The following is a 144,179-nucleotide window of genomic DNA, read 5'->3' as shown; positions in this document are numbered from 1 at the left end:
GATTATCCCTTGACAGGCTAATGAGGTCTGACCTAAGAAACAAAATAGTCCATGACTTTCTTGGCATGACACCAAAGGACTGATGTTAAAAAAGAGGATACATATTCACAAAAGAAAATGTGATAACTTGGATTTATGAAAAAGAGCCAAGCAGAAGTACAAATGGTAAAATATTCCTGAGGTTCTTTGATATTAAAATTATACATTTTTTCATTCATTTGAAAATAACTTATGAAACTATTATATGTCAGATACTGTATTAATATAAATGACTAATACTTATTAAGCACTTACAGTATGTCAGGCACTATACATATTTTACACATTATTTCAAAACATATGATGAATTAGATATTATTATCCCCACATTACAGAAAAAAAATAGAAAATTAAAGAGGCTAAATAACCTCCTTTAAGCTCCTTTAAGCAACCATAGGTGACTCGGGTTCATAAATGCCAGTTCTGGGATTTGAGTTTACACACAGCCCTCTTTTCTTCATCTTATACCACAAGAACCACTTAAAATATTCAAAGACTGGGGCTGGGGATGTGGCTCAAGTGGTAGCGCGCTCGCCTGGCATGCGTGCGGCCCGGGTTCGATCCTCAGCACCACATACAAACAAAGATGTTGTGTCCGCTGATAACTAAAAAATAAAATATTAAAATTCTCTCTCTCTCTCTCTCTCTCTCTCTCTCTCTCTCTCTCTTTCTCTCTCTCTCCTCTCTATCTTTAAAAAAATTCAAAGATTGAAAAGACACAAATATTTAGAGTGTATAACAATGTGTAAATCAATACTCTGTTAAAATAAATGAATCATTTTTAAGTTAGTCACCTAAATTTCACTTAGGGTCAAAAGCATAAAAATTAAAGTACTTTTTCTGTTGATAGTAACATTTCCCAGTCTCATTGACAGCCCTTGCCAATAGCTAACATCATGATAAATTTTACAGGAGCTAACAGAAAAACTATCATTGCTCTAGTCAATGTGAAAATTTTCCTGTGAGATCCTCTGTGGCAGACTTTGGCAGTGGAGTTACCCACTGGTCTGAAAAGCCTGGAATCTGTGGAATATTGGAGACTGGGTCCTTGTCTGCATGTTTGCCAAATGACAGCAGGAGTTGTAGTTACTTAGGTCTATTTCAATTTCCATGGACTTGACCACAATCATTTCATGAAAATATTTGGTTATTTGTTTACTTATATAATAAAGTCATATTTTATTTCTTAATGCAATCAACATGACAGGGAATTTTACTGATTTCTTTTAAAATAGTCCCATATATCCAAAGAAAATAAAACCCGTAGTAGTTTGCACGTCCACATGACTACAGCATGTTAAGGACCAAGTATATGACTGTGTTTGCATATATGCTTTACACGCGTATGTCTGGCATATAGTTTGTGTTAAAATCATAATAATAACTTTGTTAAATAAATGGGCTATATATCCATCAAATCTCTAGGATGCATCCTGAGAAAGAAATAACAGGAGCTTGTGGATCAGAGGCCCTGATTCTAATGCTGACAATAGGCCAAACCCACCATCTGACATTTTAAACAAGCAATATTAACTGACTGCTTCCATAAGAGTCGGTGGAGCTGAGTGGATGGCTAGGGTGCTAAGGGATAGTGCCAGATGTTCCTTAGCATAGCACTAGTGGCTTCTATCTCATTTCTAAAAATAATCAAAAACAGAATAAACCCTGTAGACCAGTCCTTCCACCAGAGAACTCATGATGAATGAGCAGCCTTTTAGAGGTGGTGCTAGGACGTGCTGGTGAATGGCCCAACCACTGCAGCCTTAGAAACTGTGGAGAAGTGAAGCGCTTTGGGCCCCGCTATCAGAATGGTACAGTCTGGCAGGACTGTAGTGGGCATGGCCCACTTCATGGGCACACTGGTAGAGAAAACTGTCTTTGCCCAGAGAAAGGAAGATAATAATCACAAGGTACCTACTATCCTGGGAAGCCTGATAGATCAGAGTGAATATAGTGGGCAAGATGGATGCTTCCAGAAGAAGTAACCAACTAGAGTTCGCTCTTTCATGAGCAGGTGAAGCATGCTCGGAAGAAGTCTGAAAGCAGCGCACTTTACAGAAGTCTGCAGGCAAGTAAAGTCTTAGGTTGGGTTTCAGAGAAGAACGCCAGACTCAAGAGGCAGTAACTGAAATAGTAACACAAGGTCAGGGCAGGACACAGCAAGGTTAGACTAATGTTGAGTCTGATAGTCACAAAATTTCCCAGGAAGAGCTCTTAAAATTACCCCGCTGCTCTCTCTTCTTACCAGTCCTCAGACTCTGTGAAACTGATGACTGTCTTTGGCTCAGAGAAAATCCATTTATTTGATTCTATTTTTAACTCTTTCCCTCAACTCCTAAGCTATCTATAGCCAATATTTTTTGAATGGTTTTAACAGATGACTCCTTTGAATAAGACTCAGTGAACATGACTAAAATTGGTGACAAGATGACTTAAACTATACCTAGTGGTCCGCTGATTACATAGATCCCCAGATCATCCAGCCCCCTCCCCTCATTTTACATGCAAAGCACTAAGGTGCTAGGTGGTTGAATTCTTTGATAGCACAACTAGTTAGAGATGCAGTCACAATAGATCCTATATCACAAACTTATGCCTAATGCACAATTTCCTGCACGTTTCTGGTCCTATTATAATGTAAATGTATTTTACTTTCCTTTCTTACTATTTATTGTGCTGCTTTCAATATATTCTTATCAGATTGTATTTTCCAAATACTATGCTTACTAAATCTCTCTTGCTGAAGTGAATGAATGTTTTACCTATAGAACTTCTGAGTCTTGCTTATCATTGCTAAAAACAAAACAAAATAAAAATACAATGCCCTGTAGATTTATACATCTATGAAGTTACATGGCTCAAAAATTGCTAAGTATAATTTATGTATGGTAGTTATTGCTAAAGAGCAATGACAACATTGAAAAATAATTTTAAGTTCCCTATCAGGCTATGAAATTTGAAAGGAATGGAAAACTCAAGAAATTTACATAAGAGACAGAGATACTAAAATGCAATAAAAATGACCCAAGTTGGCATCCCAGCTTAGACACTAATTATTTTTATAACCTGAGTCAATTCACTTAACCTTTCTGTGGCCTACATACGACACCTGCTTTAACAAAAATTAAGAAAGGAAAAGAAGACGTTGAAATGGTTGAAACAGTTTTCTGGATTTAAATGAAGCTTCCAGAGCTCTACACAAATATACTCCAATTATCAGTTGTAATAGGATCTAAGAATATGGCTATGGGCAGAAAAGTGTATGTAATAACAATATCAGCTATCTTAATTAAAAACCATGGGTCACACTTTCCTAAGAGCTATGTGCAATATATCTATAGTCAATATTTTTTGAATGGTTTTAACAGATGATTCCTTTGAATAAGACTCAGTGAACATGACTAAAATTGGTGACAAGATGACTTAAACCATACCTAGTGGTCCGCTGATTACATAGATCCCCAGATCATCCAGCCCCCTCCCCTCATTTTACATGCAAAGCACTAAGGTGCTGGATGGTTGAATTCTTTGATAGCACAACTAGTTAGAGTTTAAACTCGTGGAATAATTGTCATACAAATTCAATGAGGTAGGCACCATTATTTTCATCCTTATTTTTCAGATGAAGAAATTGAAACACAGAGAGGTTAAGTAAACTTACTAATGTCATACATCTAGAAAGTGTCACAACCAGGACTTGAACCAAGTCAGGCTCCAGAGGTATGTACTTCAAACACTATGCTATTCTCCCCTCTGGGGTAACCTAGCAGGTTCAGGTGGCTGATGATAACAGAGATTGAGAGACCTTGGGTCTTTTAAGGTAAAGTGTATAATAACTTCTACTAATTATAGCATCCTGCATGACATTTGTTTCTTAGACAGTTTATAGTAGTGAAGCACCATTTATCCAATTGCTCAGGCTAAAAATCAAGGAATCTTTCTTCATTTTTGCCTTTCTCTTACCCATAGTGCATCAGCAGATCCCACTAAGTCAACCATCAAAATAAATTCAGAATCCAGCCATTTCTCACCACCCTTCCATGGCCACTTGCTGCATCTTCATCTTTACCTGAAATATTGCAATTGCCTCTTTATTGGCCCTGCTTTTACAATACCTAACTTCTACAAGTCTAATTTCCATACAGCATACTGAGTAATAATTTGTAAAAAGACGATAGACCATATCACCCTCACATGCGCACACACACACATACTCAAAACCCTCCAATGATTTTTCATCATATTTAGAATAAACTCCAGACTCCTTACTAAGACTGACCCTACCAGATCTGGTCACAGCTACTTCTCCAGTCTCATCTTTTCCCATCCTCCCTAACTTACTTTAATACCTTTGTGGTAGCTCCTCATATATGTGAACTCACCCCCACCTCTATCCCTGAGTGCTGGCATTTGTTCTTACCTGGAATGCACTTCCAAGTGGCATTTATATGCTTGATGCCTTTATGTCATTCAGGTTTGACTAAATGTCTTCTTCACAGAGTGATTTTTGACTACCCAATCGAAAACAATTCTACCCTTCATTCATTACCCTCATACTCATTATCATCATTTCTCTTCATAGCAGTTGCCATTAGCCAAAACCAGATTCACAATTTATTTGATAATAACCTTCTCAAGTTCAGAGATTATGGTACTTTGTTAACTGCTTTATCTTCAATGGGTGGGCAGTATCACCTCTAATGGTAAACTCTTATTAAATATTAACCAAATGAATTAATTCCTCCAAGCTCTATCATCTTTCAATGTTATAATACTCAAGGATCATGAGAGTAGCTTTACATGTCAATCCTGTCAAATTCTGAATTTGCCACCCCTTTATCTTTGAGCACACTACCCAGAATTGGCTACCCATAATAACACTTTGCTTTCTAAATGGAACAGATGTTTCACCTTTGGTTCTGTTCCCCTCTTGATTCCTCTTTCTCAGAACACAGTTCACTGTGTTCTCTTTCTCTTAAGATTCCAAATACTTCCTCATGCCTCATTATCCACTCCTTTTATTATGGAATATATTTTGTTTATCTGAATAGAACTTCCTGGAGTCTTAGAACTTCTGTTGTGCAATGTTCTCTATTTTTTCCTTCCAAAATATAACTGCTATGTATTTTGGATAAGAGTTAACTCATTAGCATTAAACACTAAGATAATTACTGCATTAAAATCCCATGCCATGTGGAGATGCAGAAATGAAAGCTACCCCCTGCTTCCTTTGCTCATCACAATTTTGGAAACTTTCTAGACAGTCCTAAGTATTCCATTTTTTCTTTTTTTTAAGTGGCAAAGCCTACCTGCACAGCAGTCTTTTATTCTCTAGGTATTATCTATTCATCATTACAGTGATAAATCACTGGCTAAGACTCAAGTTTGTTAGTTAAAATAAGTACTGATAGCATTTTAAAAACTGTGGTGGCATATTAGATGGCATGCTGTTATAGTTTAGATATGAGGTGTTCCGCAAAAGCTTTTGTGTGAGACAATGCAGGCAAATTCAGAGGCAAAATGTATGCTATGGAGAATTGTAATCTAATCATGACTTAATCTACTGATATGGATTAACTGGGTGGTAACTGTAGACAAGTAGAGTGAGGCTAGAGGACAGGAGTCACGGGAGGTATACATTTAGGGGATATATTTTGTCCCTGGTAAATGGAGCACTCTCTGCTTCCTAACTGCCTTGTCCTGAGCTTCTTTCCTCTTCCACATCCTTCTGCCATGATGTTCTGCCTCACCTGAACACAGAACAATGGAGTTGGCCATGTATGGACTGAGACCTCTGAAATTGTAATCTCCAAAATAAACTTTTCCTCCTCTAAATTGTTCTTGTCAGGTCTTTTGGTATTAACAGTGAAAAGGCTGACTAAAACATATAGGTGCATAATGTATAGGAAAAAGAAAAGGCTGCTGCTTCTGGGAAATGACTTCTTAACAATAAAAAATTAAATAGATCAGTGTAGCTAACACAAAGAAGTTGAAAAGCAGCATTTCCAGCTGGATTTCAGGAAAGATCCTAAAGAGTCTATTCACATGTTCTGAAAGTATCAATTCTTCACTTAAACATCTGTGTAAATAATGGCTATCTAGTGATTCAAAAGACAATACAGTGGCAGCTGGGCATTGTAATGCAGGCCTATAATCCCAGTGACTCAGGAGGCTGTGGCAGGAAGATCACCAGTTTGAGACCAGCCTGGGCAACTTAGTGAGACTCTTTCTCAAAATTTAAAAATTTTCAAAAAGGGGATGGGATGGGGATATAATTCAGTGATATAGTGCCCCTGGTTTCAATTTACAGCACTGATGATGATGATGATATGATGATTAATAAAACACAATACAGTGGATATAATCCATTTTCTTTACATTAGATGTCTCATTGCAGTACCTATGAGTTGACATCCACATGTACAGTCAATAATAAAACTAAAAATTTCTAAACTGGCTGGTTTCTGAGTTCTTCCATAGGCATTAGCTAACAATTTTCAAAACAGTTATTAAGAGCAATAGACTTATTTGTTTGCTAACCGGGACTGTGCATTTAATTCTCTAGAAAATAGATTTGAAGTTGTACCCTCTGCTGCCTCTCTGAGATTATAGCTATCACTTTAAATTCTATCTGGAGAATGGATTAGAGTTCTGTGATTCTGTCATTAAAATAAACAACCCAAAAGTAAAATATAATTGCAGTGAACCAAGGAATTAAGGTGAGATAATAAGTTAGTAATTCATTCAAAGGACAAGCCAGTTTCTCCCTGTTAGCTTCAAGTTCATAGATAAAAACCTGAAACATAAACAAATTAAAATAAAGAGAAAAAAAACAATTCTTGGAACTGAGTTAGATCATTTTATCACTTCTACATATCTCTCCCATAGCTCACCCAAGAGGTGAAACAGAGATTGAACTGTTGGTATCAGACCAAAGAATGACATTCAAAATATTTTACAACTAACAAGGCACCAGCACCTAGTAGAACACAGAAGAGCAGAATACAATAGGGGAATAGACTCTAGGCTATCTGAGGGAGGAAGTCAGTCTCTGAGGAACCCTTTCGAAGTAGGCTTTTAATTGCTTCCTGGTGGATTGTGGGGGAGGGTCTAGAGTAGCAAGGGCAAGGGGGATAGTGGGAGAAAAGTCACTCCAAGAATAATCACTATTCTATGTTCAACTTGGCCTCTTTAAGCTTCTACCTCTCAGAGCAATACTCCTTGTCTTTGTGTGTGTGTGAGCCTGAGCTCTCAATCTCTACCTATTCTGCTTTCATGTTTAATCCATTTTACATACACCTCCTTCATAAACTGGTAGATATTTTCCACTCCTGTGCAGAATTGGACTAAGTATGTATAAGAATCAAAGTAATTCATTATAAAAGATAACAAGGGCTGGGGTTGTAGCTCAGTGGTAGAGTGCTTACCTAGCAAGTGTGAGACACTAGTTTCAAGGCCCAATACCACTTCAAAAAAAAAAAAAAAAAAAAAAGGAAAAGAGATAACAAGAAAAACTGCTACAGATATTTTCTGGTTATCTGTTCAATGAGCAGATGGTGTACTTCTGAGAAATATCAAGATACATGAAAGAAAACATTTAGGCAACTGATGTTTATGTGGGTGCTGATTTCTGGCTATAGCAGATGCCTGTTGCTTCCTGACATCTGCCATACTCTACTCTAAGTACCGAAAAAACACAGCTGACAAAGTTACAGAGATGGTGGTCTTACATACTCACAAATTATATTAGCTGGTCCTATAAAGTATCATCTAACAAGAAACACAAAAGCTTGATCTCTCAGCTTTCATGGCATAGTGGAAAGAAGAGAGACTTTTCAAACAAATCTGAGTGCACAATCCTGTACCTGACATTTACATGCTTGGTAACCTTGAGGAATATTTTTAACCTTATAGAGCTTGTTTTCTTTTCTTTAATCAGCAAAATAACACAGTAATGATTCACCTGCTTATTTTGCTATAAGATTCAAAAAAATTGCTTGACAAACAGTAAGCACTTACCAGTTAACTATCCAAACCATGCCCAAGTTAAACATCATTAAAGTATGCCTTGATGGACTATCAGATTAAACAGAAAAAAAATTAATTTAGATTTTGGAATTTAAAGGGAAGAAATGGCCCTAAGGGTTGAACAGTTTTAATACAGAAAGAGGAATAAGGAATTGGCTTCTATTCTTGGACTGAGATATCAACAGGCCTAATGGCAATCTCAGTTTACAGCAACTAGAAAAAAAACTCAGTGAAGGTGACTAGTAGACTAATAAATGGGGCTACCCAGAGGAAAAATGAACAGGAAATTCCAGAGACAGGCCATGAGGTCAGTCTTCTGATTGCTTCTTTTGTGGTGTAAGACTTCTAGTCTCATTTTAGTGTTATATTTAAGGTTCAGAGGAAATTGGATGCATTGAGGCAATGGCCCATTGAATGGTAAAACCAAAGGGATAATCAAGACAGGGCTCTCTAGTCAGAAAGGACTGGTGGTCTCCTTAAAGATCAATGCTCAGAGAAAGTCTGGGAGCTCAAAAAGATTCCCTGCCCCTGTCCAAGGCTCATGTAGTCAAATATCTAAGGTCTCAGAGCATCTGAGAAAGCAACAGGCCCCTAAATCAGCTACATAAACAAAATATGAGATTAGGCCTCCTGACATCTTGAATTAAGTTCATTTTCATATTGCCTCTTGATTGCTGAGGAAAAAAAAAAACTCTAAGGAAATTCAGGTTCCTAAAATAATGCCTCTGTCAAAAATCTCTGCTTATTCAGGACTTTGATGTTTTTGTTTTGGTTTGGTTTGGTTTGGTTTGGTTTTGATTTTTGCTGCAAGTGATTTATTATATATCCACACAGTCAACATATTTCTTTATGAGTTAGCACACCACATTTTCTAAAAATCATTCTTAAGTACTTTGGCCCAACACCAGTTCAGTGTTATTGGCTTCACTTCATATATCAGTCCCAGTCATTGGGAAGTTATAAACAAGTGTTTTGGTCATTACTCTGGAAATCTTTTTCTAAGATCTGTTAAGAAAATGTGATGATTGATTTTATAGTCAGCTTGGCTAGGTCATAGTACCCAGATATTTGATCAAATACCACTCATGATGTTGCTACGAAGATGTAATTTAGATGAGATTAACACTTAAATAAGTAAAACATTACTCTCCACAATGTGGGTGGACCTCAAGAGAGAGAGAGAGAGAGAGAGAGATATTACCTCTTTTGTCCCCCAAGGAAGAAGAAATTTTAAAAGAGTTAATTTTGCCTGTATAGTGCCTTTGAACTTGAGCTTACAACATTAACTCTTCCTAGGGTCTTCATCAGCATTAAAAGAGAATAAAATCATGGCATTTGCAGGTAAATGGATGGAGTTGGAGAGTATCATGTTAAGTGAAGTAAGCCAATCCCCAAAACCAAAGGCTGAGTGTTTTCTCTGATAAGTGAATGCTGATCCATAATTGGGGGTGGGGTGGGTCCTGGGGTGGGGAGAGCATGGGAGGAATGGAGCAACTTTGGATAGGGCAAAGAGGAGGGAGGGGAAGGGAGGCGGAGGGGTCATGGGGGTAGGAAAGATGGTGGAATGTGACGTCCATCATTACTCTAGGTATATATATGATGACACGAATGGTATGACTGTACATTGTGTACAAGCAGAGAAATGAAAAGTTGTACACCATTTGTGTACTATGAATTGAAATGCATTCTGCTGTCATATATAACTATCAAAAAAATAAATATATTTTTTTAAATTGGCTATAAGAAACTAAAACTAATTCAATAGCAGAATTTTACCATCTCTGAGTTGTTTAGCTTTTACAAAGATTATGTGATTACATCCCCCAAATTACCTCTTGGACATTATACATCCCATCATAACCAACATTGTGCTTTGATTACATAGTACTTTCCATAGTCATTATCAACTCATTGATTTAAAATCTATTGCTCCCAGACAATGCCTATTTTTTTCACCACTGTCATAGCTTGTCTTGTACATGGTAGGTGTTCACTGTCTGTGTGTGTATGTGTATGTGTATGTATAAACTTGTGTGCTGAATGAATGAATGAATTGCTTCTGGTGTTAATTACCGTAATTTCATGTTTTAATTATACAGAAGTTTGATTCAGGCTTAACTTTATCAATCCAGTTTTTTGAAGATTGTTTGATTTCTCTATTGTTTATAAGTATAAATGCTTACTCAAGTAGTGTTTGGAGTCTACATTTCTTCACTGGTCTTTAAGATGAATTGTTGTTCTAATTGAGTTACTCATACTTTCATTGTTAAAATTGTCTCGTGGAATGTGATGAGTGAGCAATAATTAATAGTAATGCTTTAAAAACAGCTGCATAAAATTCTCTCCTGGAATGTAGTAGGTAAGCAGATGTTAACAGGAATGCTTACTGTTACCCTTAAGTTCTTATGCCACTGGACAATGATCAAAAGGTTTGAGAGCCATTATTTTTTTTTTTATTTTTTAAGACGTGTTTATTCATTCAGTCAAACAAACAGTAAAGTTTCATTTTCTAAATAGGTAATTGGAAATACACTGCATTTGGATGTAGCCTAGCATTTAGAATATAGTCTCTAAATATTGGCAACAAAACTTTTTTAAATCTGGCACTTTTTTCCACAACTTTACATCTGTGAATAATAATCACGTTTATTTTTTTTTTGTTTTAATTATCTATACACAACAGTAGAATGCACTTATATACTTCAATGTATCATACATAGATGGGATAATGCAAAAAAAATTAAAAATAAAAAAAATGTTACCTTAGATTAGGTAGAGGGAAGTGAAAGGAGGGGAAGGCAGAGGATGTGGGAATAAGAAAAATAGTAGAATGAAACAGACATTTTTACTGTATGTTTGTATGTGACTGTATAACCAATGTGATTCTACAATATGTATACTCAGAAAAATTGAGAGCCATTATTTTTGCAAAAGATGTCCTTTGTCAAGGAAAGGGACCTATCTTATTTAAGTTGACACCTTGGTTCTAAGGTCATGGATATTCTGTTTTCAGAAATTCCTACATCCTCTCTTCCACAAGACTACTAGCTGAATAGCTAAGCTTGTGTGGGCTCCACCTGAGGTGATGCCACTTTTTTACTTGTTTAATTGTTAGCCAAGATGTGAGAAGAAAGGAATCTTCCCATTCCAGGAAAATGATCCCAAGTAATTAGGTTTCTGTGTATTTTGTTTTTTATAAATATGCAGGTAACAAAATCGAGCACCAGAGATGATTGTGCAAATTTCCATGTCTTAGAATCCAGGCCTACTGGGAGAAAGGAAAACATCAGCCCTGCTGATCTGTACTCAACAGCTTCAAATACAAAGTTGGTCCAATTAACCTCAGCATTGCTAACACTTAAAGAAAGATTCAACTCCAGCAAGTTATTTTAAACTGTTTCACTAAGGGCAGCATTAAGGTAATTTAGGTAAAAACAAAATTTAAACAAAACAAGGAAAGGGACTGTTAATTACTTTGGGGAAATGTGTAAACTTCCTCTTCATTGAATGTTCAATGCTTTTTTGTTCTAATTGCTCTTTAGTGACTATTTATTGTGCACATTATGCAATTGTGCTTCAGAATTGCTGATTCAGAGATCACAGAAAACTGCAAAACTACCAATAAGTTTACCAGATGTTCAGAATCCTAAAAGCCCTCTTGTGCTTAACTCCTTTGGCATCTTCTGTACAAAGTTATCAATGAATCTAATGACCCAGTTCTGCCAAATACCAACCTGTTACTCTGATATGTGCTCCGAATTTAAGCTGCAAGTTTTACACAAGTTGACCCAATATGCAAAGTTGAGAGATGTGGCTAAATGGTTCCTGACACTGCAACATGTACTTGAAAAGATAATCTTTTCAAGCTATGGTGTATAGTTATCTCAAAAAAGAAAAAGCTTAGAGTTTTTTTGTATGTGAGTTGGAAATGTGGACGTTTTTATAAAGGAAAGAGCAGCTTGAATAAAAAGTGTTTTTTGTTTGTTTGTTTTTTTTAAAGAGAGAGGGAGAGAGGGAGAGAGAGAGAGAGAGAGAGAGAGAGAGAGAGAGAGAGAGAGAATTTTTTAATATTTTTTTTTAGTTATTGGCGGACACAACATCTTTGTTTTGTATGTGGTGCTAAGGATCGAACCCAAGCCGCACACATGCCAGGCGAGCGCGCTACTGCTTGAGCCACATTCCCAGCCCCAAAAGTGTTTTTATTTTTACCTTTTTTTAAAAGAAATATCATTATAATATTCCAAGTCCTCCTTCCCCCTGCCACACACACATACACAAACACCAAAAAAAAAAAATATGCCAAATATTGCCCTTCTGTGTTGGGTCTATTGTCTAAAAGTTAACATCTCTCAAAGGTCAACATCCAAAATTGTTCTTCCAGGTCCACCTCCAGCTTCTGAGTTGACTTTCAAATGCATCAGCTCATGTCAATTCCTCTCTTCTCCCATTGTCTGGGCCACTGGTTATATCTCTTCTTTCTTGGCTATTTGTCTTTATTAAACTGTTCTACTTCTCCACAATCAGAGTATAAATTCCAGGAGGGTTAGGAGACTGTTTCATTTCCTTTCAAACTAGGGCGAGGAGAATTTTCAGTGGCTAGTCAGAAGGCACCTTGAGTACACTAACACAGTTGGAGAGTCAGAAAAACCTCCCCACATGGGATACCCCAAAGACATATTCTCACACATCCATCTAGACCTCTCTCTAACCTATTATTCTAGCACAGACTCTGGGCTCTCTTTACCTATACCTTTTGAAAACACATCCATCTGATACTCAATCATTTGAGTTCTGCATCATTGATAAAACCACTTTCCTTTCTTCCTTCCAAAAAAAACACACAAACAAACAAACAAACAAAAACTGAGCTAGAAACAGGTTTGTTACAGGCTTAATGGATCTCTGACATATTTTTATTTTTCTCTAAAACCTCAGTATTATATATATCATGGTACTACTACATATGGATTGGTTCCAGGTCACTGGTTGGCAAACCTGTATTCCAATTCTGAAATGGTATTTCACTTGCAGACTTCATTGTCTATTGAGCAAGTATGTTATTTGTATCAGAACAGATGAATAAATAATGCAGCTGACCTATCACCCAGAAATTTTGTGTTCTGCAAGCAAGTGATAGCATTATAACAAATTTATAAGTAGCCGAGGAAAGAGAAACTTTATGCATCTAAAAAGTACAAAAATTAACTTCAAGGATTTTCCCCTAAATTAGAAAAGGGGCTTTCTTATTTAAACAGACTTGTGTGCCATGTTCATAGAAGCATTATTCACAACAGCTAAAAGGTAGATACAACCCAAGTGTTCATCAATGGATGAAAGGATAAGCAAAATGTGATATAGATATACACACATAAATAACAGAATATTATTCAAATATATATTATAATATATTTATAAGTTATACTATATTTATAAGTTATATAAATACATTATAACATATTTTTATAATATATTTATAAATAAATGTTAAAATAACACATTTTAACAAATGTGTTAAAATTCTAATACTATAAACTTTAAATCACCATTATCTTCACATAACCAAGTAGGTTTTTTACTTACTCTGCCCCTAAATATTTCTTATACCTTTTGACACCTGAAATTCCATGCACAAGGATAAAACTTGGGTTCTACAATGAAAAACAGGAATTCATATACACAAAAATTAAGAAAGAAAAGATATTTTCTGAAATTCACTAAATCAATGTTGAATGTGATTTCTACAATATGATTCCATTTATATGAGGTTCCCAGGTTAGTTAATTCATATAGACACAAAATAGAATAGTGGTTTCCAAGGGCCACAAGGAAAGAGGAACAGGGGGTTAGTGTTTAGTGGGTCTAGGGTTTCAGCTGGTTTCTATAGCAGGATTTTGCAATACACTAGGAAACTAGAAAATCTATTAAAAAATCTATCCCAGACATACCAAATCAACATTTTGGGGACTAGGGAGTTGTAAACTGCATTTTAAATTAGCTCTTTTAAGTTATATTTATGCTCATTAAAGTTTGAGAACCTGCAAACTAAAACACAGTGAATGATACCAGGATAAGGAATCTTCCTCCTTAGAAAAACAGAAAAAGATGAAAGTGGGAGTTTGGGTAATGGGAGTCTGAGCAAAGTAGAGAAATATAGACTGGGTACACCAAAATCAAAGTTGCATCATCTCTTTGTAGAAACCTATACCTGTACTCACAGCTCTTCAAAATAGATTATGCCAGAATCACATCACAGATTTTATGTGTGTGTGGTGCTGAGAATTGGACCCAGGGCCTCACATTGCTAGGCAAGCTCTCTACCATAGATATAAATTAAAAACTACAAAGAAGCAAAGGTTCTCACGGGGATATGCACCAACGGGGACAATCTGTGTTAAGTGTCTTGGAGAAACTAAAGGAGCTGCATAATGTATATGTGTCAACCGCAGGAAGAGAACAGAGCAGTCTCTTGGCAGCATTCAGCCTTGGCTGGCCTGCCCAAACTCAAATAAGACTTAGTTTAGTGTTTTTATTTTATTTCAATTGTCAAAGTAACTTTTAATCACAGCCCACAGCCACACAAAAACCTTTATGCTTGACTTTGTTGCAGTTTTCTCTCATAGCTTCCAGAACCGTGGAATATCTTCCTATAGCTGAAAGAACATCATATAGAAAGTATCCAAGCAAAATTCAAAGAATGCACAAAGTGGTTTTTATCTCTTAGAAACCTACTTTTCCGTCAAAAAGCTAAGGATGGGAGGAGGGTTTAAAATTCAAAGCAACAAAAATATGAATTAAAAATATTGTCAGTGATGCAAAAGCTCTAGTGTTCACACAGCCTTTTGACTGTCCCAATGTTTATGCTACAATAAGGATTTCAGAACACTCTGCCTGCAATATAGCTTAGTCAATGTGGTTTGAGTGATAAGGCTCATATCTCCTCTCTTCAACTCTTCTAATGCCCATTTTGTGCCTTCATTCTGTTCTCTCTGCCTGTATGTCTACATTTAACTCCTTCCCCTCAGTAAAGAATGGCATCTCTGACTGTGACAACATTAAGAATAGCTCCTTCTTTTAACACTAGTTTCATTCATGAAATAAAATGATACCTGTCAGCAATAAAAACAAAAGTAGCATGAATAAATCACTTTGGAACAATTATCTATGAAGCTGCTATCATCATTTCGTACCCAATACCTTCATGTCCACGCCATGCTTCAGATATTCTGGGTCCAGAAAGAAGCAGCTGTCTGTGTAGTATATGAGGACATCCACCTGTGGGACCAAAGAAAAAATGAATGAGTACAGGGACATTATGAGGGAAAAAAACAGATTTCATAACTGAATGAATGGGGGAAGCTAGGAAGGGAAGACAGGTTCCAACCTGAATCAGAGGTTTCAAGCTGGATGATAGAGAGAATCATGGTACCACCCACAGAAATAGAAAAGGGAAGAGCTGGTTTTGACAGAAAAATGATGCATTTCATTTTAGGCATAGAATTTTCAAGCTGATGACAGGATATGCAAATAGAAACATCTGGCAAACAAAATGCAGATGTAACTCTGTAGCTAAAGAGAAGGGTCAGGACTAGAGATGGTGATTTGATCATTTTAATTTATGTGATGGTTATGTCATCATGATAGAGGAAATATATGAAGGGGGATATGGGAGACAAAGCAGAGTATATGGCTGGACCTTTAACTTAGAAAGAGGAAGAGAAGCCAGTGAAAGATGCAGGGGAAAAGTAATCAGGGAAATTGGATGAAAGCCATAGTTGCTCAGAGTTGCAGAAGTCAAAGAAGGAAAACAAGAAAGTGGGGATTTCAGTTGCATGAAAAACTAGATTTAGAAATTAGGAGGCCACTGGTGTATCTCAGTAGAGCCATATTTAGGGTAATGAGGAAATGGAAAGATACAGTATGACACCATCAGCCAAAATAGAAAAGAGGACTGATTTTGAAAGCAAAATGATGCTTTTCACATAAGACCTAGAATTTGCAAACTGATGGCACAATATCCAAATGGAAACCAGCTAACAGAATTGCAATGGGAACCCCTCCACCCAGGCTGGTTGACCCCAACCTTCAAGTAGAATTCCCTGAACGCCCCTGAGATCCAGACACCCAGCAGAGATTGGCATCTGCCTGGCCCTCAGGATGTATTATTCTGATCCCTCTGGAACAGATACCACCCAACAAATTTCCAGTGTTCCAATCAGAGGTAACCCCCCGCTACCAGAACTTCTCATATAGAGTTCTGCACCAGACCCAACCTGGGAGTGCATCGATATAGCTATTCCAGATAAAACTCTGATAGACAGTACTTCCTGTTCCATCCTACCTTGTACTGGTGAGCAGGGAAGCTGAGAGCTATTTCAACCAGTTTCAGTTCCACTAGAGCTGGCAGCCCAGGGGTCAACACAAGAGGAGGAATGGTTTTTCTTACAGAGCCCAAGAAGAAATGGAAAAGATGGGCAGGAAATATACATCCTTAACCACAATTGCAACTACTCAGTTAAGACAATTCTTTCATTTTTCATTAAGAATTCCTTTTGGAGAGAGATCCAAGATGGCAGAATAGAGGAGGTCAAGTTCCTGGCTGCTCCACGGTGTGAAACAAAGAAAGCAGATGGAAAGCTTCTCTTCAAGGTAAGTGAACAAACAAAAGTGGGGATGGATTTTTTACTGGAATCTAAACCTGGACATTCAAAAGCAGAGTAGGGACACATGAGTGTGGATATAATAAAATAAGGGGAAAAATCCCCAGTGGCACAGCCAGGCCAACAATTCCAGCCAGAGTGGTCCCTCTGTGAGCATAATAGAGAGATAAGGGAATTAAAGGAACCCCGATTTTGGGGAGGTCCAAGGCATGTCTGAGTACAGAGTGTTTAGAGACCAAGGACATTGCCCAGCAAAACTGAAGGACATGTGGTAGGATATCCATGTGTGGAAAAGAAGCCAGGTGGCATGCAGAGGACTAAGGAAGGGACGGTTTTGCAGCTGTGTCACAAGGGCGGGCAACTGAAGAAGCCAATTCCTGGCAAATCTGAGTTTGGTGTGAAATACAGGCCCAATAAACAAATGCTGCATGACATAGAGTGTGCTTAAGTGACCAGGAGAAAATTAAAAGTGGAGAGAGGTTTATACAGAAGACAATTGGTCACAGAAACGCACCTGGCTCTACCCCCTCACCCCCAACCCAACTGCTTGCAGGACTGGCTGGGAAATGCATCTGGCTGGGAACTCAGAAGGGCAAGGGTGGGAGAAATTGTTTGGAGACTGAACCCAAAACCAGGAAATGTGGGGTCTTCAGGTGAAGCAGGGACTAAGGACTGAGTTTCCTTGGGGCACAGTCTTCCAGTGTGAACCAAAAAGTGTTGGGCCCTGGAGGTGTGCTGATTTAAAATCTCCAGAAAAATTAGCATTCAGCAAAGAACCTAGAGCTCACCTCAGCCTAATGACACGTTGTAATTAAAATACCTAACCTACAGAACAAGGTTTAAATGTATATAAACATATAAAGAATATATATGTGAAAATATATATAGATATTCAAAGTTATATTTATAATTTTTGTTTAAAAGACTCATGATTATGGGTAGGATTAGGTTTTAAGTTCTGAGTTACAGAACTTAACTTTAAGTTCTGGTTTAGGAGATGGGTTACTTTTGGAATAGATATCTCAATATACATAGATATAAACATGAATATAGAGGTAATATTATATATCAAAATTTACATATATATATATATACACACACACACATATACTTTGATCTATAGACATTTTTAAGGTAGGCAATATTGTCACATTACATGTGAAAGCTGGGTTATGCCTTTGGAAATGAGTATATATATATATATATATATATATATATATATAAAATATCTATGTATTTTTATGTAAATTTATGAATTACATTCCCAATTACATAGGTACATTCATGTGAAATGTTATGATTTACATGTATAGAGGTTTCTCTGTGTTCTATTGGTAGGGATAGGACTAATGTAGAAAAATAGGGTTAGTTTATGGATTGAACATTTTTTAAATATTTTTTTAAGTTGTGAATGGCCCTTTATTTATTTATTTATATGTGATGCTGAGAATTGAACCCAGTGCCTCACATGGGAAAGACAAGTGCTCCACCATTGGGCCACAACCCAACCCCCTGGATTGAACAATTTTATTCACATACAGGAATACAAATATGAATATATGTAAAAATATTCATGAAAATATTTAAATGCATATAAATTTGTATATAGTTATTTTTCTTTTGAGATATGTATTTACAATTTATTTTAGATATAGTTAATGATTATGTAACTGAATGTATATGAAAATGTGTGAGCAGGAATTTGGTTGCCATTAGTGTATATATATCAACGTATATAGGAATATATATATGTGAAAATTAAAATAAATAAATAAATAAATAATAAAATGAAATAAGCACTATAATCAGAATATACAATAACTATGGAATAACATTAAGAGACCCAGTTTAACAATTATTGGACTTGAACAGAGATCTAAGATACAGGTCAATGACACCAATAACCTTTCCAAGGAAATAATAACAAAAGTTTTCCACAAACCTTGGAAATGAGATTGACACTCACATACAGAAGGCAATCAGAACCCCAAATAGACAAGCTGAGAAAAGAACCTTCCAATGACATGTTGTAATTAAAATACCTAACCTACAGAACAAGGTTAAAATTTTGTTTTTGTTCTTTTGTTTCATTTTGCTTTGTTTTTAGTGCATTATAAGATATGTAGTAGTGGGGTACATTTTGACATATTCATAAATGCATATTACATATTTTTCTCCATTAAAATCCCCCATTACTAACCCTTTTTTCCCTCCCTCCCCGAATCCTCTTCTTTTGTTCCATTGGTCTTCTTGCTATTTACTTATTTTTTAATCAATGCATTAGGTTTTAAATATATATATATATATATATAAATGGCGTGCATTGTGATATATTCATACATGGATGTAGCATCATTTGGTCAAATTTATTCCCCAGTTTTTCCCCTTTACCTTCCCTTCTTCTCTACCCTTGGTAACCTGTTTCTAAACTATTTTTTCCTTCTATTTTCACAAGATCTCCTTTTTTTATTCCTTTTTTTCTCTCTAGCTCTCACATATAAGACCCTTGACTTCCTTGGTATGGTTTATTTTGTCCAATTCACTTACCAGTAAATGCAAGGATAGAATTTTAAAAGCCTCAAGAGAAAAACATTAGGTCACACTTAGAGGTAAATCATTCAGAATTACTTCTAATTTCTTAGCATAAACTCTAAAATCCAGGAAAGAAAATAATTGTCAACCAAGATTGCTATATCCAGAAAAGCCACCCTTCAGAATTATAGCAGAAATAAATATCTTCCAAGCTAAGCAGAAATTAAAATAATTCACAAATACTAAGCCAGCCTTATACTTAAAGGAACATTATACACTCCAGTGCTCACAAAAGGCAAATTTCATTAGAAGAGTAGATAAACAAAAGAGAAATAGGACCAAATTGAACATTAGATCAATCAGAATGCAGGAATTAGAACATCTATAATAAGATTGAATGTATATGATCTCAATGGTCCAATTAAAAGACATAGACAGGCAAACACATTAAAAAAAACAAAATCCAACTACATTTTGCTTTCAAGAGACTCATCTTTTTTTTTAAATTTCTTAAATCTCATGTATTTAAATTCACTGAATGTGAAGCCACACTAGCACCAGGCAAAGTGACAAATTGGAGAGCCAGTTTTGATCTTTCAATTGGGACTTGAGATAAAATTGGAAGAGGTGAGGTCTGGAAATGCAGTACATGGGTTAAAAGTCCTAATTGTCTTCCCCAGCCTCTGGGTAATTCCCAGTCATATGAGAACTCTCTGAATGTGTCACAGATGCCTCAAATGCTCCACTTTGATTATAATACTTCTGGATTCACAAATATGACCAAGGCATTTCCACCCACTACTATAAACAAGTCTACTTCTACATATTATGTGTAATATGTTTAGAACCCAAAAATAAGCGTTTATGCCTCTAAGAGAAAGAACCGTGCAGTGATGTGGCTAAAAGGCTTCTGCTCAAAGGAGCTGTGATCTCTCAGCTCCAGCAGATGAACTGCTCTGTCTCTTTGCAATGTTCAACATTATCTCCCCCATCCTTCCCTGCTGTTTCTGTGCACTCCTCCACTCATATTAAAATGTACACTAGCTGGCTGCTTATGATATTCTGAAGCAATAATGGCTCTGAGCACGTATTTTTAATTCATTCTGCTGTGTCACTGTCACTCTGGATCAATAGTCTTGGCATGGGAAGAACTAACTTGGAGCAGGGGCCGCTTCCTCCCTCCCCAGCAGAACAGCAGGGCTCCCTGGAGTGTGGCAAACACTTGTGCCTTTGCCATCTCTCTTCTTGTTTAGGTCATCCTTCCCCAGGCTGAGGCTGACTCTTTTTGTAAGGATGGACTTAAGGATAGAGGACTCAGATCTTGATTTGCTTTTTTCTTTGATCCTTGTGCAAAGTTTTATTTTCAGATGAGGAAATAATCAGTTTATTTTTAGCTCTCATCCTTTTGCCCAGGCAGAATTTTGCAGACTTTAAGCACAGGGATCTGGAGAAAGCATTCCTGAGTTCCAATATTTCTAATCTGTGTCCTTGGACAAATCACTTAACCTCTCCAAACCAATTTCACAATCTGGGAAATGGGGATTAAAAATGGAGCCACTGTAGAGTTGTGATTGGATGACCTCACACATCAGGTGCCTGTTGAGGGTTAGCCAAGGTTATTGCTTCTCATGTTTTCTCTTTTTTATTTTTAAGTTAATTGATTTTAATTTTTTTAAATACATGATAGCAGAACGCATTACAATTCTTATTACACATATAGAGCACAATTTTTCATATCTTTGTACATAAAGTGTGTTCACACCAATTCATGTGTTTATACATGTACTTTGTTTTTTGCATTATAATTCTTATTACACATATATACCACAATGTTTCATATCTCTGTTTGTATATAAAGTAGATTGACACCCAATTTGTCTTCATACATGTACTTTGGATAATGATGTTCATCACATTCCACCATCCTTGCTAATTCCCTGACTCCTCCCTTCCCCTCCCACCCTTCTTCCTTATCTATAATTCATCTATTCCTCCAATGCTCCCCCTCCCTACCACACTATGAGTCAGCCTCCTTATATCAGAGAAAACATTTGGCATTTGTGTTTTTAGGATAGGCTAACTTCACTTAGCATTATCTTCTCTAACGCCATCCGTTTACCTGCAAATTCCGTGATTTTATTCCCTTTTATTGATGAGTAATATTCCATTGTGTACATATGCCACTTTCTTTTTATCCATTCATCTACTGAAGGGCATCTAGGTTGGCTCCACAGTTTAGCTATTGTGAATTGTGCTGCTATAAACATTGATGTGGCTGTGTCCCTGTAGTATGCTGTTTTTAAGTTCTTCGGGTATAGACCAAGGAAAGGGATAGATGGGTCAAATGGTGGTTCCATTCCCAGATTTCTAAGGAATCTCCATACTGCTTTCCATATTGGCTGCACCAATTTGCAGTCCCACCAGCAATGTATGAGTGTGCGTTTTTCCCCACATCCTCGCCAACACTTATTGTTGTTTGTCTTCATAATAGCTGCCATTCTGACTGGAGTGAGATGATATGATATCTTAGAGTAGTTTTGATTTGCATTTCTCTGATTGCTAGAGATGATGAGCAATTTGTCATATATTTGTTGATTGATTGTATATCCTCATCTGAGAAGTGTCTATTCAGGTCCTTGGCCCATTTGTTGATTGGGTTTTTGTTTGGTTGGTTGGTTGTGGTTTTTTTTTGTTTGTTTGTTTGTTTTTTGGTGTTTAGCTTTTTGAGTCCTTTATATACCCTAGAGATTATTGCTCTATCTGATGTGTGAGGGGTAAAAATTTGCTCCCAGGATGTAGACTCTCTGTTCACCTCACAGATTGTTTCTTTAGCTGAGAAGAAACTTTTTAGTTTGATTCCATCCCATTTATTGATTCATGGTTTTAATTCTTGTGCTATAGGAGTCTTATTAAGGAAGTTGGGATCTAATCCCACATGGTGCAGATTAGGGCCTACTTTTTCTTCTATTAGACACAGAGTCTCTTGATCCATTTTGAGTTAAGTTTTGTGAATGGTGAGAGATAGGGGTTTAATTTCATTTTGTTGCATATGGATTTCCAGTTTTCTCAGCACCATTTGTTGAAGATGCTATCTTTTCTCCAGTACATTTTTGGCATCTTTTTCTAATACAAGATAATTGTAATTTTGTGGGTTAGCAAGAGACTCATCTTACAAACACAGCCAGAGGTTGAAAATCAAGGGATGGAAAATAATAATCCATGCAAATGGAGCCCCAACACAAGCAGGAGTATCTACTGTCATGAAGTCAAGCAGACTTCAAGTCAAAATTAATGAGATATAGGAAGTCAATTCATGCTAGTAAAGAGAACAATCCAACAAGAATATATAACAGTAAATAGTTATGCCCCAACATCAGTGTGCCTAGATACATAAAACAAACACTACACAACTTAAAAGTTCAGATAGACCATAATACAATAATATTGGATAATTTTACCAATAGATAGGCTATTCAGACATAACATTTAAGACTATTCAGACCTAAAAAATATTATAAATCAAATGGACCTAACAGATCCATTTAAAATTTTTTAAAAATTAATTTTTTATAAAAATATAAAATATTTCAACCAACAAAAGCCAAGATGACTTTCTCCTCACCTCCTCATGAAGTCTTTTCCAAAACTGACTATACTTTAGGCCATAGAATCTTAGCAAATAAAAAAATCAATATAATTTATTTTAATTCATGCTAAATGACTTGATTTAGGGACTAAAAACAAAGTGAAATGACAACAGTATGAGACAATGAATGTTAATTTGCTTCATTATAGACACATTTTTATTATATGTTTACCTATAACATTATTCTGTATTCCTTATATGCATACAATAAAATTTTTTAATAGAGAAAATGTCAAACAGACTAATTTACATTGAAGAAATATAGTTTGCCGCAGTCTGACTGGGCACAAATCACAAGCCACTTGAAGATTCAAGCAGGAACGAACTTTATTTTTAGAGCTCACGCCGCATGCCACCCACGTGAACTCTCTAGGAACTCCGTGAGAGCTCAAAAATAGCGGGCACCCAAGGCAGCAGGAACCACTCCTTCTGGCAAAATGCCAGGCACCATCTTGACCTGGCCATGGCTCTCAACATCTCCCCCCTTTTGTTTAATTAAACAACAAGTATGTGGCTTAGGGACCATGCCTGTCTTAGGTTGCCCAATACTACATATGGTCCTTACCCGTCATCGGATGAGCTGACCTCAAGGCGTCAGCCTCCTGTCTTAGGTTGGTACCACTGCAATTGGATCTTACCCGTCATTGACTACCAGCCCAGCATTTAGCCACATTTGTGGATAGTGGTTTTTACACAAACACCATGAACAACCTGCTATAAGCAGAAAGGGGAGGATACAAAACGCCATGACACCAAGCCAATTGACGGCCCCTTTAGGAAAAATTGTATCACCGATGACATCAGCAGCAAAGATACCCTGGCACTACTACAATTCACTGCACCTACAGATATTTAGTTTTAGCATTGGGCGAGAATCTAAATTTAAAGAAAGCATAGCCCAATTTATACCTGTGGAGCCTAATCCCCTGGAACCTCTTTCTATAGTACGACTAGAAAATTTATCATGTAGGCTGGGTATTATTAATAACTGTGCTATTCTATCTCCTGGTGAAATCATTGATAAACCCCTTAGAGAACTGGCTATAATTTTTATTTCACCTTCTTAATTGGGATCAATTACCCCAGGACTTATCATAAGTCCTTTTAGAGTAGAAGACCTGCGTCCCAATAATAAGCCTACTGTTCCTTGGGGAAGAGGCCCTTTTAGCCCTGTGGGAATGATTTGAACTCCCATCTCTGGAGTTAGTACTGCTCTGGCAGGGCGCAGATGTCCAATACTGCGCTCCCTCTGTTTTCTCTAGTGAGGGATCTAATGGATAATTTGTCCTGGGCACTACCCTGATGGTGTTGTTGGGTTCCTCCAGTGCCCCGTATATTTGTGGTCGTGGGCCCCGGAGCATGGGGCCCCCTGTCCGTTTTTTGGCAATGGAGCCCAATGTTTTTCTCCATGATATTGTGGGTAAACACCTGGTCCTTCTCCATTTTTTGATAATGGAGTACCCTCTATAGTGGTTTGAAAATAGCATTCATTAGCCCAATGTCTCCCTCTATGGCATCATGGGCAAATACCCGGTATTCTACCCCTTTGTTACTTAGCTTTATTAAACCCTCCTCCTATGGGGCAACTCCTTTTAAAATGTCCTATTTGTTCACAACTGTAGCATGTTTTTGGCCTGGCACCTAAAGCCTGTTGTACTGCAGCTGCCAAGACTTGCCCTTGTTCATTAATGTCTCTACATAATTTAATATATGTGTTTAAATCTCCATGTTTCCTTGGTCTAATGGCCTCCCTGCACCATCTATTTGCTTGTTCGTAGGCTAGTTGTTTTATTAATGGCATCATTTGTTCTATATCCCCAAAGATTCTAGTAGCTATTTGTATAAGCCTATCTACAAATTCAGCATAAGGTTCATTAGCTCCTTGTATTACCTTAGATAATTGACCTTGTAAATCTCCATGTCCTTGTAAAATCTTCCATGCCCTAACCGCATCTGCAGCAATTTGTGAGTATATGGCAGGATCATATCCAATTTGTTGCTGCTGATCCTCATAAGGTCCCTTTCCTAACAGCATATCTAGATTTCTCTGAGGATAACCAGCAGTTGCATTTCGCCTAGCCGTCTCAGTGCAAAATTCCTGATTGGCAACCTTCCATAACAGATATTGTCCTCCATTTAGCACAGCTTTGCACATACTAGCCCAATCTGCTGGCATCATGTTCAAGTTGGTAATGGATTCAACCATACTTACAGTGAAGGGTGCTTAAAGACCATAGGTTGTTACAGCCTCTTTCAGCTGCTTTACTGTTTTGAAATCTAAAGCATGATGAATTGGCTTCCCCTCCTGCTGTCTCAAATACAGGGCATGCTAATCTTTGAGGTCCTGTCTCAGGATCCCATCTATCAGCTACGGGGGTTGAGGGCCACTCAGCATATGTTGTCTCCATAGGCGGAGCTGTTGGTTGGACACACACCCCCAAGTGATAGAAAGGGATTAGTAGCAACCTCCCATTGTAATTTCTCCCCTGATAGCCCTTCCTCCTCTAAACTTTTTTCCTTTGTCTGACTAACTCAAGAGATTTCCTCTTTTACTTGATGTAAGATGTCTTCTCCTAGACTAAGCAAACAAGATTGTACCAACGTCCATAATGGTAATGTGCCAACTGGCAGAGTTCCTGGGCTTTCCTTTTGTATCTTTTTTAAATCTTCACCATGATGGTTCCATTGTGATATATTTAACAACCCCTCTTTAATGAACCATGGGCTACACCTTTGTATCATCTTTACGTATGCCCTAACTGTTCTTGATTTTACTGAGATGCCTTCTTCCTCTAGCACTTTACTTAACACCCTTTCAGTTCGGTTCTTATTAATTTTTAATTCCATATTTCCGTGACGAAGATACCCCTCACTAAAATAATGCAAAAGAAAACCGAGACAAAATAAAACAAAAATGGAACAAAAATTAATTATATCAGCCTTTCTATCCTCCTGAAATGTCCATCTGTCTTTTCTCCCTATCTGTTTCTCAGACGCAAATAGTTTTTCCTCAGATGTGAGCGGTTTTTCTTCCGTCCTACCCATCTCCAGGGACAGGCAACTTAAAACAAAAGCGAAACAAAATGAAAGAAGAGTCATTAAATGGTTACCCATCATCTTGCACTGTCCTCAGGGGTGAGCAGTTTACCTTATCACTTACCCTCAGGCATTCCCCGTGCGGGCCACCATATGCCACAGTCTGGCTGGGCACAAATCAGAAGCCACTTGAAGATTCAAGCAGGAACGAACTTTATTTTTAGAACTCACTCCGCATGCTGCCCACGCGAACTATCCAGGAACTCTCCAAGAGCTCCACCAGAACTTTGGGATCGTGAGCACTCAACCGGAACTCAACCCTCGGATTCCACCCATGGGAACTCTCTAGGAACTCTGTGAGAGCTCAAAAATAGCGGGTACCCAAGGCAGCAGGAACCGCTCCTTCTGGCAAAATGACAGGCACCATCTTGACCTGGCCGTGGCTCTCAACAATAGTTTATCAAAACACTAGCCCTCCAAAAAGGACACAAGTTAAAATGAAATGGTTTCAAAAGGGGATTGTAACAATCCTTCAGAGATCACATTATACCAATGTTTTCTGTGTTCCAAAATAAAGGGGCAGGGCAAAAAAAAAAACTGCCTTATCTACCCTCCTAAATATCTTTTTAACCTGACACTATCCTCCATGTCAATGATTACCTGAGCTTAGATTTTCATCATCTCTTACCTGAAGTCTCCAACCTTTCCTCATCTAATTTTTTGCATATTGAATCCATAAATGTAGCTTTCTAAAAATAAAAACCTGACTGTATCACCTCTCTTTAAAATCCTTCACCAGCCACCCATTTATCCAGAATAAATTTTAAAATCTTCAGAAGGGTATGTAGAGTTCTTTAAGGATAGTCTCTTATCAGCCCAGCCCCCACCTGCCATATGCATAGACATATTGAGTTTCTGCAGAGTCTTGAATGTGCCATGCTGTCTCACATCTCTGTACTCTTTCTCCTCTACCTGGAGCACTTGCCCACCCCTTCTAATGGCCCAGTTATAACTGTATACCAGTTCTACTCACACTAATCCTTCAAGATTGCTTGTGTCACCTCCACTATCCTGTATAGCAGTTGCCACTCAGCACTGAGGTTGATAGAAGTAATCAACATGTCAAATTAATGAAAGAAGAAAAATATTTCACTACATCCATACAATGTAGTATTATTCTGTGATAAAGAAAGAAATGAGATATCAAGCCATGTAAATGCATAGAGAAAACTTAAATGCATATTGCTAACTGAAAGAAGCCAATATGAAAAGGCAAGGTATTATATAATTCCATCTACTGTATATGACAGTTTGGAAAAGACAAACTATATAAACGGTTATATTATCGGATTGCCAAGTTTGAGGCAGAAATGAAGAAGTGCAAGTTCTTCATCAGAAATAAAGAAGTGCAATATTGGGGATTGTTAGAATAAGGAAACAATTCTATATAACGTTATAAAAATAATTATTATATGACATGCATTTCTCTAAACTCATAGAACTTCACATCCCAGAGTGAACCTTAAACTATAGACTTTAATTAATAATAATATATCAAAATGGTTCATCAAGAGTAATAAATTACCACACTATGGCAAGATGTTAATACTAAGAGAAAAGGAGTAGTAGGAAGAGGCTTCTGGGAACTCTCTTTGCTTTCTGCTGAATTTTCCTGCAAATCTAAAAATGTTCTAAAAAATAAAGTCTATTTTTTCAAAAGGTATAGTTTCCTATTTCTATTGATATCTGTAATTGAAATTAACATATTTTTAATTAACTTCTTTGATTTCAGTCTTTCTTTTCTCATTGAAAATCTTGGTTCTTAATTTTATCAATATATTTATATTTACTTATTTGCTTTTCCTTATATATCAATAATTTTAAAATACTGGACTTCTTTTAAAATTGTAGCAAAATTACTAAAATAACATTAAATCCACTGAATGAAGTTTAAGATTTCTTCATTATTCTTTTATTCTTAAAATATATCCAGTTAAGATGTATAAGGTATCTGGGAGTACGGATAATTGAAGGTATAGGGATGAAAAATACAGCTATCAGTTTAAACATAATTGGTTTAATAAATCCAACTATTCATTCAGGTTTTGGACATTTGAGGCTTAAGGGGCCTTTAAGTACTCCAGGTAGTCTCTTTGTAAGGCATTATAGAATTGAAAAAGTAAGATGGCTATGAAGATTATTAAAAGAATTTGAAGGGAAAAAAAGAGAATTTTGTGAAGAAAAGTTCAGAGAATAAGACAGATCCTCGAAATGATTTTGTGGGATAGCCAGGTAAGTAACTTTCTTTGAGGACTTTATCTTAAATCAAGAGCACTGTTCAACTGCATCTTTCTGTAGGAAGTCTTCTTACAGACTTGACATCTTAGAAGTTTGAATGCTCCAAAAGGAAACCATTTATTTTCTACTTTGGTGACTCAGTGGCTTTGCTGATTAGTGAGGAGACATGTTAATGTGTTATACCCCAACATAATAAAATACTATTTAAAAAGAGAGAGAGAGAGGAAAAAAATTATTAGAATATTTAATCAATGTCAAATAACATATAAAGCAACAAGTATTAAAGCCAAGGTTATACTCATGACCAGCATTCTGTACATTTCTTCATTTAGCAGTCCTCCAGAATCTCTGCCTTTGAACCTGTTAGAACCACTTGTACTGCTTTGTGTTAGTAGTTAACTTCTCTAAAATTAGATTACACTCTCCTTCAGAGCAGAAGCCACATGTTACTATACTTTTGTCATCAACAAAATCCTTTATGACTTAGAAGGAAGAAACTCCACCATATTGTTAATTTTAAACTTTTTTAATCTTAGAAAGTGAAAATAGGCCACTTATTTCTACTTTTTGACTTTTATAAACCAAAGCACTAATTTCTGCTACAGAACTCTTCTGTAAGATCAACTACTATTACATTTTTTTTCTTTAACATTTTATCTCTGAGATTTCTGTGAAGATTGGCACATATTTTTTAAATTTTGCTATTGAAAGAGATTAAAAGGAACTGTGCTACATACATGACAAGATACATCTAGCAAACTTGTGGTTTAGATTCTTTTTTCTCGGGTCAGGGGAAATGTCAAATATTTTGTTTGATTATCACCATCAGTAGATATTGTGGTTCATAGAAAATATGTCAATCATATATTTATTACTAGTTTTAACTGTTGTCTAATGTAAAATTGTACTGCAAAAGCCAGGGAAATCTAGATGTGGAGAGAGTATCTTGACTGACTTCAGTGTTTTCAATTCAAAGTATAAAGAATATTTTGCTTCTTCTGGCTATTTAATATACTCATAGCCTTGAGCTAATATTGAAAGTCCCTGCAGTTAATCCATTATTTATGTTCAGTATAATTAACTATTCTAATATATCATTTTAAAAGACTCATCAATGTTCACCAATTCAGAATAGTTGAAGAAAAGGCTAAAGGCTAAAGACAAAAAGTTTAAATGATAAATCATCTTGAAAAAATGTTAATATTTAAAATATACAAAGTAATTACATGATAACCTAGTTGAGTTCTCCATTAATTACTTCAGTTAATAAACTTAAAATCAACATGCTTGTAGTTGTATCTTTCAGAAGTATATAAAAACCCACAGAATGTTTGTTCTTATAAGTAGTTTTTGACATAAACTTACAATTTTGTTAATATTGCTAATTTTCTTAGGAATCCCTTTTACATAGATGGTATAAGAGAAAACATTGAGTAAATAATCATGAGATATAAATTCAGTGATTATAGATCAATTCTTTACTTGCTTATAAGTTGTTGCCTTTTAATTTGGTGTATTTCTAAATTATTTTCTTCATTTATGCACAGAAATTCAAGTTGCCCTCTAAGACTTGGAAAAATGAAAACATAAATTTCTGAGAACATGGGGATGCTTAGTTAGAACAACTATGGATAATAAAGAAGGTACCACCATGGTTGCACTAAAAGGTTGTTTCTGGGAGTCATGAATGGAAAAGAATCCAAATATTAAAATGATTCCCAGTTTGTACAGATGTCAAAAACTCTCAAGTCCCTTCACCAATGACTTCCTAAAATTGCATGCATTGCAAAAAGTCTGAAGGCTTATACTTTACATTCAGCTGAGCATTTAATATCAAACAGTACATTGTTCAAGTGGCAAATTGGATTATGTCTTAAAATTATTGCATTTTCTATTTTATTTTGAAAATTATGATGAATAAAGTATGTATCATTCTGGGTCCTAGCAGAAAGAGATAGCTCATACAAACAGGAAAATTTAAGGGAATTTAATATATTTATAAATGTTTAGAAAAGATTAAGGGAAATCAATTAGGAGTAATGTTTAATCTTGGGGCTAGCAATTGTGAAAGGTATTAGTCCCCTAGGTCTGATGGTTTGAAGTGAGAAAACAGCTACTCAAACATGGAGAGAAAAGGGCACTTGGCTGGCTCTGGAGCCTTTAGAAGACCAGCCAATCTACTGTGATTTAGGAAGGGAGAACCTTTAAAGAATAAATATCTGACCGACTCTCCAGGCTGTGACTGAACACAATCAGAAGTTAAAGGGCAAATGAGTTCTTTGATGTAGTCCACACAAGTCAATCCTTGGAGGCACAGAGGTTGGAAAGAGTAAAGAGTGAATATTATAAAAGGCAAGGGAAACACACATTATAGCACATTTTTGCTTCTGGTAACAAAATCTAATTCAAGTTAGTTTAAGAAAACAACTATTTATCCACTTATACATCTGAAAAGTTTAGGGATAGATCTGTCTTCATGTCCAGCTTGACCCAGTATCTCAAAGGATGTCATTGTGTATTTCCCCTAACTCAGTCTGTATTTGGAGAAGAAAAGCTTTAACCAATTCAGTTCTCTCAGATCACATTAATGGGGGAAATGGAGATTTTTATTGCAGTTGTCTATGTGCTGATAAAAGAAAGTGAAGTACTTTATCATCACAGCTTCTTTAAAATAATAAAGAACACGATTTATTTTTAGCTATCTATTACAATTTTTTTTACTTTTCCTTTCATAATGTACCTACATATTAGTTTTCAAATTGTTTACCTACACCAAGTATATTAGCTTTTCATAGGTTCACAGGCTGGCTTCATGTTTATTCCTTTACAGAAATAAGCACATCCCTAAAATTATCCAGTAATGAATCCAGAGCTACATGCTTAGAAGAGCAACTGGGGAGCAGGAAACCATTTTGTGAAACAAACTGAGATGTGTACCAAAATGAAAACTCAGTATTTAGTGTGCTTCCTTTTTGTCTTCTTTCTCCTCCTGGTTGTTGCTGAGCTGAGGGACTTAAACAAATGTCACTAAGACATCCGAATGGAAGAGCTGTCCACTTGGAATCTTAATTGGTCTCATTCTAGGGAAATGGTATCCATGGAGATCATGTTTCTCCACAGCAATTCATCTACCAGGATGCAGCAACATAATCTGATCTTTTCCCATTTTCCTCAGGAGTCCCATCCTGGCCAAAACGGATAAACCTTCTACCTATGTTGAGTCTCTCCTCACCTATATTCTTTCTGGTGGAATGTTCACTGCTTTTTCATACACCTCTTGAACCAAGAATGGTCAACAAGCACTCACCTGTGCAAATTGTGCCTCCAGCATTCTCTGATCCATTGCTTTCAAGTTGCTATACAATGGTGAACTTCAGCAAACCTACCAAAGTTCCAAAGAGAAAGGTTAAGGCCAAAAGAAAATCTATCAGTAAAAGCGGAGGAAAAGTAATTTACCCTCACTTCCTTCCTGATACTTGAACCAGAATTCATTCTAAGGGAGATGCCTGCATTTAAAGAAAAATTTTTTTTAATTTAAATTTAAAATATAATAAAAGCTCATTTATCTTTCCTTGTTTCCATCTTCATTCCTACTCTTTTTTAAATTTTTATTAGTTGCTCAAGACAATACAATGATCTTGACATATCATACATTTGATTCAAATAGGGTATGAATTCTCATTTTTCCACATGTGCAGATTGCAGGATCACACTAATTATACATCCATGTGTATACATACAGCAATCCTAGTGTCAGTTGTATTCTGCTGCCCTCCTTATCCCCCCTCCTTCCTCCTCCCCTCCCATCACTATTCTCTACCCATTCTACTGTGACATTTCTCTCTCTCTCTCTCTCTCTCTCTCTCTCTCTCTCCTTCCTTTCCCCCTCACACCATCGTATATCATTCATACTCTTAACATGTTATTTATAACTTAAGAATAAATCCTTGTTTGTTCATTCTATTATCTCCTCTAATGTTTCCAAGACTACTTCTGTTGATGGGATTTTCATCTGGTTATGGGTCACATTTTCATGTTTTTTTTATTTTTTTAATCTCTAGTGACTTTTGATGAATGTTGGACATAGTAAATTATATTGTTGCAAGAGTTTTATTTATTTCTTTAAAAAGAGTTGAGTTTTGTTTGGTCAGGTAATTAATTTACTTGATTATTTTGAAGCTTCTTTTTCAACTTTGTTAATAAGAATCTAGAACACTTGAGGATTAGATTTAGTCCTTCTTTTTAGTACTAAATTAAGCGTATGGACTTCTGGGGATCTGAATTGACCTAATGTTCAGCAGGTCTTTCTACACTAGTTGGTCAGAATTAAAACATCTCTCCACCATGTGAAATTCTTATGGTTGTTCAGTTCATGGCTTCCCAGTAGTTATTCTTTCCCTGGTCATTGTTCTTTGGCTTTGTGAGGTCTCATCCTATATACAAGTAGCTTAGTATTCAGATATGCAAAAAAACATCTATGCAAGTTTCTGGAGTTCTTTTCCTGCTTGGCTTCCCCCTTTTTGGTTCTCTGCCTCATCAGTTCCAGTTTTTTGAGGTCTCCCAATCTCTCATATCTGTCTCCCTCATCTTAGCAAGGCTGCCATGCTGAGTGGGTCTCACCTCTCTGCACCATTGCCTATTAAGTGCTTCTAACCAGAAAACTGGACAATTCCAGGAATTATCTAATTTATTTCCCTTCTCTCAGAGATAGTCCTGCATTGACTATTACGCAGTGCCTGAAAACAATTGGTTCATATATTTTGTCCAGGTTTTTTTTGTGGGGTAGTAGCAGGACAGAGGATTTGTCTGTTACCAGTAGTCTGTTACCAGTAGTCTGTTACCAGCTACTCAGTCATAGCTGCAAGGAGAAGTCAAGGCTTTTGATTTTTCTTTTCACTTAAAATACTACTGACAGTCCCTAAAACAATGGTCAAATTTCTATGGTAAGTGCCCAGCCGAAGACTGCATCACTATTTACTCATTTGAACAGCAAAAATAGATAATTAATTCATAAGTCGTACTGTCATAACTTATCCTCAATTTCTATAGGTCTGTAAGCTATATTGTGTAGTCAAATTTTATTACTACTTTAATGACCACAGACCAGATATATAATGTGCAGGGATAGGGCCAGAAGACTGCTCGACAAACCAGGATAAAAAGGAATATACGAGAATAGAGAAAGGAGAGAGAGATGAAATTTAGAAATGACTTTTGGAAGAAGGAAGGAAAAGCAATTTCCTGAAGAACAAAAAGAAAGATTAAGTTCTCACATTGTAATTAAGTTTTAAAAAGTTTCTTAGGTGTTATTTGATCACTTCGTGGCCTTTGGGAATAGAACACAATGCACTAGAAGAGTAAACAGGAGACTTACATAAGGAATATCTGTAAGAATTTGCATAACTCTCCCCTAGACTTAAGATGTGATATTGTGTACACATGGAAATGTAACAACAAATCCCACCATTATGTACAACTATAATGCACCAATAAAAAATATGGATGGAAAAAAAAAAAAAAGATGTGACATGGTAGGTGTGGTAGGGCTTACCTTAGAAAAGAAGTGCACCACATCCTCCAGGTGAAGGTGGGTTTTGCATAGATTTTTCAGAGAAACTGAAATGAACACCTATAAGTTTCAGGGAAATTGAGAGCACACAACCCAAACAGACAAGCATGACAAAAAGTTTCAGTTGTACAGATAAGGCATTGATATTTGAAAAAGACAAGCAGGTTTGTAAAGACAGATTAGCCAAGAAAATCACAACAATAATTTGTTATCAATCTGCTTTCCTACTAAAATGTATTTTTGTTTAATTATAATTGGTAGTCTATCAAGAGAATACTTGTCTTACAGTTAAAACCTTGCTCCATGAGTATTTATAAAAGGGATTATGTAAAACCCAAAATATTTCATAAAATTTTTTTCTAGTAAATGGTATAAGAATTTCATTGATCATTCTTATGCCACTCACTCCAAGAGTCCTACAGAGACTTTATGCAGTAGAGGAAATGAATTATCTTTAATTTGGGGCAGAAAAAAAGAAGCAATGGCACTGATTTGAAAATATTTTTTATTATACAAAGATAATCAATGTGATGGTATTTTTCATTGTGAAATTATATTGTGCTATTTTGAATATTTTTCTTCCCTTAAAATCATATAAGGATACTAGTATTTTTATTCTGTGGAGCTGATAGAAGCTTTAAAAATAGGATTTGGGATGTAGCTTAGTGGTATGTGCTTACCTAGCATATGCAAGGCCCTGGATTTGATCCCGAGCACCACAAAAATAGATAAATAAATAAAAATAGTCTACTTTCCTTTCATGCTCAAGACCATAGGTTTTAGAGTTAAGGAAGACTCTTCAGATGAAAGCAAATCATCAGCAATGGGTACTCATATTTTTCAATTGGGATTTTTCTGATTTACTCATCACTGAATTCTCATAACCTTCAGCTGTTTAGAATAAGTAGGTATTTGATAAATATTAGATGAATGAAATAATTACAACTCTCATATTCATGCTAGTCTCCATGATGCCAATGAAAATGAGTATAATAAATTTTGGATCATCTGCTAATGAAAAAATCAAGAAAAAATAAAACAAAAGCAAAGCCAAAAACTTTTCCTCATATGATAGTTGGTTTGTTTATTATTTTTGGTGAGAGGAATTGAAATATGGCCACAGAAATGGCAATAAAATGTTTAACAGCAAAACCCTAGATTGCTACAACTAGGAGTGATATTTGATAGTTCAGATATAGAATACATCTCAGGTCAATAACCTATGTAAAATGGTGATGATTTTATACCTGGTATTCAACATGAAAGTTATTTTCCAGAAATCACCACGGAGAAAAAAAATATCTTAAATCCTATATCTTATAAGTGGCAAAATAAAAACATTACAGGTTTAGAAAATTATATACTTATCTATTGATAAAGGCCTTTAAATGAAATCAATGCAATTTTAGATCAAAAACCTATGAAATCTCTATAATTCATATTACTCCTCTGTTATAAGTAAAAAGCAGTGGTTCAGCTCACACTGCTACTGCATGTGGACAATGTGATGCAGAATTTCTGAACATTACAGGTTCCTTCAGCTGTTCTTCATATAGCCTGGCTTACAGCTGCTTCACCATCATGGTGATGCACTGCTCCAGATGGGCTTCATCATTTTAAAATATGGCATTGAAGTATAACACAATTTTGATGGTTAATTTTGTGTCCACCTGGCTGAGCCATGGTGCCCAAATCTGTGGTCAAACATTATTCTGGATATTTCTGTGTTGGTGTTTTTAGATAAGACTAACTTATAAATCAATGGATTTTGAATAAAGCAGATTGCTCACCATTATGTGAGGTCTCATCCAATCCCTTGAAGAGATGATTAGGACACAAGACTAATATTCCCAAAACAACGGGAAATTCTGCCATCAGAATTCTGCCATTCTGCAGAATGCAGCATTAGCTCTTCCTTGATCTTCAGCATGCCAACCCACCCTATATATTTAGACTTGCCAGCTCCATAATCAGGAGTCAATTACTTACACGAAGTCTCTTTTTAAATATACATCCTGTTGGTGCTATTTGTTCTGTAAGCAGAGAACACCACAGAGAAAATATACCTACTCACAAATAAAATTAAATCAACAACTACATAAACGGAAAAACCAAATGTAAACCTGGAAACCTGAGTGGGAAGTGCTGGGGTAAAGAGAAGAGAAAAGAAGATTACAATTGCTTTTCTGATTCATACATTATTTAACCTATACCTAAGCTTACAAAAAAAAAAAAAAAAACTCCTCCTTTAGAATCAAGTTAAAAAACAAATCAAGTGACATACTCCTGGAATACTGAGTCACCATGTTCCGTGCACCTGTCCAAAAAGCATTTTTAATCCATTCTGCATTGTGGATAAAATGCATCTATGTTGTAAAATTATGCCTTTGTCTGATGTCATTATTTCCAAATGCCATGTTCTGCTTGCCATAACTACCTCCCAAGCCAACAGATGACCCTATTGCCCCAAACTGAAGTTGATTTTCAGGTCCCTTCCACTCAGCCTGTTAACTAAGCCTTGCTCCGTCATATATATGATATATTATGTCCCATCCCTTACTCTAAATAAATGTAATATGTACATGCAAATTTTCATAAATAGTTATTTTTTCACTCATTTCGTAAATAGTTATTTTTTCACTTAGTACCTGATGTGCACCAGGCACTGAGTGAATCATTGAGTACAGAGTCATGAGCAAGACAGATATGGTCCTGCCTTTATATATCTTAGAGTTTAATGGGACAGGTATTCTATTTTAACTATGTTAAAATTTCACCAAATTATGTTGTGTGCATGAATGAATATGTAACAGTGAATCTAATACACATAATTACAATGCACCAATTAAAAATTATAAGATTTTTTTAAAAACAACTATGTTAAGTATTACAATGAAAATAAATGTGTGAAAAGGGGAGGGAGGGGATGGGTGGGGGAGGGGATGGGAGGGGAGGGAGCATGGGGGTAGGAAGGATGGTGAAATGAAATGGACATCATTACCCTAAGTACAGGTATGATTGTACGAATAATATGACTCTACTTTATGTACAACCAGAGAAGTGAAAAATGGTGCTCCATTTGTGTGCTATGAATCAAATTGCATTCTGCTGTCATGTATAACTAATTAAAACAAATAAATTGATTAAAACAAAAAAATAAGTGAAGTGCTATGAGGGAGAAATATTCTTTTTTTCTAAAGGATATATACAGGTACATATATGTATTATTTGTAGATGGGCACAATACCTTTATTTTGTTGTTTATTTTTATGTGGATCTAACCCAGTGCCTTAAACATGTCGGGCAAGTGCTTTACCACTGAATTACAACCCCAGCCTAGAGAAGAAGTATTCTTTATGGTGAAACCCAAAGATTAAAAAAAAAAAAAAGGAAAATTAAAAGAAGCACATTTCAGAAAACAGCAAGTACAAAATCTATGAGGTGAGAAAAATTTGGAGTATTTAGAAGATAACAAAATCTATGTGATTAAATCCTAATGATCATTGAAGGAGAGGGGTTGAAAATCAGGACACATAGGCAAAGACCAGATTATGAAGGTTTTTATAAGGGATTTATTGAGCCCTCCTGAACTGAAAAATAAAATTACCTTCTGAGAAAGTGAAACTAGGAAAGGTCAAAGCATAATGAACAGGAATCATCATTCAATTTCAATTGGATACAAGTAGAAGAGAAAATGTGTGCATGTGGCTGGAGTATATGAGAAATGCACAACTGCAAAGTGACTGAAGGATGGACAGAGACAAATGATTAGCATATGATTTTAACTTAAACTGTAACCTGTTCGAAGATATAGAACTCTGCCTGCAGAAGTGATCTGTTAACAAGTCTGAGACATTTCTTAAAGCTACCTCTCCAGCCACAATTTGATGTGCACACGGGATGGGAGGGTGGTAACTAAAAGGAAAAGGAATTACTGGATTGAGTTCTCAGTATCTTCCTGTCATTGCTTCCAGACTTGCTTCAGTGGTTGTCATCTGTTTTGTACACTGGACTTCCATATTCAGAATGTTTTTTTTTAAAAATGAAAACTGCATTTGAAAGCAGTTTTCAAATACCCCGCCACACACACACCCACATATATGGAGAGAGTGAGAGAGAAAGAGAGAAAGTGTGCCAAGGTGAACAGACCATTGATCCCTTAGCAGAATATCCACATACAGGAAACAAATTCATAATATTACATAGTTTGATGTCAGTCATTAACATCACCTGATAGACTACGTTGGCTTTTTGTTTGTTTTCTTTGCTTTTTTATCTTTTGTCTTTGTTGATTTGCATTTTCTTTTATTCAAGGCTCATGAACAAATTTCTAACTAAAGCTTGCTTTCCATAGTAGAATATATTGATATTTAATATTGAGTTCCTGATCTACATAGCAATGATATCTAACCATCAATACATCATCAGTGTGATTTCTACAACAGTGTTCAGTTAGTTGGATTAGAGTATATCAGACTGCCATGCTTGACTTGAAGTTCTACACTGAGGTTCCCCTGACTCTGTAATGGGGATGAAACCCAAGGCCTCACCCATGCTAGGCAAGTGCTCTGTCACTGAGCTACATCCCCAGCTAGGGAATGTCTGCATTGGAAAAATGGAATATCAGTGCCCAGAATCTCCATACCTCATAGAAGTATCACATTGAGACTTTACAACAGTGATTAGCCAATCTCTTCCTGTGATTTCTGTTGCTGGTCCTTCTTGTAACTACAGCCACAAGAAAAACAGAATCTTATTCATTTAAAGGGACCAGCCATAGTAGGAACACATGCTTACCAGCACTGCAGTACAATAAGAAAATAACTTCATACTGATTTCATGGAAAAAGCACAGTGGCTTAAAGACAGACACACAGTCTTATCACTTGGACTGTTTCTATCTTCTGACAGAGCATTGAGGGTTAGATCTCAAAGTTCACTGTGTCTAATCCCTTAATATTAAAAGCGACAAGAGAAGGGTAGGAGATTAGATGATTTGCCCCAAATTCTCCTGGGCTAATGTTCTTTCCACTGTGATAAATACAGACCTCAGAGTAATACTTTCTTACATCTTAGTCTGATTCCATTAAAATTTCATGTTCTCACTCTATGCAATGACAGGTAAATTTTAAAGTAAAATTATTTCTTAAGAAATAAGAAGAGATATTTATCCTTCCATCAAACTCCCTCCCACTTATGAACAATAGGTATTTAGTTGATTTCAGCTCTTAAAGTCACCAAAGTGATGCTTTTATAATGAAAATCATAATCCCCTCTGCCTAAAACCTTGAAGTGACTCCCAACCACTATCAGTAAAAACCAGGTTCCTGCAGTGGCCACAAAACCATACACCTGCATCTCACTCTGTTCCTGCCACATTGTCTTCCTGGTGTTCCTCAAATATACCAAATGCCTTTCCCTTTATGGCCTTTGTTCTGGCTGTTTCCTCTACCTTTTTTCTCAAATGAGTTAAATGACAAATGCCTCACCTCCTTCAAGTGTTGGCTTAAATGTCACCTTTTCAATGAGACCTTTCCTAACTATTCTAATTAAAACTACTACACCTATCCCCCTGCACTTTCAATGCCCCTTACCTAGGTTTATTTCTTTTTCTGCAGGATGTTAATGTACTACATCATTTACTCATTTATTATGTTGATTGCTCATTATCTGTCTCCCTCCAGAATATATTTTTTTCCACTGTTACATCACTAACATTTGAAACAGTGCCTAACTCTCAACAAATATTCGCTGAATGAATGCATTAATGCATTTGACAGGCTGATCACTCTGTCTACAGATAATTAAATGCCATATCTAAAGTATCCAGGACGGAAGTTAAATCCTTCCCCTGATATACTGAATCTTCCTGTGCATTCCATTAAGAAAGGTATAAGATAACCAACCAATACATTTCTAATTCCTGAAATTCCCTTGGTGCTGTCATCAATAAAATTTTTTAAAAATGCTATTTCATAATTAACAATGAATTACTCTCATGTTTTTTTAAACGGCTAATTTGCATTAAAATGGGTATCAAAGCAATCCAGGATTATTGACAAATAATAGTACCTATTTACATTAAACTTTCAATTTTTCTTGGTTGTAATCCTCCCATGTTCTTTGTATAGCATTCTGAAAATTTATTACAAAATGAGAATCTAAGAATTTAAGAAGTGTGTCTTTATAAGCAGTCATAACTATCTGAACATCAGCACACAAACCTATTTCATGTCAGTATTACACACGTGTTTCAACCATCCCCTCCCCAAATCATAATGGATTTACTCTGAAATATCTTATATATCTTAACTTTGTTTGTAAACAAAGACTAACATGGAGGAAATGCTGGGAGGCCGGCACTGCAGATGGCTATTACATATGGTCAGGCCCCGCACACCTCCAGGATGCATACCATACAGGGGTTAGGGTGCGAATGTACCTCCACTCTGTCCCCTCACCCTGGAATTGTACAATGTTCACTCTGGGTCTCTTCAGAACTAACCAGCCTAGATTGGAATTAAAACCAGTGAACTTTCCTCTAGGGGGAAAAAAGTAAACTAAAAATCCCAAGTTAATCAATTCTGGGCATTGAGAATTATTTACATTAAAATAATATTCTCAAAACATTTACCGGTCACTAAAAGATGGAGAAATAATAGAGACATAATTATCTAAAACAACTCTGTATGACAGATTCCTCATCTCTGATTCCCTGTTTGGTTGTCAGAATTTTTGGTATAAACTTGATACCACAATGATCTTATAGCACCCTCAAGTGGATTAGCCTGACAATGTTTCTAATCTTGAAGAGATGTGTTGTTCTTTGATGGGAAAAAGAGAAGTTAGAATCTTTTCAAAGACTATTGGAATGAATGAAGATGTATCAATCCTTATCAGATTTACTTATATTCTAATTATTCCTCTAATAATAGAGATGGGTTTTGGCTAATTAGCTAGACTTTCTATTAGTATATCTCAATCTTTCTTGAGTCACTTTGGGTGACTTTAAATAGAATTTTGAATAGAACACAGCTAGCAACATAATATGGTAGCAAAACTATAATCTAAATATCTTGCACCATGTGCTTAGGAAAGAAACCAAATGCCCCATTATTGGAAAAAAAAGGTTAAAGGCTACTGTTGAATATTAGCATAATAATGGATGTGTGCATTAGCCAGGATTCTCCAGGGAAACAATAGGGGATATATACACATTTATATCATATCATGAAGAATTGGTTCACCTGATTATGGAGCATTAGAGAGACTGGGAAGTGCTTTGATCTGATATCTGTAAGTTGGAGACCCAGGAAAGCTGGTAGTACAATTCAGTCTGATTCCAAAGGCCTGAGAATGAGGAGCCAATTATTTAATTCTCAATTTGAAGGCAGAAGATAAACTGAAATGTCCCAGCACAAGCACTGAGTCAAGACAAAGGCACAAATTCCTCCTTCCTCAGCCTTGTGTTCTAAGCAGGTCCTTAATGTATTGGATGAAGGCCACCTATGCTGGGGAGGGCAATCTACCTTACTGTATTCACAGATTCAAATGCTAATCTCATTCAAAAATATCTTCCCAGACAGGTTGACACCTAAAATTATCCCAATATTTAGAAATAAAATAAGTTCCATACATGTATATTTAAAACTACATCCTCAAAAAACACAATGTCAGCTAACTCATTAAACTTGCACTGCATAGGAGAAAGATGATTAGATTTACAGTCATGGACAGGATTCTAAAGTTAGTGTTTGAACAGCAAAAGCATTTATTAACCTCTCCACATTTGTTTCTTCATTCTCAAAATGGCAGAGTGAAAGAGGCAGAGGCTACTAATTTGTGGCTTCTTAGTGTATTAGTTAAGACTCTTGGTTCCAAACCAAAAATTTACTCAATGTGGTTTAAGTAACAAAAAGAGATTGTTCCCCCTCCAAAAAAAAAAAAAAGTAGGGGTGGAGAGATGGAGAACAAAGTTGGAACACTTGACTTCGAGACTTACTGTTAAAGGAACAAAAGACCATGTGGTGTTAAAACCATGATGTAAAGAAAAGACCACCGACTCCAATTTTAAATCAAATTAAAGCAAGCTTGTAATTCTGTCCAGGACTCTCTCCCAAAAAACCCTTGGCTAGAGAACAGTACCCCAGCTCTCTGAGCATGGTTTTATAGCAAAAAAGTTGCAAAAGGGAGGTGTCTTGAGAACTTACAGATAACAAGATTTTGACAAACATAATACAAAGGCAGATGGTAGGTTAATGATCTAAATGGTTCAACATTTCAAGATAGGGAGTAAATTTAGTGTCCCAATACCAGAATTTATGAGGCGCTGCTGAGGTTTCAGAGAGAGTTGTTATCTGGTCAAGGAAAAATCAGAATTTATTAGGCTCCACTAAGGTTTCAGAGAGGGTTGTTATCTGGTCAAGGAAAGCCAGGCATGGGTGAGTTCAATGCACAGGCAGACATTCCAAGCAAGTTTAGAAATTGCAGTAATTTATAGAAAAACAGAAATTAACTTTTCATGACTTTGTGATGAGATGGCTTCCAATCTTAAGATGGAATTAGGCTGGGTTCATCAGTGGAACTGGAGAAAGAATAGAAAAACAGATACCAAAGAATTGAGAGCACAGAAATTGACCCACATAAGTACAGTCAACTCATTTTTGACAAAGATGTAGAACAATATAGCAGAGAAAAGTCAGTATTCTTTCAATAAATAGTGCTGAAATAACAGAACATCCACTTGCAGGAAAGTAAATGTACAATGGGCCTTGTACCCTTCACAAAATTAACTTAAAATGTATCATGGATGTAAATGTAAAGCACAAAACCACTAAGCTCCAAAAAGATAACACAGGAGAAAATCAAGATAAACTTGGTTTTGGTGATAATGTTTTAGATACAATACCAAAGGCATGATCCATGAAAGCAAAGATTGATAAGCTAAACCTCATTAAAATTAACAATTTCTGCTCTACAAAATATACCATCAAAAGACTAAAAAGAGGGGCTGGGGATGTGGCTCAAGCGGTAGCGCACTCGCCTGGCATGCATGCGGCCCGGGTTCGATTCTCAGCACCACATACAAACAAAGATGCTGTGTCCGCCGATAACTAAAAAATAAATATTAAAAAAAAAAATTCTCTCTCTCTCTCTCTCTCTCTCTCTCTCTCTCTCTCTCTCTCTCTCCCTCTCCCTCTCTCTTAAAAAAAAAATTCTTAATAAAAGAAAATTTCCCTCATTTAAAAAAAAAAAAAAAAGACTAAAAAGATAAGCCAAAGGCTGGAAGAAAATATTTACAAAAGACATACACAAAGAACTCTTAAAATTCAATGATAAGAAAACAAACAAGCCAATTTAAAAATGGGCCAAAGACCCTACAGACATCCCACCAAAGAAGATGTACAGATGGTAAATAGGCATATGAAAAGGGGTTTCACATTGTATGTCATCAAGGAAATGCAATTTAAGATAAGATACCACTACACACCAATTAGAATGATCAAAATCCTAAACATTGACAACACCAATGGTGATGGTGCGGAGCAACAGGAACTCTCATTCATTGTTGGTGGGAATACAAAATGGCACAGCCACTTTGGTCTTTCTCACAAAACTAAACATATTCTTAACATATGACTCAATAATCACACTCCTTGGTATTTACCCCCCAAAAGTTAAAACTTATGTTCATATAAAAACCTGCACATGGATGTTTATAGCAATGCCATTCATAATCTCCAAAATTTAGAAGAAACTAAGATGCCCTTCAGTAGGTGAATGGATAAATAAACTATGGCACATCCAGACAATTAAATATTATTCAACACTAAAAACAAATCAGGCATCAAGCCATGAAAGGACATGGAAGAAATTTAAATTATTAAGTGAAAGAATTCATTCTGAAAAACTACATACTGTATGATCACAATTATATATTCTGGGAAAGAAAAAATATAAAAATTGTAAAATGTTCAATGGTTGCCACTAGTTCTGGGGTCAGGACAGACAGAACCCAGATGATTTTTAGGATAGCAAAAACACTCTGCATGGTATTATAATGTTGAACACATGTCATTATACATTTGTCCAAATCCATAGACTGTATCAAGAGTAGACTCTAAGGTAAACTAGAGTTTGAATGATAGGATGTGTCAGTGTAGGTTCATTAGCTATAACAAATATGCCACTGGGGGTGGGGGATGTTGATAATAGGGGAAGCTATGTATATGTAGCAATAGGACATTTATGGGAAATTTCTGTACCTTTTACTCCTTTTTGCTATAAACTTAAAATGTTCTAAGAAAAGAAAAAGCCTATTTAAAAAAGAGAGAGAGAGAGCCATAAAAAGATGCCCAGAAGTGAAAAGAAGACATAACATAATAGACCCCCTGGGGTCTTACTTCCTACCTGCCTTCCCTGACACATTCATCTCATCCTTAACCCCAAATGAGAATGAGGTCTTATTGAAATTGTTTGCATCAGGATCAAGAACAAGAAAAGAAAAAAAATTGTCAACAGATAGTCCTTATAAATGAATAGATTATTTGTATGTCCTTTACAAATGGTAATATGAAAGTTCCTGAGATTTAAAAAAAGACCTTATCTTTTGCAGATAAGCTAGCAGCTGTGCATATTATTTTGGGAAACCTGGAAGATCCAAGAAAAGCTATACTGAGATATGCTGCTTCTGCCCCTATTTAATGTGACTACCTTACTTAACCTAATTTGTGTTCTTTGCTAAATAAATTATCATTTTAAACTGGGTGTGTATGTGCACACAGAGGAAAAAGGAGGTTTTATCAACATCTGTACCCCTCCTCAAATGACACACTTATGTAATGAAAACGTCCATAAACTAAAATGTCCCTACCTACCTCAATCACACGTGTGATCTCCAGAATGCATCTTGCTTTTTCATACCTCTTATCTTTAATTATATTGGTCCCTCTGCCTGGACCACACATACTTGCCTTCCCCTCTCCCTCTTATCCACAGCAACTTCTGTTACCTCACTTCCCAGAGAAGAGAGACCTAACAGACACTATAGTATGTGTTCACACAATAGAACTTTTCACTATGCCAAATTTCTTCCTTCTTATGTCTATTCCATCAATGAACTGTGAGCCACTAAAGAAACAGAAGTGGTTTTTTTTCAAATTTTTATTGGTGCATTATAATTGTACATAATGGTCAGATTCATTGTTGCATATTCATTCATGCACACAATATAATTTGACCAGTGTCATTCTCTAGTAATTCGTGTTTCTCTCCCCCTGGTCCTTTTTCTCTATTGAGCTCCCTTAGATTTTCGTGAGGTTCCCACCACTTTTCTTTTCCTTTTTACTCCCTAGCTTCCACATGTGAGAGCAAACTGCTGATCTTTGACTTTGTGAATTTGGCTTATTTCACTTAACATAAAGTTCTCAAGTTCCATCCCCCCCCCTTTTTTTTTTGGCAAATGACATAATTTCATCCCAGAAGTGTTTTCTTCATCTTTATATTTCCAGGGTCTAGAGTGTTTATTAAAGGATGAACATATGTGTTTATTTAAAGATGAAATTTGACATCACATTAAAAATCAGCCTAAAGTAAGACATCAGAGATGTGTTTTGCCTGGCCAGCCTTACCCATTTTCTTCACCTCAACTGTTCCCTCTCCCCCCTTTGCTTAATTATTCATATTGCTTAATCTGGAAGTTTCTTAGAAAAAAAATATTTTTTAAAGTTTTTTTTTAAGAAAGCAGTGAAAAAAAAAAAAGCATTTTCTTTCAATGCTCACCTTGAGAAGCAACATAAGCAAGACTACTTTCTCCAAAATGAGAAGCAAAACTAGTCCCTTCACTTAACTTTCCTCATTCCTTCCAATCCTATTAAAGATCCAGTGTTCCGTCCCCTTCAAAATCAACACCTTATATGCCCCAACAGAAAGTGAATTCAAATATGCCTGTATATGTGGGAGTTAAGAAGAAGTCTCTTCTTGGCACCTAATGTGGCTACCTCCACTTAAGACCAATATTAACCAAAGTTAGAAAATCTCCATCTGAGTTTCAAGTACACCTGCTTATAGTTAATTTCTCTTGTTACTACTCTATATACAATAGGCATCCGATAAGTATCACCCTTAATGAATCCTGCTTATCCTCTACTAGGGGTAAAACTATAACACTAGAATGGCATATGCATATGTCGTTTGTAACTCTAAAATCGCTAACAGTAAATGGAGTAAGAATAGTAAACACAACTCCAGTTGCTTAAAAAATATTAGCTCCCTTCCTTTCTTCTGCACTTTAGTCTTCCATGTAACCTTTCCAGGGCAGCCGTTTTAATGTGATTATGTTCCCCACACAGATATTGACTTATGTTCTCACTCAGATACTGGCATTTTGCACCGCCTCATGAAAATGAATTATTCACCCTAGATTAGAAATCGGGCTATTTCACCACGTCAATTTTTTAAAGCAGTCTACCTGAAAGCCCACTCTGTCCTCAACACTGAATACGCTTAGCGCTCTCCTTCCGGCTTCCGTAATCTCGCTCGGTTTCGCGAGAACGAGGTAGAGCTCCGCCGCGCGGCCACCGGGGGCGCCTCGGGAACACTTCCGGGAGGTGAGCAAATAAGTGTGTGTTTCCGGCGGCTGCTAGGCTGCTGCCTCAGCCTCCGGGATCACGGGCTCAAGCAGTAGACACGTAACTGGGTCCTAACAGCCCACAGGCTGTCGGACCCCGCAGCCTCTCGCCATGGACCGGGATCTTCTACGTCAGTCGCTGAATTGCCACGGGTCGTCATTGCTCTCCCTACTGCGGAACGAACAGCAGGACAATCCGCACTTCCGGAGCCTCCTAGGGTCGGCATCAGAGCCCGCCCGCGGCCCGCCGCCCCAGCAGCACTTACAGGGCAGGTAATGGTGCTTCTGCGCCGCTGTGAGACCGGGGTGGGGACGCCTTCCACCCGGGCTCCGCTCACGCAGCCCCGGGCTGCATCTAAAAGAAGCGGAGCAGTGGCACGTGAGACTGGCTAGCTGGTGCAGAGTGCTGAGTGAAAGAAGGTTGGCGCACCAGGTTTGTGTGCAAGGAGGATTTCGAGCTGAACTTTCTGGCACTGCTCGATCGAGCCACAGATTCCTTAGTTAAAAATCTCTTGGGCTTTCCTATCTGAAGCTGGAGGCGCCACGTTCTAGGTTTTCCCGCCCTCCGCTTCCAAGTTGTCGGATGAGGGAGTGCCTGGTTAAAACTTTTTCCTGGGCTGTACGGAGTGGGTTATTCATAATCAGAAGTTTAGACATGAAACGGCTTTGCAAATAAACAAGTTTTCATAAGTTTTTGTTTCTTTTAAGAAAAGAGAAAAGAGTTGACAACATTGAAATACAAAAATTCATCTCCAAAAAAGCAGATTTGCTTTTTGCACTTTCCTGGAAATCGGATGCACCAGCAACTTCTGAAGTTAATGAAGACAACGAAGGTGAGTTTAGTCTCCAAACCTTTCTAACATAGGAGGTTTGATTTAACAATCCTTCAGATAAAACAAGTCAAAACTATTGTTAGTGATGTTAAATTTTTTTTCTTTTTTTTTCAGATCATTATGCAGTCATGCCACCTTTAGAGCAATTCATGGAGATACCTAGTATGGACCGGAGAGAGCTGTTTTTCCGTGATATTGAGCGTGGTGATATAGTGATTGGAAGAATTAGTTCTATTCGAGAATTTGGTTTTTTCATGGTATTGATCTGTTTAGGAAGTGGCATCATGAGAGATATATCCCACTTAGAAATCACAGTAAGTTGCTGTCTTTTCACCTGTCTACATTACTTCTGTTTTGTCATCTCTGCAAAAAATCATGTGTTTGCATCCAGTTGTGTTTAAGAATATCTGCTTTGGAAATTAAACATTGGATAAAAATAGTTTTCCTTAAAAAATAAAAGTTACTGGTGAGAGAGTTACAGCTTCTTTCTCCATTTCTGAATTTAGAGGTTTTGTGGACTCTGGCTACAGGAAGGGTTTCTTTTTTAGTACTCACAAATATCAGTGGACATGGTGAAGTCCATTGGTATTCTTGAATTACATCTTCTAGTTGAACATATTCTTGATTATTTTATATTTAGCATTAGACATTTGAATGTGGATAATTTAGAAAAAAATTTCTGTGATTTATAATTTACATAAATATAAAATTTGTCTGTTGATAATAAGGCCAAAGATAAATAGTCTTGAATTAATAATGTGTCACTTTTAAAGATTTGATATTTGCTGTCTGTCCAGACACATAGAAAGGAAGAAAAGCAGAACTTTGAAGAATTCAAGTTTCATTTTCATTGGAATCCTGTTCTTTATGAGCAGATTATAGTTTTATTGTTGTCAAATGCAAATCTGTATTTGGTTCCTAAAACTAAGGAAAACAATTCATGAGATTTTATCTTTTGAACTGAACTAAAAATGTTTATTGTGTTTGGACATGGAAATTTCTTGTAACTAAAATCCTTATTTAAATTTTAGACTTTAGCTTAATCTACGAGTCCATCAATGGATGACTAGATAAGGAAATGAGATATGTACACACACAATTAAAAATATTATTCAGCCTTGAAAAAAGAATGAAACTCTCTCATGTATGGCAACATGGAAGGAATTAGAGGATAATCTACTAAGAAATGAGTTAGGCACAGAAAGACAAATATAGCATGTTCTCCTTTATAATGTGGAACTAAAAAGTTGATCTCAAAGGAAAGGCTAGAATAGTGGTTACCAGAGACTGAGAGGGGAATGGGGGGATAGAAGGAAATTGGTTAATGGGTACCAAAATATAATTAGGTAAGAGGAATAAGTTCTAGTGTGCTGAAGCATAGTAGGGTGCCTATAGTTAACAACAATTTATTATATACTTTATGAAGAACTAAAGGAGTTTGAAGTCTAGAAAGATTTGATAAAAAGTTGGAAATGCTAATTATCTTGGTGTGATAATTACATATTTTATACATGTATTATCACTGTGTCATTATTAAAAAAACAGATTGTAGAATGTTGGTTGTTTAAATGTCCATGTCAATTATTAGCTGTTTATACTGAATAATTAAAAACTAAGAGAAAAGATACTGTTCTCAACAAAAAGTGAAATGAATAGTGTTTTCACGTATTTTTAATTGCAGGCTCTTTGTCCATTAAGAGATGTGCCTTCTCACAGTAACCATGGGGATCCTTTATCATATTACCAAACTGGTGACATCATTCGAGGTAAGCATGTTCATCATACTAATAACAAAGTCAGAGCTGTTTATTTTTTATTAATTTTGAAAATGTAGTCTAATGAGGGTAGTGTTGAGAAAGTTTTATTTAATATATATTTTAGTTTGTTTTTTATTAATCAGTTTTTTTTCTTTTAAGCTGGAATCAAGGATATCGACAGATATCATGAAAAGCTTGCAGTATCTCTTTATAGCTCAGCTCTTCCACCACACCTGTCTGGTATTAAACTAGGTGTAATTACTTCTGAGGAGCTTCCTTTGTATTACAGGTATTTATCCATACTGTCTCAACAATGCTCATTACAAATTTCTTAAAATAAAATAGCAAATTTAGTCAAGTCAAGCTTCTGAAAATGGTGGAATTTTAATTTCTCTTATTATAAAATGAGTTCATCTTATTTTTCTAATCCTCAAAGCATTTCAAATTTGGTAGAGTGAACCATCTTATAATAGTGCCACTTACTTCCATAAAAGACAAAAAAATGCTATTAGTATTTAAACCTTATGATATTATATCTTTAAAGAAATGGGATATGCTAATTATTTGTTATTCTTGAATTTTTGCATTTTTGTCTCCCCCACCCCAAGGAGGAGTGTTGAACTAAATAGTAATTCTTTGGAGTCCTATGAAAATATCATGCAGAGTTCTCTGGGATTTGTTAATCCCGGAGTAGTTGAATTCCTTCTAGAAAAACTTGGAATAGACGAATCTAATCCACCATCTTTAATGAGAGGCCTACAAAGGTATAGTAACATCAGTATTATTCTTTAAGGTGGTAAGGGGAGCGGGCTAAACTCAAAGGTTACATAAAGAACATATTGACCTTCATTGGTCTAGCAACAGAAATATGCCACAGGTTGAATGAACTGGGTGATTTCATCTGCTTCAGGACAGTACTCTTTTCGATGATTAGTTGTGTATCATGTGACCAAGTAAAGAGGGATGCAAAAACTTTATAAAAATTTTTTGTATGTGCTTAAGAAAAAATAATATTTAACTGTAATGTTCATTTTTGACAGTTGAAGGATTTTGCTATGGAAATGGAATACTAATTTCTTGCTTGGGTTTCATTCAATATTGAGTGCCTGTATGTCAGGCAGAGTGAAGTATAGTTATTTTTAAAGTGTTTATAGTCTGACTTTGATTTTCTTTTAATAGTAAAAATTTCTCTGAAGATGATTATGCTTCTGCATTAAGAAAAAAACAGTCTGCGTCTTGGGCCTTAAAGTGGTAGGAAGATGTTTTGTTTTAACACTTGCATTATGTAGTCTAAAAGAGAACGGAAAGTCAGGCATTCTTAAATCATTAAGATCAGCGTGTGTTCATACATATAAAATAAAGTTTTTTGTCATTAGCCTATTTTGTAGGTATCACATTGGTCTTACATTGTAAAAAACAGACTTAAGTTCATCCAGCATTTTTAATGTCTTTCAAAATTAAATTGATTGACTGTAGTATCAACATAATTATTATGAAAATATCAGAATGCAGAGTGCTTCTTGTATATTGCAAATTTTAAGACATTTGCTTTTAAAACTTAACATTTTATTAGATATTTTATGAAATGTTTGTGATTTTTAGTGTGAAGATTGGAGTTGATTATTTTAAGGTTGGACGCCACGTGGATGCTATGAATGAATACAATAAAGCTCTGGAAATAGATAAGCAAAATGTGGAAGCTTTGGTAGCTCGTGGAGCATTGTAAGTGAATTATGGATTTCTAAGGAATATTTACAAGATAAATCTGAAAAATATTTATAAATAGCTCAAGATTACATTTTTCTTATTTAATATCTCTAGATATGCAACAAAAGGAAGTCTGAACAAAGCAATAGAAGATTTTGAGCTTGCATTGGAAAACTGTCCAACTCACAGAAATGCAAGAAAATACCTCTGCCAAACACTTGTAGAAAGAGGAGGGCAGTAAGTGTCAAACTTAGAGATCTAATATGGAACCAGCTACTATTAAAACCTTACATAAGGAAAAAGCATCTTTAGCTCATTCAATTCAAAACACCTTTCATTTCAGTTTTGGGTGGAAATATTTTTTAAATATAGTCCTTTTGAATTCTTCCCCTCCCTGCCTTATTCCCGAGGTTTTTATGATTGGATGTATTTTGGTGTCTCAAGTTTATTGCTCTGAATATTCTCATTTCATAAAAATATAGATGGAAAAGTACGAGAGTATTACTTTTTTCAAGACATATACTAGGAGTTTTCTAATAATGAAGAATTTACTTTCTAATTTTATCATTCTAATAATATAACATCAAAAATATATATTAAGGGGCTGGGGTTGTAGCTCAGTGGAAGAGCACTTGCCTAGCATGTGTGAGGCACTGGGTTTGATTCTCAGCATCACATAAATATAAATGAAATAAAGGTCCCTCAACAACTAAAAAATATTTGAGGAAAAAAATTATGTGTGTGTGTGTACAGAGAGAGAGTGTTCTTTAGTTAATCGTGAATAAGATTTTCAGCCTGTAACTCTGTCCAGTGAAACCCACAAATTCAAATTAAATGGTAGAGCAAATCATTAAGAAAAAACATAATTACTGAGATGCTGGCATAATGCCTTATGTAGCAAATAATTAATGACCAAACAAATCGGTGGAATTTTATTGTAGTGTTTTTTGAAGAAATGTAATGCTTTTTAAGTGTCATTTGGTAATAGCCTGCTTTAATAATTGAGCCATAGCATAGTTTTTCTTCTAATGTTTTTTCAAATATTTTGCAGTACTTTTTTTTTTTTTTTTTAACTCACAAATACTTCTAATTAGTGATTGGAACTGCTTTACTTTCTCTAGATACATTGCTATTACCTACTGAGGTATGTTTGTCTTATTTTCCATGTCCTGGGTATCTTTTAGCTGAGGAATGGCAAAATCAACCAGTTATTAAAACCAGAAATATTGATGATCTTTGATTTATTCTTTACTACCTATATCTAGTCTACTGCCACAAAACTGATTCCGATGTTAGTTTTACAGTACCTTTTCCTTCTTTGAACTAAAAGCATCTTACAAAGTACTTTCACTACTCTGTGTCCAAACTTTTCTAATTTTGATTTTTCACAGCATAGATATCTGGGCTTTATTTAATGATTATCTACAAACTAGTTGTGATGTGTGTGTGTGTGTGTGTGTGTGTGTGTATTCCCAAAGTTAACAGTGGATTTTCTGGGGAAAAAATTTTTATAGAAAGGAAAATTTTTTATAAACTACTAGGAAAAGCCTATATACATAATTTTATGTTAAAGCTTGAGATCACACAAAATTTGCAGACATCAGTTTATATGTATCTTTCTGTATTTCTACAATAAATGTGCCAATATTGTTAGTTACTATTAATAGGTTTTCATTTGTTTTATGGAGTCCTTTTTATCAAATAAATTACAGTGAGAAACATAGTTTAGGTATGGTTTTGGAAAATAATTTGGTAAACATGACTTTTCCCTAATAAGTTCCATCATATAAGCCTCTGACCTATATATGTATTTGGGTGCTTTTATTGTTTGTATAAAAATGCTAAATCTTCCTTTTAGGCTAGAAGAAGAAGAAAAGTTTTTAAATGCTGAAAGTTACTATAAGAAAGCTTTGGCTTTGGATGAGACTTTTAAAGATGCAGAGGATGCTTTGCAGAAACTTCATAAATATATGCAGGTGATTCTTTATTTCCTCTTAGAAACCTAGAGATATTTAAAAGTAATACCAAAGTAAAATGTTCTAGGAAAAACTTCTGATTACCTAGTGGAACATTATGAAGTTCCTTTTTAGGTTTAGCTTATCCTGATTAGGTTTGGCATTGCGTCATAGTGCCTATTCCTCTTTTTGTTTGTTTATATTCAAAAGTAAAAATAAGCCCTATAAGAAAATTCCTTTTACCTAAATTCATATACTGAATTTATCTATGGGCTTACCTGGTAAATATGAAATTATCAGTGTTGCTACTGTATAATTGAGCTAATTATAAAAATCTTTTTGAGACATATTTTCATCTGCCTTTTCCTGTAATACTGATGATGATGTTTTCTCATGCATTTTCTTCTGAATTGGACCATTGCTGCTGTGTCTGTGACATCTGGTGCTGCTCATCCCCATCCACAAACTGGAAAATGATATCTTATGTAATCATGCATCCAACTGGGCTGTGCTATTTTTAAAATGGTTTGTATTTGAACGTGGTGATTTCCTCCCTTCAATTCACATTAATGGAATATGTGTATTTGCATCTGACCTTTAAAATTTATATCTTATTTAAATTTTTCAATTTTTAAAAAAATCTTTTTTTTTCACATGCTTTTTTTTCCCCCTTTCTTGCACTCTGGGTCATTGGTACCACTGCAATGGCTTCCCCTTTTTTCATGGGATACCAACTGCAATATGGTCCTCAATACTGTTCTGGCCATTCCAATGATTAATGCCAAACATCTATGTGATTATTTTTTTTATGTTAAAATCAAATACTTGTTTAATGCTGGCAATATGGTGATTTGATTAAAATAAATTGGGTTTCTGGTTGGGGGTGGTCTTTTGAATATTATTTTGTATATTCTGCTATTTTTAACGTGTGGTTTTTTCCGATATCTGGGTTCTAAAAGAAATCTTTGGAATTAAGAGAAAAACAAGCTGAAAAGGAAGAAAAGCAGAAAACAAAGAAAATAGAAACAAGTGCAGAAAAGTTGCGTAAGCTCTTAAAAGAGGAGAAAAGGTAAACTATAATATTCAATATTTTTTAACTTAAAGCAACTACTGAGTTGACCCAAAGTGCCATAAGGAGGTAAAGTAAGTAAAAAAAAAAAAGTATTTCAAATGATAATGTCCTAAGAATTCTTAACAAGTATGTGTTCAACTTGTTTTCCTATAAAAGATTATGCAAAAAAACAAAATTAATCTTAGAATTAAAATATAGAATAAGTTATTTTAATTTTCTGTCATGAAGAAATGTTTTAGAAGAGCAGGTTCTTATCTAGGGATGGTTTTGTTCCCCAAAAGACCTTTGTCACTGTTTGAAGATATTTGGTTGTTATAAGTGGTGGTATGCTACTAGCATCTGGTGGACAGAGGTCAAGGATTCTGTTCAACATCCTGCAATACACAGGACCTACACCCTCACAAAGAGCTATTTGGTCCAAAATGTTAGTTGTGCTAAGGTGGAGAAACTATGAAACTAGAGAGGGTCAGATATAAAACTTCAGTTTTCTCCCTGTATGTTAATATAGTTTTAGTTTTTAAGATAGTATTGAAAATGTCACTGTGTCCTTCAGAATTGACCTGCTTACAGTGACACCTGTCCACATAGGTATTTTTCCCAGAAGTCATGATTGATGATAAAAATTGGACATCATAGTAACAGATTATTGTTACATCATTTATCTGAGCTACAGCTTATAGGAAATCTGTAAGTGAAACAATAGGATTAAAATAACTATGGATAATTTATAACAGTTTTGTATTTAACATTATCTGATGAGTGAACTGTATTTTTTTAGGCTAAAGAAGAAAAGAAGAAAATCATCCTCCTCTTCAAGTGTTTCTTCTGCTGATGAATCAGTTTCTTCCTCATCCTCTTCCTCTTCTGATCACAGAAGGCATAAGAAACGAAAGAGGAACCGGTCAGAGTCTTCTCGCAGTTCCAAAAGGCATTCATCTAGGGCATCCTCAAGTCAGATAGATCAGAATAGGAAAGAGGAGTGCTATCCAGTTCCAAGTAATACTTCTGCATCTTTTCTTAACCAAAAACAAGAAGTGGAAAAACTACTGGAAAAGCAAGACAGGTTTCAATATCAAAAGACACAGGTAAAAGAGAAAGATAAATGCCCTCTTTCTTCCTCTTCAGCTGAAATACCAGATGATTTTGGAGGTAGGTCTGAAGATCCAAGAGATTTTTATAATAGCTATAAAACCCAGGCAAGTAGTAGCAAAACTGAAAAGCCATATAAATCAGAAAGACATTTTTCCAGTAGAAGAAATTCCTCGGATTCCTTCTATAGGAATTCAGAGGACAAGATAAAAATGTATGGTCACAGGAGATTTGAAAAAGACATAGAGGGAAGAAAAGAGCACTATAGAAGGTGGGAGTCAGGTTCCGTGAGGTATTCCACTTCACCAGCGAGTTCAGACTACTCTTGGAAGTCAGTTGAAAAACACAAAAAATACACTTATTCTGGATCACGTGATTTCAGTAGACATGAGCAAAGATACCGGGTAAATACAAATCAAGAATATGAAAGAGAGGACAATTCTGGGGAAGATAACAAAACAGAGATTCCAGAAGAAGATGGACTAAATAACAAAGAGCAATCAGAAAGCAGAGTTAAAAAAAATTTACCTCAAAATTTACTCAATATATTTAATCAGATAGCTGAGTTTGAGAAAGAAAAAGGAAATAAGCAAAAAAATTAATATTTCATGGAAATCTGCATGGTTACACTAAAATGCTGTTGAAAGTTTTGGGGTGTTTTAGTCATTAACAATCTGATGCAGAAATGTCTGCTCTTAAGATTATTTGTAAAGATTACTGAATCCCTTTTCTCAAATTTTATTTGTTTCAGTTGTAGGTCCCTTTGTCACAACCTGAGTTTTAGGCTTTTTGTGGGTATGTTTATGTATAGTGTATTTCTTACTCTATTTAAACTTCTTCACCTGAAGATAATTCTCTGACAGCATTGTTTCTTTGTTATATTATGGTGTGTAAGAATTCTGTGGCTCACCTACCTTGCCATATGCAAGTAAATTAAATTCATGCATTGAACACTTGGATCACTTTCATCAAAAATTGTATCTTCTGTTCAATTAAAAGCCCTCAACTTTTGAAAGATTGTGTGTTTGGATGATTTTTGAGTGCTATTTTTTATATCTAACATTTATTATTTTTTTGCATAATTTCATTTTAGACTGGTAGATTATGTCCAAATTTTCCTGTAAATTAGATCCTGATTTAATTTTTTTAATTTTTGTGTATGTGTGGTTGTGGTGCTGGGGATCATACCCAGGATCCCCATGCTAGGCAAGCCTTCTACCACTGAGCCACCTCCAGTGGCTTCTACTGAGCTTAACAAATCCTTTAGGAATAAGAACATGTTAGATGATTAGAAGCCTGTTTTCCTTTTTCTTATTTACTTATTGGTACCATATGGCCCTATGAAATTTTTTTACTTTAAATATTGGCAAGACCCTCAGAAACTATGTTCTAGGCAAGAGTAGATCAAAATAGAAAGTAATCCTTTTAGCAAAAATAGCAGAGAAGCATACTAAATTTGGTTTTCTTCTGGAGGAAAAAAATGCAGAGGTTCAGTTGGGAAGTCTAGGTATGTTTTTAAAGTTTTGAGCTAATCTGCCATTTTCTACTTACCACCTCTCCAATATTGCCATCTTAGGAACTGAATAAATGACTTGATGTCTCAACCAGAGCCTAATTTTACTCAAAATAAATTTCAGCAGCTGGAGCTCAAGAAGGAAGGCACTTGGATTTTAAAGATTCCCAGAATTGTTGAAAAATTTATACTCTGGGAGATACAGATAGGAATCATGTGCTGGGCTTCTGATATATTTAGAAAAATTAGGACTCTATAAGCTGTAAACAGCATTGGGCTTTTAATCCTGCTGCTGAAGATGGTACAGGATGAGTATAGATGGGTATCTCCTGCAAGGGCTTGAGTGAGAAAATGATCAAAGAAGTGACTCATTTCTTATTCTGTGTTGCAGTGATTGCCACAAAATTTATAAAGTTTTAATATTGGTGTATACTATTTTTGTCCTTCAAATCCTAGTGATAAAAATCTAACAAATTCATTTTGTAGTGGAACAGGAATAAGAAACTGGTTAAAAGAGGTAGTTATGGCATTAGAAATAGGCTAGACAGAGAATAAGATGGGAGACCAGAGGGAAACAGCATTTTTCATAGCTTGGCAACCTGGTAGTCAAGCAGCAGGAATACTGCTTTTCTGTGAGATGTGTGGAAGAGAGATTTTATTAAAACTCAATACTAGATAGCCAATTTAAGTAAGGAAAATTGACAAAAATAAGAGCTGGGCTACTGATGGAAGCAGTGGAACTAGCACACAAGGACAAAAAAAAAAAGAGTCAAGAAATGCAGTGGACACTTCTAGCATGGAAAATCCTGAGATCTGAGGGGCAGCCTGCCCTGGGTCAATCAGGAAGTTATTGGGTACAGTTAATTGGTACACAAATGATGCTCTGTTTATCAGTTGTCCACAGAGAACCAAGGTAGGAGCCTTCTTGAGCCTACCAATGTTGGCCAGCATTGGATCCAGGAAAACTGGACTGGCTCCCATACACAGTCAAGGGGGACACCAGCTATATAACCTAGATTAAGCCTACCAAAATCTGGAGAAAATTAGGCACAGAGAGTATTTAGCTCCCGGGAATACAAAATGGGGAAAATGCAGTTCCCTCCCCACTTCAGTCCTGTGGCTTGCAGGACCAGCTACCATGGATCAGGAATCTGAACAGGCAAGGGGTATGGGCACTCAAGAGACCAACCCCAGGAGGCTAGTAAGGACACAGAACTAGCTGCAGTGGGTCAGTAACCTGAATTGATGGCATGCGAGAGAGGCCCTGGGAGGCCATGAAGGACAGTAGCTGTGAGCAACCGAAGTGGCAAGGGACTGGCTCCCTATCTTATGAGTGGATACCTGGGTAGACTCCTGGAGTACAGTCTCCCAGTACAGTTTGATAGCTGATGCACTCTAAAAGTGCACTGATTTAATACCTTCATGACAACTAGCCATGTAATATAGCACCTGGGGTCTCACCAGACCTAAGCCACGTTCCTGAGAGCTCCATCTACAGGTCCTCATCTCAAGAATCTCCCAGTGACTTCACTCTGGAGCAAGCTGACAGTATTTTCCATTCCAAACTTCATCTTAACACCCAGAAGGGAAACAGAAGTTTTAGATCTTGGTGAGCAACACAATAAAAAGAAAGGAGTTGACAAACTGCAGCCCCTACTCTTGCACCCGGTACATACCTCAAGAAGAAATGGAAAATAAGACAGTTGGGCACAGACAGCAAACATTCCCACTGATATTTGGTCCACAGCAATGGAAAGAACCTTTTTTATTTTTCATCAAGATTCTATTCTTTTTTTCTTGTGTGCTGAATGATTCATGGATATACACATTTGTATCTGTTTTCTCACTTCTAGCATTTTTTGAAGGCCTACTCTGTCTTAAGGATTAGGTTTTTGATTATTATAGTTTGATTTTGTATTGGTTTCTTTACTATAATGTTCTTGTTTCTTTTTCTTTTCTCTTGCTAAAAGCCAATTTCCATTTTTCTCTTCTTCACTCTTAATTTTTTATTCTTTTTTTCTCTGCCCTCATAATTATCACACCCTATGTTGCTTTTGCATTTCCACATTCACCTGAAGAATCAGAAATTGTAGACCCTTTTCTATCCACCTATCTCTTCATTTTTCCTCTTAATTAATTCTATTCTTAATATCTCTTAGCACTAGTTGGTTTACAAAACACCAGACCCTATCACTAATGCTGTAGTAGTAATACTATGGAAGTCAAATATCTACTTTGGATTTTACATCAAACATAATAACATGATCACTTACTGTTCCTACTGATGGAAATTGCTGATCCTAGCCATTCTGTTTATTGTGTCAATTAACATTGTTGATATGATAGAAACCAAGTACTTTATTGCCATATATTGTTTACATAGGTGGTTGCTGCTATTTGGCTTCCCCTAATCTGTGAGGTACTAGAAACCAACAGGTATACTACAAGTTCATAGGGTAGAAACTCTGCTGCTTCAAATTCATTCATATAGATGGGTAGACATGCAAACAATGGGAAAAAGTAAGGGAACAAATCATCCCAAATAACCCAGAATGCCTTAACAACAGACTCCATTGATCCCACAGTGGATGAAAAACTAACAATTTTAGAGCTAAAAAATACTAAAGTAGACTATTAACAGACTTACACCAAATATTTCATCCATCAATAATTGAACACACTTTTCTCAGCAGCACATGGAACAAAATAGACTACAGTTTAGGCTACAAAGCAATTCAGCAAATACAAAAAAAAAATAGAGATAATACCCTTCATTTTAACAGATCATAATGGAATGAAATTTAAAAACATAAGATAAAAATAGAAACTAACACCTGAAGACCAAAAAACACTGTTGAATGATGAATGGATAGCAGAAGAAATCAGGGATGGAATAAAAATACTTAGAAGAAAATGAAAATAGAAATACAACATATCAAAATCTCTGTGAAGATTTAGAACCACTATGAAGGTGGTTCTAAAGAAAGTTCATAGCAATGAGCTCAGACATTAAAAGAATAGAAATATACCAAAAAGATGCCTAACACTACATGTCAAGCCCTTAGGAAAAGAACAAACCAAAACCCAAATCAATAGAAGACAGGAAATCCTTAAAAAAAGAAATCAATGTAATTGTGATTAAAAAGACAGTTCAAAAAAATCAACAAAACAAAAAGATGTTTGAAAGAATTAACAAAGTTGATAAACACTTAGCCAAGTTAACCAAAAGAAAGGAAAAAGAAAAAAAACTCCAAAAGTTAAAATCTGTGAATAAGGAAATATTACCATAGGCACTATTGAAATAAAGGATAATCAGAAACTATTTTGAAATTTATACTCTGATAAAATAGAAAATCTTGAACCAGGAGGATATAGAAAAATTTAAACAGGCTGATTTCAAGTAAGGAAATTTAAGCAGCCATTAAAAGCTTACCAACAAAGAACAGCCCAGGGCTGGATGGATTCTCATCAGTTCTACCAGGCCTTTAAAGAACTAAAATCAATCTTCCTCAAATTATTCAACAAAATAGAAAGGAGGGAACTCTTCTCAACACAGTTTATGAAGCTACTATCACTGTGATACCAAAACCAGACAAAGAATTATCACAGAAAAAAAAACTTCATACCAATATCCTTGATGAATATAGACGCAAAATTCTTAATATTGGCAAGTCACATACAAAAACATTAAAAAGATAGTATACCCATGGATCAAGTAGGTTTGATCCCAGGAATGCAAGGTTGGCTCAAAATACAAAAATCAATTAATGTAATTCATCAAATAATTGGACTTAAAGACAAGAATCACATGATTATCTCAAGAGATGCAGAAAAAGCATTTGACAAAATACAGCATCCATTCATGTTTAAAATATTAAAAAAATGAAAACATTGTCAAAGCTATATATGAAAAACCTGAGGTCAAGATCATTCTAAACAGAATAACTGAAAGCATTCTCTCAATAAACAGGAACAAGATAGAGATTCCCACTTTCACCATTTCTATTCAACATAGTTCTTGAAACTCTAGCCAGAGATGTTAGGCAAAACATAGAAATTAAAGAGGAAAGAGAGTTTAAACTACTTTATACCTATTTGCAGATTACCTGAATCTATATTTAGAAGACTCAAAAAACTCCCCCAGAAAACTTCTTTGAAATCATAAATGAATTCAGCAAAGTATCAAGATACAAAATTTAACACCCAGAAATCAATTGCATTCTTATACTCCAATGACAAAGCAGCTGAAAGAGAATTTAGGAAAACCATCCCATTCACAATCACCTCAAAAAAAAAAAACAAAAAAAAAAAACTTGGAAATCTAACAAAAAAGATGAAAGACCTCTATAATGAAAACTATAGAACATAAAGAAATCGAAGAAGACCTTAGAAGATGGAAAGATTTCCCATGTTCTTGGATAGACAGAATTAATATTGTCAAAATGGCCATACTATCAAAAGTACTATACAGATTCAATGCAATTCCAATTAAAATCCCAACAACAGTCTTCATAGAAATAGGAAAAGTAATCATGAAATTCATCTGGAAAAATAAGAGACCCAGAACAGCCAAAGTAATCCTTAGCTAGAAAAGCAAAGGAGGAGGCACCACAATCTCAGATCTTAACTATTACAGAGCTATACTAACAAAAACAGCATAGTATTGGTATCAAAACAGACATGAAGACCAATGAGATGGAATAGAAGACAAAGACAAACTCGCATAAATACCATTATCTCATCCTAGACAAAGGTGCCACGAGCATGCACTGGAGAAAAGATAGCCTCTTTACCAAATGGTGCTGGGAAAATGGAAAATCCACAGGTAGTAGAATGAAATTTAACCCTTATCTCTCACCCTGCACCAAACTCAACTCAAAGTGGATCAAGGACCTAGACATTAGACCAGAAACCCTGAGTCTACTTGAAGAAAATGTAGGCCCTACACTCCAAAATTTCAACTCAAGAACTGCCTTCCTTAACAAGACTCCTAAAGTGCAAGAAGTAATATCAATAATCAATAAATGGGATGGTATCAAACCAAAATCTTCTTCACAACATAGGAAATAATCAAGAGCACAAAGAGGGAGCTCACAGAACAGGAGAAAATCTTTGATACCTGCACCTCAGTGCCAATTTCCAGGATATATAAAGAACTCGAAAAACTTAGAACTAAAGAAAAACAACCCAGTCATGAAAAGAAATATGACACTTCTCAAAAACAGAAACATGAATGATCAAAAAATATAAGAAAAAATGTTCAAAATCTCTAGCAAGAAATGCAAATTAAAACTACACTGAGATTTCATCTCACTCCAGTCAGAATGGCAATTATCAAGAAAACAAGTAACAATAACTGTTGGCTAGGATGTGGGGGAAAAGGTTCACTCATACATTGCTGGTGGGACTACAAATTGGTACAACCAGTATGGAAAGCAGTCTGAAGATTCCTCAGAAAACATGGAATAGAACCATCATTTGACCCAGCTATCCCACTCCTCGTATAAATCCTCAACATCCTACTATTATATTATAGCCACATCAATGTTTATAAGCAACACAATTCACAATAGATTAGCTATGGAGCAAACATACGTGCCCTTCAACAGATGAATGAATAAAGAAAACGTGGTATATATACACAATGGTGTATTACTCGGCCATTAAGAAAAAAGACTTTATGATATTTTCCAGTAAATGGATGGATCTAGAGACTATCATTAAAGTGAAATAAGTCGATCTCAAAAAGCCAAAGATCAAATGTTTTTGCTGATATGGAATATAATCCACAATAGGATGGAGAAGAATAGAAATTCAGTGGATTAGACAGGGGAATGAAGGGAAATGAGGGGGTGAGAGGAAAAGGAAAGACTGGGGAATGAATCTGAAATAATTTTCCTATGCACATATATAAATACATCTACTGAATTCCACCATTGTGTACAACCACAAAAATGGGATCCTAATTAGAATAAGATATATCCCATATTTGTACAATTATATTAAAATGAATTCTATTGTCACATATAACTAAAAATAACCAAAAAGAAAAGAAATAGGCTACTCAAGCATTAGTCTGCAACAATAAACTCCAGTTATTTCTCTGTATTCATAGCTCTAATATCAGCATTTTACAGTCCTACATAATGGGATTCTTAAAAAGAGTAAAAACTATCTTTTGGCATAGCCCTTGAGCCTTGGGAATCCCAAATACACCTTAAAATTTTACACATATCATTTTATGTAAGAATTAGGATAATGCCTTCTCTTGCTGTCTGCCTGAATTTAGAAATTACAGCTTTTCTCAGACATATTAAATTGAAAGAACTCACAAACCAGTTTCTAAGGATGTATTTAGGAAGTCCTTCACAACAATTTTCTATATTTATCATGTGTGTGTGTGTGTGTGTGTGTGTGTATTTAAATTGAGGATTTAAATTATGAAGATTCCCTAGTGAAATCTTCACCAATTTTCTTTGCATCAATATGTCTTACTGTACATACCCAAGCTGCCTCTGTGTTGGTTTCCATAAATAGAAAAAGCTTGACTTATGGAGGTAAAGAAAACTCCAGATTTGAAAAGGAGGTAATCTTGCCTCACCATTTTTAGCATTATTACACTCAAGTTGAAACTATTATTGAAAGGTTCAACGTAAACTTGCATGTTGGCCTAAGAACCTAACCATTCCACAAATTCTGAGCTAGGCTCTAGTTAGTGACTCAAATAGGTAGAAGTTGCTAGTTTTAGTGTAATTACTATGTTAAGCCCTGTGCGTTTTGTTAATATTATACAACTTTTTCAATAAATTGTGAAGTACATAACTATCTGTATTACAAATAAAGTGCAAAAGCATAGAGAAGTAACTGTCCAAAGTCAGAGTTAGTTAGAAAACAATCTGCCTTTATAGAACACAGTATTTAATATTTCAAGTTCCACTGGATTGGACAAAGGAGGAGGGGAGGGGGCATGGGGCAGGAAAGATGGTGAAATGAGATGGACATCATTACCCTAGGTATAGACATGATTGCACAAATGGTGTGACTTTACATAGTGTACAACCAGAGAATTGAAATGTTGTGCTTTATTTGTGTACAATGAATTGAAATGCATTCTGCTGTCATGTATAAATAAGAAGAACAAATTTTTAAAAATGGAAAAAAGAAAAAGTAAATAATTAAAAATATTTCCAAGTTCCAAGTAATTTACAAAGTAATATATGATTGAGAATTAAGAACTGTGGTGAATAAAGCGACTATATTTAATTAGTTTTTAGAGCTTACAAATATAACTCATGCATTGGAGCAATGTTCTAACCAAAAATTGCCTAGTATTTTTACCTATATTAATCATTGGACTTTACTATTATGACTTTTCCTGGTTATTTCCAAACAAAATCATTTTTCCAAATAATAATCAGGAGAAACAGATTTACCACCACTAATGCTTTTCAGAAGGAACTGCATGGCAGTTCCAGACAGCTGCAATGAATATGTTTTCCCAAGGTTTTTAGGAGACATTTGTTTCCATACACAAATTATGATACCTTTATTTGAAATCCAGTTTTATGATATTCCACTCTATTCCAAGAATTTCAGAATTCTGGATACAAAGTATTAACTAAAAAAAACTAACTCTAAATCTAGTGATTACAATTCTAAATATAGTAGTTTACCTCTGATTTAAATTTATAGAATTCTAAGAGCAAATCATATCACATCAAGCTTTCTCCAAATTGTTAATTATTTCAAGAAATTTTTAAAATATATCCTTATTCTTTTTGCTGGGTTGGCTGTATCTTGAGAGCAAAATCTTAGATGTGTTGTATTTCTTTCAAGGTCAAAGTGAGGTAATTCTTAGGAATTTAAGATACATTTTTTACTGATAAACTGTATTTCTCTTACTAGCTATTTTCTTTGGGGTAGAGGAGTTATGATGTTGTCTTTTGGTAACAAAGTATACCAAAGGAAGGAACTGCCTTTAACAGACTTATTTTCCCCTAAAAGTCTGGGAAATATGTCTCTTTGAATAAAGAAAACTTAATATTGAAGTCGTCTAAGGTAAATGAGAATTTTCTTATTATGATTGCACTGACTCTTTAGAAGTTTCTTCCTGAAAGATTGCGTTACATTAGAATGTCTGGTTCCATGAAACAATGAAGCAAACTATCTTTTAACACTACAGGCATGAAAATTACAATCTTTTCTATGCTTAGACAACTTATCCTTAAGAATCTACTGTTATTATTTCCTTCTCTATGAATAAAATAATAGGAAAACTAAGAAAATTACCTTTTTTGTTTTACAAACTATCAGTTTTTACATTTTCCACTAGATTAAAACTTTTGTCTGATCATTTTTTATTTCTAATACTATATCAGTAGTCCTGCTATATAATTATTATATAACCAAAAAAATAGAATGGGATTTACTATTATTATGAAACTTTAGTTTTTGTATTTAAAATATGTACAAAAGAGTAAAATTTTATTTGCTGCTCCTTTTGTTTTTACCATTACTAGAGCCACTAGATGAACTAGAAGTGCTGTAGCCTGGTGCTGAGTCCGGGAAGTTGAGCGCTAATACTTTAATTGAAGTCTGAGAAGGAGAAATACTTGTGGAACTTGAAGCTGACCTAAAAAAAAAAATTATAAATTTAATGTAAATTTCATAGCTGACCTGAAAAAAAATACTATAAGTTTAGTCCAAAACATTGATAAATTTTTAAAAAGTATGACTATTAACAGATATCAAAAAACAATTTAGAAAATGATGAACATAGATTCAATTAATAGATAAATATGTTTCTATGTGAGAAAAATGTTTTCAACTTGTTATGATTTATATCCCCCCAAAGCTTATGTGTAAAAGCTTTGTGCCCGATGCAGTGATTTTGAAAGATGAGGCTTTGGGGAAGTAATTGGATCATGAGGTTTCTGACCTCATCAGTGAATTCATCCATTGAAGGACTCATACCGAATGGACTACTGAGAGGTGACAGAAAGTATAGGAAGTAGGAACTAATTAATAAGACTGGGTTCTTAGTAGATATGTACCCTTGGATAATATATCTAGTCCCCAGCCCCTTGTTTTCTCTACTTCCTAGCCTCTGCGAGGTGAGCAGCTCTGTTCCACCACACCTTCATCACCATGATACTGTGCCTTGCCAAAGCCTACTACACCTACTACACCTCTGAAACCAGAAGCAAACATAAATCTTTCCTTCTTTAAGTTGTTTCACTTGGGTATTCTGTCACAGCAATGAAAATCTGACTTAGCACACAAATATAATAAATTTCTTAGAGTTAGAAGTATTAAAGGATTTCAAGATGGTAACAAAACAGAGGCAAGATTTTGCTGCTGAGAAAAGCAATCAAAATTAAAGCTTACATAATAATTCAAGAGGAAAAGGAGAGGCATGTTGATAGAAAATTGGGACCATTTGAAAAATAGCTATGCAACTGAAATGATAGCTTTTTAAAATATATTTTATGAAAGTACAGGGAAAACAAGTAATTATTTAATATATTTATATAGAAGTCAATTTTTTAAATTTATTCTTTAGTTTTAGGTGGACATAATATCTTTATTTTATTTTTATGTGGTATTGAGGATAGAACCCAGTGCCTCACATGTGCTAGATGAGCGCTCTACCACTGAGCCACAACCCCAGCCCCTAGAAGCCAAGTTTTCATACTTAAAACATTATATTTTAGGAGCTCCCTTTTTCTTGAAATCTCTACATGGACAATAGAAAGTAATAAGTAGCTGCTGACTATAGGAGATTAGAAATTCTAAAATAAGGATCAACAATATTTTTTTTGCCAACAAAGCCCAAGAGTATTGATTAAGCATCCCCAGTGATAGAATTCTAAATAACAATAAATGGCAGAAGGGAAAAATAGTTTCCTTTTTATCAGAACAAAGTATCAAATAAATTCTAATTATGTACAATTTCACTAATGCAGTTTTATTCACAAATTTGATGTGTCCTTTTATGGATTAAATATTTCCCCAACTTGGGGTCCACCCCAGTGCTAGCTGTAACCCCCAAATTTCATCCTACTAAAATAATTGTCAGTCACAGCCCATGTGTTGTAATAGGAATGGTGACAGTAGAAGTCAAAAGGGAAGTCTTGCTTTACTGCATTTTTCTACATGTAGCCTGAGTAATGTTGGCATAGTGAGGTAGCTGAGGGTGAGGAGAGCATTGGAGTGCACTGGCTCATCCACCAGCTGTGGTGACATGGAAGGGGCTTGATGCACTCAGGGTAGCAGCTGTGAGAGTTAGGATGTTTTATTAGCCTTTTACTTACCTTACTGACACCAGGGAAGTCTGTGAAGGAGATCTAGAACTCTGGCGACTGCTTTTTGGACCAGCTGTGGGTAGTTCTAACCCATTCTGGAAGAATATTTAACAGTAATCAATAGTCCTACTAACGATTATTTTAGAAAAAAAATATTCTAATTAGATTTTGCTGTATGATGGATATTAAATTTTTTTATTTTCATGGAGCATAGCATACTTAGCATGTACAAAGAGGTTCAATACTTAGTACCACAGAAAGAATAAAGAAAAAAATTTACTTATTAGAGAGTACTGTATTATTACCTGTTCAAAGTATTTTTTAAGAATAAGTTTGATCTCAGCATTTTCTTCTATGACATCAACTAACATTTCGTCAATGACCTTGTGAAACTCCCTCACTTCCCGAAGTTTAATGTCTTGTTCTTCTAAAGTTTCATCTTTTGTTTCTTTCAAAAGACGAATTTCTTTGGTGAGTTTTCCACACTGTTGGTAAATAATAATTAATTTTTAGATAAACAGATTTTTACAACAAATTTTAAGGATAAAGGAGAATTGGGGCTTACCATTTAAGACTTAAAAAAACTATTATAAGTAAATTTTGAAAAAAAAAATATCAATACCTGTTTAGTTACTCTCTCAAATTTTGGCTTCTGATCCTCAATGTCTCTACGTAGTTGAAATGAATAAGCTTGCTTCTCTGATAATTTTTCCTGAACATTATTTGCTAAATTTTCTATAACTTCTAAAGTGTTTTTCATGCTCTGCAAAAATAGGTAACACACTTATTGGCTAGAACAAAAACTGACATTGCTTCTCATTTGTCAAGTATTAATTTTAATACATTAATTTTTGCATATAATACATATCTAATCTATCAATGCCTAAGTATAATGGTCTTGTGGGTTAAATTTTCTACGTAATTCCACTGGAAAGTATTTTCATGGTACTTGGAAAAATCAATAATATAAATAACTATTGTAATCAGGCAATTTTAAAGGTTCACAATTTATATTATTAGTTCCAGCTTTATTTCTTTTTTTTTGTATTTAGTTGAGTTTATTGGGATAAGTATGTGGATTAGTAAATTATCCAGAAGAACTAAAATGACATTTACATTCATTTTTTACCATATCAAATTTTTTTAGTTTTACTGATTCTATTTTTTTTAAATACATGACAGCAGAATGCATTACAACTCTTTTTACACATATACAGTACAATTTTTCATATCTTTGTATATAGAATTTGTTCATGCCAATTCATGCCTTTATACATGTACTTTTTGTTTATTTTTTTGCATTACAATTCTTATTATACATAAATACCACAATTTTTCATATCTCTGTTATATATAAAGTATGTTGACACCCAATTCGAGTCTTCATACATGTACTTATTTTTTGTTTGCTTTTCAAGTTAAAGAGTATTAAACCCAGGGCCTCATGATTGCTAGGCAAAGTGATTTACTTTAGTAACTACTTAATGCTATTTTATTTTTATCTTTTAAATGTCAAGGAGCAATCCTAATGTGAACACTAAGGAATTAGTCAGTGGATAGATCATAATTGGCTAGCTATGACCCATCAACAAATAACAAATGTCAATGCTTCACATTAGAATTTTAACTGATTTACTAAATATTTCACTTTTATATCTTACTGTCTACTTCCCTAAAGATGTACAAAAACTCTATTATTTGTGCAAGATCAAGAAAATAGAAGTAGTAATAATGATAGTTGACTTTTATTAAGATACTTCAGATACTAAAGGTACTATAGAATTTACCTGGATATCTTCTTGAAGTTCTCTTATTTGTCTTTGCTTATATCTGTATTTTTCATCAGCAGCTCTTTTCTGTTCTTCTAGTTGAATTTTTAGCTCATATTCATCACCTAAAATTTGGAAAATTTTTAGCTAAAATTTTCAACTTACTATGAGGAAGAAGTCTCAAAAATATTACAGATAAGAAATTTCTAAGATGTCTTCTTATAAAAGGTTAAATTCCTTGTATCTACTTGAAGAAAGACAATGTGAGCATGTAGTAGCCATTTCTTGTTTAGTCAACACACAAAGCAATATACAGTTTTTTCAGATTTGAGATTAACTCTCCATAGAAGTAACATGTCATATACCAACAGAACCAATAAAGAAAACAACATCTTAACAGACCAATTACAAAAAAAGGTGGGGAGGGGAAAGGGTGATTGATTTTTCCTACTCAATCAAACATAGTGTATTTTTGTTCTCCATGTCTCATAACATTCTTCTCGTTAAAATAAAATAAATAACTTAAAAACAATATACTATAGGGACACAGCCACATCAATGTTTATAGTGGCACAATTCACAATAGCTAAACTGTAGAACCAACCTAGATGCCCTGCAGTAGATGAATGGGTAAAGAAAATGTTGTATATATACACAATGGAATATTACTTAGAGTTAAAAGAGAATAAAATCATGACATTTGCAGGTAAATGGATGGAGTTGAAGAATATAATGCTAAGTTAAGTTAGCCAATCCCAGAAAACCAAATGCAGAATATTTACTCTAATATAAGGAGGCTGATTCATAGTGGGGGTTGGGAGGGGGAGCATGAGAAGATTAGACAAACTGTAGATGGGGCAAAGAGGAGGGAAGGGAAGGGAGGGGGCATTGGGGTAGGAAAGATGGTCAATGAGATGGATATCATTACCCTATGCACATGTACAAAGACATAAATTGTGTGACTCTGCTTTGTATGCAACCAGAGACATGAAAAAATGTGCTCTATATGTGTAATATGAATTGTAATACATTTCTGTTGTCGTATATGACAAATTATAAATAAAATGATTATACATACTTAATTGTACATATTTTAATAACTCCTACATACTAGATGGCGTCACTTTTTTAAAAGATTGTTTGTAATTGTTATTGCAGCTCTTGAGTACTTGCAAGGTGTTTTCCAGAGCATAGATTTCTTTTTCAGCTTTATTGATCTTAGCATCCAAGCTGTCACCTTCCCTTTGAAGTTCTTCTTTTTCTTGAGCAGCCTATAAAGTATAGAAGAGAACTAGTTAAGTAAAGGTATTTATCAGGGAGAAAAAGTCTTGTCTTTGCAGCAGAAAATAGTTAATGAACAACAACTAAATTTACCTTAGTACCTATACATGGGACCAGGCATTTATTTATTGCACTTGATTTAGAGTAAAAGACCAAGTCTTCAGGCCTTAAAATATGGCATACAGGATTCAAAACCATGATGGAAATATAATAATTAACCAAAGCTTACCTAAAACTGTCTGACAAAAAGCTAAGCATATGTAAATCCTACTGAAAACAGAAATAAGACTCACTAGAGAGAGAACAGAAACTCAGTATTCTTAATAAATGAATTCAGCAAAGTAGCAGGATATAAATTAATACCCATAAATCAAATGCATTTCCTCAGAGATGAACATTCAGAAAGAGAATTTAGGAAAACTACCCCATTCACAATAGTCTCCAAAAAAATTTAAAAAAATACTTGGGAATCAAAGAAAAGAGGTTAAAGACCTATCCAATGAAAACTACAGAACACCAAAGAAAGACATTAAAGAAGACTCTAGAAGATGAAAAGACCCATGTTCTTGGATAGGAAGAATTAATATTGTCAAAATGGCCATATTACCAAAAGCTTTATACAGATTGAATGCAATTTCAATTAAAATCTCAACAACATTCCTCACAGAAATAGAAAAAGCAATCATAAAATTCATTTGGAAAAATAAGAGACCCAGAATAGCTAAAGTAATCCTTAGTAAGAATAGTAAAGCAGGGGGCATCACAATATCAGACCTTAAACTATACTATAGAGCTATAGTAACAAAAACAGTATGGTATTGGCACCAAAATAGTCAGTGTAGACCAAAGGTAAAGAATAGAAGACACAGAGACAAACCAACATAAATACATTTATCTCATACTAGACAAAGGCGCCAAAAACATACATTGGTGAAAAGATGGCCTCTTCAACAAATGGTGCTGAGAAAATTGTAAATCCATATGCACCAAATTGAAATTAAACCACTATCTCTCATCAAGCACAAAACTGAACTCAAAGTGGATCAAGGACCCAGGAATTAGACCAGAGTCCTTGCACTTAATAGAGGAATAGTAGGCCCAAATCTTCATCACATCAGATAAGGCCTGAACTTCCTTAACAAGACTCCTAAAGCTTAAGAAATAAAATCAATAAATTGGATGAATTCAGGCTAAAAATCTTCTTATCAGAAAAGGAAACAATAAATAATGTGAAGAGAGAGCCCACAGAGTAGGAGAACATCTTTACTACATGCACATCAGTTATAGCATTAATTTCCAGGATATATAAAGAACTCGAAATCAATAAACAGGCTGAGAAACTGAACAGACCCTTCTCAGAAGATATACAATCAATCAACAAATACATGAAAAAATATTCAACTTCTCTAGTAATTAGAGAAATGAAAATCAAAACTACTCGAAGACTTCTTCTCACTCCATTCAGAATGGCAATTATCAAGAATAGAAGCAACAATAAGTGCTGGAGAGGAAGTGGGGGGGAAGGTACACTCAGACATTTCTAGTAGCACTGCACCTGGGTGCAACCACTATGAAAAGCAGTATGGAGATACTTCAGAAAACTTGAAATGTAACCTCTATTTGACCCTGCTATTCCACTCCTCAGTCTATAACCAAAGGACTTAAAGTCAGCATACTATAGTGACGCAGCCATATGAATGTTCATAGCAGCTCAATTCAGAATAGCTAAACTGTGGAACCAATCTAGATGCCCTTCAATAGATGAACGGATGAAAAAACTAAGATATATATACACAATGGAATATTACTCAGCATTAAAAGAGAATAAAATTATGGCATTTGTAGGTAAATGGATGGTATTGGAGGATATCATGCTAAGCAAAGTAAGACAATCCCAAAAAATCCAAAATCCAAATGTTCTCTGATAAGTGGATGCTGATCCATAATGGGGAGTGGAGCATGAGAAGAATGGAGGAACTTTGATTGGGCAAAGGGGAGTGAGGGGAAGGGAGCGGAGGGGGCATGGGAGCAGGAAAGATGGTGGAAAGAGATGGACATCACTACCCTAGATACATGTATGACTGCACATGTTGGTGTGTCTATATATACATCATGTACAACCAGAGAAATTAAAAGTTGTGCTGCAATTGTGTACAATGAATTGAAATGCATTCTGCTGTCATATATAACTAATTAGAACAAATTTTAAAAATAGAAACTCAGTATTAAATCAGAAGAATGTTTTTGGCCTCAAAGAGCTTCAGGAACAGTTTCTCATTTCAAATCTTTTGAAGGAATAAAAGATGAACCAGATATATCCAGGGAAATAACCTCCTCTGTTTGTTTTGTCATAATTTCAAAATAACTATGTGAAAAATAGAAATTATTTTGAAGTTTATAAATTGCTAAAAACTAAAATTTCCTTTGAGTAGACATATTACAGTGAATTCTTATTAGGGTAACTATGCCACTGGGCTATACTCTGTACAGTTCAAAGAACGTCTCTGATTAAAGGGTCACAAAAACATATACACTGAAAATTTTATTTTTAGTCAAAACTAAAAATCAATATTTTAATTCAATCCCCAGATATATGCATTTAAACCAGATGTAGACAATGAGAAAGAAAGTCTTATTAGTAATGCTTCAAGTCTTAACAGTTTCATTGGTATTTGTTGCATTATGCTTCAAAACATGAGTTACATGTATTTTTGTAACAAATATTATAATTTTTAAAAGCCATAAAGAAATGGTAAATGCTTGAGGAGACAGATACACTCACCCTGATTTGAACGTTACACAATGTACACATATATGGAAACATCACCCAAAAGCCCATAGGTATGTACAATTTTTATGTGTCAAAGCTCAGAAAAAAGAAAGATAAAAGTTGCTATATATGTTATATCTAATCCCTTTAAGTTGTGTCTAGAATTAACATCTATTTTTACTTGAAATATAAATAGTTTAGTGGAAGAGCTGGAATGATTCAAAACATGGATTTTGACTGTGGATTGACTACCAGTGAGTTCAGTGACATTAGTAATTCATATTTCTTCTTTGAGCTTGATTTCATTTTTCAAATGAAGGAGTTAAATTTGTTCATCCTATACAAATTCCTGCTCTAATTTCATGTATACCTTGAAATTCTAAAGTTTTCCATCTGCTTCTAAATTGAAGATTATATAATGTTTATTTTCATTTGGGGTTAGAAAAGTTGGTATTTGAAATTTTTAATAGCTTTCTAACATTTCAAAGCATTTTCAAGTACCTTTAGAGTTGTACAATTTCACTAGATTATGGTCATAACTACATTTATAAAGACTAAGAGAAACTTGTAGATAAGATTTTAAAGATACCAGTTCTTCACTGGTTATTGATTATATTTTTCAGTCTGGTTTTTAAAAGTCAGATACTGTGAGATGCTACCATTGATAAAAGAAAAACAAAACCATGTATGCTCCATAGACCAAAGGCTACTACTGTAAGACCAAAAACAGGGACTCTGAGTTGAACTGTGTCTGGGAAAAAGACATGTGACTTTATTTGTAAACAGGGTCTTTGTAGATAGAGTCACAATGAGGTCATTAGGGTTGGTCTTAATCCAGTATAACTGATATTCCTACAAAATGAGAAACTTGAACATATACAAACAGAGGGAAGACTGCATGGAGACATAGGAAGAACACCATGTGAAGATGAAGGTACACCTTCACAAGCCAAGGAACACCAAAGATTGCCAGTAGACCAGAAGAGGAGAGAGGCATAGAACAGATCCTCCCTCCTAGCCCTTAGAATAAACCAACCTTGATAACACCTTCCTCTTGGACTTCTAGACTCAGGAGTATGAAACAAAATTTTGTTGTTCACAATATCTACTTTGTGGCATTGTTATGGAAGCCCTAAGAAACTAATAAGAGGGTCAACAAAATTTAAAAGGGCCAGATAGTAAATATTTTAATGTTTTGGGCCATTCCGCCTATGCTGAAACTACTTACTGCCATTATAGCAGGAAAGTAGCCATAGACAACACACAAATGAGGGGCTGGGGATGTGGCTCAAGTGGTAGCGTGCTCGCCTGGCATACATGCGGCCCGGGTTCGATCCTCAGCACCACGTACAGACAACACACAAATAAATAAGTGTATTGTTGTGTCTCATAATACTAATTTACAAAACAGGCAGCAAGCAGCATTTGACTGGGGCCTGGTTTGCTGACCCCTGGCTTACAACACTGCAGAAAACAGAACAGTTGCTAACACTGTAACCAAATTCCTCTTACCCAGATTTATGAACATACGAATATGCTCCACCAAGAAAGATCATTTGTGGAGAATTGTAAGGATAAGAAAAAGAGAAAGCTCTTGAATTGACTATATTTTAACCCTAAATCTATAAAAAAAAAAAAAAGTGGCTCTGAAAAATGGAATCATTTTAAAAAATAAAAATTAAGTTCTAATTGGCAAATTTGTTTTTCCTAGTGAAACTGTTAAAATATTATTTTCCAAAGGTTAAAAGTTATTCTCATACAAATATAAAACAAAAAAGCACAGTTGTGTTTCCACTAGCCCAAATTCATTTGCATTGTTAGCAAAAAGAATCATTTGTGTTACTCTCAGTTATCTACAAGTTCATATCTATCCCCATGGAAGGATAGATAAAATAATTAGTCAACATGAAGTCAAAGGTATTCACTCCTTTTCAATCAGATAATTCCTGAAGGGTCTGCTAAGAAATACTTGGTGTCACCACGTAATGGTGTCATGGCACCGAGTGACTGTTTGTCTCCATTTTCATGCCATGGATAATTTTTCCTGATAAAAGTTAGACTGAATTTAGTTATGAGGGAGATATAGAAGGGCTTGACAGCCAGGGCAAGACTGTGAGTAAGGAGGTTAGAGGCAAAGTCAGAACAAAGGAGCATGGAGTGGGACTTCTAATGTGGTCAACTTCCTGTTGATGAAAGTGCTTGTGGACAAAAGTGGAGGACCCAATCAGAGAGACACTTCCGTACTCATGCTCCTAAGTGGGATCCAAGAGCAAAACACATGGACAGAAGGGGCACCAACCAATAATAGTGTGAAGCACATGGACAGGGGAGGACATCAGAAAAGGAGAAAATTCCAGAGACCATAAAAAGAACAAGCCCAAACTCCCCCTGGATTCCTAGCTCTGAGGCCCCTTCTCTTCAGAGAAATCTATCCCTATATCTCTTTAGCCTTTGCAAAAAATCTACTTCTTGCTTGCTCTCTCTGTGTCCTGTTCTTCAATTCTTTGCTGAATAGAGACAACAACCCAGCATCACCAGACAGTAACAGTTATAAAGAAATAAAGGCTCATTTTTTATATATGTGAGACATGTGAAGTATTGTTAGTAAAAACTTTAAACATATTATACAATTAAAAACAGAAATAACTGTGTGACAAGCTATGGATCCCAGAGAAGATGGAAGGAAAAGAAGTATGGTATCAGTCAATTGAGGGCAACTGCTAGCCTCAAATTACTTAACATGTTATATGATTTTTGTCCATCGCTGTCACTGTGAATAGAAGCATAATTTTTCCTCACTAAAAATATTTTGCCTGTTTTCCTGAGTAAATGAATCAGCATCATCACAGCAATAACAATAATAATAGCTAATATTTGAGTGCCATCTTGTGCCAAGCACTATCCTGAGAGCTTTGCATATATTTTCTCACATACTTTTTCCAACAAAAGTAACAATATTATCATCCTCATTTTGCAAGTGAGAAAACAGGCCTTAAAGGGTCATACAACTTATTCAACATCACTTACTTAAAGACAAAAGCAGGATATGGACAGAGGCATTCTTAACACCAGTATATGTAAGTAATTCATCACAGCCCTTGTTGGTAGAGAAGAATAACTGCAATTGCAACATGTACCTTCTACCCACAGCTAAATAATTAGAGATTACCCCCTCACACTATGAAATATGTATATTTAAAATATGGGAGGAGGAGTATCTTGTTACTATTAGGCAGAAGTCTGATGTTATAACAAAGATTTGAGAATTAGCACTGATTTCCCATAGGTTAATTTCCAAAGGTTACAAGTTAGGCAAGCCACACTCAATGTATGTGTTAGGGGAAAACTTGAAGAAAGGCTATAGAAGAAAACTTGGTTGCTGAAGGAAATGTGTAGAAGTTGAAGACAGCATCCATAGAACCATTCTCTGAAGGTGTGAATTGAGAGTACCTCTATCCATGAGTCAACGTTACAATTTTAGTCCTTTCTTAAAGTGGATTGAGTAATTTCCCAAACCTTTTTATAAAGAAATTCACATCTATCCAGGGTATTTTCTACATGGAAAAGATGAATATAGCAGTATACAGGAACAAAATTACATTCAATTCCTGATCAGTTCTGGAGTTCTCTCTTATGGGTTCTTAGGTTAAGATAACCAGACAACTCTCAAACATCACAAAAGAAAAAGCAGTTTCCCTGGGTGCAGTGGTGCATGCCTGTAATCCCAGCAGCTTGAGAGGCTGAGGCAGGAGGATTGAAAGTTCAAAGCCAGCCTTAGCAAGGTCCTAAGCAACTTAGTGAGATATATATATATATATATATATAAAAAACTGGATGGGGATGTGGCTCAGTGATTAAGCAGCCTGGTTTAAAAACAAAAGAGAGAGAGAGAGAGAGAGAGAGAGAGAGAGAGAGAGAGAGAGAGAAATAAAAAACAGTTTTACCTGATCTGTCTGTATCCTATAAGAGAGAAAGGGAGCAGCCCTCTTCCTCTCTGGATAACTGCTTACCAGGACTGCAAATGTAAACTGGAGTTTAAGATTCAGAGGTGGCATAGCTCCCACAAAATGCTAAGGTCCAGGGTATGGCATATAATAGGTGGCCATAGTGAAATAAAGCCTTAAGATATTGAACAGTTTGTCACATGCATGCTGAAGGCACCCAGAATGATGATATATGTCTTAGAGTAAAACAGATTATGAGTCTTGACTAGATGAGGGAAAATGACACAATAAAAATGACAGCAAAAATGATGGTTAAAGAATGGTCAACTTAGAATGACCTGAACTCAAAAGAGGAAGTTAGCAGAAGGCTTTGGGATCCAGAGGGCATGCTTTGATCTCAGGGATTGGTGATATATATAGAACTGATAATGCTTCATTATCTCCATCTAGCAACTAATGTTTTGGATGTTATTAATGCATTAGTTAATGACCCTAACTAAGTAAAATAGTTGCTATTGTTTCATGGAAAACATTTGCTCTTTGGGTTCATTTAAACCCAGAAGATTACTGTGAGTGAGTTAACAAAGAAAGGATACTTCTTACTCTCACATCTGTAAATCAATTAAGATTACCTTTATTACATAATAGGTCTGTGTTTTCTCCTCTTCTCCCTCAGGAGGCATCATAACAACAGTAAGAATTTCATATCTATTCTTCAGCTTATTGATTTTACTTAGTCGCTCATGAAACTCAGCGCTAATATAAAGAGAAAAAAAATAAAGGACAGTCATGAGTTCTTTCTGATGACATTTGGATTTATGTTATTATCAAACTCAAGCAGGTCAAATGTGTTCTCATTTTTTAGTTTAATAATTCAGAGTTTATCCACTTGAAAGCTAACAAGTTAGCATGCCATGATTTCATGGATGCTGTCAGAAGACATGAGATTCCTATGGCAGAAACAAAGGACTTATAAATTATTACTCATGGTACAGCAAGTAATATGTATGAGTTTTCTGTTTACAATGGTTCCCCTTGCTTCTCCCCATTCCCCTGTCCCACAATGGGAAGGAGATGCTCAGGTGAAGGCTACCAAAACACAGTAGGTAGGTTTGTGTCATAGCTGAGGAAGTATAGGCAACCCAAATATCTTCTAACAGAAAATAAACAAGTATGCCTAACTGTTCCTCCATAGTGAAATACTACCTCTTCCTCTGAGGCTGTTTGCTATTCAAACATCTTTGAAAAGATAATCCAGAACAGGGCAGAAAATACCTCCCTTTGCAACGCATGCAGAAATATGAGAAGCTCACAGAGAATCATCTCCTAACATTCAGATTCAAATTCTTAAATTGGTACTTTTTCCTTTTATTACAATAAATTTATATTTTATAAGCTATTTTTAGAAGTTATTTTATAATAATACTAGTAGTGCTAATATACTCATGGCAATATGGAGGGTGAGTCATTGACCTGCAACAATCTCATGAAAGTTAAGACACAAAACCATGGTGAAAAAAAAATCTTCAACCTACCAGTTTTCTGCCCCAAGAGAAAACTGATGGAAAAATATATTTAGTTAAAGATTTTCTTATTTTTAATTGTCACTATTTTTTTATCAGAAAAAAAAAATTTGCCCATCCTTCAGGTGATCATAAACGGAAGCTAGCCTTCAAGCTTAAGATGGCAGACTGAGCAGACGTTATCTGTTCTCTTTCCTGAGATGAAGAAGTTTTTTTAAGCCATAATATCTCTAGAAACAAGAAAGACACAAATATTTTCACAAATTCATAGGAAAATGGAAAACAGATATGATAAAAGTGATAGAAAAAGACAGATGCTCATAGAAGATTACTGAGGCAGCAAAAACTATTTTCTACCTGAAAAGTCTGAAGAAAACCCAAACTCAAGAATAATAAATAAAAAGAGCAAGATTGATTTGTGAGCTACCATCAATGGGTAGTTAATAAAAGGATCATTCATCAAACATCTGGGTCATTTCCCCCAACACCCTGGGTATACACAGATGTTGACAGGGATGGTCTCTACTCTGATGATGACTGACAGATTGCCACAGTAGCATATATGTTGGTGCTAGAGAGAGAAGTAAAGAGAGAACATGAAGTAATTCTGAGGTTTTACAACAGTGGAAGTAAATGAAAAAGAAAGGCAGTCTGCTTAGCAATATAATGAAGTCTACTTCATTCAAAATAAATACATTCTAATTGTTGGTAACAATGGAAGTCCTGATTCTGCCTAGTAACAATTTGTGCTCCTTAGGGGACAAAGTAGCTAAGAGCCTAAAACCAGGCTCCCATTTGGTGGAGAGATCTGTTGAGGAAAGAGATCTACTTAGCTGCAGTTAAAACCCTTACCAACTACCTATCCCAATATCCACTAATTATTAATTAAGCATTTATTAGAAAGTATTGATAGAAAACCAAGGATCATCAGACATTCATGAAATGCTAACAGCATGAATTAAATGAACAAAGAAAAACAAATCCTGGGAGACAGATAATACATAGAATATAACTCTCAAAGTATTCTAATTAGTATTCTCCAAAATATGAAAAAAATATTAGCTCCAAAAAATATCTATAAAACAAAATGGACTGTTAGGAAAAGAAAGAATCAAAGAAAGAACAACAGTTCTTGAAAATGAGTTCTCGGCGACAGTCGCCCAGCCAGACCGGAGCAGGAAGCCGCGACAGCCGCCCAGCCAGACCGGAGCAGGAAGCCGCGACAGCCGCCCAGCCAGACCGGAGCAGGAAGCCGCGACAGCCGCCCAGCCAGACCGGAGCAGGAAGCCGCGACAGCCGCCCAGCCAGACCGGAGCAGGAAGCCGCGACAGCCGCCCAGCCAGACCGGAGCAGGAAGCCGCGACAGCCGCCCAGCCAGACCGGAGCAGGAAGGCGCCAGCCGCCAGCCAGACCAGAGGAGGAAGTCCGGTCCCGCCCAGAGCGCTAGTCTCCAGGAAGCCCATCAACCCTTAAAACCCATCAAAGTGGGTGTGGCTACCAGCACAGTTGCGGCTGATCCAGGTACCCGGTTTCCAACTCCCCCACCCTTAGCTGCGATAACTCAAAATATTTCCCACAAGCTTTTGGGGATTGTAGCTATCAACACAAAACAACAACTCTAGAGGCACCTGGTTTCTACCTCAGAGACTAGAGTAGGGAAGATACAGGTGGAAGCTCATTTCCCTTCACACTGGCTATACCCACCACCCTGAATACAGAGGCTCAAACTAGGAATAGACAACGCCACCTACTGGAAGCAAGGAAAACAGTGTTCTGAGAGACTTTTTTTTTCCTCTCTTTCTCTTTTCTTCTCTCTCTTCCACAACTTCAGCATATGTGAAACCAAGAACTGAGCATGAACAACTGAATTACCAAAGTAATATAATATAGAGGAATTGCATATACCCCACCTCCCCCCATTTTTTTTTCTGTATTTCTATCTTACTTCCCTTTCCCTTCTCTTATTTCTCTTTTCTTCCTTGTTATTTCTTTTCTTTTCTTTTTTTTTTAATTCATATTCTCTCTATACCACTTTCAATCTCCTAACTTTTGCTATCTATACATAGGGTAACTATCTAAATAGGAGGTTGAGTCTATACATTCTTCCATAAATTACCAGTCGAGTGGTTAGAGTTCTCCAAAGGTGCTAAGTTAGTTTAACCTCATTCCCTCACTCCTTTCTCTTTAAGTATAACATCCTTCGTCTGAAATTAAGTTTTCTATATGCCACCAGATATGGTACGCCTTTTATGAAACTAAGGAATATATTCTTAAGTAATAATTAAATCCAACATCTATAGTCTTAGAATCTAACTATAAATGTATTAATAATGAAAACTTGTCCTTAGATAATGTACTGTTGATATTGGGATCTGTTAACATTGTCTTTCTCCGAAAAAGAGGGATATTGGAGCTATTCAAGAACAATACAAATATATAAGGGGAAAAACATTAACTCAACAGTTTCACAAAGCTAGAAAGAATCATGAGCAGTATGAAAAGACAAGGAAAGAAAGGACCACAAACAATACAGGTCAATTCAACATTAGATGAGGTAATATCTGCAGCTGATGGAATGTCAGACAAAGAGTTCAGGATATACATGCTTCAGATGATCTGGAGTCTCAAGGAAGACATTATTCATCAAATTCAGACAATGAAAAATCACTTGGACAATGAATTACATAAACAAATCCAAGAAGCAAAAGATCAACTCTATAGGGAGATAGAGGATATAAAAAACAAACAAACAGAAATCCTGGAAATGCAGGAAACAATAAACCAAATTAAAAACTCAAATGAGAGTATTACCAGCAGAGTAGAACACTTGGAAGATAGAACATCAGAAAACGAAGACAAAGTTTTTCAACTTGAAAAGAACATAGACAGCTCAGCGAGAATGTTAAGAAATCATGAGCAGAACATCCAAGAATTATGGGATAACATCAAGAAACCAAACCTAAGAGTTATTGGGATACAAGAGGGTACAGAGGTCCAAACCAAGGGAATGAGTAATCTATTCAATGAAATAATACTAGAAAACTTCCCAGACTTAAAGAATGAAAAAGAAATCCAAATACTAGAAGCCTACAGGACACCGAATATACAAAATCATAAGAGATCCACACCAAGACATATAATAATGAAGATGCCCAACATACAGAATAAGGAGAGAATCTTAAAAGCCACAAGAGAGAGGAAGCAGATTACATTTAAGGGTAAACCAATCAGGATAACTGCTGATCTTTCAACACAGACTCTGAAAGCTAGAAGATCCTGGAACAACATATTTCAAACGCTGAAAGAAAAAGGGTTCCAACCAAGAATCATATATCCAGCGAAATTAAGCTTCAGGATTGATGATGAAATAAAAATCTTCCACGATAAGCAAAAGTTAAAAGAATTTGCAGCTAGAAAACCAGCTCTTCAAAACATCCTTGGCAAAACATTACAGGAAGAGGAAATGAAAAATAACAATGAAAACCAACAACGGGAGGTAGTACAATAAAGGAAAAACTAAGCATAGAGGAAAAACTAATCATGTTAAGTATCATACATAACCAAATATGGCTGGAAATACAAACCATATCTCAATAGTAACCCTAAATGTTAATGGCTTAAATGCACCAATCAAAAGACATAGGCTAGTAGAATGGATTAAAAAAAAGATCCAACAATATGCTGCCTACAGGAGACTCATCTGATAGGAAAAGACATACACAGACTGAAGGTGAAAGGTTGGGAAAAATCATATCACTCATACGGACCCCGGAAGCAAGCAGGGGTGTCCATACTTGTATCAAATAAAATAGACTTCAAGCCAAAGTTAATCAAAAGGAATAAACAAGGACAATACATACTGCTCAAGGGAACCATACACCAACAAGACTTGACGATCATTAATATATATGCCCCAAACAATGGTGCAGCTACGTTCATCAAACGAACTCTTCTCAAGTTCAAGAGTCTAATAGACCACAACACAATAATCATGGGAGATTTTAATACACCTCTCTCACCAATGGACAGATCTTCCAAACAAAAATTGAATAAAGAAACCATAGAGCTCAATAATACAATAAATAACTTAGACTTAATTGATATATACAGAATATACCACCCAACATCAAGCGGATACACTTTCTTCTCAGCAGCACATGGATCCTTCTCAAAAATAGACCATATATTATGTCACAGGGCAAAGCTTAGCAATTACAAAGGAGTTGAGATACTACCATGCATTTTATCTGATCATAATGGAATGAAATTGGAAATCAATAATAAAATGAGAAAGGAAAAACCCTACATCACATGGAGATTAAACAATATGCTACTGAATGAACAAAGGGTTACAGAAGACATCAAAGAGGAAATTAAAAAATTCTTAGAGGTAAACGAAAACTCAGAAACAACATATCGAAATCTTTGGGACACTATGAAAGCAGTACTAAGAGGAAAATTCATTTCATGGAGTTCATTCCTTAAAAGAAGTAAAAGCCAACAAATAAATGACCTCATACTACACCTCAAAGCCTTAGAAAAAGAAGAACAAATCAGCAGCAAATACAGTAGAAGGCAAGAAATAATTAAAATTAGAGCAGAAATCAATGAAATCGAAACAAAAGAAACAATCGAAAAAATTGACAAAACTAAAAGTTGGTTCTTTGAAAAATTAAATAAGATTGATAGACCACTAGCCACACTAACAAAGAGAAGAAGAGAGAGAACCCAAATTACTAGCTTACGGGATGAAAAAGGCAACATCACAACAGACAATTCAGAAATACAGACGATAATTAGAAATTATTTTGAAACCCTATACTCTAATAAAATAGAAGATAGTGAAGGCATAGATAAATTCCTTGAGACATATGAACTACCCAGATTGAATCAGGAAGATATAAACAACCTAAACAGATCAACATCAAGGGAGGAAATAGGAGAAGCCATCAAAAGACTACCAACCAAGAAAAGCCCAGGACCGGATGGATATACAGCAGAGTTTTACAAAACATTTAAAGAGGAACTAATACCAATACTCCATAATCTATTTCAGGAGATAGAAAAAGAGGGAGAACTCCCAAATTCATTCTATGAGGCCAATATCACCCTGATTCCCAAACCAGAGAAGGACACCTCAAAGAAAGAAAACTACAGACCAATATCCCTAATGAATTTAGATGCAAAAATCCTCAATAAAATTCTGGCAAATCGTATACAAAAACATATAAAAAAGATTGTGCACCATGATCAAGTAGGATTCATCCCTGGGATGCAAGGCTGGTTCAATATACGGAAATCAATAAACGTTATTCACCACATCAATAGACTTAAAGATAAGAACCATATGATCATCTCAGTGGACGCAGAAAAAGCATTCGACAAAGTACAGCATCCCTTTATGTTCAAAACATTAGAAAAACTAGGGATAACAGGAACTTACCTCAAAATTATAAAAGCTATATATGCTAAGCCTCAGGCTAGCATCATTCTAAATGGAAAAAAACTGAAGGCATTCCCTCTAAAATCTGGAACAAGACAGGGATGCCCTCTCTCATCACTTCTATTCAATATAGTTCTCGAAACACTGGCCAGAGCAATTAGACAGACGAAAGAAATTAAAGGCATAAAAATAGGAAAAGAAGAACTTAAATTATCACTGTTTGCGGATGATATGATCCTATACCTAGAAGACACAAAAGGGTCTACAAAGAAACTACTAGAGCTAATAAATGAATTCAGCAAAGTGGCTGGATATAAAATCAACACGCATAAATCAAAGGCATTCCTGTATATCAGCGACAAATCTTCCGAACTGGAAATGAGGACATCTACCCCATTCACAATATCCTCAAAAAAAATAAAATACTTGGGAATCAACCTAACAAAAGAGGTAAAAGATTTATACAATGAAAACTACAGAACCCTAAAGAGAGAAATAGAAGAAGATCTCAGAAGATGGAAAAACATACCCTGTTCATGGATAGGCAGAACTAACATCATCAAAATGGCAATATTACCAAAAGTTCTCTATAGGTTCAATGCAATGCCAATCAAAATCCCAACGGCATTTCTTGTAGAAATAGATAAAGCAATCATGAAATTCATATGGAAAAATAAAAGACCCAGAATAGCAAAAGCAATTCTAAGCAGGAAGTGTGAATCAGGAGGTGTAGCGATACCAGATTTCAAACTGTACTACAAAGCAATAGTAACAAAAACAGCATGGTACTGGTACCAAAACAGGCGGGTGGACCAATGGTATAGAATAGAGGACACAGAAACCAATCCACAAAATTACAACTATCTTATATTCGATAAAGGGGCTAAAAGCATGCAATGGAGGAAGGATAGCATCTTCAACAAATGGTGCTGGGAAAACTGGAAATCCATATGCAATAAAATGAAACTGAATCCCCTCCTCTCGCCATGCACAAAAGTTAACTCAAAATGGATCAAGGACCTTGATATCAAATCAGAGACTATGCGTCTGATAGATGAAAAGGTTGGCTCCGATCTACATATTGTGGGGTCGGGCTCCAAATTCCTTAATAGGACACCCATAGCACAAGAGTTAAAAACAAGAATCAACAAATGGGACTTACTTAAACTAAAAAGTTTTTTCTCAGCAAGAGAAACAATAAGAGAGGTAAATAGGGAGCCTACATCATGGGAACAAATTTTTACTCCTCACACTTCAGATAGAGCCCTAATATCCAGAGTATACAAAGAACTCAAAAAATTAAACAATAAGAAAACAAATAACCCAATCAACAAATGGGCCAAAGACCTGAACAGACACTTCTCAGAGGAGGACATACAATCAATCAACAAGTACATGAAAAAATGCTCACCATCTCTAGCAGTCAGAGAAATGCAAATCAAAACCACCCTAAGATACCATCTCACTCCAGTAAGATTGGCAGCCATTATGAAGTCGAACAATAACAAGTGCTGGCAAGGATGTGGGGAAAAGGGTACTCTTGTACACTGCTGGTGGGACTGCAAAATGGTGAGGCCAATATGGAAAGCAGTATGGAGATTCCTGGGAAAGCTGGGAATGGAACCACCATTTGACCCAGCTATTGCCCTTCTCGGACTATTCCCTGAAGACCTCAAAAGAGCGTACTACAGGGATACTGCCACATCGATGTTCATAGCAGCACAATTCACAATAGCTAGACTGTGGAACCAACCCCGATGCCCCTCAATAGATGAATGGATAAAAAAAATGTGGCATTTATACACAATGGAGTACTACGCAGCACTAAGAAATGACAAAATCATGGAATTTGCAGGGAAATGGATGGCACTAGAGCAGATTATGCTAAGTGAAGCTAGCCAATCCCTAAAAAACAAATGCCAAATGTCTTCTTTGATATAATGAGAGCAACCAAGAACAGAGCAGGGAGGAAGAGCAGGAGGAAAAGATTAACATTAAGCAGAGTCATGAAGTGGGAGGGAAAGGGAGAGAAAAGGGAAATTGCTTGGAAATGAAAGGAGACCCTCATTGTTATGCAAAATTACATATAAGAGTTTGTGAGGGGAATGGGAAAAAAATAAGAAGAGAAATGAATTACAGTAGATGGGGTAGAGAGAGAAGATGGGAGGGGAGGGGAGGGGGGATAGTAGAGGATAGGAAAGGTAGCAGAATACAACAGTTACTATTATGGTATTATGTAAAAATGTGGATGTGTAACCGATGTGATTCTGAAATCTTTGTAATGTTTTGAATAAAAAAAAAAAATTAAAAAAAAAAAAGGATTTTAGGATTAAATCCTAAAAAAAAAAAAAAAAAAGAAAATGAGTTCTCCTGTTCAATAAATATCAGTGAAGAATACAGATTCAGTTGTGAGTTGGAGAGATGGAGAAATGTGGAGGAAGCTAGCCAGAGAGAAAGGGAACTAGGGAGAGAGAAAATAAGAATATTTTTTAAAGTAAATAAAGTAGAAAATGAGAGAAAAGTTAAGAAACCTGGAGGACAGATCTAGGAGGTCAACATCCACTAAGAATGAGCAAAAAAAATTGGAGAAAACAGAGAAAGTGGTGATGAGAAGAAAAGTTGAAGTAATAGAGAAAAATATTCCCCTGAACCAAAGAAAGATGTGAATAAAATAATTAATTGAAAGAGTTCTCTAAAAGCCAAGCAAGAAAAATTTAAACACCCAGACATGAAAAGCAAAGATAAAGAGATTGTCCCAAAGCTTTCCAAGAAACCCAACAACAAAAATTAGGTTCCCTATGATGTAAATTGAATTACCCTGGAATCAGACCTCCCATAAAAACATTGTATTCTAAATTTAATCAGTGTTTTCAAGAATACATAAAAGAGGAGGGGAAAAAAGTAGAAGTAAAAGGTGCTAAGTCTTTTCAAGAAGCGAAAGACAAATTCTCTTTTGAATTTAAAAATGAACAAAAAATAATTAGAATTTTTAATTTTCAATTAAAAGGAAGAAAAATAAAATTCATTAAATCAATAAAAGACAGGGGAGAGAGAAAGATTGAATACATGGTAATTTCTTGAAAAGTCATATGGATATAGATACAAATAGATGAAGATATGAATATCATGTGAGCCAGTAATTCCTCTCCCAGGTATTTAGCCAGGAAAAAAAGAAAGCACATGTCTATGCCAACAATACATATGTTCATTCATAACAGCTTTGTTTGTAACAGCTAAAAACTGGAAAGAACATGAACGTCCATTTTTTATCAGGTGTATATATAAACAAATTAGAGTATCATGAAACACTACTTTTGAGAAAATAAAAGCCAGAGTTGGCAAACCATTCTGACTGCCACCTGTTTTGTACAGCCTACATGCAAAGAATGGCTTTAACATTTTTAAATAGTTGAAAAAAACCAAAAGAACTAAATTTTATGAAAGATGAAAACAAAATTTCATTGTTCATAAAGTTTTTTGGAATATAGCTATGCTCATTTATTTACATATTTTCTGTGACTGCTTTCACTCCACAATGGTAGAGTTATTGAAACAAAGATGATATGGCTTGCAAAGAACTGTAACATTTACTGTCTAACCCTTGCAAAAGAGTGTGCCAATCTCTGATGAAAAGGAATGTTATTAGTGATTACACACAGTACGGGAGGAGTCTCAAAATAATTATGTCAAATGACAAAAGGCAGAAAACGAGTATTTACTAATGGATTCCCTTCATATAAAACTCCTGATAATGCAATCTAAAATATGTATAAAAAGCAGTTATCTTGGAAAGGCACATGGGAAGGGACTGGCGGGAGGATTTACGATGGGGCACAAAGAAACTTGTGGGGTCATGATGTGCGGTGATGTTTTCTCAGGTATATATTTATATTGTACAGTTTAAATATGAGCTATTTATTGTAGCTCAGTTATACCTCCACAAAGTTGTCTCTTTAAAATAAAACTTCAATTAAGACACTGAAAGGCAGGAAAGACAAAAAAAAAAGAAAGAAAAGAAACCCATGGCAATATCAAATTTCATGGGATGCAGCTAAAATCATACTTAGAGGAAATTTAGCTTTAATACTGAAAAATAATGAACTACACATCTATTTAAAGAAGTTAGATAAAGAACATTTAAATCCCCACAAAAAATGAGAATAGTAAAGATGAGATCAGAAATTAATGAAGTAATGAACTCTCAATAGAAAAGATCAGTAAGAACTGATTCTTTTCAAACACTGATAAAAATTGATTAACTTTTTGTAAGACTTATCCCACCTAAAAATGACAAGGTACAAATAAACAATATCAAGAATATCTATACATGCTACAACTATTAAGTAATAAAATGATATTATGGACTACTGATGGCAATAATTGAAACTTTGGATGAAGTACAAAAAATATTTCCCCAGGGAAAAACACAATTTCCCAAACTAAATCAAATAGAAATACAAAATCTGCATTATTCCATATGACCAATAAATAAATTTAACAAAGGACCGAAAAACTTCCCCAACAGATAACTCCAGTGGTTTTACCAATGAGGTCTTTGAAAATTCAAAGAAGATGTAATTCTACTCTTTTACAAACTTATCCAGAATATAAATGAACAAGAAACACATAAGTCATTTTAAGAAGATAAACATAACCTTAACAACTTCACATAATGAACCCAACCTAATTCCATTTTAAGATTGGGAGCCATCTCATCACAAAGTCATGAAAAGTTAATTTCTGTTTTACTATAAATTACTGTGATTTCCAAACTTGCTTGGAATGCCTAACAAAAGCAATAGAGCAAGGAGAATTGTGGGCCATTTGTATACATGAACATTGATGTAAAACTTGCATTAAAATATTATTAAACAAAATCTAGGCACATACAAAAGATAATAAATATGTGGCAGACATATTGAGTTTATTCCAGAAATATAAGGATGATTTAACTTTGAAAAGCTGATCAATATAAATGAATACAGAAAAATAACAAAAGACAAAGCCATTTCCAATGTTAAAAATTAAAACCTCTAAGCAAAGAATAAAAATAGATGGGAGCTACCTTAATTATGGTAAAGGGTATCTCAAAACAAACAGCACTGGGAATATAGCTTACTGCCACAGCATTTCCCTACCATGCACAAGGCCCTGGGTTCAGTCTGTAGCAATAAATAAATAAATAAATAAATAACCTACAGTAAGCTTTATGCTTAAGGATAAAACAACAAAAACTTTCCCTTTGAGATCAGGAATAAGATTAAAGCATGTGTAATCACCATTATTCAGCATTGGACTGAAGGTCTTAGCAAGTATAGAAAAGAAACAAAACTTATAAAAATTAGAAAGAAACAAAACAATTATTATGCAAAAATTATATGAATGAAATAGCTATAAGTATAGAATCTACAGATGAATGTTATAATTAACTCAAGTTTCAGGGAGCTTGTTGAATACTTAAGATACAGAAACTAACTGTAAAATATTGGTAAATATCAGCAACAAAAAAATTAATAAAATGCTATAAAAGAAGATAATGTTGACAGCAATGTAAAAAATAACATGTGACCAGGAATAATTTTATAAAAGATCTGAAAAATTCCTGCAGGAAAATTGCTTCAATAAATGTAGCTGTATATGGAAAAATTCATTATTGTATCCTTATCACAAGCCATACACAAAAATCAACCCCAAGTGGCTTAATGATCTTAATGTAAAAGCAGGAATCCAAAGAGTAAAGAATAAGCCAAAGGAAAGATAGGAAAGTGCCTAGACTTATGGCTATAACATACTCTATATCTTCTATTAAGGCCTTTTCAAGCGAATAAGAAAAAGATGAATATCAGGGTCATGGAGGGAACAAGCATCACTTCACGTAATGAACCCAGCCTATTTCCATCTTAAGATTGGGAGCCATCTCAACACAAAGTCATGAAAAGTTAATTTCTGTTTTACTATAAATTACTGCAATTTCTAAACTTGCTTGGAATGCCTGCCCATGCCTTGAACTCACCCATGTCTGGCTTTCCCTGACCAGATAACAATGCTCTCTGAAACCCTAATGGTGCCTCATAAATTCTGATGTTGGGATCTAAATTTACTTCCAGGGTGCTGAACCATTTAGACCATTAACCTACTACCTGCCTTTCTATTATGCTTGTCAAAATCCTATTATCTGTAAGTTTTCAAGACACTCCCCTTTTTTGCAACTTTTTGTGCTATAAAACTGCACTCCTAGATAGCTGGAGTACTGTTCTCTAACCCAAGGATTTCAGGAGAGACAGTCCCAGCTGGTAGGAATTACAAGCTTGCTTTACTTTCATTTAAAATTGTAGTCGGTGGTCTTTTCTTTGCATCATGGTTTAACACATGTTTGTTTTCAAAATTCTTTAGCAGTGTTTCAAAAGTGATAATTACCTTATGCTTTGCCGTTCTTGATCAACATATCTTATTTGTGAGGCAAGCATTGTTTTATGAACCTTAATTTCTTCAGTTCGCTCGTCCATAGCAGTACATAACTGCTGTTTCCTTTTTTCCAGGGAAAGAACTTCTTCTGCCTTACTGTGAAGCATTTCTCGAGTGCGTTTAACTTCAAGTTTTAGAAGATTGTCCTCTATCATCATATCCTATTAACAGCAAAATTTTCAAATATTGAAATAATTAATTTTTATATCAAAACCAAAATATCTTCTTTTTATCACTCTAAAAGTCAAACTTGAGAATATGTCATTTTCTAATTTGACCATTGACTAAAGACATTAACTAGGGTTAAATTTAAATTGCTCCATAGTCATGATTCTTTAATAAATAAATAAATAATGCATGGCTATTCTAAGTCATTTTTTAAAAAAATCATTCAATTTTAAATTCTGGCTTTGCAGAAAAAAAAAAGAAAGAAATTATTCCCACAATTGAAATTTAAATGTCCAGAAAAAAACATAAAATCCTATGGAAGAACATTTTTATACTCAACTAAATCTCACAATATAATATGAAAATACATTTCTATTTTAAAACAATTTAGTCATAAGTAGAGTCCTGACATATGAGTGAATAAATTGATCAATCTCAAAAATAAAACATAGAAACAAAATATAAGATTTTTCTATTTCGTAAATGTAGCTTTACAGTTGGCTTTACAGTTGGAGGAGAGACTATATCCTTACTAGATCTCACATGTACAAAAATATATTCTAGATGAATGAAAAACTTAACATGAGAAATGAGATCAATGCAACTAGAAATAGCAAACATTTTTCTGATTTTTAGGGTGACAAAGAAGCTTCTAAGCATAAAAATTATAAAGAGGAAAAAAAATCCCACAGGTTTGATATTAAAAAAGATTTCATGTCTGAATAAAAATGTAAAGGTAAATAATGAAAATATAAACACAACAAAATAATATTTTCACATATAAAAATATTTCATTAAAAATTCAAATATATAAACCTCTGGTGGAAAAGTAGACAAAAAACATAAATTAGATATCCAAAAAGAAAAATATGGAACATAATGGAAAAATGTTGTAAACGTTTTATTTAAACATAAATATTTTACATTTTATCCTTAAACAAAATATTTTAAATGTCTCAAATTTAAACATGTAGAATAAAACAATGAGATACCATATTTGTCTATCAAATTGGCAATGGTTTTGTAAGTTAGAATATCCAGCCTCAGTGGTGGTAAATGAAATAGAATGTTTACACACTGCTGTTGGGGAAGTTGTAGTTAAAGCCTCTAGAGGGCAATTTAGCTTAAAAAATAGTTTTAAGACACCAAAGATATTTCTCTTTCCTTCCTTCCTTTTCTCCCTCTCCCTCTCCTCTCCGTCTTCTCTCCCTCTTCTCTCCCTCTCTCATAATTATACAGTTAGGGGCTGGGGTTGTGGCTCAGTGGTAGAGCACTTGCCTTGAATGCATGAGGCCCTGGGTTTGATCCTCAGCACCACATAAAAATATACAAACAAAAATAAAGATATTGTGTCCATCTACAATTAAAATTTTTGATAATAATAATTATATAGTTAAAAATTTATCCCAGGAAACTAACTGAAAAACTGTACAATGACATATGTGCATTTTCCATTACTGTGTGATGCATAATAGCCAAACATTGGAAACAAATATATCCCCAAAGTAGAAGGTGCTTAAGTGAGTTATAGTAACTCATGCAATATATTTGCAGGAAGTCATCAAGAGTTGTTTTTAAAGGAGTAGTTAGTGTTTTAGGAAATTTGTATAATATATTAAAATTTATTAAATACAAAATAAAATAAAAAGCCAATTTTCTTTAAAAGACTGAAAGAAAAAATATGACTTCAACACTTTTTCTTAGGTACAGTGATCTTACTTTTTTCTTCTTCACTATTTTCCATATTTTTAAAATTTTCTACATGACTTTTAAAGTGATATATGCACATGATTTTATTGTACCTGTTTTAAAGTTTTGGTTTTAATAAGTTCTTTCTCTGATCTGTCAATAAAAATATTTAGTTCATCTATTTTAGTCATGAGGGACTGTTTTTCATCACAATTTTTACTGTTTGACTTCTTGATGAAGTAAAGATCATTCTGTAAAAAAAGAAAAAGATATATGAAAGCATGTCTTCAAGAACTAAATTAAGCACATACTATAATGAAAATATCTTAAATTATACACTCTCGAATATTTATAATCAGATATTTTACTCTCTCATCATGCTATGTATCTTACATAATATACACACATAGTCACATAGAAACATTTTTATTTTCATCATCTATTGATATTTTGGGTTTAGGCTGAGTTCAATAATTATAGAAAATATTATGCATTGTTCTAGCTCAACCCAAATAATGAGGAGCTCACCATTTCTAAGAAGAGGGAATATACATTTTTATTCATTACAGGACTCACCCCTTCTATACTGGAATTGCTTGATCCTATCCAAGTCCCAAAGTAAAAACATTATGGGTCTGAGAAAACATAGGGACCTAAGAATAAGCTCTAGAATCAGATGACCTCTATTACCTATTAGCCATCTGACCTTGGTGGGTAACCTACTCTTTCTCAGTTCCTCACCTCTGAAATGGAAATGAGAACAACTCCTACCTACCCAGGTTGTTGGAAAGATTAAAACAGTTACTGTCAAGAAGTATGTAGGACAGTGCCTGACACATGAGAAATCAGTGGTGGCTGTTATTATTATTATAAATGTAATTACATATTGCTAGACAGAAAAGGAAACAATAATGTGAAGAGAGAGCCTACAGAATGGGAAAAATCTTTAATACAGGCACCTTGGATAGAGCATTAATCTCCAGGAGATAGATAGATAGATAGATAGATAGATAGATAGATAGATAGATAGATCAAAAAACTTAATACCAAAAAAAACCAAATAACCCAATAAATGGGCTAAGGAACTGAACAGACACTTCACAGAAGAAGAAATACAATTGATCAACAAACATATGAAAAGTGTTCATCATCTCTAGGTTTTTATACTACCATAAACACAATAAAACTCTTAAAGATGAAGAACATTTTCACCTTACTAACTGAATGGAGTCAACTGAAATATTGTAACAAGTAATTAGTGGAATAACAACAATAGATGACTCAAAAAAAAAAGAGCTGCTTCTTTTAGAGAGCATTTCAGAGAAAATAGGCAATCAAGTTATTTAGTATGGCAAAAAAAAAAAATTGGAGTTTACCAATGTTCTAAAAAGTCTACTCAGAAAGTAATTCTAAGTCAAATAGACCAAGGATCAAATCCCAGTTCTCTAGGTACTAACTATGTAACCTTGGATAAGTCACATACTTTGTAAAATAGAAACAGTACCTTCCTCACAAGGCATAAGAACTAAGTGAAATAAAATATTAGAGAAATATAATACAATATTTACCATATAGTAAATGTTTAATGGGAACATTACATTCTAATACTGTCTCTCAAAATGTGAACCTTTGTTTATATATTTGGGTAATTTAGCAATCACCCTAACCAAAGTTATCTTGGAAACCTATTGACTTAAAACTGAACAACTGTGAACTAGGATACCAGAAACATAACAAATTACATAAAGCTAAATTACATGAAGCTTCTTCATTTGTGTCTCCAAAACACCAAGGGTAGCCTTCTTCTGTTCCACTGATTTCCTAAGATCAATAATTTTTACTTCAAGGGCTTGTTTTTCTTCTGAATTAATCTCTCCCTTTAACCGTGACATTCTCCGTTCCACTTGTTGAATGTAAAAATCCTGTTATAGTTTTTAAAAAGAAGTTAATAAGGAGAAATAAATAATTCAAAGCTTCTCTGTAACATAAAAACACACTGAACACATTCTTATGCATTTGGCCTCGGCATCATCACTTAGTAAAATTAGTCTAGTCCTTTAGCAATTCAGGATAGAATTTTTCTTTAAAGGGAACAATAACAAACCATTTTCAACAGAGTGCATGAGTTACATGAAAGCAATCTAAAAATGTAACAAAGTCAGGGGTGTTTATCATACTGCCCTAAAAGCCTTAGTAAATTTACGGGACTTATATAGACATGGATCGTTGAGGGTACATTTTCTAGAGCACGCAAGAAAGATAGTCACAAATAACTATGAAAGGTTCAAATATGATAAACTTCTCATTAATCATTTTAAAAATTATACTTAATTTTGAACCACCAAGAATATATTAGATGAGAAAATTAAGATGTAGAAAGAGAGGGTGTTAAGAAATTATCATGAAAATACATAAGATGTGTGTGTCTTTAATAAATACAGAAAAAAATGAAAAATACATTTACTCTATTGCCCTGGGGATAGGGATGAAGTGTTCATAATGGCACAAATAAAAATCAACATAGTTTTTTCTAGTTTTCAGGTATCCCATGACTTGTTTTGTTCTGGGCTCAGCTGTCCCCGTTTCCTTTAAAACATGGGTCTCCCTCACTAGAATTGTCTCTCTTATTGCCTGTTCATGTTAGATAGAGAAAAAGAATAGCTTTTAGGGTTTCCCTATCCTACTGTGAACCTAACATAATATCCCACCGTTAGCATCTGTCTGTCCTTCCAAAAGAGTGCTTAGAAACTGTTCTTTTCTTAGGATATTGAGGCATCTTGACCACCACAACTATAAAAAATCAATATGGAAGACAATTACAAGAGTAACATCTACCTGACAGTACATAATTTCTTGCTGCTTCAGAGTTTCAAAATCCAGTCTATATAACTGATGGTTGAGATGTTTCAGAGAGGAACGGGTTCCTTCAATTTCAGATATGACAGCTTTTTCTTTCATTGTCTCAGTCTGTAACTCCTGAACTTTCTTAAATAGCACATCTTTCACTATGTTCAATTGAACTTCTACTTCCTGATAATAAGAATTATAATGGTTAATGAAATCATAATATTTTAAATGTTTTTTATATATGAACACTATAATTTAGGCGCTTATAAAAAAACTTGAAATCTTGCCACCAATATTGAAGCTTTTGGGAATATAAAACCCCATGCATGATTTCAACAAATTCCCAACATTTCCTATCATCTACTCTAGTATACTAAATTAGGAGTTTTCTATTCCTCTATCATGCACTTTGTCCTGTCATCTTAATTCCATATCACATGGCCCTAGTCTCGATACTAGGTCACTCCACTGGTTTCCTCAAAAAATTAACACCACTGGAGAAAAATATATAAGTTCACTGAGTTCACTGCCATCTTGAGGGTGTGGGAGGGAAGAAACAGTGTCACCCAATCTCCATCTTCTTTTGATCATGTAATGAGCAGGTAACTGTCTAAACATCAGCTCTCCAATGGAGGTGGGATTCAGAAGAATATGACTTTCACGATATAAACATTTACCACTGCAGCCAAACTCAAGCTACTATCATAAGTCCACTAAATGCAGAGTTGTGGAATGATACACAGAAGCAGACCATTATGCAGCATTTCTAACATACAGATAGGAGACGTAATTTTGACCTTAAGACATAGATTATAATAAAATAATTTGGAAGGGATAAATGCTGAATATTTATTACTTTTGCTTTTGTTTTGAATATAATTTATTCAATTATAAATAGAATTTGATTTTAATAGTAACTGTGTTTAGCAGCATAATATAAATTCCTGGAAATTCAAATACTGGCTTTATAGGCTAATAGAGGGCAGGCCCAGCACACTATTTGCACTATCTATCATTCATACATGTTGACCTTCCTGCCATGTGCTGCCCCCTAGGAAATATAAACAAGTCCCCTTTTCATTTCTCCTCTTGGAAGCAGACTTGATCTTGACCTAGAAACTTTATCACTAATGTATTCTAAGCTCTGGTTGATCTACCAAGCTAAGATCAATTGAAAGTCATCATTTTTAAATGTTGAAATAATTTCCTTCTGTGTTCTTATACTTTTCGGTAACCAGTGAATCTCAATATGAAGTAAAAGAAATTTAGGGTTGGCACATTTTAATCTTTATAAAGCAAGAAATACCTGGTAATCAACACATCATTTTTCATAAAACAGACAGTTTTCATTGGGCTTAAGACCTTCTCAAAGATTACCTTGCAGAATTTTGAAGTCCATGTTTTAGGGTAAATAATACAGTATATATTCAATAAAGATAGAGTTAGCCTTTTTTCCAAACAAAAGACAACATCAAAAAAATTAAGATAATGAACAGTCCTGCTAGAATATGATCAGTACATCTGCTGCCAATATTTTTACTTTCTAATTTAATTAATTTCTCTAAAAATGATTTTTTTTAATTCCCTGTGATCAAAAGCTCTATTTCATATGAATTTTACAGTCTTTACAAGTTTGTAGTAAGTTCTAATACTGCTCTCTATCATGTGCCATAGAAAATCATGCCATTAGAGGACAAAAACGACTTAAAAAAAATAATGTTGTATGATTTGGACTCAAACACCACTCAAGTCAAGATTGCTACTCAGAAGTTTTTACATGACTACTGAGGAAGCTGTATTCCATCCAAATATAACTAGAGATATTTTATATATGCCTCATAAAATGTCTAGGGAATTTGCCATCATCTTCAGCTATCCCTTCTTCCTCCCCTTTGGTCCCCCCCAAAAGGATAAAAGCAAGTAGTGCCCACTGTAACAGAGCACCCTTACAGGTTCCTTTGAAAATTTCACTGAGGAAATGGTGACTAGCCTTTTCCAGTGCCTCAAAACAAATAGTCCTCTGACTCCAAGAGTCTAATGAATTCACTCTTGCTAATTTTTAAAAATTAAAAGTAAACTTTACCTTTACACTTTTTTCTTCTTCCTTTAACATATCCTCCAGATTGGTAGCTTTTTCTTCCACAGACATGGTTTTTTCAGTAATGTGACTTAATTTTTTTTTTACAATCTGATTATGATTTTTAATTCTTTGTAACCTAAATAGTGAGAAAAAATAGAAAACATACTCCAAAAAAGTATTTAATGAAAACAAAGAATAATTTATCCTAAGACTTCTTTATATCTTATGAAAATTTCCTATAAACCTTTTTACTATAAATTGTATATCTAATAAATATAAAAATACTGCTCTACAGCCTTTGTGATGAAAGTCAGCTAAAACTGTCTTAAGCTCAGTAGAGTAGTAGCTATAATTTTGCAATTATTTTATAGAAAATAAATTTAAGTATCTAAAAAAACCATAAACATATTTAAATAGCTTTTTTTCTTACCTTTCTGTTTTTTCATGAATATCTTTCTTTATTTTGGAAATATTCTTCCTCAGAGCGTCTAAATCACTGGAAGTTCTATTCACAGTGGCTTTTAAAGAATCCAGCTATTCATTAGTTAAATGACAAAATTATTTATTTATTTTCTTATAAATTAACTTCATTTCTAAGAAGTTCAATTGTGCCCATTTTTAAGTTCTCACCTATACCACACCCACAAAACTTTTTTGTAATTAATATATATATATGTATTTTCTTACTTATTTTCATGTCAAATTTTAAATGCTCTGCTTTACAATACTATTAAATTATAAAAAATTACATAAATGTGTTGAAATGCAGAAATGTCCAATATCACTAGACCTACTTAGGAAGACCATATCCCAGGATTCAAGATAAATTAATGTCTGTATATAAAGTGCTTGTGAAAATCATATGAGTACAGTTGGATCTGAAAAAAATCTCAAAGATTCTAACACATCATCCTAAATACACAAATCCTTCTAATCACCTACATTTTACCATTAATCTAAATTGTTAAAACAGAAAGTCCGAGATATAAATTTTCTCCTTCACTAAATTTGCAAGATCCTAAGGACTTTGCCAAAAACTAAGTTCAAACTAATAAACAAATTCAGTAAAGGTATAAGATACAAAATCAACATATAAAAAACAGTTTATTTCTATACACTAACAAACTACTGAAAAAGAAAATTTTAAATAGCTCATTTACAAAAACCACTAAAGAGAATAAAATATTTAGGAATGAATTTAACCAAGGAGGTCAAAAATCTTATGCTGAAAACTGGAAAATATTGATAAAATAAATTATACAAGACACAAAGAAATAGAAACAGATATCCAGTATTCATGAGTTAGAAAAAGTAACATTGTCTGAATGTTTGTAATACTTGAAGCCGACTCAATAAAATTCCTATCAAAATTCCAACATCATTCTTCACAGAAGTAGAAAACAATCCTAAAATTCATATTGAATCACAAAAAAACCCAAATGGCTAAAGCAATCTTGAGCAAGAAAAGCAAAGCTGGGGGAATCACACTTCCTGAGTTCAAACTATATTATAAAGCTATCGTATAGCATAAGCAAATAAACATAATTCATCACATCAATAGACTTGAAGACAAGAATCATATTATCATCTCAGTAGATACAGAAAAAGCATTTGGCAAAATACAGCACCTTTTCATGTTAAAAACACTAGAAAAACTAGGGATAGTAGGATCATACCTCAACATTGTAAAAGCTATATATGCTAAACCCAAGGCCAACATCATTCTAAATGGAGAAAAATTGAAAGCATTCCCTCTAAGAACTGGAACAAGATAAGGATACCCTCTTTCACCACTGTCATTCCACATTGTCCTTGAAACTCTAGCCACAGCAATTAGACAGACAAAAGAAATTAAAGGAATATGAATAGGAAAAGAAGAACTCACACTATCACTATTTGCCAATGACATGATTCTATATTAAGAAGATCCAAAAATTCCACCAAAAAACTTCTAGAACTAATAAATGAATTCAGCAAAGTGGCAGGATATAAAATTAATACCCATAAATCAAACACCTTCCTATACATCAGTGATGAATCCACTGAAAGAGAAATTAGGAAAACTACCCCATTCACAATTCAAAAAACACAAAATGTTTAGGAATCAATCTAACAAAAAGAGGTGAAAGACCTCTACAATGAAAACTACAGAACTCTAAAGAAAAAAATTAAAAAATACCTTAGAAGATAAAAAGCTCCCCCATGCTCTTGGCAGGCAGAATTAATAATGTCAATATTATAAATGGCCATATTACCAAAAGTACTATACATACTTAATGCAATTCCTCTTAAATTCCAATGATGCTCTTCATAGAAACAGAAAGAGCAGTCATGAAATTAATTTGGAAAAATAAGAGGCCCAGAATACCCAAAGCAATTCTTAGTGAGAAAAGAGATTTAGGAGACATCACAATATCAGACCTTAATATGTATTACAGAACTATAATAACAAAAAATGGCATGGTATTGGCACAAAAACAGACATGTAAAACAATGCAACAGAATTGAAGACACAGAGACAAACCCACATAAATGCAGTTATCTCATACTAGACAAAGGCATCATAAACATACTTTGGAGAAAAGCTAGCCTCTTCAACAAATTATGCTGAGAAAACTGGAAATCCATATGTACTAGAATGAAATTGAACCTCTATTTCTCACCCTGTACAAAAATCAACTCAAAGTGGATCAAGAACCTAGGCATTAGACTAGAGACTATGCCTACTAGAAGAAAAAGTAGGCTTCAGCTCTCTACCATGTCATCCTAGGAACCACCTTCCTCAATAAGACTTCTAAAGCACAAAAAGTTAAAATCAAGAATCAACAAATTGGATGGAATTAAACTAAGAAGCTTCTTCACAGATTAGGAAATAATCAAAAATGTGAAGAGAGAGCCTACAGAATAGGAGAAGAACTTTCCCACATGCACCCAGATAAGCATTTATCTACAGGATATACAAAAAAAATCAATAAACTTAACACCAAAACCCAAAATAAAATAAAATAACCCAATCAATATATGGGCTTAGAACTAAACAGACTCTTCACAGAAGAAGAAACACAAGTGGTCAACAAATATATGAAAAAGTGTTCAATGACTCTAGTAATTAAGGAAATACAAATTAAAATTGCACTGAGATTCCATCTTGCCCCAGTCATAATGGCAATGGTCAAGAACACAAGTAACAATAAATGTTGGTGAGGATGTGGGGAAAATGTTTCACTCATACATTGCTGGTAGGATTGTGAATTGTTGCAACCACTCTGGGAAGCAGTCTGAAGATTCCTCATAAAACTTGGAATAGAACCACCATTTGAACCAGTTATCCCACTCCTCAGCTTATACCCAAAAGACTTTAAATCAGCATACTACAGTAATGCAGCCACTTTAATGTTTATAGCAACTCAATTCACAATAGCTAAACTATGGAACCAAGCTGGGTGCCCTACAACAGATGAATGGATAAAGAAAATGTGGTACATATTCACTATGGAATGTTACTCAGTCATAAAGAAGGATAAAATTATGGCATTGGTCAGTAAATGGATAGAACTGAGGGACTATCATGCTAAGTGAAATAAGCCAGTCCCCAAAAATCAAAGGTAGACTGTTCTCTCTGATGTGTGGATGCTAACTCACAACAAGGAAGGAGAATATTAGAAGTTCATTGGGCTAGACAAAGGGGAATGCAGGGAAGGGAGGGGGAATGGCAATAGAAAACATAGTAGAATGAATCGAACATATCTTCCCTATCCTTATGTAGGAATACATGATCAATGTAACTCCACATCATATACAACCACAATAATGGGATCCTAGTTGGAACAACTTATACTTATTCCGTATGTATAATATGTCAAAATACATTCTACTGTCATGTGTATCTAGAAATAACAAGTTTTAAAAATGAATTAAAGATAGGAAAGACAGTGGAACAAAACAGATATTACTGCTTTATGTATATATGTGACTACATAACCAATGTGATTCTATAACATGTGCACTCAGAAAAATGAAAAATTATATCCAATCTATGTATGATACAAAGTGTATAAATGCATTCAACTATCATGTATAACTAATTAAAACAAATAAAATTCTTAAAAAATAAATAAATAAAAATAACACCGTAAAATTCTGAGAAGAATTCTAAGGAAAAAACTAATTAGTTTCCACAGTAATTTTTTTGGATTTAATATAAAAAGTACATGAAAAAAAGTTCCTTACACCCAAGATGACTTTTATCAAAAAATAAAAAGTGAAGAGGATGTGGAGGAAGGGAAATTTTCCTGGTGGTATGAATGTAAATTTTTAAAGTCATTATGGAAAAAAAATATGGAGGTTCCTCAAAAAATTAAAAACAGAACTACCATATAATCCAGTAATCCTACTTCTGGACCAAGACCCCAAAGGAGAAAATCATGCTAAAGACAGACTTAATCCCTCAAGTTCAATGTAGTCTATTCACAATAGTCAACAGAGGGAAACTGCCTAAGTATCCATGAACAGATGAGTGTATAAAGAAACTATATTCCACATGATGGAAAATAGTTCAGCCTTGAAAAAGAAAAAAATTCTGCTACTTCTAAAAATATGGATGAAATGTGAGGGCATTATCTAAATTAGTCATGCAAGAAACAGACAAATACTGCATGTCTCATCTATACGTGGAATCTAATAAAGTCAAACTTGCATTAGCAAATAATAGAATTCTGGTTAGTAGGGGCTAGATTTTGGTCAAAGGATATAACTATTCAGTTGTAAAGAAGTTATGGAAATCTAAAGTATAGCATGATTAACATTAGTGTATTATATATTTGAAATTTGAGTAGTTCTTAAGTTTATCACCACACACACCCAAATAGTTATGTGAAGTGATAGATGTATTAATTAGCATGATCAGGGTGATCACCTCACATTGTATATACCTATCAAAATATCACATTTTATACCCTAAATATACACAATTTCATTTGTCAATCATTTGTCAATAAAGCCCAGAAAAAAGATGCATGTATTTTTAAAATAAAAGAAAATTTGCAATCTATTAAAGAGAATCAATAGTAACTATCTCAATGTAAGACAGAGGTTCTAACATCCTAGTGTATAAAATATTTTTTAATAATTAATAAATTAAATAACATGAATATTCTCAGCGACATTATTCAAAATAGCTTTACAAAGTGGAAACAACCAAAATGTTGATCAGCTGATGAATGCCTAAATGATGGGTATATCCATTATATGGAATATTATTCTGCATTAGAAGGAATGAAGTACTTATGCATGCTATTATGTGGGTGAACCCTGAAAATATAGTAAAGAAGCCAGACAAAAATCTACATGTTATATTTCTTTTACATGAGATGTACAGGATAAGAAAATCTCTAGAGAATGAAAGTAGATCAATAGTTGTCAGGGGTCAACAGAAGGGAAGAGAATAAGTACTATTGAAGATAGGGTTTCTTTTGGGGGTGACAAAAACATTCTAAAATTAGACAGTGGTGATAATTCCCCAACTTCATGAAGATACTTCATGAATGGGACACTTTAAAAGAATAAATTACTATATTGTAATTACATCTTGATAAATAAATTATGACTGAATAATACAATAAGTGAATCAATCAATCCTTTTCTGAAAGTGGCTTAAACCCTGAAAATTTTAAGAATGAGCTATCAGCAGTGACATCTAACTTAAGCAAGAAATTATTTATTTTTATGATCTGATATAATTATTCTCTTTATACAGAAAAAAATCTTTTCTTCTCCATCAGAGATAAAAATGATAATAGCTTATAGAATAAAATGGTCTATAATATTTATAATATTCCAATTTTCTACTTCAAGACTGGTAATTTCAGATGATATGACCCAATACAGAAATATTCTAAAGATCCTCTCTTGCTAACAAAGGGCTGTTCTCCACAGAGAATAGTCTAGTTGACATGTATGCCTGAGAAGTTTTGTCCTCTAATTCTGTTTCTTTATCCCCACATTAGTCTACTACTAAATCAAAATATCATTCTACATTAGCCTACCAGACCAAAATAATACTCAGTGAACTTAACCAGGTATCTCCAGTCGAATTTTAGAGTTAAAATTACACATACATTTGTAGCAATGGAAAGACACCTCACATTATCACCCATAACTATATGTTAATATTCATTTTCACATTTGCCTGTTACCTTGCCACTACAATTTCCATCTAGATCCTCAGAAACTATTTGTCTTCAGGTCCCTTACAGAACACCATATGTGGCGAGCAGATTGGGCACTGCACAACTCCATCAGGAGAGCCCTCCCAGGTACCTCAGCATTCTGGGGCTCAATGGGAGCACCGTAGAAATTTTATAAAAGAAATGTAGCAAGAAGAACTAGAAGATAGTTCCTTAAACCAAGGAAAGGCTTTATGCTATCTTATAGTAATGTTGTCATGAACACACAAACCCATCTTGTAGTTGACATACCTCATCCTTCAGCTGACTTCTGCTAGTTTCATGGTGTTGATACTCCATTCTACATTTAAAAACTTTACGCTCAGCAGCAGAAATTCTTTTTTCATATTCTGCATTATTTCCAATCTCACTTTCCAAAAACTTAATCTTTTCTTTGACCATATTTTCCTTTTCTCTTGTTTCCTGCTTTACCTTCATTAATGCCTAGGATTGAAACAAATGTGTTCACTTAAATATTTATTTAATATAACAAAACTAAAAGGAACTTCATTTTTATTTTTTCCATTATTATATTCAGCATTTATTTAACAAAAAACATTTTAAGAGATACTTTTATATGAATAAAAGAGTCTCTTATATGAACAAAATACTAATATGTCATACACTAATATCTATAAACTCATACAGCTAAAGGTCTCTATTTTATCTTTTTGGAACTTTGTTAAAGAAAGAAAAACAATTGGGACTTTACATATGAAGGGTAGCACCTAAAAAGATTATAATATTAACTATTTTTCACATAGAAACTTGTATTTTAATAAATTTTTCCAAATATTTTATAGATCAGTATTTTTCATCTTTCAAAAATAACATTTTAATTATTTGTTTGTAAAGGAAGATCTTCACTCGCATCTTTTGCTGATCTTAAATATACAATAGCAAATGGAATACATAAAGTATAACTGAAATGTGGACAAAATAAGTATGAGAACAAGGAGATGATGGATTCTACCCCAGAGGAGTCAATAGAAGATATGACTCAAGAGGCATCATTTAAGTCAGGCCTATGACAGTGCATGGAGATGCATAAATATTCTAAAGTGATTAGAGTGCAGGGTGGGAGGGCAGAAAAGAGAAGGGAATAGATTAAGAACAAGATATAGATGCAAGGAATAAGACTGGAAAGGTAGAACTTAGACCACAATTGTGTAAAATCAAATGCCATTTTAAAGAGGGTCAACTTTTTAAGCACTGCGGAACAAAGAACATTTTAAACCTGGGGAAAAAAAAGATCAGATGAGCTTTTTACAAGTGACTCTGATGGCAATAGATTTGATTAATTAAAAGGAAAAATTACCCTAATGTATTTCTTTTATGTTTACCAAATGGGAACCTACCAAATAACTAATCCTAGGAAACTGGGGGAGGATATATGTATTCTGAAATCAGTAAGTTTTTTAATGTTACACATCATATTTGTACACACTTGCATATTAAATTGATGCATATCTGACATTTAATGTACTTTTAATAAGATGTTTTAAATTTGTTTAATGTAGTATTCCTATATGTTCTCTATAACAAAAACATTCTATAACATTCTATATAATTATTGGGCTCATTCAAACAAAAGACATAGCAGAACTTCCTATGTTTAAACATTTCCAATGATCATTCTTAAAGTTTTCTGCATTACATTAATTTTTCTAACACTTAGGCAAATGCTTTAAGCCTACTTCAACATTATATTTCTCAACAGTGCTATTTATGTTTTCATATGGGTGATGCTTATAAGTGAAAATATGTTGCTTATACCAACATTTCTACCTTAGAATAAAACCACACTATAGAAATTTTTTTCTTTTCTAAATACTGTTTCTCTTAAGAAGCCAATTTCAGAATTTTTTGGCCAGACTCCTGCTAAGGTGTCACTAAAAAGACAAGTTTTGTTTGAAAAGAGACGAAAGAATACAATTTCAGTTGCAGAAGATCAAAATATGTCACCACCCCAAACAATCCTACTTCAGTTTATTGACCATTTTGAGTTAAAGGCACTTGAAACACTACAGATCCCAAGAAGGGTACTCTTCTTTTTCCCCTTGAAAGCAAAAGGCAAAAATTCTATATGAAAGGTGCCCATCTACTGCAGGAGAAAGACATTCACATCACCAGAGACAAGGAGTCAAGGCCAAGAGAAATCTAGATATACAAATCTCGTCAAACTAATCTTTGCCATCCTATTTACTTTTCCAAAATTGCAATTCTTTGTTCAACTTAGTATATAAGCACTTAGGTCTTGCCACATCTTTTGAGTATTTTTCTTGTTTGGGCTTCCCTGTATTTGTAAATAAAATATGTATGCTTTTCTCCTGTTAATCTGTTTTTTTGTCAATCCTAGATAAAAAGCCTAACAGGATAGACATAGAAAAACCTAACCTATCCAGTCTAAATGCTACAGCAGTATGAAGCAGCTCTTGTTGACTCACAAAAATTGATTTTACACATCTCTACTCTACTCTGTATTCAGAAGACTCATGTTGGTATAGAAGTAGTTATACCATAGAAATCAGAAATACTTAAACCAGGAGGTTTTGTGTTTATTTTTATCTTGTTTTCTTCTCAGAGAACAGTTATAAAAAACATTTAGAAGTGTATCACTGCCTAAAGAAACCACCACTTGGCACCCTTCCTAGTCTCTGACAACCCAATCAGAGATGTCAATGTGAAACTAAGAACCCACTTTTATTATGATCAGATAGCTACTATTGCCAAATCAATGGGCTAAGTCAATTTAGCCATGGAGTGGTTTGAGAATGCTGATTGTGGACCTATAATGTAAGGGGTGACAGACAGGACTTGATTTTGAAAGTAGAAAGAAGTTAAAAAATAAATAACAATATCTACACTAAAAATTAAGAGGACCTCTAGTATAATTGGTTCTCATGTATTCCTCCTAGAAAAACATAGCCCATTAACCAATAAAACATTGCTCTCTTACAGAAATTTAAAATACACAAATCACAAGTAATCAGAATTCTAAACTCCCAGTGGCCTTGGCTGCTGTCCTTTTTTTGGAATAGTTTTATAATGGAATTCTGAAACACATCTTCTAAACCTCCTTCTCTCCTCCTTGATTTCTTCTCCTTCCCAACTCCTCCTAATCCTCCCATTTTTACTTACCAATACTTCATTCCTTATTTCTTTCCCAATAGTGTTCTCCTAAATTACCTCTGAAAGTAACAAGTGATAATACTAGCTCTATATTACCATTGTGCCATCCTTCTCCCCTTCTACATCATTATTGGCACCCCAATTTAAAAAGTTTAACCTAGCCAGGCATGGTGGCACACACCTGTAATCCAATGTAATCCCAGAGGCTCAGGAGGCTGAGGCAGGAGGATCACAAATTCAAAGCCAGCCTCAGCAAAAAGTGAGGTGCTAAGCAACTCAGTAAGACCCTGTCCCTAAATAAAATACAAAATAGGTCTAGGGATATTTCTCAGTGGTCGAGTGCCCCTGAGTTCAATCCCAGTACCAAAGTTAAACCTTATAACCATCTAAGTTTCTTGTCTGAGTCTCCTTCATTTATATCTTGGTTATTTACCAAGACTCATTTCCCTACACCTATAACCGCACATATGTTAAATCTAAGGCACCATGGACATCATGAGTAAGTCAGGGTCTTGGTTTTACTGAATCTTTGAGTAAGTAATATTTGTTACACAATTCATAGATGGCAAGATTCAGCCTTCATGGATTATAATACTATAAGAAAATAATATTCATAAAATCACATTTCTAATTGATAGAGTCAGCTTTGAAAAACATCAAAATTATTGAATCCTGCTGCAAAAGTGACTTCCAAATAACACTGTGATTTACATTTAAAATAATGAGTTAAATACAAAAGAGACAAATACAGCTGAACATTACAAGAACTAAACTACTTTACCAAGGCGCAGTCATCTATGTCTTGATCCCTTCTCTGCATCTGTTCTATTGTGTTCTCCCACTGTTGAATGAGTTCTTGTCTTTCATTGTGAATATTACGAAAATCTTGTGCTGCTTTATCCAATTCTAACTGTCAATTAGAGAGCAAAGAACATTTATGTGAATTTAAGTGCTTTTGTAAACATCACCTTGAAAAAAAAAGAAATAAAAACCTTTATTAAACCAACCTGTGCACTTAGAGTCTCCACAAGTTCATTGTCAAGAATCTTTCTTCTCTGATTAGATTCCAAAGTCAGTCTTTCTAATTGCAGAGTCAAGGCCTAAGATGTGGTTTCATGCAAAATATTCGTTATTATCATTTTATTAATTTAAAAGCTATTAGATACTATACCCAATGCTAACTACTTTTACACAATATTATGCATTATTTGATATCTAAACCAACTATAAAATAGTATACATTTTCCTTATCTTTTAACCCCAAAGGGCTAAACTATTTGCATATAGCTTCATGAATATTCAATAATTTCTAAAATGAATCTTAATACTTCTTAAATAAAAAAAGATTAAATTATATTCAGACATTTTAAACTACTTAACATAATATATTTGATATTAAGCCTACTAGAAAATAGCATGTTTTATAATACTACCTTTGTTAATATCACCAGATATAAGCGGAATTTAAGTGATGGTTATGATAACAATATCAAACAATAGCACTATATTCACAAATAGCAAAAAATATAATATTCAAACTATATTTTAATTACAATAGGTAAAATGTCAATAAAAAGTTCTAGTATAAGACTTTATGTTCTGAAATGCTCTCAAGAATCCTTCTAAACCAAGATAGTCTTAACCTGACATCCATGGATCCCCAGTTGATCAAAGAAGAATCTATAAAACTATCAAAGGATCTATAAAATTGCCAGCAAAATTTTTGGTTATTTAAGTATAGTCATTTTTTTTTTGGTATGGAGAGAATATTTTGCTTTACTAGATACAAAATGGAGTCTCTGGTCCTGCTTTAAAAATCAGTAAATACAATCGTAGGCAAGAAAGAAGGGAAGGAAGGAAGGAAGATTGACATACTACAGATTTAGAGACAAATTGACAATTACAATTTATAATTTCTTACCCTAATTTTATTATCATCTTGTTGTGCATATTTCTGAAGAGTGAGGGCATCACTATCTTTATGAGCTGATTCTTCTAACCAGGTCTCCAAGGCTTGCTGGTCCCAATTCATTTGACATTTCAAACCGTCCAATTTTTGAGTAGCTTTAAATATGCCATTCTTATTTCCAAGGAATGTAAAAGGGAGATTATAAAATGTTATTCACTATACAAACTAAAATAAAACATAATATTGTATACAACAGAACATATTAAGCAGAAATTCTGCCCCCATCTTCCAGATATTCATAATGTCACATTTCACCACAAAACCATCATACACATATTTTAATTTTTTTAGTCATAAAATACAGAAGTCATAAAATGGAAAATTACACTAAGTCGAGAACAGTAGTTGAGCCAGAAGTCTCTTGAAAAAGTTTTTCAAACAGCATCTTATTGGCAGAAAAACAGACATGAAGACCAATAGAACAGAATAGAAGATACAGAGACAAATCCACATAAATACAGTTATCTCATAATAGACAAAGGCACCATAAACATTCATTAGAGAAAAGATGACCTCTTCGACAAATGGTGCTGGGGAAACCAGAGATCCATATGTAGCAGAATGAAATTGAACCCCTGTCAACCTTCACAAAACTCAACTCAGAGTGGATCAAGGACCTAGGTATTAGACCAGAAACCCTGCACCTAATAGAAGAAAATGTAGGACCAACTCTCCATCATGTCAGCTTAGGAACTAATTTCCTCAACAATATTCCTAAAGCATATGAAGTAAAATCAATAATCAATAAATGGGATGGTATCAAACTAAAAGGCTTCTTCACAGCAAAGGAAACAATCAAGAATGTGAAGAGAGAGCCTACAGAATGGGAGAAAATCCTTATCATATGCACATTTGATAGAGCATTTATCTCCAGGATATACAAAGAATTCAAAAAACTTAATATAAAAAACTCAATCAATAAATGGGAAGAAAATGAACAGATATTTTACAGAAGAAAAAATATGAATGGTCAATTAATAGATGAAAAAATATTCAACATTTCGAAAAAATATTCAACATTTCTAGCAACTAGAGAAATGCAAATCAAAACTACACTGAGAGCCCATCTCACTCCAGTCAGAATGGCAATGGTCAAGAATAAAAGTAACAATAAATGTTGGTGAGGATGTGGGGGAAATGGTTTACATTGCTGGTGGGACTACAAATTAGAACAACCATTATGGAAAGCAGTCTGGAAATTCCTCATAAAACTTGGAATGGAACCACCATTTGACCCATTTATCCCACTCATTGGTATACAGCCAAAGGACTTAAAAATAAGCATACTACAGTGACTCAACCATATCAATATTTATAGCAGCTCAATTCACAATAGCAAAGCTATGGAGCATTTCAACAGATTCAACAGATGGATGCATAAAAAATGTGATACACACACACACACACACAATGGAATATTATTCAGCCATAAAGAAGAATGAGATTATGGCATTTGCTGGAAATGGATAAAACTGGAGACTATCATGTTAAGTGAAATAAGCCAGTTCCAAAAAATCAAAGGCCAAATGTTCTCTCTGATATGTGAATGCCAACACACAATAAGGGGAGGGGGAGGGAAGAACAGAAGTTCATTGGATTAGACAAAGAGGAATGAAGGGAAGACAGCAGGGATAGGAATAGGAACGACAGTGGAATGAATTGGACATAACTTTTCTATGTTCATATATGAATACATAACCAGTGAAACTCCACATGGTGTACAACCACAAGAATAGGATCCTAATTAGAATACGTTATACTCCGTGTGTGTATAATACGTCAAAATACACTCGACTGTCATATATATCTAAAAAGAACAAATTAAAAAAAAATTGGGGGGGGTAGATTCCTGACAGCAATCTCCTCAGTCACTCCACCAAAGCCACCCCAAATGTATACACAGTCTTAGGTAAAAATGTGTTTGATATGTTAACTAAAACCACAGTTCCTGTCAGCCCCATTTCCAATCATACTTGGAAGTCTCTTGAAGTACTCCAGCAGAATCAAATATAGTAAGGGAGCTAAAAAATATTTAATATTTTAAATTTAGTCATAACCTATATTCATAAAACAGAATAATATAGAAATACAAATTGATATGAATGATATTACATATACAAATACATTATAAAGTTATAACAAAATTTGTATGTGTATATTTCCATATGTACATGCATATATAAAGAAAAGAATCAAAATTTGGAAAGAGCTCCTAACTCAAGTAACTAGAAGCTAAAGAAAAGAGAAAGGTTAAAGTAGCTTAATATTAGAGTCACAAAGCTGACAAATTAATACAAAAGGTAAGAATTGTAAATGAAATTCAAACCTAGAGTGATACAGCTGTTAAAAATTTAGCACTTGCATATAAACCATGCCTATTATATTATAACAGGCAGCCAGTGTGATACTTTGCACAGACTCTCAATACATAGCTGGTGAATGAATAATGAGGAAAATGTAATAATGTAGCATTATTTTATTCAATCATATCTCCATGCCCTTTTGTTGTCCAAAAAACAATATAAGTAAATGCCAAGAAACTAATGAATGCCTTCTTTACACACAAACAAAAATCAAGGTTCCTTTGATGAGAGAGAAGGTACAGTAGCACAAATTTTTAAGTAGCACTTCAATACATACTTCCTTATCACTTTTTCTTTCCTGTATTGTAGCCATCTCATTTTCTAGTCGACGGATCTCATCCTTCACTCGTCCCAGTTCTCTTTGGGCAATGGCCTTAAAATGCTCTTCACTTTCAATCTCATGTTCCCTGGCTTTGTAAAGAGACTACAGAATGATACACAAAATAGAAATACTTTTAAATGTTAACAATTATGAAATGTTTATAATAATCCATTAGACAAAAAAACAGTTCCCACAAAATGCTTAGATTAAGTATTATAAACTCTGGTTTTCTGAAACCTACACCACTTTATACTGTTATTATAATGTACTTTGGCAGCTTACTAGTTGTAAGAAAATTAGTCAGTGAACTGGTGGGAGAAAATATTGTCAATAGTTTTAATATATTATGTTGATCTAGAAAAACTAAAAAAAACAAAACTTTATAAGGTGAGATTTAAAAACTATGACTTATTACTTATCTATCAGTAAGAAATACCAACTTAATAATAATTGGGAAATGTAATGTTTATATTGAATTGATCACATATTCTAACAGAAATAATTTTAAAATAATTATTTAAACATTGAGCATTATTTCCCAGAATACATTAGTAAATAATCATGCCCTTGTATTATTTTATTTAAAGAATGAACATTTCTTAACCATTTATCTAGTAGTACTTTGAAATTAATACTCAAAATTAATTTAATATTAAAGCTATATATTGTGTTATAGGAAAATTATCACATTTTGCTTCTATTTAGTTTATCTATTTAGTCTGAGTTTAATGATTATTATAAGATATACCTATGAAGAATCTCTGTCTTCCAAATCCCCAACTCATTAGTTAATTTCAAAGTTTATTGATTACTACTCAAGCATAACAGGATTCGAGAATCCTGACTATTGTTTTTAAAGGTAACATTCTAATGAAATTTGTAAGCCAGGAATAACTTATTTATATTGAATATAAATTGTTTTTAAAAACATGGCTTTGGCCAGGCAAGCCTGTAATCCCAGTGGCTTGGGAGGCTGAGGAGGAGGATCTAGAGTACAAAGCCAGCCTCAGCAACAGCAAGGCACTAAGCAACTAACCCAGTGAAACTCTGTCTCTAATTAAAATACAAAATAGGGCTGAAGATATGGCTCAGTGATTGAGTGCTTCTGAGTTCAATCCCCAGTATTCTGGCCCCCAGCACCGCACCCCCCACCAAAAAAAAAAAAAAAAAGAAACACATGGCTTTGTTCACTTTTAAGAGTTTCATATTTTTTCTCAGAAAAATTATTATTAGATTTGGAAAAAAATTAGTTTGGAAAAGAAGTTTGTAAACTCTCCAACGCTGATATGCAGAGCTATCTGCTTTTCTGGGTATCATCAGGAAATATGTTTCTAAAGTTAAATACATTGTTCATAAAGCAGAAGTCTAGTTAATTACTTCACGTTTTAATTTTATTTTATATACTTCTAAAAATTAATTATGCCCTCCCCAGAGAGCTTAGGTCTCCTGAATATAATTTAACTTTTGCATATCAATATTATTAAAATTTCAATTCTTGAACAATGAAATACCATGATACGGTAGCAACCACTAAAGTGTGGACTATTGGCCTCCATTCAAAATGATCCCCGTTGGCTATGCTGAAAAACTAAAAAAAAAAGAAACTGAAAATCTATTATGTATTATATTATCCCTATTTCTGCTTACAGCCTTAATTTCTCATTGTCATCATGGTATTCTTCTCATATTAACCTGCTACTTAATATTATATTCATTTATCTGAATGATGATTTCTCCTTTCGTATGAATCAACTTTTGTTTAAAACTGGTACCAGAGTTAATTCCCCCAAAGCCTTTTTTTAAAATATACTTTCAGATTCAAGTTATTTTCCCAATATTTTAATTATTTTAAAGTTTCCTATATCAAATTCAAATAAAATCACAGACACAAATACACCATGAAATATTTGTTCCATGACTATATATGACATAATCAACATAACTTTCAATATTACTATACCTGTATAAATGATAACTCTTGCTTAACATCTTTGAAGTGAGAAGTCATAGCATTAATTCGATCTTCATAGTCACGTAGCTGATCTTGCAACCTTGATCTTTCATTCTGCAGCTTTGATAACTGTAAATGATAAATGTCATGATTAACCAAAGTCTTATTAATTGGTAGTATAATTCAGTGACAGTGCACTTGCCTAGCAGGCATGAAACCATGGGTTTGAATCCTAGCACCTCCAAAAATATATATATAATTTACTTTAAAAGCCCTTCCTGATTCTTTGCAGCTGAAGACGTAGCTCAGGGGTAGAACAATTGCCTAGCATGTACAAGACCCTGGGTAGGACCCCTAGCACTGCATACATACATACATACATACATACTTACATAAAGTTTTATCACCTTTAAATCCCTAAAATCTAAAGAAAATTATATCTTCACTTACTTTGCATCTTAGTTTGGCTAATGATAACAAAAATACCATAGACTGATTAATTTAGGCAATAAAAAATTATTCCTCACAGTTGTAAAGAGTGGGAAGCTAAGATCAAGGTGCTGGCCAATTTGGTTCCTCATGAGGACCCTCTTCCTACTCTGCAGAGAGATGCCTTCTTGCTGTGTCCTCACATGGCAGAAAGATCATCTCTCTCTTTTCTCTTCTTATACAGGGTACTAATCTCAACAATGAAGGCTCCATTCCCATGATTTAATTAGCTCCCAAAGGCTCTACCTCCAAACACCATCAAACGGGGGGTTAAAACTTGACCATACAAATTTTGTACATTCAGTACATAACACTTTGCTTCTTTAAATTTTCCATATGAACTGCTAAAATCTACTGACATTTTAAATATAAAGCAGAACATATTACATAGAACAGAATCTTTCTTAGACTTATGGCAGTAGCAGGATCCACTTTTAAAATGTATTTTTCATATAGAAGTAAGGCAAAAATGAGATTCTATTCCATAATTAAAACACAAGAAGTCTTAAGTGAATAATAGCATGCTAATAAGACAACAAAAACACAGAACAGAAACTATGAATTTGAATAGTGGCTATACACCACATACGGCTGCTTCTCTCCGAACTCCTTTTCCAACCTCAAAGATTAACAGACTAGGTCTTGGCTGCTTAGAACCTTTTCTTAATATATTTTATTTGCCTTTCAATTAGAACCCCTAATAAAAAACAAAATGGTACAAATATTAAACAAACAAAATAAACCTTTGGGAGATTACAAGATAGATTCTCCAAACCATTAGAATATGTCACATCTCAAAGTGTATAAAGGTTAAACAAAGCACAAATACATTTCCTTATAGACTTGAGCTATAGTCCCCAAGGTATGTGGTACCTCACAGGGGCATACAACACAATCCACTGATAGGCAAAAGAAAATATTAGAATTTTTATCTAAGGAAGAAAAAATATTAATTTACTCATTTAAATCCTACATACTTAATTAAACTTACATATAAAATTAGTTTTTAGTATTATTGTCACAATATTTTATTGATTTTATATGCATAGTATTTATGTTAGTTGTTTCATTGATTTTGACTCTTTTGTTTACTTTGCTGTTCTTTGAATTTATTTAAATGAGTTTTTAGTTTCTTCTTGTCTTATTGACTTAATAATGAAGGCAGGTAAGGCTATACATTTTCTCTGAGTAAGATTTTTGCAGTTTCCCATCAATCTGGGGTGACACAGTCTTCTTGCACTGTTTTCTAAAACATGATTTTTCCTTTCAATTTCTCTTCCATATAAGATCCATCCAGGAATACATATGGCTTAAAAATTTAAGATAGAGGATTATTTTTAATTATTTGATCCAAAAATCTAAAAATAATTTTTAAATATTTATTATAAATTCTATTGACTTGCAGAGAATGTGAACTATAAAATTTCTATTTGTATAGCATTTTAGGAGATATATATCTATATACATATACATATATATGAAACACAAAAATATAAAACACAAAAAAAATTGCCATCTTAACTATTTTTTAAGTGTATAGTTCTGTGGCATTAAAAACATTTGTACTATTGTGCCACCCATTATAGTCATTATCTCCTGAAATTTTTCATCTACCTTAGTGAAAATCTGTACCCATTAAACAAACCCTTTCCCAACAAGATCCCAAACTTTACTATTTCTTTCTTAAATATAAAAGGATATATAAGGATTTTCAGATATTTGTTGAAAAGTTTACAACATTGGAGGATGGAAACATAAACTGGATCCCAAAGAACACAAGATAAGAACTAAACCCGCATACCTACACAAAGAGATATAAATGAACACAAACAGAGAAACTGGAAATTATGTTGTACCCCTAAAACAAAACCATAGTGCTACAAAAAAAGCAACAAAGAAACTTAAAATATAATTGATCAATATAGTTGCCAAAATAAGGCATGATGTGGAAAGATAAACTTTTAAACACTTTCAAAAATTCTTTTTAAAATAAACTACAAAGAAATGGACAGCTGAACAATAACTGATTTCACCAACAATACTATTAGAAGATAAAAGGACAATTCATTCCAAATTCTAAGAAAAAAATTATTTCTGACCTAGAATCTTCTGCCCAGCAAAACTACCATCAAAAGTGATGGCAAATAAAGATGTTTCCTGGAATTTCAAGACTCAGACTGTTTACCTCCCATAGACCCTTCTTTAGAGAACACAAGAAAGTATTCTATCAAATTAAGGAAATAATACAAAAAAAAAAAAAAAAAAAAAGGTATGTGACCTAGGAAATTGAGCTTCCATCCAGTAGAGGAATTCCCAATTTAACAACTGGGAACTAAAAGCACAGTACAACCATTTGAGGATAAGATGAATCAAAATGAAAGATTTAAGGGCTGAGGATGTGACTCAGTGACAGAACATCTGCTTGGCATGCACCAGGACCTGGGAGGGAGGGAAGGAAGGAAAGAAGGAAGGAAGGAAGGAAGGAAGGTAGGTTGGTTTGATTCAAGAAAAGATAAATGGTGTAAAAGTGGCTTCAGTGAGGATCAATAAGTTGATTTAAATATAAACTAAGACTAAAAACTTGTGATAATGGTATTGGATTGAATACAAATAAAATAAACCTTGATGATATAAAAATAATAAAACTGGAATATAATGCTAAGTGAAGTTTGCCAACCACAAAAAAAAACAAATGCCAAATGTTTTCTGTGATATACAAATGTTGATTCATAATGGAGTTGGTGGGGAGCGTGGGAGTGTTAGACAAACTCCAGATAGAACAAAGGGAAGTAAGGGTTAGGGAGGGGTCTGGGGGTAGGAAAGACAGTGGAATGAGGTGGACATCATTACCTAAGTACATGCATGAAGACATGAACAGTGTGACTCTAATTTGTGCACAACCAGAGATATGAAAAATTGTGTTGTATATGTATAATATGAACTGTAATGCATTCTGCTGTCATGTATAACAAATTAGAATAATAATAATAAAACTGTGATCTTTAATGCTCCAAGACAAAATGTAAAAAAAAAAAAAAAAAATGTAAGAGTACTAATTTCTTTACCTTAAAAAGCAGGAAGTTAGAGAGGATCCAAGATGGTGGGCCAGAGGGAGGCAGTATTCTGTGTTGCTCCGTGACCCAGGTCTCAACTAGTAGGAATACTGCTTCTCTGAGAGCGATAAAGGACCCCTATACAGTTGCTCACTTGCAGAAATCATCAGCGCCATGTCCCCACAGGGCTCCAGGCTCCCCACACCCAAATCCCTACTAGCCCACGCAGGGCTTCCCTAGTGCCTTAGTGGGATCACCAAATCAGCACTGATGCAGAACTCCCAGAAGCCACTCCGCTCCCACGCAGGACACTGAGCTGCTACCCACCCACAGGAACTCCTGCTGCCATTCCCCTGTGGACCTTCATCTACCAAGATGGGGCTCCCCCTTCACCTCCATCTTGCAACTCAGCAGCTATTGCCATAGTCCCCTACACGCAGTAGTCTGCCTGCACCTGGGAACATCCTACAGGCTCTGAAGACAGCCAAAAGCCCAACTCTGAACATCACAGAGCTCATCTCTGAACACATCGCACAACGCCACTGCCCGGCTCCCCCCATCCATACTGGACACCCTGGCGCTGGAAGTGGCCCGCCTCCATCTTGGGTCACCTTCCTGGCCATTTTTGGTGGGGGCAGCTCCCAGATTGGAATTCCAGCTGGCCAGGTACCTGATTTTCAAACCCACTCCCCCACAGCGGCCCATAACCCAGCACAGTAACTGCCAACACAAAACAGCTCTCAGTGAAACAGGTGCACAGTGTGACCAGGGCACCGCCCATGGGAGCCCCAGTGAGAGCGGTCCCTTAATTGAGAACTACTAAGGGAGAGGGAGAGGGTGCAACAGTTTGGAGACTAACAGAGACACCAGGAACTGGGAAATCTTCAGGCAAGATAGGGAGATAGAACCAGGGGCTCAAGTCATAAGAATGGACCCAAAATAGACCCTTGAGGTGCAGTCTCCCTCCAGGACTGGCAGGTGTCACACCTCACTTTCAGGTACCCTACACCAGGACCAATCTTCCCATCCTGGTTACCTTCACCATCATGAGGGCGGAGATACCAGCTAACAACAGCCAACCCCACCTTATCAGATGAGAAGGGAAGCAGGAAAGATACTGATCTCCAACCAAAACCAATTAATAATCCAGGTTTCTTTCTTCAAGACTTTTATTTTTCTCCTTTTCTTCTCCCCCTCTATTCTCCCACCCTCACATCCCCAACATATGTGAAACCAAGTACTTTGCATGAATTAGGGTTTTGAGACTGGGATATCTGAATAGTATATTTTACCTGTGTAGTATATGCCTTTTTTTTTCTTTTTTCCTCCAATTTTTACTATCTTAACATCCTTTATTTTTCTTAATACATATGTGTATTTGTTTTATGTACTCCACTGTCTTTCCACTTACTTGTCTACCCCAAATTACTTCCTGTCTATTCTCCTGCTACTAACTCTCTTCATGAGATTTCTTTGACACTCCCTAAGAAATACTAACTCTATATCCACACATCCTGCCTCCTCAGCATATCATCCTACACCTCCACCCCCAGTTCATTGTCAAACGTCAGAAACTGTAAACCCTTTTACAAACCTACTGATTATATTACAGATAATAATCAAATTCAACATTTCTGTACATTGTAACGAAATTGTAAACATCTTAATAGCAATGAATTGTTTATAGGTGGTACATTGTTTATATTGGGATATGTTAACATTGTTCATATTGAGATCTGTTAACATTGTTCTTCCTCACAAAATGAGAGGTATTAGAACCCTAAAGGAGCACTATAAACCTAGAAGGGAACACACACAATAAACATGAAAAGACAAGGGAAGAAAGTTCCCCAGACAAATCCATGACTAGCACAGCAGAAGAAACTACAAAGAAGGAGTTCAGGATGTACATGATTAAATAGTCTGTGAATTAAAGGATGATATAAGAGAGCAAATACAGGCAGCAAAAGATCATTTTGACAAAGAGTTACATAAACAAATACAACAAGCAAAAGATTTTTTCAATAGGGAGATAGAGGTTCTTAAAAAAAAACAGAAATCCTTGAAATGAAAGAAACAATAAACCAAATTAAAAGTCAAACTGAAAGCATCACCAACAGAGTAGACCACTTGGAAGACAGGACCTCAGACAATGAAGACAAAATATATAATCTTGAAAAGAATGCAGACTACATAGTAAAAATGGTAAGAAACCATGAGCAGAACATTCTAGAAATATGAGATAGCATAAAAAGACTGAATTTAAGAGTTATTGGGGTAGAGGAAGGCATAGATTCCAAACCAAAGGAATGAACAATCTTTTCAATGAAATAATATCAGAAAACTTTCCAAACATGAATAATAATTTGGAAAAACAAATTCAAGAAGCTTACAGGATGCCAAATGTATAAAATCACAGCAGATACACACCAAGGCACATTGTAATGAAAGTGCCCAACACACAGAATAAGGAAAGAATATTAAAAGCCATGATAGAAAGGAATCAGATTACATATGGGGGAAAACAATTAGGATAACTGCAGGTTTTTCAAACCAGACCCTGAAAGCTAGAAGATCCTAGAATAACTTACATCAAGCTCTGAAAGAAAATGGATGCCAACAAAGAATCTTGTATCCAGCAAAATCATGCTTTAGATTTGATGATAAAATAAAAACCTTCCATGACAAACAAAAGTTAAAAGAATTTACAGCTATAAAACCGGGACTACAAAACATCCTTGGCAAAATATTCCATGAAGAAGAAATGAAAAACAACAATGAAAATCAGTATAGGGAGGTGTTACACTAAAGGAAAAACTAATAAAAGGAGAAAACAAGTCAAGTTAAATGACAAAAATAAATTAAAATGGCTGGAAATACAAATCATGTCTCAATAATAACACTGATGTTAATGGCTTAAACGCAACAATCAAAAGACATAGACTAGCATAATGGATTTTTTTTTTAAAAAAAAAAGACCCAACAATATGCTGCCTCCAAGAGACTCATAGATAAAGAAATCTACATAGTGAAGGTGAAGGGTTGGGAAAATCATACCACTCACATGGACTGTGGAAGCAAGCAGAGTTCCATCCTCATATCAAATAAAGTAGACTTCAAGCTAAAGTTAATCAAAGGGGATAAAGAAGGACATTTCACACTGCTCAAGGGAACCATACACCAATAAGACATAACAATTAAAAATATATATGCCCCCAACAATGGAGCATCTATGTTCATCAAACAAATTCTTCTCAAGTTCAAGAGTCAAATTGACCACAACACAATAATCTTGGGTAACCTTAACACATCTTTCTCTCCACTGGATAGATCTTCCAACAAAAGCTGAACAAAAAACTATAGAACTCAATAATACAATCAATAACTTAGACTTAACTGACATATATAGAATATTTCATCCTTCAATAAGTGGATACAGTTTATTCTCAGCAGCACATGGATCCTTCTCTAAAATAGACTATATAATATGCCACAAAGAAACTCTTAGCAAATACAAAAATATAGAGATACTACCCTGTGTTTTATCAGATCATAATGGAATGAAATTAGAAATCAATGACAAGATAAAAAATAAAAATTAGTCTAATACCTGCAGACTAAATAATATATACTGAAAGAACAATGGTTTGCAAAAGACATCAAGGAGGAGATTAAAAAACTTTTAGAGGTAAATGAGAACACTGACACAACATATCAACATCTTTGGGACACTATGAAGGCAGTACTAAGAGAAAAGTTCATTGCATGAAGAAATGAAGATGAGAAAGAAGAAAAAGTCAACAAATAAATAACCTAACATTACATCTAAAAGCCCTAGAAAAAGAACAAAACAAGACCAAAAACAGTAGAAGACAGAAAATAATTAAAAGAAAGCTGAAATCAATGAAATTGAAATAAAAGAAACAATTGAAAAATTGACAAAACAAAAATTTAGTTCTTTGAAAAAAATAAATAAAATTGACAGACCATTAGCTACACTAATGAAGAGAAGGAGAGCAAAAATTCAAATTACTTACATACATGATGAAAAAGGTAACATCACAACAGATACTATAGAAATTCAGAAGATACTTTGAAATTATTTGAAAACTTGTACTCCAAAAAATAGAAAATATCAAAGGCATTGACAAATTTCTTAAGTCATATGATTTTCCCAAATTGAATCAGGATGATATACACAATTTAAACAGACCAATATCAAGCAGTGAAATAGAAGACACCATCAGAAGCCTACCAACCAAGAAAAGCCCAGAACCAGATGGATACACAGCCAAGTTCTACAAGACCTTTAAAGAAGAACTAATACCAATTCTCTTCAATTTATTTCAGAAAATAGAAAAAGAGGCAGCACTTCCAAACTCATTCTATTAAGCCAATATCATCCTGATTCCAAAATCAGGCAAAGACACATCAAAGAAAGAAAACTTCAGGCCAATATCTCTAATGAACATACATGCAAAAATTCTCAATAAAATTCTGGCAAATCACATACAAAAACATATCAGAAAGATCGTGCACCGCCATCAAGTGGGATCCATCCCAGGGATGCAAAGTTGGTTCAACATTCGGAAATCAATAAATGTAATGCATCACATCAATAGACTTAAAGATAAGAATCATATGATCATCTCAATAGATACAGAAAAAAGCACTGACAAAATATAGCACAGCTTTATGTTCAAAACACTAGAAAAATTAGGGAGAACAGGAACATATCTCAACATCGTAAAGGCTATCTATGCTAACCCCCAGGCCAACATCTTTTTAAATGGAGAAAAATTTAGGGCATTCCCTCTAAAAACTGGAACAAGACAGGGATGCCCTCTTTCACCAATTCTATTTAACAGAGTTCTAGAAATACTGGCCAGAGCAATTAGACAGATGAAAGAAATTAAAGGAATACAGATACGAAAAGAAGAAGTTAAATTAGTACTATTTGCTGATGATATTATTCTATACCTAGAAGATCCAAAAAATTCCACCAGATAACTGCTAGAACTAATAAATGAATTCAGCAAAATAACAGGATATAAAATCAATGCCCATAAATCAAAGGCATTTCTGTATATCAGTGACAAATCCTCTGAAAGGAAAACTACCCCATTTAAAATAGCCTCAAAAAAAAAAAAATAAAATACTTGGGAATCAACTTAACAAAAGAGGTGAAAGACCTGTACAATAAAACTATAGGAACCCTAAAGAAAAAAAGAAGACCATAGAAGATAGAAAGATCTACTTTGCTCTTGGATAGGCAGAATTAATATTATCAAAATGACCATGCTACCAAAAGCACTATACATATTTAATGCAATTCCAATCAAAATCCCAATGGCATTCCTCATAGAAATAAAACAAACAGTCATGAAATTCATCTGGAAAAATAAGAGATCCAGTATAGCTAAAGCAATCCTTATCAGGAAGAATGAAGTAGATGGCATCACTATAACAAACCTTAAACTACACTACAGAGCAATAGTAACAAAAACAGCATGATATTGGTACCAAAATAGACTGGTAGAGCAATGGTACAGAATAGAAGACACAAAGACTAACCCACATAATTAGAATTATTTTATATTAGACAAAGGTGTCAAAAACATACATTGGAGAAAATATAGCCTCTTCAACAAATGGTGCTGAGAAAACTGGAAATCCATATGCAACAAAATGAAATTAAACCCCTGCCTCTCACCATGCACAAAACTCAACTCAAAGTTGATCAAGGACCTAGGAATTAAACCAGAAACCCTGCATCTAATAGAAGAAAAAGTAGTCCCTAATCTCCATCATGTCAGATTAGACCCCAACTTCCTTAATAAGAGTTTTATAGCACAAGAATTAAAATCAAGAATCAATAAGATGGATTCAAACTAAAAAGTTTCTTCTCAGCAAAAGAAACAATCTGTGAAGTGAATAAAGATTCTACAGCTTGGGAGAAAATTTTTACCCCTTACACATCAGATGGAGCACTCATCTGTAGGGTATATAAAGAACTCAAATAGCTAAGCACTGAAAAAAAAAAAACAACCCAATCAACAAATGGGCCAACGACATGAACAGACACTTCTCAGAGGATGATATTCAATCGATCAACAAATATATGAAAAAAAATGCTCATCCTCTCTAGCAATTAGAGAAATGCAAATCAAAACTGCTCTAAAATTTCATCTCACTCCAGTCAGAATTGCAGCTATTAAGAATACAAACAACAATAAGTGTTGGTGAGGATAGGGGGGAAAGGCACATACATTGCTAGTGGAACTGCAAATTGGTGCAGCCAATATGGAAAGCAGTACGGAGATTCCTTAGAAAAATGGGTATGGAACCACCATTTGACCCTGCTATCCTTCTCCTCGGTCTACACCCAAAGGACTTAAAAACAGCATCCTACAGGAACACAGCCACATCAATGTTTATAGCAGCACAATTCATAATAGCTAAACTGTGGAACCAACTTAGATGTCCTTCAGTAGATGAATGGATTTAAAAATGGTATATATACACAATGGAATATTACTCAGCAATAAAAGAGAATACAATTATGGTATTTGCAGGTAAATGGATGGAGTTGGAGAAGATAATGCTAAATGAAGTTAGCCAATCACCAAAAATCAAATGCCTTTTTTCTCTGATAAAAGGAGGCTGATTCATACTTGGGTAGGGACGGGGAGAATGGGAGGAATAGACTGAACTCTCTAGATAGGGTAAAAGGGTGGGAAGGGATGGAAGGGGGCATGGTGTTAGAAATGATGGTGGAATGAGATGGACACCATTATCTAAACTACATGTATGAAGACACAATGGTGTGAATATACTTTGCGTACAATCAGAGATATGAAAATTGTGCTCTATATGTGTAATACGAATTGTAATGCATTCCACTGTCATATAACAAATGAGAATTTAAAAAAAATTTAAAGCAGGGAGTTAATCAGTACTGTCTATAATTAAAACAGTTTTTTAAAAAACAGTAATTAAGCTGTTTAATTTTTAAGTAGTTTTTCTTAGAGGAATTTTTAGCAATCAGTATCTCTTGCAATCAAGCAATACCTAAATTCAAAAATTCTTCTTTTTCTTCTCTCAATGCTAAAATTAATATTTTGTGTTAAAAAGTCACATGTAATAGGATTTCATTTTTCTTCTTTCTGTATAGTTGTGTAGCAAATGTCTGAAATGTTTATTCAATGTTATGATAGTCACTTCTACAGTCACCAGTAGGTGCTTCTGGGAAGTGATATCTTATATTTTATGCCTGTACATTTATATTGAATATCTTAAAGAATTGCTTTATTGATGTCAGAGTTTATTCGGGTGAAACAATTATTAACCTCATTTTTCTTTTTTCCTGCTCTATAATTTTTAAGCAGCTAATAAAAGTCTATGTTGGGCTGGGGATGTGGCTCAAGCAGTAGTGTGCTCGCCTGGCATGCGCAGGGCGCTGGGTTCAATCCTCAGCACCATATAAAGTTTTTTTTTTTTAAAGATGTTGTGTCCACTGAAAACTAAAAAATAAATATTAAAAAATTTTCTCTCTCTCTCAAAAAAAGTCTATGTACACACAATCTTGTGATACAGATATAACAATAACACTAAAAACTTACATTTAACCTACATTATGAGTCTTATAACAATAATATAAGGTAGTTATTTTTATTTACCTCTATTTTAGAGAAGATGAAACAGGTTCAGGGTGAGTAAATAGGACCTGAACCCGGGACTAGATACTTCTTATTTCTCAATATTCAGTGCCAGATCTCTTACATTTCCTAATGTTGTCTTTCTTAGATAAAGAAAGAAATGAAGCAGCCTTCTAAATTGGGTAAATAAGACAGAATATTCTGAAAAGTGTTTTCCATTCTTTTCAATGGATAGCTTTAGGGATTTTCATTTTCATTTGTCAAAGGAGAGAAAATTTTCTATCTTGTAAAGTTGCATAAGCATCATGAGTATTTCTTGGATTCTCTTCTACACAAAACATCACCATACCCAGGAACTTAAGACTGACTGCTAAATGTTTTTAAAAGTTTGTTGAGACAGCTGCAATTCTTTAAAAACAAGTGCTAAGAACTGGAGTTGGTCTAAGTTCGTCCTTACAACGTAAAATATTTTGTCATACTGTGACAACTTGATCCCCACTTGAAATTTCTGCACTTCATGTTTTTACATTCTTGTTGAACTATCCCTCTTGAAAACATCTTGAGTCACTGTCAGTCACTTTAAATATCATAAGCAGAGGCTCATAAAGAGATGTCAACCAAACGTGTTTTGTATATAAACATGCTCAAATAACTGTTGCTGGGCCAACCTCAGGAATCCCTCTCTAAGTAGCGCTTAATTTCAAAGAAGGAAAAAGCGGGCATGGGAACCAGTCTTTCCTTTCCTGCCCAGGAGGCTTGCAATGAATTCGTAGAGCAGGAGGGAGGAAATGAATAGCCACTCGGGTTTTATAACCCCAAGATGTCAATTACTGTTTCAATTAAAAAAAATTGAATGCTTAACAATAGCCGAAAAGGACAGGCTGGGTGAGGGAGGAAGAAGATGGCACGGGCGAGCGTTAGACAGAACCGGTGAGATGAGGAGAGAAATAAAACGTCCACGGTAGCGCTGCCCACCAGAGGACCCGCCAACAGACCCTCCCTTCTTCCTGCGGGTCGCCTTCACCTGGTCCTCACCTGATCCTCCAGGACCTTGTTCTCTTCGTTCGCCACTGGGATGGCAAACCCATCCTCCCAATGCAGCTCCTCCAGGAACTCGCTGCTCATGGCAAACGGACAGGGAACCCCCCACACACCACACACACACACAGCAAAACAAAAACCTGCGCTCGGGTACAGCGAGTGAGCAGCGCCCGCGTTGTGCTGAAGCTCAGGCAAAGTTGCCACCCGAGCCCTAGCAACGGTACGGCGCCCTTAGTTACCAAACCGGAAGCGCTCAGACCCGGGGGTGGGACTTCCTGCCTTGAATTCCTTACTGACAGCTTGAGGAACGTTTTTTTCCCTCAAACGCAGAGGGAAGCTAAACTCCCTAACCGAGGTTTTCAGGAACTTGCTGGTGGCGCGACTTTCCATCTAAAAACCGGCCCGGGGAGGGGCGGGGCCGGGTGTGTGTGTGTGTGAAATCTATGGCTCCAATAGCCGGTCGGAGGACCACAGGGTACCTGAGGGGTGGCTGCGCTGCACGGTTTCCTGGCGGAGAGGAGAGGCTACAAGGATATAAACCCGGTTTTGTTGTTGTTTACAAGTGGTATTTGCTGATTTGTGCAGATTTTTAGTACTATTGTAGATGAAAATAGGCCGAGGTGGACTGGCATTTTGAAACAGAATTCACTCTCTACAATTATTTTGGATGTTCTGATCATATCTTAATCTCCCGAACTTCCCCCACAATGCTCATCTGCCCATTGCAAAACCTCCTAACTGACCGCTGAGGGTGGACCGCACAGAGACCGCCAACTTGTAGTGCAAAGTTTGGTGGTTCCTCCAGGGCCGCTTCTACACTCTTAATTTTTTTTGCATTTTCATTTACTAACATTTAAAAATACGGAATTTCACATAAAAATCTGTATGTCCTTCTCTGGGCTAAGTCTAGATGGCTGAGCCCGTGTCATCAACAGGCAATATTCCCCTGGAAAACGCCCCCTTGAGACCAGCAAACATTTCACCAGATCACTAATTTGAATTACCTGTTTGGCATTCATTGGCATTTGCATTATGGTCTTTATTTAGAATCTCAGGACTAGAAGGACAAAACAATCAACTAATCTATTCCTTTCGTTTGCTAAATAAATGAACTGAGGCTACAGCGAAATAATTAAAGTATGCATTACGAGTATGAATTAATTTTGCACATCCAATAAGCAATCATTTATGAATTTTTCCCTAAACTTTAAATGCACATTAGAATAGAAAGTATAAAGAACAGCTATATATGCATCACCTTAACATCTATATTTTCCATATTGGCTTTATCTGTATCATTTGCTGTAGTACTTCAAAGTATAGACATGTTCTTTAATATCATTATCACATCTAATAAAACTAATAATCCTTCAATATTACCTAACAACCATTTCAGGACCTGGACCTGGGATGTTGCTTACAGGTCGATTACCTGCTCAGTATATGCAAGACCCTGGGTTCAATCCCCAGTACAGGGAAAAAAAAAAAAGTAATTCCCATAGTCGTTTTATATTCATATTTTCTCAATTGTCCTGAAATACATATTTACTTGTGACTATAGGTTTATTTTTTGTTGTTCTTTCATGCAGTATGTAGGATTGAACCCAGTGCTCTACCACTGAGCCACATCCTTAGCCTTTTTTATTTTGAGACAGGGTCTCACTAAATTATCCAGCCTATTCTCCAGCTTACAATCCTTCTGCTCATTCTCCCACATTGCCGGTATTATAGACATGGGGTACCATTCTCGTTTAGTAGCTTTGTCTCTTTGAACCTACATGTTTTCCACAAATTTAATCTTGTGAATTTAGAAATGATGTTCTTTACAAGAAACCGGGCACCTACTCACATCAGCTCAGGAACTGACTTCCTTAAAGAGACTCCTAAAGTGCAAAAAGTAAAAAATCTTCGCAGCAAAGGAAACAATCAAGAGCATGAGGAGATAGCCTACAGAATGGAAGAAAATTTTTGCCACATGCACCTCAGGGCATTAATTTCCAGGATATAAAAAGAACTCAAGAAACTTAACACCAAAAAAAATAATAACCCAATCAATAAATTGACAAAGGAACTAAAGAGATACTTTCCAAATGAAGAAATATGGTCAACAAATATATGAAAAAAATAAATGTTCAACATCTCTAGCTATTAGAGAAATGCAAATTAAAAATACACTGAGATTCCATCTGACAGCAGTCAGAATGGCAATTATCAAGAATATGAGTAACAAATGTTGGTGAAGATGTGGGGAAAAGGGTACACTCATATCTGTTGGTAGGGCTGCAAATTGGTGCAACCACTCCAGTAAACAGCATAGAGAGTTCTCAAAAAACTAGGAATGGAGCCACCTTTTGACCCAGTAATGCCACTCATTGGTATATATCCAAAGGATTTAAAATCAGCATACTATAGTGATACATCCACATTAATGTTTATAGCAGCATAATTCAAAATAGCTAAGCTATGGAGCCAACCTTAGTGCCTTTCAACAAGTGAATGTGGTATAAATACACAATAGATATACTTAGCCATATAGAACATGACTTTATGACATTTGCTGGTAAATGGATGGATCTAGAGACTATCATTCTAAGTGAAATAAGCCAATGCCCCAAAACCAAAGGTTGAATATTCTCTCTCATATATGAAAGCTACCCAAAGATGCTGGGAGCCATCAGCTAAGTAGGTATGACAAATTCCTTGCCAGCTTACTCCCATGCTGTCTAGTGGAAGGACTTCTGAAAGGTGACCTTGCTCAAGGACCAGGGCAGGATCCGTGTTTAGGGTGTTCCCCCTTTAGAATAGGGCAGTTTAGCATAATAGGAGTAGGGTGTTTCCCCTTTAGAATAGGGCGGTTTAGTATAATAGGAGATTAGGGTGTTCCCCCTTTAGAATAGGGCGTATCCTGCTGCTGAGTTCCTCTTGAGTGCTTAGGGTCAGACAGTATATTTTGGGAGACTGAAGCCCATGCGGTGTGGATTTGGGAGAGAGTGGATTTGGGCAGAGAACATGGATTCCCCCAGAGCGTGTTTGTAGACGGCCGGTGTGAATTCGGGAATAAAGAATTGCTGTTTGAATCTACAAGCTGTGCGGCACAAAGTGGGGTGGGAGGAGAATAGATGTTCAGTGGATTAAACAAGGAGGAATGAAGGGAAGAGAAGGGGGCATAGGAAAAGGAAAGACAGTGGAATGAACTGATACAACCTTTCTGTGTACATATATGAATACAACATATTGAATCTCACATCATGTACATCCACAAGAAATTAATTTTAAAAATATAATGGACAAATGGCAGAAAGATCAATAAAGGGAATGGCTCAGGAAGAGGGGAAAGTGAGAAGGAAGGAAAGGTACTGGGGTCTGAATTAGAATAAGACATACTCCATGCTTGTGTAATTATGTCAAAGTGGGTTCTGTTGTTACATATAACTTTTTAAAAACAGTGTCGTTGAAGACCACAATTAGCAAGGCATTTTCCTTTTCACTTCTACAATGTTTAAATCCTTATGTTAGCTTGGGAGGAAGACTCAGCTTGCAAAGGCAATTTTGACCTGCATAGAATAATGGAATTTTAGAACTCAAATATCTTTTAGAAGATCATAATTTATAATAGTTTAGTCATCCTACTAATGAAGATGTTAGTTTCTAGCTTACGTTCAGATGTCAAGTGGTTATCTATGTTGGAGCTTTGTTTGTTGCAATGCTGCTTTTTAAAATTATGAGTCATGACTTCCCATATATCATAAACATTACTAATCTTCCATCCCAGTTACTAATTTGAATATTGAGAAATACTCCTTTGGCCCATGCCAATTGATTGATTTATCCCTCTGAGTTCCAGCAGGAGCTGCTAAATACATGACTACTGCAATCTTTGATGGGCACTCCCCTCTACTCCATGGCAAAGAAGTCTAGCAGCTGAAGCCTTGTAAAGAATCTCATGAAACCCATCTCAAGGATTCTATTTTCTGAGTTTAAGGATGATAATTATATGACATAATTTTAGATGAAATTTCCATGTAGTCTTCAAATTCTACAATTCTACCTTAAAGTTATATTTCTGCAGCTTCAGTTCATCACCTCCACATCTTGTGTCACCTAGTTCTCACTCACAAGTTGAGAACTCACAAGTTCTGGATCATAACCCTACTTGAATTCATTCAGATCCAGGTGTGGAAACAAAACCCACATTTTTTAAAGTCTTGTTGAGTTGAACATAAAATGAAATTACCTCCTGTACCAGTAAATGGATGGAACTGGAGAACATCATGCTAAGTGAAATAAGCAAGACTCAGAAAGTCAGGAGTTGAATATTTTCTCTCCTATGGGGAAGCTAGAGAGGAAAAAGGAATTAAAATAAGAGGATCTCATGAAAATAGAAGGGAAAACAGTGGAGTAGAAGAAGGGGATTGAGGGGGAGCAGGAGGAATGAGAAAGGGAAAGAACTGCTGGGAAAGGGGAAACTGCAAGATGAAATTGACCAAGTTTTGCCATATGCATGTATGAATATATCACGATTAATCTCACTTTTATGTATAACTATAATGCACCAATTTTTTTTAAAAAAATCAATAAATAAATGTAAGGAAGTCCAGTAAAGTGGAAGAAGAGTCAGGGGGAAGGAAGAGGAGAGAGAAAGAGGTAGGACTGGGGTTAAAATGTAGTCATGATGTTATATGCATCTGTGAATATATCAAAATGAGCCTATTATATATGACTTATAATACACTAATGAAAACATGGAAAAGGAGGGCTGGGAATATAGCTCAGTTGGTAGAATGCTTGTCTTGCATGCACTAAGGCCCTGGGTTCAATTCCCAGCACCACAACAAATATATGTATATAGGAAAAAAATACTTAATACCAATAATACAAAGATGGCACCCTTACATTATCTTATTTCCTTGTAGCTAACTTCACTCAAATAAGGTTAAGGACAAAATATAAAGAAATTTTTTTGTAAAAATAATGTTATCCTTTTTAAAAAATACATATATGTATAAAGTAAAAGGAAAGATCTTTTTACTTCCATGCCAAACCTATCTCTAGAAGATTACCACTGTTATTTACCCTAGTACATATTTTTAATGAAGCTATAAATGCTTACATATATAAATTTTTGTCCTACAAAAATAGAGTCATAAATATTCTGCAAATCCATTTTTAACTTAAGAGTGGTGGCCATGTTTCCATGACAGTACATTTAGTTCTTCCTTAATATTTTAATGAAAGCTTAAAATTCAATATTACCAATTCTACAGCAAACATCTTTATAATACCATATTTCACAAATTCTAGAATGTGCTTATTTTCACATTTTAATATCTCTGAAATTGAGCTGCATCTTTTAATCAATAGTGTCTTAGATTCAGTGAAATTAGATGTAATCTTGCATGCCTATGTGTTTTTGTAAAACATACTCTTAGAAGTAAAATGAATGGAAACCCGGTATAAACTATTTTATTTTGAAAAATACCACTAAGATATGTCTCAAAAAGCCTTTAAAAATTGGGTGCAGTGGGCATGCCTATAATCCAAGGGGCTCGGGAGGCTCAGACAGGAGAACTGTGAGTTCAAAGCCAGCCTCAGCAATAGCGAGGCTCTAAGCAACTCAGTGAGACAACTGTCTCTAAATAAAATACAAAATATGGCTGAGGATGTGGCTTAATGATCATGCCCCTAAGTTCAATTCCCAGACCAAAAAAAAAAAAAAAAAAAGGAAAGAAAGAAAGAAAAAGCCTTTAAATACTCATGAACAATAGAAGAATATTCTCCACAAACTCTGCCTGTTATTTTCATGAAGTTACTTATGAAGTAAGATGTTAAATATTTCACAATCTAAAGGCAAAATACAAAATATTATTGTTAATTGACATTTCACTGTCCGGAGCTGCCACATAGGAGCTGAGCGCCCCCTAGCTTTGAGTGATGGAAATGTGGAGACTGGCTTTTCTGACCAGGAAGCAGGTGGATCCCCATCTCCATTCAGCAGAGGAGCACAGCTTTGGGAGTTGGCGTTACCAACGGGAGTGGGCTGCCCCTTGTAACATTACCCCTCTGCCTTAAATGGTTGGAATGTTCTTTCAAACAGGCTCCGTTAATAAAACCAAGGTTCCAGGCGTGCTTCACACTCTTTGTTGCCTGCCTTGCCTAGGTCAGAGGAGCTGTCACAGAACCCCCCCATCCCCCCCCAAAAAAGGTATTTTTTCTGTGTTTGTGTGATTATTTCCTGCCAGCTCAGTTCACCCGGAGTGACCCTGACTGATTAGTCATGTGTCTCAACATTTCACTGAGTGAGACTAAGTATCATATTTCTGAGTGACTGAGCATATTTCTCCTAAGAATGTCTTTATCATATCATTTGCCCATTTTCCCTAAACTGCTGTCCATTAAATTATAGCAGTGTTATATAATGTATAGATAGCATTACATATGTGTAAATAATATTTTTCTCCCAATCTGGTTTTGGTTTTATTTTTAACTTTGTTGTTAATATATTTTGCCATGCATAGCTCAGAAACTGCGCTTGTTACAATCAGCATGCTTCCTGTTCCTCAGGATCCAACATTCAATTCAGCTGTTTTTCTCCTATTAAAACATTTTCTTCTTATGGTTTCTCTCTCTCTCTCTCTCTCTCTCTCTCTCTCTCTGTGTGTGTGTGTGTGTGTGTGTGTGTGTGAGAGAGAGAGAGAGAGAGAGAGAGAGAGAGAGGTACTGGGGATTGAACTCAGAGGCACTCTACCCTGAGATACATTCCCAGTCCCTTTGGTTTTATTTTGAGACAGGGACTTGCTACCTGACTGAGGCTGGTTTTGAATTTGCCATTCTCCTACCTCAGCCTCTCAAGTCTTTGGGATTACAGGTATGCATCACCATGCCCTGCTTTCTTGGGGGCTTTTCTGACTCTCTGTCATAAGAGAAAGCTTCCAATTAACCTTATCAGTCTTGTTTGCTGCTTTATCTTTTCCTGTTTGGCTACTAAAGACTGGTCATCCTCAAGACCCAAGCTGTTCCTTCCACTGTTCTCTTTTTCCTCCTGTTTCCCTGGTGATCATATCTATTTCCATGGCTCTAATAATATGACTGGTGTATTAGTTTTGCTAAGTCTTCATAACAAAATGCCACAGACTGGGTGACCTAAATGACAAAAATTTGTTTTCTCAGTGTTCTGGAGGCCAGAAATCCAAGATTGAGATGTTGGTAGGGTTGGTTTCTGATAAAGCCTATACCATTGGACACTGTATCCTCATTTGACCTCTTTTCTGTACTTTCCTAGTGTCTCTTCTTCTTTTTCTAAGGATCCCACCAGTTCTAAGATTAGGACTCCACCTTATATCATCATTGGACTTAGACTGATATAAATATGTACTTTCTCATATAAGGTGCTTTTCTTCCCTTCACATAATGCTTTTGATATTTATCCATATAATGAATGTATCAATAGCTTGTTTTTAATTGCTAGATTGTTTCCAATTTAGAGCTATTGCAAATAAAGCTATTATAAACATATTTGTTTCAATCATAAGCATTGCAAAGCAAAACAAAACAAAGACATATTTGTACAAGTTTTTTTGATGCACTATTTTAGTATAATTTTGGATCTGCACGGAGTTGCAAAAATAGTAAACAGAGTTTCTGTATACCTTCACCCAGCTTTACATCTCCTCAGTATTATCATTTCATATTACCATGGTGCATGGTATTTGTCAAAATAAAGACACTAACATTGGTACATTACTATAAACTAAACTAAACTGCAGATTTTCCATCTCTCCCATGAATGTTCTTCTTCTGTTCCAGAACCCAATCCAGCGTATCACTTTCTTTGCATTTTGTTATTATGTCTCCTTAGTCTCCCCTAGTCTGTGACAAGTTCTTATTTTTTTTCCTTATATTTCATTTGCCTTGCAGCATTGAGTAGCACTGGTCAGGTATTGTGTAATATATCTAATTTTATTTTGTTTGTTGTTTGCCTTATGATTAGGTATGAAAAGTCATGAGTTTGGGGAAAGAAAGCCACAGAGGTACAGTGCCCTTCTCATCACATGATATAAGAACACATGACTCATTAAAAGAGAATAAATTATAGCATTTGCAGGTAAATGGGTGGAGTTGGAGAATATCATGCTAAGTGAAGTAAGTCAATCCCAAAAAACCAAGGCTGAGCATTTTCTCTGATAAGTGGATGCTGATCCATAATGGGGGGGACATGGGAAAAATGGAGGAACTTTGATGGGGCAAAGGGGAGGTTGGGGAGGGGAGGGGGTATGGGGGCAAGAAAGATGATGGAATGAGATGGACATCATTACCCTAGGTACATGTATGACTGCAAATATGGTGTGACACTACATCGTGTACAACCAGAGAAATGAAAAGTTGTGCTGTAACTGTGTATAATGAATCAAAATGCATTCTGCTGTCCTATATACCTAATTAAAATTAATTAATTATAAAAAACAGTGAAACCATAATGACTCTTCTTGTTAGTTCTTTTATGCCAACTTATATTTCAAAACACAATGGAAGCATATAACTAACTGGAATTCAATGTTTGCCCCAATGCATGTTTATTCTGCATCAATTCCCCAAAGAATAGTTAGTAATAAAAAATTACAAATTTTCTTCTTAACACAAACACACACATGACTCCCCAAGACCTCTGTCCTGCAGGGGCTCATACTCTAGGAAACAGATTTCAGAACCCAGTAGGTGAAAGAAGATGCAAGGAGCAGTTGGGATAGTACTCATACTTTATTTGGAGGCAGCAGTAGTGCTTCCATAGGCCTTTTTTACATGCAGACCAAACAAAGAAGACACGGTATCAACAGGTTACATAAAGGAGCACATGCTCAAAAGCATATGTTTCTGACCTTGAGTACATATGCTGAATATTTATGACTTTGATTGAATACTAAAAGCATAGGCTGATGGAAGTGTTGTCAAGGGAGCTTAGCTATAGCCATCTTATCTTTGCCCTATAATCGCCATGGTGATTTCACCCTCAGACATTTTGTGAAGGTAGTGTTTGCCAGCTTTTTCCACTGTAAAGTTATGATTTTTCTAATAGATGAAAGGTCAATAGAGAACAGGAAGGTTATCAGGAGAGAAAGCAGAAGACAGAGAAAGGGAAGTACTGGGGAATGGAATGGACCAAATTATTAAGACTATGCCACATTGACAAACATGGATTTAAAAAGTTATTATTTTTCCCCTTCCAGACACTACTGTTTGGAAGCAGATGGCTAAGATCAGCCTTCCCTAAGGAGACACCTTACACTCTCCCTCCTAAAGGAAGAGTGACTACATATGTTATTTCAAATTTTTCTGTAAGATTCTCCCTTCTCTGGGGGGTGCTGAGGTTGTGGCTCAGTGGTAGAGCACTTGTCTAGCATGTGTGAGGCACTGGGTTCAATTCTCAGCACCACATATAAATAAATGAAATAATGATCCATTGACAACTAAAATATATATATATATTATATATAATATATATATTTTTATATATGTGTATATACACACACACACACATATAAAGGGTTCTCTCCCATTTATTAATTTATACAATCATTTATTGGCCCCAGTGAGTCTTTGACATGTCTCCAGTCTTTTGGTTTTGAACATCTTCTTACTTTCTGACACTGTAAGACTTTTCAGGTTCATCTTGTATTTTCAATGATCCATCCCAAAAGTCAGTTCTCTGAGGAGCCTCTTCCTTATTATGAAGAATTGTACTTAAAAATCAAAGTCTACATGTAAATGATAATAAATGTTGGCAAGGATGTGGAAAAAGATAAACACTTTTACATTGCTGGCGGTATTTTAGATTTTTATAGAAGTCAGTACGGAGGTTCCTCAAAAGACTAGGTATGGAATGTTAATGATCTCAACTCCCCAACTAAAAGACACACATTAGCCGAATGAATCAGAAAACAAGATTCAACAATACATGGTTTACAAAAGACTCTCATCTCATAGGCAAAGATATTCACAGACTGAAGGTAAAAGGATAGAAAACAAATCCAGTCATATGATCCAAGAAAACAAGCAGGATTAGCTATTCTCATATCTGACAAAGCAATTTTCAAGCAAAAATTAATCAAAAAAGAGAAGTCCACTACATTCTAGGAAAGGAAGCAATCCAAAAGAAGATCTAACAATAGTAAACATTTATGCCCCAAATGTCAACATACCCAATTACATGAAAAAAAAATGCTGCATGACATTAAATCCCACTTAGATCCCAACACAATAATACTGGGTCATTTCACACACTCTTATCACCAATAGACAGGTCATCAAAACAAAATAAATAAAGATATCTTCAACCTAAATTACACTACAAATCGAATTGACCTAATGGTCATCTACACAATATTCCACCCTGAAACAGCTGAATTAGCTTTGCCTGAAACTCTTTCTAAAATAGATCATATTCGAGGCCACAAAGCAAATCTTAGCAGATACCAAAAAATTGATATAAACCCATGCATACTATCAGATCATAATGGAATAAAACAAGAAATCAACAGCAAGGAAAATAATAGAAGCCACATGGAGATTGAACAATACTCTCTTAAATGAAAAAATGGATCAAAAAAGAAATGAGAATTGAAATATAGAAATTTTTAGAAATAAGAACAAAAATATATCAAAATCTCTGGGACAGTATAAAAACACTTCTAAGAGGAAAATTTATAATGCTAAGTGTCCACATTAAAAAATTAGAGAGATCCCAAATTAATAAGATTATGCTCCACCTTAACTCCTTAGAAAAAGAAAAACAAACTAACCCCAAAACCAGTAGAAGACAGGAAATAATTAAGAGTTGAAATCCATGAAATTAGGAATAAGAAAACATTACACAAGATCAATGCAATGAAGAGTTGGTTCTTTAAAAAGATAAATAAGACTAACAAACCCTGAGCCAAAATCACCAAAAGAAAGAGTAACAAGACTCAAATCAACAAGATATGGAGTTATCACCACACACTCTTCTGAAATCCAAAAGTTTATCAGAACCTCTGATAAAATTTGAAAATTTATACTCCAATAAACTGAAAATTCTGGAAAACATTTACAAATTTATAAACATATATAACCTACCCAAATTGAATCACGAAGATATAGAAAACCTAAATAGACCAATATCAAGTAATGAAATTAAAACAGCAATTAAAAGTCTTCCAAAAAAGAAAAGTCCAGGACAGGATGGATTCTTGCCTAAGTTCTACCAGACTTTTACAGAAGAACTAGCAGCAGTATTTCTCAAATTATTCCATGAAATTAAAGGGGAGGGAACACTCCCAAGTACATTTTATGAAACTAGGATAGGCTCAATACCAAAACCAGACAAAGATCTATGAAAAAACAAAGAAAACTCAAGATCAATATCCCTGATTAACATAGATGCCAAATCTTTAATAAAATATTAGCAAACTGTATTCAAAAACACATCAAAAAGATAATCTGCTATGATCAATGTATTTTATTCCATGAATGTAAGGATTTGGTTCAACATATCAAATCAATAAATGTGATTCACCACTTAAACAGAATTAAGAACAAAACTCACATGTTTATCCCAATAGATGCAGAAAAGACCTTTGATAAAATCCAATACCCATTCATGTTAAAAACTCAGGAGAAGCTAGAGATAGAAGGATATTACCTCAATATCATAAAAGCCGTTTATGACAAACCCAAAGCCAATATCATACTAAGTGGAGAAAAACTAAAAGCATTTCCTCTAAAATTGGGAACAAGATAAAGCGGTTCATTCTCACCACCCCTTTTCAATATAGTCCTCAAAACATTAGTCAGAGTGATCAGGACAGAAAATAAAATCAAATAGGAAAAGAAGTCAAACTATCTCTGTTGGCTGACAATATGATCCTATATCCAGAAGACCCAAAGAACTTCACCAGAAGACTTCTAAAGCTTAAAGATGAGTTTAGTAGGATACAAGATCAATAGCCATAAATCAATAACTTTCCTATATTCCAACAGTGATTCAGCTGAGGAAGAAATCAGGAAAACTATCCCATTCACAATAACCTAAAAAAATTAAATACTTGGAAATTAATCTAACTAAGGAGGTAAAAGAGCTCTATAATAAAAATTATAGAACACCGAAGAAAGAAATTGAAGAAGATGTCAGAAGATGGAAAGACATCCCATGTTCTTGGATAGGCAGAATCAATATTGTCAAAATGGCCACACTACCAAAAGCAATATAGAGATCAATGCAATCGCCATCAAAATACCAATGACATTCTTCACAAAATTTAAAAAAAAAATTCTTAAATTCATTTGGAAGAGTAAGAGACCCAGAATATCCAAAGCAATCATTAGCAAGAAAAATGAAGCAAAAGGTATTGCAATAACTATAAAAATAGTCTCCAATAATTTTTTCTAGTACTTTATAATTATATGTTCTATATTAAATGTTTAATTCACATGAAATTTATGTTCATGTGTGAGAAGTATATTTATAACTTTTTCAAAATAAATAGCAATAGACTATTTGAAATAGCTCTCTCCTTTGGTTTGAAATTATACCATAGAGCTATAATAACAAAAACATCATGATACTGATAGACATGTAGATCAATGGAACAGAATTAAAGACATAGAGTCAAATCCATATACCTGTCTGATATTTGACAAAGGTGCCAAAAATGTATCTTGGAGGAAAGACAGCCTTTTATCAAATGGTGCTGGTTAACCATATTTGGAAAAATGAAATTAGACCCCTCTCCCTCACCCTGCACAAAACTCAAAATGGAGAAAAATTACAACTGCTAGAAGAAAACATAGGGTAAACACTCCATCATATAGGTGCTGGCACCAACTTCCTTAAGAACCCAAAAGCACAAGAAATAAAATCAAGAGTCAATAAGTGGGATGCCATCAAATAAAAAAGCTTCTGCATGGCAAAGGAAGTTATTAAGTGTAGGAAGAGGGAGCCTACAGAATGGGAGAAAATCTTGGCCAGCTACTCCTTCGATAGAGAATTAATATCCAGAATATGCAAAGAACTCAAAAATTTCATACCATATACAAATAACCCAATCATCAAATGGGCAAAAGAACTAAACAGAAACTTGAGAGAGAGAAAATACATAAAAAACTGCTCAACATCTCTAACAATCAGGGAAATGCAAATTAAAGATTCCACTAAGATTTTATCTCGCTCCAGTCAGGATGACAGTGATTAAGGATACAAACAATGATAAATGCTGATGAAGTTCTGAGGAGAAAGGTACACTTGTACATTGTTGGCGGGACTTCAGACTAATACAGCCACTCTGGAAAACAGTATGGAGATTCCTCAAAAAAACTAGTGATGGAACTTCCATATGACCCAGCTATCCAACTCTTTGGTATTTTCCCCAAAGAAGTAATATTGGCATACTACTACAATACAGCCACCTCAATGTTTATAACACAATAGCTACATTATGAAAGCAACCCAGATTCCCATCAGTAGATGAATGGAATTAAGAAATATATATATATATATATATATATATATATATATATATATATATATATACATACACACATACATACATATATATGTATATATATATAATTTCTTAATATACATATGTATATATATATATATATATATATATACACACACACAGACATATAGATACATGTATATATGTATACACACACACAATGGAATTCTATTCAACCATTAAAATATGAAATTATGGCATTTTCCAGTAAATGGATTGAAATGAAGAATATCATGCTAAATAAATAAATTAAGCCAAACTCAGAAAGTCAAGAGTATAAATTTTCTCTCATATATGAAAGCTGGAGAGGAAAAAGGAAAAGAAAGTTTGGGGGATCTTATTAAAATCAAAGGTAGATCAGTAGAGTAAAGGGACCAGGGGGAGAAAGGAGGGGAGGTGGGGAGAATGCAGGAGAATGATATTGACCAAATTATATTGTGTGCATGTATGAATATGTAACAAGAAATTCAATCATTATGTACAACTATAATGCACCAATAAAAAAATGTGGAAGAAAAGTAGAATAAATTTTTAGTAAACTCAAAATCAAACTGGGCTCTGGGCATATTTGTTGTTATGGGAGTGTCCTTCTTTGGGGTCCTTTCAATAGAAAACACTAATAGTGTATGTATGTATACTAACCCATAAATTCATACACGTCCATAATTGCTTCTATATTTATCTGTATAAGCTAAACCTTAACATAATCTGATATTTCTGACTATGACCCAATGGCACAGAGTTCCTACCAGCCTAAAATAGTTCCAGAATTATTAACCTTCACTCCCAGAACAAGCAGCTTCGTGGATGTATGTTTTTCTTTTTCTTGAACAAATACCAAGGAGTGCAATTGCGGATCATAAGATAGTATATGTTTAGTTTTCTGAAAACATGCCAGAACTTTTTTCTAAGTAGCTATACCATTTTAAGGGGTTTTAAAAAAAACTTAAATCAGATTTTTTCCAAATAAAAATTCTTAAGTGAATTTCCAGTTTAGCTGTAATTAAATCCAGACTCCTTAACTGGTCTACAAATTCCTATGTGAACTGACTCCTGCCTATTTTTCTGACCCCATCTCTTGCCATTTTTTCCCTCATTCCCTGTATTCCAGCCACCTTACTTTTTAAAAATTATTTTTTTAGAGTCTCAAAAAAAAAATCTTCCAGCCCTAGTGTCTTCAGATAAGCTCTTCCCTATGCCTGGAACATTTTCCTTTCCTAATAGCTACTTTTATATTATTCTACACATAAATTTAGGAAGGCTTTTCCTGACTGTTAGATCCAATATAGTTTTCCCTGTTTTTTTCTCTCATGGCAAACTTTTCATATTTATTAATTGCTCCAAACAACTCACCACAATTAGTGTGTTCATATTTGCTTGTTTATTTTTTATATTTGCCACTAGATTTAAGATACATAATCATAGGAATAATGTGCATTTTGTTCACCCTGAACTCAGAGATTACTGCAATGCCTGGTACATGATAGTGATCATAAAAATCTGTTGAGGTAATAAATATAGGAAAGAGAAGAGTTTTAAATTTTTATGTCATTATATCTGTCATTTTTTTTCTTGGAAGAATTGTATGTTTAGTTCCACACTAAAGAAGGCATTTCCCAGGAGACTATAAAAATAGTCTCCAATAATTTTTTCTAGTACTTTATAATTATATGTTCTATATTAAATATTTAATTCACATGAAATTTATGTTCATGTGTGAGAAGTATATTTATAACTTTTTCAAAATAAATAGCAATAGACTATTTGAAATAGCTCTCTCCTTTGGTTCGAAATATATCCATTCTATATGTTCAATTCTTAATTATACAAAGGTCCGGTGTGGGGATGTCTGGTACTCCATCAATTCATTTATCTCTACAAAAATGCCACACTGTTTTGAGTGGCGGAGCCGGTCAAGTGTACCATATCTCACCACTGTCACAACACTCTTCTGTCTATTTAACACAATTCCAAATTAATTTGAAACTTTGGGATCAAACTGTCAAGTTTTGTTTTGTTTTGTGGTTAAAGGGGAGCCTGAGGGATTTTCACTGTGATTTCATTGAATATACAGATTTATTTAAAAACTGAAACATTTATTGTTTGGCTACACACAAATATGATAAAAGTCTCCATTTATTCAGCATTTGTTCAGATCTTCTTCTATGTAATTAATTCCTAGTGATTGCATATGCCTAGACTCAGCATTTATATAACCTCAGAATTAGAAGAAACTTCCAAGATTGCCCCTGACTGCAAGATGTGCATCAGATTTGCATTTCCACTGATTAGGTACTCCCTGCCTTCTGAGGAAATGCATTTTATTACAAGGTATAATAAGGTAGGTAATGACTGGGTTGATGAAATAAGTTTCAGAAGAAGAGTATCAGAGGGGTCCTGTAACTGTCCTTTTCTTCAATGTCCTGCCTACACAAAATATGACTTTAGTGGTGAGTATCTTGGCCAGTGTCTATATTTTGAGAACTTTAACACTCCACAAGTTTGCATCAGAAAATCAGCTGTTCTAGTGGACACTATTCACTCTTTAAGAATGGATGTAAATCTTCATGAAGGAGCATTGATCTCACAACCAAAGACTATGTAATATTTCTGATGTCATCTTTGTTTTTTTCTCAATGTTTTCATCCTGTGGCTGGCACATATTAATCTCTTGATTAATGTTCACTGAATTAATGAATCAATTACCCCTACAGGTTTATTTCTCTTGATAACAAGAGACCATAACTATATTTAAAGAAGCATTTTCTAATGCCGAAGAACAATAGAAGAAACACCTCTCTAATTACAGACTTTCTAATATCTATTTCTGGGAAATACACAATCACAAAATTTATTTTGCCAATGGCAACTACTGCCTTGTAAAGTATTATGTAATTGAGGTAGATAGAATAGGCTGTGTTTGTGTTATTATGTAATTAGGTTGAGTAGAGGGTGTGTGTGTGTGTGTGTGTGTGAGTGTGTGTGATCTATTGCTATAGATGAAGGCACTATAAATAACAGCTAATAATTTTATGACTATTTCCTAGAACCTAGGCCAAAGGGGGAAAGAAGGCCCATATGTCAAAATATTCTCACCTATCTAGTAAAATAATCTGAAAAGTCAAAAGAATTGGATAAGTCAATACTAAAAGAAGCTTTGATATTCAGAGGTTCACACTTTCGCTAGTGGAAATACATGTTTTACTGCTTTTATTCATTTACTATAATCCAGTAGATGGTGCTACATGTCTGTATATGTAAAATACCACACTTGCTTTATTCCCTCCCTCCCTTCCTCCCTTTCTTTCTTTCTTTCTTCCTTTCTCTCTCCAGAACTCTCATCAAGGTCTACTATTATAATGAAGATCATTATTCCTGACATCTGAGCCAAATCTCTGGGTGTAGAGCTGTATTTAAAAAGACCCCCAAAATAATTGTGGACCAATACCAACCTAACAATCTACAAACATTTTCCCTTCAGTTCATGCCCACTCTAAAATAACAAAATGTTTGATCTCAAACAGAATTTTGTATCAGTCTATTAAAAACATCCAGATGCAGAATCATAGTCCTTCTTATTCTTTTAAACACTGATAGTTGCTATTGTTATGAAGCAACCATAAAGACGATAATAATTCACAATGGAGAGATCAACATGCAAATCAATTCTTTAAGAAGATAACATACTGGAAGCAGGAAAGATGGTAGAATGAAATGGACATCATTACCCTAGGTATATGTACGACTGCACATATGGTGCACCGCTACATCGTGTACAACAGAAAAATGAAAAGTTGTGCTGGAATTGTATACAATGAATCAAAATGCATTCTGCTGTCATATACACCTAATTAGAACGAATAAATAAAAAATTTTTTAAAGATAACATACATTTTAAATTTATATAGATAGTTGTTGAATCAATGATTAAGCTAATCATATACATTCACGCTTCTTTATGAACCATCAAAAAACAAAAGTTTTAGAAAAGTAGGAACCATATTAGATATTAGAACAAATAATCCATATTACCCAGCAACCTACAAAAAAATAAATTAATGTCCTTTATTAATTTTAAACACAACTAAACAACGTACAACCTGAATCAGAAATAATCCGTTCTCTGCTTTCTTCTATCTGGCGAATTTGCAATATGTTATTATCTCACATAATTTAAATGTTTTGAAAAAATAATTGTTTTTTTAAATCAAAGATTCAATGACATCAACTAATATAAAAATTGGAACATTTCACTATATATTATATTAATACATATTATATTAAATTTTGATTTAGTTAACTACTATGATTTCAAAAAGTCCCTTTGAAAATTACTTTATTCTCTTTCATTTTATCAAAAGGAAAATGAGAGCTATGGTACTAATGAGTGCTATATAAAATATAGGTATTCATAGTCTGCTGACTGAAGGCTTAATAAAATGGTCTTATTCAATAAAGGGTACTCCTTTAAGGCTATATTCTAACACAAGCACAGCGTATTCATGAATAACCTTTCAGATGACTCTTTTGTCATTCAGAGTTTCCTTCATTCATATCTTCATTAACTCTTTTATCAGTCCTCAAAACAAACTCAAGACAACAGGAATTGATCAGCTACTCCTAGGTATTTTATGCAACATGGAAAGATCACATGGTCTTAATCCAAGAAATGACAGCTCAATGAAATACACACACACACACACACACACACACACACACACACATATGTAGTCGTGTATGTGTGTGTGTATGAGTGTGTGTGTCACCCATATATATTATCTTATTTATGTTATAATTGGGCCTTTTTTATTCTGACTTTTGAAATATGATCACTAGGATAAGAAGAGTCTCCAACAACACCAAAAACACGATTATCCTTTCCTCAAAGAGCTTATCTTCAGTTGGAGAAGTGTCCAGAAAAGAAGCCCCCTGACTAGTCTCCTGACCTCTACAACTCATCTCTCTGATACCACCTCCACATCTCAGCCAAAATGACGTTTTTAAATCTCAGATCTGAGCACAACACCTCCTTCCCATGAAGACTCCTCCATGGTTCTCTATAGCCCCCTAACATGATTAAAAGACCTTCATGAACCAGTCCCAAACTCCTCCCCAGCCTGGTCTTTCACTTTCCTTCACCTTATGCTGGAAATTTCTAGCCAAGCTAAATGTGTTTCTTTTTCCTCAAGTTCTCTCTCACTTTAAGCCTCCACACATCCATTTCCTCTACATGGATATCTTTCCATATTTGCTCATGTTCATGACCTACATATATTTGTTACTCATGCTCATGCTACAGGTCACCTATATGTGCTCCTATTTTAACTATCATGGCACTTGTTAAACTTCTGATCTATCTGGACCTCTATTACCCTATAAGCAGCATAATTCAGAGAATCTCATGGTAATTTAGCTCAGATTCACCAGCCTCCGTACACAGTAGAAATTCATTCATTCATTCATTCACTGTACCCAAGTCATTGAACACTTCCTGTGTAACATACTCTACAGTGGGTGATAGCTGTATACATCTATGGATAAAACAGACATAGACACTGCCTCTCAGAACTTCTATTAAATTAGCTAACACATACCAAGTGCCCAGAGGATGGCAAGGTTGTCACAACTCAGCAAGGGAATATGTCTTAACTCCGGGTGGGAAGCAAGCAGGGCAGGGGAGCCAGCCAGCCAGCAAAGACTCTTACCTGAAATTGTAAAGGTAGTGGCTCAATGAATCCTGATAAAATGCTGGGGCAAAGGTGCATTCCAGGGGAGAGAATAGCAAGCCCTGAGCTGGAGGAGGAGGT

The 144,179-nt window shown here is 34.8% G+C and overlaps 2 protein-coding genes across 6 annotated transcripts; one reads left to right on the top strand and one right to left on the bottom strand.

Annotated features, from left to right (window-relative positions):
• Positions 1 to 46,381: 46,381 nt before the first annotated feature.
• On the top strand, positions 46,382 to 55,860 carry Ttc14 (tetratricopeptide repeat domain 14). 4 transcript variants are annotated; one of them, XR_013092473.2, is made up of 12 exons: positions 46,382 to 46,705; positions 47,141 to 47,265; positions 47,380 to 47,579; positions 48,947 to 49,031; positions 49,182 to 49,311; positions 49,631 to 49,786; positions 50,202 to 50,273; positions 50,625 to 50,744; positions 50,844 to 50,966; positions 52,588 to 52,705; positions 53,644 to 54,443; positions 54,535 to 54,624. XR_013092473.2 is itself a non-coding variant. In XM_076868013.2 (12 exons), the coding sequence occupies exons 1-12, from the start codon at positions 46,545 to 46,547 to the stop codon at positions 55,445 to 55,447; spliced, it is 2,313 nt and encodes a 770-aa protein (XP_076724128.1). In that variant the 5' UTR covers positions 46,382 to 46,544; the 3' UTR covers positions 55,448 to 55,860. The 4 variants fall into 4 exon arrangements, 2 of the variants coding, with proteins under 2 accessions (XP_076724128.1, XP_076724129.1); XM_076868013.2 differs by having other exon boundaries at positions 53,644 to 53,753; positions 54,535 to 55,860; XR_013092474.2 differs by lacking the exon at positions 54,535 to 54,624 and having other exon boundaries at positions 52,588 to 53,209; positions 53,644 to 53,727.
• Positions 55,861 to 64,842: 8,982 nt separating this feature from the next.
• Ccdc39 (coiled-coil domain 39 molecular ruler complex subunit) lies at positions 64,843 to 124,927 on the bottom strand. Of its 2 annotated transcripts, XM_076868580.2 has the most exons (21): positions 124,838 to 124,927; positions 112,612 to 112,731; positions 110,607 to 110,753; positions 107,919 to 108,077; positions 107,005 to 107,097; positions 106,779 to 106,907; positions 103,118 to 103,309; positions 97,072 to 97,175; positions 96,645 to 96,777; positions 94,550 to 94,744; positions 93,472 to 93,636; positions 91,828 to 91,965; positions 89,810 to 90,018; positions 77,059 to 77,182; positions 69,543 to 69,702; positions 68,450 to 68,556; positions 67,285 to 67,425; positions 66,968 to 67,147; positions 66,677 to 66,757; positions 65,545 to 65,548; positions 64,843 to 64,985 (listed from the first exon to the last, which is right to left on the bottom strand). In XM_076868580.2, the coding sequence occupies exons 1-21, from the start codon at positions 124,925 to 124,927 to the stop codon at positions 64,843 to 64,845; spliced, it is 2,814 nt and encodes a 937-aa protein (XP_076724695.1). The 2 variants fall into 2 exon arrangements, with proteins under 2 accessions (XP_076724695.1, XP_076724694.1); XM_076868579.2 differs by lacking the exon at positions 65,545 to 65,548 and having other exon boundaries at positions 64,843 to 64,990; positions 66,672 to 66,757.
• Positions 124,928 to 144,179: the final 19,252 nt, after the last annotated feature.

This window comes from Callospermophilus lateralis, chromosome 10, assembly GCF_048772815.1.
Source record: "Callospermophilus lateralis isolate mCalLat2 chromosome 10, mCalLat2.hap1, whole genome shotgun sequence".
Taxonomy (NCBI): Eukaryota; Metazoa; Chordata; class Mammalia; order Rodentia; family Sciuridae; genus Callospermophilus; species Callospermophilus lateralis.
Note: the sequence above shows the minus strand (reverse complement) of the source record. Positions and strands in the feature narration are given on the sequence as shown.

Coding starts and splice junctions, on each gene's coding strand:
- Ttc14 (XM_076868013.2), top strand. CDS start 46,545: ATGGACCGGGATCTTCTACGTCAGTCGCTGAATTGCCACGGGTCGTCA. Junction 47,580..48,946: donor TATCCCACTTAGAAATCACA/GTAAGTTGCTGT, acceptor TTTTAATTGCAG/GCTCTTTGTCCATTAAGAGA. Junction 49,787..50,201: donor TTAATGAGAGGCCTACAAAG/GTATAGTAACAT, acceptor TTCTTTTAATAG/TAAAAATTTCTCTGAAGATG.
- Ccdc39 (XM_076868579.2), bottom strand. CDS start 124,927: ATGAGCAGCGAGTTCCTGGAGGAGCTGCATTGGGAGGATGGGTTTGCC. Junction 108,078..110,606: donor AAAGAAAAAGTGATAAGGAA/GTATGTATTGAA, acceptor CTTGGAAATAAG/AATGGCATATTTAAAGCTAC. Junction 91,966..93,471: donor CACAAATGAAGAAGCTTCAT/GTAATTTAGCTT, acceptor CTTTTTTTACAG/AATGATCTTTACTTCATCAA.